Source organism: Cyprinodon tularosa, unplaced genomic scaffold, assembly GCF_016077235.1.
Source record: "Cyprinodon tularosa strain WSP-4 unplaced genomic scaffold, ASM1607723v1 ctg556, whole genome shotgun sequence".
Classification (NCBI taxonomy): Eukaryota; Metazoa; Chordata; class Actinopteri; order Cyprinodontiformes; family Cyprinodontidae; genus Cyprinodon; species Cyprinodon tularosa.
In genome coordinates this window covers 1-144,179 of record NW_024039292.1, presented here as the reverse complement: position 1 = coordinate 144,179, position 144,179 = coordinate 1, and the positions used below count along the sequence as shown (strand labels likewise).

General features: G+C 38.1%; 2 protein-coding genes across 2 annotated transcripts in view; one reads left to right on the top strand and one right to left on the bottom strand.

Annotated features, from left to right (window-relative positions):
* The window catches only part of LOC119796675, a 3,342-nt gene extending 2,477 nt beyond the window's left edge, over positions 1–865 (bottom strand). Inside the window, exon 1 of the mRNA XM_038305326.1 lies at positions 209–865. Within this exon, the coding sequence (XP_038161254.1) occupies positions 209–865 (657 nt within the window). The remainder of the gene's footprint in view (positions 1–208) is intronic.
* Positions 866–53,010: 52,145 nt separating this feature from the next.
* On the top strand, positions 53,011–138,664 carry ntrk1 (neurotrophic tyrosine kinase, receptor, type 1). Its single transcript, XM_038305323.1, has 17 exons — positions 53,011–53,417; positions 67,782–67,856; positions 68,586–68,657; positions 74,503–74,571; positions 76,672–76,826; positions 78,098–78,240; positions 81,661–81,799; positions 87,985–88,317; positions 88,558–88,575; positions 88,663–88,721; positions 90,510–90,612; positions 93,848–94,003; positions 102,336–102,466; positions 110,742–110,914; positions 129,609–129,849; positions 129,957–130,115; positions 138,151–138,664. The coding sequence occupies exons 1-17, from the start codon at positions 53,221–53,223 to the stop codon at positions 138,334–138,336; spliced, it is 2,409 nt and encodes an 802-aa protein (XP_038161251.1). The 5' UTR covers positions 53,011–53,220; the 3' UTR covers positions 138,337–138,664.
* Positions 138,665–144,179: the final 5,515 nt, after the last annotated feature.

Genomic DNA, 144,179 nt, shown 5'->3' with positions numbered 1-144,179 from the left:
AGTAAACACAATGGAGGTGAACGCACGTTCCTCAAAACTTAAACACATCATCCAACAACTACAATACTTACCTCACTGTATATATAGATGGACAATTGTAATAAAGTTAGGGACAAGAGTCACTAACTTTATTAGTGACTCTTGTCCCCTTAACATCTGTCCATGTCAGTATCGTTATATTATTTATTACAAATATATGTGCATATACCTGGGCGCTTCCGTCACTATCAGTTGAATATGAACTATCCTGCAGATCTGTGATGACTGACTGAGATCCATCTTCAAACTGACCATTTTCCTCAGATGAGTGATCTTTTGGAGCTCCCTCTTTAGTACAGATGTAAAATCTGAGAAGTTTTAGTTTAGTTTGTTCATACATTTGGCCAACAGTGTGATTAAAGGGAATCTTGTTCCTTTTAAAATCGCAGATGTCAAACGTGAAGTCTTCAGCTCGCCCTTTTGTGGACTGCCCATCAGGAAAAAATAGTTCTTTTCCTAATTCCATGATCTGAGCAACAGTAGCTGTTTTTGCCATTGTAGAATGTCTCGTGCCTCCCCCACTGTTGGTCCGTACTTGACTGTATCCATTAATGCCAAAATGAAGCCATCCAATTTCAACCTTTCTTGAAGCCTTCTCTCCTGCCCTATTTCTTTCTCTGGCCATGGTATTTTGGAGTTCGTCTGGGGTTCCACTCGGTGATCCTCTTGTCTTTGATTTCATTTTGCGTGCCCCTATTTTATATTTCAATCTCTCTAAAAGAGTGTCTTTACTGATGCTTTGGCACTGTGTTTGTTCACAGAAAGATAGCACAGCTACTCTATCACCATATGTGTTTATGTATTTTGACATTTGCTCATCACTCATGATGAGAAAACACTGCTTTGTCAACTGGCAAACAGAAGAGGAGAAACACTAGTGTCAGTACAAAGTGCATTTGTATATATTTGGTGTTTCAGTATGGTTTTTATTCCTTTGCTTTTTAAGATGCTTCAAGACATTCTGAAATATAGTTTAGTGCTAATGTACCTTGACCTTGTTATGGTTGCACTTGGTTAGCAAGGTCACCCCAGTCTCGTTAACTTATATTCAGTGTAGTTGCAGATTGTTTAGAAAAAGTTTTAAAAAGCCCTATAAAATATACGTGTTAGCAATTCGTTCTGACACAAGTCAACTTTTGTGCATTAAATAATTTCATTAATCACTGCAATTAATTGCACCATTTAATTTGGAAGATGAGGATTCCTTGAGTTCAGCATGGAAAAATTAAAAACTTCTGTGAGTTGACGTTCTCATTTCATGGGAACAAAAACATTGTGCGTCCAGGTTATCTCAACATGAAAAAAGCGAACACCCTGGACCCTGTGTGAGTTAAGCTATATAACTAAAACTCCACCTATAACCAAGTATCTTATAGACAGGTATAGATTTATCTATGAATTTGCATACACAACCCATTTATGAATGAATGCATTTAATCAATTTATCCTTATGGTTAATCATTTAAAATAAATATTTAATTTGCTAACTTGAATATCAATTATTCAAATTTATTTGAAATGTACTCTACATTAATTAATGTATGTTTCAGAAAGGTAGTCATCCTAATAAAGTAAAAAAAAAAAGTGTCACAGACCTTTATATAGTCGTTAGTTGTTATTTATTTTATAGTTTTACTCTGATGCTTGATAAAATAGTCAAGAAATGCAGATTGGAAAGGATTCCAACTGCTTGCAAGGTGTACTTTGCTAAATAAATTCAATTCGATTAAATTTTATTTATATAGTGCCAATTCATTAAAACATGTCATCTTAAAGGAATAGTACACCCAAAACATGATTAGCCTTCATTTTCTACTCACTCCCATGCTGAACAACACCCTGGAGTACTTTTTTGATATCTCAAATACATCTGGAGATCTGGGAGGCTTCTTGCTGTCTGCTGACATTCAAATAATGGAGGTCTATGGTGACCGAGACAGAAAGGTCCATAAAAGTCCACAAAAAACGTGTCAATATTCCTCCATACTGCTCGTCCAATGTATTCCAAGTTTCCTGAGTGGGTAGCATCCAGAATTTACTCGAAACGAAGTCATTTAGAATGTTTTTAGAGCATAAACAGTAGTGGCTTTGCAGCAATCCCGCATACTGAGCAAGCATGAAGCGACATTACACTGTAAATAAAGCTCACCAGGACAAGCTTTGCTCTTTAAACCACCCGTGCCTGAAAACATGTCGGCTCTATTAATTTCACAAATTTTATACTATGATAAATCACTGGCAAGGAACGTTAACAAGCTGGTAATGACGATACAGGTTTTCGGAAATAAAAATCAACCAGACTTGACAGTCAACAGTATGCTCGACCAGCCAGGGAGTTCAAAGTTACCAGTTTTATCCTCTACTCAAGTTTCATGATATCATGTTAACATTGTTATTAGGCTAGTATGCATTCACTATAATTGCAAGAAAAACAATCATGCATTTCTACAATTCTACGAATAATACCAATATTAGCTAACGATAGCATACTATTCACGAAGCTATTCACTCTACTTTCGTCACGAATGCCTTGTTGCTAAATTTACGTCAGGTTATTTAATGGATTGTTTACTGACCTTGTCTCTCTTCATTCGTGTAATGTCGTCTTTTGGGACTTCTCTAGAAATTAAGAACCTCTCCAAATCGTCCTCCATGGTTGTAGCTGACAGATGGGCGTTTTATCCTTTTCGCTTTGCGCCTCCGCTGTTGTGTGTCTGGTTTACTTCCGGTTCGCCCCCGTATGTTCAATTTCCGGTTTGCCGACGTAGAAAACCTTTTTTTAATCTTTTCAAATGTCTCTCACTAATGTCAAATCCATGTCTGCAGCCGAGTGTGGATTTAATGTCTTTATATGTCAGGCCAATACTAAAATAGAAATGAATAAACTTCTCCGATTGATGGTCTGTTAACTTCTTCTTCTTCTTCTTCTTCTTCTTCTTCTTCTTCTTCTTCTTCTATTTAATGGCGGTTGGCAAACAACTATGTGGTGCAGGTGGAAGGCCGGAAAGATTGCATGTGGATGGTCGTTTGGTGCATGGCGCGTGTTTTGAAGCTGCTTATGGAGAAATGTCTTGGGCCGTGAGTAGTGAGGAAACAGGAAGCGATTCTTGTGGGATGGAAGAGGGAAATAGTGACAATGAAGGTTGGAAGATAGCAACATCAAAAAATGAGAAAAAGCGGAAAAAACAGAGATCAGTTCAAGGGGAATCTAGTTCAGAACAATCCAGTGATGATCATTCCATACATTCCACAGCACAACAAAATGAATTCAAAGTCATATTCAAAGTCGTTAATCAGGCAGACTCTTTTACAAATTGGAATCCGGTTCACTTAACAAAAACCATCAATAAACTTGTCGGAGAAGTCAGAGGTGCCAGAATTCTGTACAGTGGAGACCTGCTAATTATCTGCAGAGACAGCGCCCAGCAAGGCAAAGCAATACGGATCAACAAAATTGACGGGATAAGAGTTCAGTGCAGCTTAATGGAGAACAAAAAGTTCAGCAGGGGAGTCATTGGAGGAGTTCCTCTAAAAATTTCTGAAAAAGAGATTCTGGAAAACATAAGAGGTGCAAAAGTAAAAGAAGTAAAACGGTTAAAAACAACAAGAAACGGAGAAAGATCTGACAGTTTATCTGTGCTAATTAAATTCGAAGAAGAGCAATTACCAAGCAAAGTATTCATCGGTTACATAAGCTATAATGTCAAAATCTACAATCCTCCACCATTGAGATGTTTCAAATGCCAAAAATTCGGTCACATTGCAGCAGTTTGTAAAGGGAAACAGAGGTGTGGAAGGTGTGCAGGAGAACATGAGTACGGAAAATGTGGAAAAGAAGCTAAAATAAAATGCTGTAATTGTGGTGGAGAACATACTGCTGCCTATCGCGGCTGTGAAGCAAGCAAAAGGTCTGAGGAAATTAAAAAAATGAAATTTGAGCTCGGAATAACCTACGCTGAAGCTGCAAAAAGGATCCCATCTCAGTCAGAAAAACCCAAACCTACAGTTCAACACACAGCAAATTCCAAACCTCTAGAGAAATCTCTAAAAATTGATGAAGACTCACTTATTGTTAAAAAGACAAATTTTGTTCTTTTCATGGTAGAAGTTATTAATTGTACTGCACAGACAACAAAAAAAACGGAAAAAATCAAAATAATAGTGAAGGCTGCAGAAAAATATCTGGACATTAAAGATTTGAACTGGGAGATGGTTGGAAGTATGATGGGAGGACCGATGGGACCATCAGAAACTGGCAGAGTTAAGATGACCTAGAGTAAATTAAAATTATATGGGCAAATGTGATTTAGTATTATGTTGGTTTAAGTTACACAGGTTTTTTTTTTTTTTTTTTTTTTTTTTTTTTTTTTTTTTTTTGGGGGGGTGAATCGTTTCCTGTTTTCTTGCTTTACTCCATATCAGTTGGTGGCGGTAATGCACAATTCACAAGTCTGCCAACCGCCATAAAATCCCATAAGAAGAAGAAGAACTATGTGGTGCAGGTAGGAGGAGGCAGAAAGCAACAGGTTGTCGGAAGGCCCTTTGGCATGTGGATGGTCGTTTGGTGCATGGCGCGTGTTTTGAAGCTGCTTATGGAGAAATGTCTTGGGCCGTGAGTAGTGAGGAAACAGGAAGCGATTCTTGTGGGATGGAAGAGGGAAATAGTGACAATGAAGGTTGGAAGATAGCAACATCAAAAAATGAGAAAAAGCGGAAAAAACAGAGATCAGTTCAAGGGGAATCTAGTTCAGAACAATCCAGTGATGATCATTCCATACATTCCACAGCACAACAAAATGAATTCAAAGTCATATTCAAAGTCGTTAATCAGGCAGACTCTTTTACAAATTGGAATCCGGTTCACTTAACAAAAACCATCAATAAACTTGTCGGAGAAGTCAGAGGTGCCAGAATTCTGTACAGTGGAGACCTGCTAATTAACTGCAGAGACAGCGCCCAGCAAGGCAAAGCAATACGGATCAACAAAATTGACGGGATAAGAGTTCAGTGCAGCCTAATGGAGAACAAAAAGATCAGCAGGGGAGTCATTGGAGGAGTTCCTCTAAAAATTTCTGAAAAAGAGATTCTGGAAAACATAAGCGGTGCAAAAGTAAAAGAAGTAAAACGGTTAAAAACAACAAGAAACGGAGAAAGATCTGACAGTTTATCAGTGCTAATTAAATTTGAGGAAGAGCAATTACCAAGCAAAGTATTCATCGGTTACATAAGCTATAATGTCAAAATCTACAATCCTCCACCATTGAGATGTTTCAAATGCCAAAAATTCGGTCACATTGCAGCAGTTTGTAAAGGGAAACAGAGGTGTGGAAGGTGTGCAGGAGAACATGAGTACGGAAAATGTGGAAAAGAAGCTAAAATAAAATGCTGTAATTGTGGTGGAGAACATACTGCTGCCTATCGCGGCTGTGAAGCAAGCAAAAGGTCTGAGGAAATTAAAAAAATGAAATTTGAGCTCGGAATAACCTACGCTGAAGCTGCAAAAAGGATCCCATCTCAGTCAGAAAAACCCAAACCTACAGTTCAACACACGGCAAATTCCAAACCTCTAGAGAATCAAAAAATTGATGAAGACTCACTTATTGTTAAAAAGACAAATTTTGTTCTTTTCATGGTAGAAGTAATTAATTGTACTGCACAGACAACAAAAAAAACGGAAAAAATCAAAATAATAGTGAAGGCTGCAGAAAAATATCTGGACATTAAAGATTTGAACTGGGAGATGGTTGGAAGTATGATGGGAGGACCGATGGGACCATCAGAAACTGGCAGAGTTAAGATGACCTAGAGTAAATTAAAAATTATATGGGCAAATGTGATTTAGTATTATGTTGGTTTAAGTTACACAGGTTTTTTTTTTTTTTTTTTTTTTTTTTTTTTTTTTTTTTTTTTTTTTTGGGGGGGGGGGGGGTGAATCGTTTTCTGTTTTCTTGCTTTACTCCATATCAGTTGGTGGCGGTAATGCACAATTCACAAGTCTGCCAACCGCCATAAAACCCCATAAGAAGAAGAAGAAGAAGAACTATGTGGTGCAATACCGCCACTAACCAGCAAGGAGTGTGGATCGCAAAACGTTTGCAAGATCTCGCAATACTTTTGCGAGATCTCGCAAAACGTTTGCAAGATCTCGCAATACTTTTGCGAGATCTCGCAAAAGTTTTTTTTTTCCTCCATGTCCCTTTAGGGGCTCCGTAGATTCCTGATCCTCCACGGACGGGTTGGTCGTTGGATCGCCAACTTGAAGAGGGAGGATTTGCCATCGAACGTCTGGCCAGAGAAATAAAACGTAATATGTAGCCAACATTTGGAAGAAGAACGTTTTCAAGATGAATTGTTCACTCGTCCGTTCCAGATCTGCACCGGAAATGGGATCCTACGCTACACTGCAAAAACGATCTAGAAATAAGTAAAAATGTCTTAAATGAAGTGTATTTACCCTTAATTTGAGTAGGTAAATTAGATAGTTTGCCAGTGGAATGAGTGATTTTACTCTTAAAATAAGATAATTAGATAATATGCACTTGAAATAAGACAATGCAATTGTGTTTTCTAATTTTAAGTGGAAATTGTCTTGTTCCATTGGCAAAATGTCTCTTTTACCTCCTCAATTCGAGAACAAATGCACTTATTATAAGAAAAAATGACTTATCTAGATTTAGATTTTTTGCAGTGTACCTCCAGGAGCTAATTTTTTCGGCTTTGGATTTAAACATAAATCTATTTTTTTTAGTTTGATGTTTTTCTTTCGGGTTAACCTTATGGTATATGGTGCTTAACCTAAAGAAAGAAAAAACTAAAATGCAGATAAACATGGTTTAATCATATTTTGTTGCTCTGAGCATGTCCGATGATGACGTCAGAGAAGCAGTTTAACAGTGAAAATGTAAAAAGCATCAAAAGTCATAAAAAAATTTTTCAAGGTGAGTGTTTCTCTGATTCTTTATTGAGTTAAAGATAGAAATAAGTAATTTTTTATTTGACCATAATTACATAATTTATTTAAACCTGGATGTATATCTGGTTGCGGATGTGCAAATGAACTGATGGAACAGATTGTGCTTCCGGGACGGATCGGGTAGTGACAGCCGCTAACTATCTTTCTGAGCCTTCATTTTTAATAAATAGTTAACTAAAGTCATGATAGAGTAAAGCTGCCTCTTGTGAAAAAATCATGGCTGGCTGGAAAAACGATGTAGAAATAAGTAAACATTTCTTAAATTAACTGCATTTATCCCTAATTTGAGTAGGTAAATAAGATCGCTTGCCAATGGAATGAGTATTTTTACTCTTAAAATAAGATAAAATCCGCTTAAAATAAGACAATGCAATTGCAATTGTCTTATTTTAAGTGTAAATTATCTTGTTCCATTGGCAAAATGTCTCTTTTACCTCCTCAATCCAGAAAAAATTCACTTATTTTAAGAAAAGATTACTTACCAAGATATTGCTTTTTTCCAGTGTACACTGCAAAAACAATCCAGAAATAAGTAAAAAATGGCTTAAATTAAGTATATTTAGCCTTAATTTGAGCAGGTAAATAAGATGATTTGCCAATGGAATGAGTATTTTCACTCTTAAAATAAGATAGTTAGATAATATTTACTTGAAATAAGACGATAAAATAGTTTTTTCTTATTTTAAAAGGAAATTGTCTTGTTCCATTGGCAAAGTGTCTTACTTACCTCCTCAAATCAAGAAAAAACACACTTATTTTAAGAAAAAATAACTTATTGAGATTTATATTTTTTGCAGTGTATAACATCAGTTTAATCTAGGTGCCATTACAGAGTCTTCCCTGCAGCAGCAGGTTATTACAGAGTGAGAAAAATGAACCAAATTCACCTCCTGGCTACTTAATCTAATGCTAACCAATGCTCGTTATTAGTTTAATCAGCTATGTTGGCTTGGTTGAACGTCTGCCTCCATGTTCACCAATCTGCTGTGATTGTGTAACAGCTGACTGCACTGGAAAAACGATCTAGAAATAAGTAAAAATGTCTTAAATTAAGTGTATTTCCCCTTAATTTGAATAGGTAAATGAGATAGTTTGCCAACGGAATGAGTATTTTTACACTGATAAATAAGATAACTAGATAATATGCACTTGAAATTAAACAATGCTATTCTGTTTTCTTATTTTAAGTGTAAATTGCCTTGTTCCATTGGCAAAATGTCTCTTTTACTTTTTAATCCAAGGGCAAATGCACTTATTTTAAGAAAAAAATGACTTGTCTAGATTTTGATTTTTTCCAGTGTGTGAACTATGGAGGTATTGATTATGAACGTTGTTCTTAGCTTCCTGCCATAGACTCAATGTACAGAATATTTTGATGGTTGCAACATGTGGTCATTTTTGTTTATATCATCCCAGATTAATATTGTAGCAAATTGATAAACCAAGTTTTTAAGGAGAATAAATAAGAATAAACCAGTTTTAGAGCTGCCACTATCCAATATTAATGAACAGTGACTTTAGTCAACTGGATATAAGAAGCAAAATATAACTACACTACAAAAACATTCAAGAAATAAGTAAAAATGACTGAAATTAAGCGTGTTTAGCCATTATTTGAGTAGGTAAATGAGATAATTTGCCAATGAAATGAGCATTTTTACTCTTAAAATAAGATAATTCGATAATATGCACTTGAAATAAGACAATGCAAATCCATCCATCCATCCATTTTCTTACACGCTTGTCCCAAGTGGGGTCGCGAGGGGTGCTGGTGCCTATCTCCAGCAGTCAATGGGCGAGAGGCGGGGAGACAATGCAAATGTTTTTTCTTATTTGAAATGTAAATATTCTTGTTTGATTTGCATTTACCTCCTCAATTCAAGAGAAAAAGAACTCACTTTAAGAAAAAATTGCTTATTGAGATTGACATTTTTTACAGTGTAGAAATACCTGTGAAACTTGTTATAAAGAAAACTCTCTAAATGTAAAAAAACAAACAAACAAAAAATAAAAAAACTATAATATGAAACAAACACAGAGGAAATTAGATTTTTTTAAATCACAAATGATTACTTGCTAATTATCCTGGATCGCAATGTAAGTATTTAGTAGAATTATGGGCAAAACGTAAAAACAAAACACTGCAAAAACAATCTAAAACTAAGTAAAACTTTCTTAAATCAAGTGTATTTACCCTTAATTTGAGCAGGTAAATAAGATGATTTGCCAATGGGATGAGTATTTTTACACTTAAAATAAGTTAATTAGGTAATATGCACTTGAAATAAGACAATGCACTTGATTTTTCTTATTTCAAATGTAAATTGTCTTGTACCATTGGCAAAGTGTCTCATCTATCTCCTCAAATCAGGATAAAATGCACTTATTTTAAGAAAAAATTACTTATTTAGATTTACATTTTTTGCAGTGAACAAAAAAAGCAGTTTCTTGATTTTAGTGTGATTCTATTTTTGTGAAACCACAGCATGTTTGTCTTCATTTGTTTTCTCTTTTCAATGATTTATTAGTGTGATAAAACATTAAAATTCAAATTTCTGTCCTGCGCCTTCATCGGTTATTAAAGTCCCACATTAAAAGAACACAAAAGTTTGGCTCAGCGGTTCTTATTCTAACTTTTTTGCTGTTGGCTTCAAGCAGGGATAAGAAGCTTACCTCAGTAGTTGAGTGGACTCACTTCTTTCCAACTTCTCACTGATATATATATTTTTGCTACTAGTATTTTTTAAACCCACCTGATGCTGACACAAGAGGCACTTTTAGTCAATTGAGCAGTTCCCTCAGGAACCACAAAGACTTCATATAACTTTTCTTATTCCATGCTGTGGTCTGCTGTGTTAGAGTATGTTTTATAAAACTACATGTGAGCCGCTCCCTATGTCTTTGTGTGAGGATGAAAAATACAGCCGTTTCTTGACTAGAGAGAGTTTCATTCAGACAAACTGACGAGTCAAAAAAATAAAAAATAAACTGGCGAGAAAACACCCAACAGATACTTTAGACTTTACTGCTGGTGTCCAGGTGTTAAAGGCTTTTCCTCCATTATTTATCATTTGAACGCGTGAGTCACATACCTGGTTTAACAATTCAGTCCGTGCCCAGAGAGTAAGGTAGGATCCAGTTGGTTGTTTGCCAATGAGATGCGGTGGGCGCCACCCAGTGTCCCAGATGCAGCAGCCCAGGAGAACAACTAGGAGTCAGGAAAGGCAAACAGATCAGAACAGGAACAGGCAGGCGGGCTGGGGGGGTGGAGACCTTGAGGTTAGGGCATAGAGCTTGGAATACTGAGGTTCTGAGTTTGAGCCTCACTCCCACAGAATGCCACTCTGGGTCCCTGAGCAAGACCCTTAACCCCACACTGCTCCCCTGGCACTGCACGATTGCAGCCCATTACTCCCCAAGGGGATAGGTGAAATGCCGAGGTAAATTTCTCCAATATGAGATCAATGTTAGTTATTATCATTAATTATTATTATTATTATTACTTTCAAATGTCCAGGAGTCCGAAGCCAGGTCAGGCAAACAGATCAAAACAGGCTCAGTGGCAGAACAGGTCAGGATCAGAAAATCAGAAACACCAAGGAACCCTAAAAACGCCCACCACTGGGTAGAGAGAACAAGGATAATCTGGCCCTCGTGATTGGATGCAAGCAGCTTAAATATAGGCAGAAGCAGGTGGATCAGATGAGCAGTAATGAGAAACCGGGCAGAGTTAAACAGGTGAATGAAATGAGTTAATAAGTCAGTCATCGGTGTCAAGATCATGATAGAAACAGGAATGTACAATGAAAATCAAAGCCAAATCTATCATCTATAATAAGAGGTGTTAATGCCAGCAGGCCAACTGATATTTATCTGCAAGACTATGTCAAAACTAAACAGGAACAGACAGGAAAAGGCTGCAGAGTGGGAGAACAGAGATAGAATGAAGCTGAATGATGTAGAGGGATCCCTATGTCCTCCAGCAGTCTAAGCCTATAGCAGCATAACTATAGAGATAGCTCAGGATAACCTGAGCCACTCTAACTATAAGCTTTATCAAAAAGGAAAGTTTTAAGCCTAGCCTTAAAAGTAGACAGGGTGTCTGCCTCACGGACTAAAACTGGTAGTTGGTTCCACAGGAGAGGAGCCTGATAACTATAAGATCTGCCTCCCATTCTACTTTTAGAAATTCTAGGAACCACTAGTAAACCTGCAGATTGAGAGCGAAGTGCTCTGTTAGGAACATAAGGAACAATCAGATCTCTGATATCAGATGGAGCTTGGCCATTTAAGGCTTTATATGTGAGAAGGAGGATTTTAAATTCTATTCTGGATTTAACAGGAAGCCAATGAAGAGAAGCCAGGATAGGAGAGATATGATCTCATCAGAACTCTGGCTGCAGCATTTTGGATCAGCTGAAGGCTTTTAACTACAGTTTGTGGACTTCCTGATAGTAAAGAATTACAATAGTCCAGCCTTGAAGTAACAAATTCATGGATGTTTCTCAATATCACTCCTGGACGGAATATTTCTTCTTTTTCCGAGAAGGAATAAGATTTAAACCAACCCAGTGCTGTTCCCTTAATTCCAATAAAATGCTCAAGTCTCTATTTGCAGCACTGAGACCCAACAGGACAAGTACAGATACAAGTCTATTATCTGATGCCATGAAAATATCATTAGTGACTTTCATCAGAGCTGTTTCAGTGCTATGCTATGATGAGCTCTAAAACCAGACTAAAACTCTTCAAAAATTTCATTATGGTGTAAGTGATCGCACACTTGTTGGCAACTACTTTCTAAAGAATTTTAATATGAGAAAGGAAGATTAGATATAGGTCTATAATCGACCAAGTCATCTGGGTCAAGAGATAGTTTCTTAAGTAATGATTACAGCAACCTCAAAAGCCTTTGGTACATATCCCTGTAACAAGGAGAGATTAATCACATCTAAAATGGAGGAGGAAATCAAATGGAATACCTCCTTTTATAAACTGGTTGTGATTGGAACTAACATACAAGTTGAAGGCTTAGACGAAGACAATAAATTCTATAACTCTGAAATTTCACCTGGATCAAAGCAGTCTTAACCCAGTTCAGATTCTATGGCTACCTCAAATGCTGCCTCACCTTTCAGAGATAAGCCAGTCATAGTTACAGAAGTGTTAATGATCTTATTTTAAATAAAATCAATCTGTCTCAGCTCTCCCATTTTGGGACTCTGAGTTTTTAGTTATTCTGTTTTGTTGATCTTTGGTTTATTTTCCATTATATTCAAGCAATCTTTAGTTACTCTCTGCTGCCCCCTTGTGTTTGTTTCCGTTCCCCTTGACTTCCTTTTAGTTAGTTCCACTCACACCTGCTCCATATCAGCTCATTGGTCCATTTTCTTTGTTCTGTTCCCCTTATATACTCCACCTCTGCAGTCACTCAGTGCTGGTTCCTTGTTGTTACTTGCTTCCTTATCTCTGGTTCCCCACATGAATCTTCCCTGCTCTTTTCTGGTTCTTTGTATTTTGTATTTTTGCATTTTTTGGACGTCTGCCTCAGTTTCCTGATTTAATCTACAAGAACTCATCTCAGCTTCACTCATCTCCGAATTTGGGTCCTAAAGCAACTCCACCCCCCATTGATCACACAATCTTATTCATAAAGAATCCCATAAAATAATTACTGCTAAGAGCGGGTGGTATAGACGGTTCAACAGAGCAAATGCTCTGGGTGAGTGTGGAAACTGTATTAAAAAGATATCTAGGATTATTCTTATTATTCTCTATTAATGAGGAGAAATGCTGCTCCTGTGGGTTGATGGGTTTAATAAGACTTCACTAAACTCCTGTCGGGACCAATTAATATTAATGGCGCCGCCTTCCTTCCGGATTACAGAATTCTTGGATATAGTTGCTATAAAAATTTCTTACCATCATTTTAACCTTTATTTATGTTGTCTGCCAGGCCTCTATTGGGCCACCATTCCCAGTAGTTGAGAGATTCTCATCCATCCTGCAAAAATGGCAGTTTTACAACCCATTTCCTGGATTATCCTCAGATGACAATTAGACTGATGCACGTCACCCTCTGACCAGCAGGCTGACAAATGGATGCATCTGGTTTGTAGCAGTGAAAGTGTAGCCCAGGGGTCTTTGGTTGTGTTGGTGGTCAGGAAAATTAAACCATTAGGCAGCAGTCTTCTCACTGCTCAGACTCAGACTCTGTTTTTTACACCTTTCTCACCGTATACATTTCAACTAAATTTTCTGTCTAGCTAAGTTCTTTAAAGCTACAGTGTGTAATAATTACAGGGATATACAGTCAGAAATATAATGTATTATACATAACTATGTTATCTATCATCATCTACGAGCTCAGCCTCTTAACCTTAATATTTGCGTTGCCTTAGAATTCGTTATTTATAATAACATAGGAGCGGGTCTCGCAGCCATGGAGGCAGACATCTTTGCGCTACGGCAGCGCAGAGCCAACAAACTAGCGATTGCGAGATCGCCAAAACGTCACAACGATGTAGAAAAAATAACGGGTATATTTATTATCTTAAGTCTACATGAAATCTATACCCTACACAGACTAATGAAATACTATCTGTAAAATTATCTATGTAAACAAACCTCATCACTTGAGAAGGTAGGTGATGCGGACGTCGTGGAAGACATTTTGTCCCGTAACGCTCGCCGTACTGTTGGGGGGGAGAAGCGGTGGGGGGGAGATGTTCATGTTACTGCAGTCTGCAGTCTGACCGCTAGATGTCGCTAAAAGTTACACACTGTAGCTTTAAAATCCAATTTGAAGTGAAGATATTGTCTGTTTAGATGCTTTCATTGCTTAACTTTTTTACCATCATCACAGTGTCTAAAGAAATGTTATAAAATCTAGGTCACATGTGGATTGTTATACTAGCCAGCACAAAATGCTTAACATATAAGCATTCAGGGTTTTAATTTGTTGTATAAATGTAGTAGGTCATAAACTGTAATAATTGTCTCAATGCTATTGGGTCAAGATACAATCTATAAACACTACAGCGGGCATCAAGCTTGGATAAAACCAGCGGTGTTATAGTAATATAAACATTGGCTTGTATCTAGATGCATAAGATAGATCATAATAGAGGTCATTGGTCATTAACATCAACAATGACTCCTCACACCCCCACCATGGACTGTTCTCCCTGCTGCCCTCTGGGAAGAGGCTTCACAGCATTCAAATGCAGGTCCAGCAGGTTCTGTAACAGCTTCTTCCCCACCGCCATCAGACTGCTGAACTGTTGAGAAAACACTAAATCGTGTCACAGACTCTGCATCACACTGATAACACCAAAACAAAAATACTGCATACTTCTGGGGACCCAAATGCAGAGACCAGGAGACAGAGGTGAGTCTTGTAGACATAAGGGAAAACACAGACGAGGAGCCAGGGAAAGACAAGGAACCAGCACTGAGGAACTGCACAGGGAGAGGATTGCTCTGTTCCAAAATCTAGGATGCGTCCTTAAAAGGCCAGATTCGAAGGCCGATTACGTCATAGCGCAGCGCCGAGGTCTGGTCGGATTCCAAGAGTCCTCGTTATGCGGCCTTAAAATGCGTCCTTCTTTTTGCCCGATTTGAAGGAGGGGTCTGATGTATCCTTAGATATCCTAGGATTCATTGCGAGACCAAGCAAGCTGTGATCAGAGGAAAGGTTACTTGGCGCCAAACAGTGGTGAAAATTAGAAGTTCAGTTTAATATAATACAAGTCATTTAATAGTTCCGTCTGAGATTAATGAAAATAGTTGTTTTAATGGTTATTGATTCAGATATGTGGCGGTAATGTTTGGTTTATCTAAAGGTTTTAATCTGTTACTGTGTAAATGGGTTTGGCTGGAATTTAAGGACAGATTCTAATATATCTGCAGGGTGGGGACTATAAATCTGATAGAATTTTTATCTTTTTATTGCTGTTTTGCACAATATGCTTAACTAAGACTTTTTTGTTGTTGAATATTAAAGATTTTGCAGATATTTTTTTTATACATACATTGTTTAGATTTACTTATATATTTCTACCCCTTTTATAGAATAGAATAGAAAATCCCTTTATTGTCCCACAATGGGCAAATTTACAGCAGCAGAAAGTCACACAAATGAAGACCTTAGAAAAATGTATAAGAATAACATAATAGGGAAGAGTTAAAATATAAACAATACAATACTGTAAAGTGTTTTAACAATATAAAATTGGAGAATAAATAACCAATATGAAGCTATGGACATTTTTACAGTGATGGATATTTGAAAATAGCAGCAACATCAGAGATGTGCAGAATGACAGCAGCAGGTTATTTAACTGACTAAGGTTTCTATCATTACATTTGATTTGATTTGTTCCTGCTCCTGGTGGGTGGAACCTTTACTCCACTCTGGATTCTTGTTAATGTAGTCTTTGTTCACTTTACAATAAAAAAGAAACAAATAAACAAACAGTTTAGAAAACTTTGGTTTTCATTCTTTTCCTGCTTTGTGTGTCAACTTTCACGGTTGCTAAGCAACAGACCTTACGGCGTTAAAACCCGCCGAAGGGTAGACCTGGTTGAATTCACAGCCAAAACTCTTCCGGTCTCCTTATTTTTAAGGACTACGAAGGGTCCAGTCTAGGTAGACCGCGTCCTTGGAGGATGCAGCCCAGGTTTTCGAACAGAGCCTATATATGGGAGACAGAACAAAGACTCGACGAATGAGCTGACAAGGAACAGGTGTGGATGGAAGCATCCAAAAGAAAGCCAAGGGGAAAGAAACAAACACAAGGGGGCAACAGAGAGTAACTCAAGAAATACTAAACAATTCAAAAATATAACCAAAAAAAAAAAAACTAGAATAACACAAAATGAACTCAATAAACTAGAAAACATCCTGCCTGTGTTTATAAAGTTTGATTTCACCTAAAGAAGGGTTTCATGAAAAGCCGCTGCCGTCGTGGTTTCTCCATTTGCTGGTTGTTTGGCTGCATTTGTTCTTCCTCTAATAACGCACAGAACGACAACAGCACACAATTATTATGTTCCCGCTTCATATTTTCCTGGATTATTAGCTTCTGCACAGCCGAGCATAAGGTGTATTTCATAAAGTGGACATTGGCGGTTCGACATGTTTTTTATGAGTCACAGAATGCTTCATTTCACTGGTTCAGGGAAGTTTATGGTCAAAGGCCAGTCATAAAGGATAATTGGCCCAGTGAATGACTCTGACCTGCTTTGTGTTCCTCTGCGATGCACATGTGAGGGTTTCAACCAAGCTCTGGTGTTTTTTGAAAGCTTTTATTTGTTGTAAAACTGTTTAACCTTTTATATCTCTATGCAACCAGCAGATAAATAAGCATTATGGTGATAAAGAGGCATTTAATCTAATTCTTTGTTAGGAAGACAGAAGAAAACAAAAATATTTAACCCTACGGTGTATTTATTTATTAAAATGAGAGGGAAGCTCGCCTGCTGTATTCAGCAATCTATAAAACATTCTTTATATTTATAATCTGGCATAAAAGCCAAGCATGTTTAATATTTTCTCACGGATTATCCAAAGGTTTTAAATGTAAGCAGGTTTGGGCTCTGACCAACTGACTCCTTGAGGCCCAACTCATCTTTAAAAACTTCTGAGACATCAATAAAAAAATAAAATATTTAATTCAATTCAGTTTATTTCTATAAAACCAATTCAAAACACAAGTCATCTCAAGGCACTTTACAGTTCACCAGATCATCCAGTCAAATTGATTCAGTTTTCTATCTAAGGAAAACCAGTTGATTGCATCGACTCATTGACTCAAATACAATCCCTCACACTAAGCATGCCTCTAGCGACAGTGGAGAGGAAAAACTCCCTTTTAACAGGAAGAAACCTCCAGCAGAACCAGGCAGAAAATAAATAAATATAGTGTATAGGACTTCCTGAAAGCGCGCACCTGCGCGTTCCCGACGCTATGGAAGCCGGCAGACCAAACCAGATGAAAGTGCGCATTCAGCGTCTGCTCTGCCAATAATGCAAGCGTAGAAGAAGAAATGTGCTGTTTACCTGTGCAAAGAAAGAAACAACGAAAGAAAAAGTTCTGAGGACTTCAGTGTTGAGGAAGAGCATGAGTTCTTTGCCGAGCTGAATGTGCAATTTCGTGGGTTGGTCTGCCGGCTTCCGTAGCGTCGTGAACGCGCTTTCAGGAAATCCTATACACTACTGTTTATGCTCTAAAAACATTCTAAATGACTTCGTTTCGAGTAAATTCTGGATGCTACCCACTCAGGACACTTGGAATACATTGGACGAGCAGTATGGAGGAATATTGACACGTTTTTTGTGGACTTTTATGGACCTTTCTGCCTCGGGCGCCATAGACCTCCATTATTTGAATGTCAGCAGACAGCAAGAAGCCTTCCAGATCTCCAGATGCATTTGAGATATCAAAAAAGTACTCCAGAGTGTTGTTCAGCATGGGGGTGAGTAGAAAATGAAGGCTAATCATGTTTTGGGTGTACTATTCCTTTAATGCATAGATATCCAAGATGGTGCCGTGGATGCAGCAGCCTTTTACATCAGATACGTGTTCTCCTTTCCTACTTTCTCTATTTAATGACTCTGTGATGGAATCAGCCCTCCTCTACGCTGTTGTCTGCTGCAGAAAGAGACTGAGCAGGAGAGGAGGGTGCTGTCCAAGCACCTTCCACACCTTCCACCCTCTGCACCAGACTATAGAGGAGCTGAGCAGCTCCTTTAGAGAAAGACTTTTATTCCCTGCTTGTAAAAAGGAACGCTAACCGCAGGTCATTCATCCCTGCTGCCATCAGACTCTACACTACAACTGCAATAACTTGTGCAATGTATAATGTGTAATTACTATTTAAAACCTTGTGCAATAACCAGTTTTTTATATTCAACACCCATTGCAATAGAAATATCCATCTATATAAATACCAATGTAAATAACATGTTCAATGACCCAGTTTTAGAATCCTAAAAAAAAAAAAAAAACGGTGTAATTTATGGACGCATTGTATATAATGTATATATAATTCAGCTGCTGTAACAAATACATTTCTCCACTGTGAGATGAATAAAGTCAATCAGTCAATCAATATTCTAAAAACTGGTTTGCAGTGTGTCCAGGAATCAAGGAAAAGGCAAATTCAGAGGTTACAGCAAAAAGAAGATGCAAGCTCAAAAAATATTCTAACATGAAGGTGAAAAGAAAATGGTAAAAGATAAAGAGTTGCCTTTTTAAATGTGGGATTATAAAAGGTATTTATAATAATATTATGTCTTTTCTAGGTCATTGGTTTCGTTTCCATTTTGCATAATCCTAGTAGGTTTCTGGTTGTATTGGAGCAATGCAGTATTTCTACAGTGGCCCCTTGTGCCACTTTCCTTTCCCCTAGCTCCCTTCTAGACGCTTCTGTCCACACCTGCTCCTAATCATTTAATTACTCGATTTATTGTTTTGCTTAGCATATAGTAAATATTCCTGCACTGCAGTTAGTGCTTGCTGGATTATTTTCATTGTCTCATTCTTTCAGTTTACTCCTCCCGAGTGTCTCCTAGTTATTGGTTTCTGAGTGTGTTGTAAATCCGTTCTGGATTATGGCTTCTCTACTTTTACTTCTTTATATTATTATTATATTATATTACAAGAAATCATCTCTCCCTCCTCAGCTCTGCAGTTAGATTGTGAACTATCCACCAATCCTGACATTAAATAAATGTAACATTTCTTTATCTGAATCATGAGTCACATTGTAAATTAAATATATCATTAAATTGTAAAATGCGTTATTGAATAATTAAAAATACATTCAAAATGTTGTAATATATTATAAGATAATTACTCTATATGTATAAATAAATTGGGTGTTGAAATTCGATGTATTTTTGGGGGTCACCAGTTTGTTGTGTTGTTAATTCTGAGGTCAGAGGCGGAAATATCTGGAAACCTCTGGTCTGGGAGATTTGTCTTTACTAGTGTAACACATCTCGTTGATCGCAGCTCAGTCACATCGAAACGAAGTTTAATTATGGAAAACATTAAAACGAATCTAAACAGACCAAAGTCCCTAGCAAGTCAGTAGGATATAGTTTATATCTGCAGCAACTATTGACATGGGAAATGTATTGTTTTAATCATAACTTATCTAAAGATAAAACATTTCAATAAGAGTAAAGCTGTTTATAAAGTGGAAAGTTAATCTGTGTTTATAGGGTGAGAAACAGCCAGAAAAGTTCTCTTTTTTTTTCTATACCTCCCTTCTGCTGTCTTGACCTCCTCCCAAACTCCCAGCTCAGCTCAGGTTTCTACTCATCTGCATGAGGCTCTCCGAAGGCCTCCGGTGTCCACAGCCTGCTTGCTAATGAGGGGCAGAGACGCCGATCTAGTTACACACACAGGGTCCTACACACTGATCCAGCTTTTACTACGGCTCAGTCCAGCCATCGATTCTTGGTTCTGTACGCACCATTAAACTCATATTAATAACTAGGACAAGATCAACGGTTTTAGAAGCTCTGCCTTCAAATACACCCTTAACTGTTTGATTCACCTTATAAACCACAGGCAGTTCTAGGTGGAACCAACTGGTCCAGGACATGCATGAAAAACAGGGTGGGTGAGGGTTGGTTGGTGTAAATAAATATGAAAAGGAAAGTGATGAAGAATTTGAGACGGCTGAAGCGAATACTGTTGTCTTTTCTTTGTGGGATATTGATCAGGGAGGGGAGGGCCGTGTCTGGTAAGAGTCCGGGGCCCGCCGTGTTTTATAGAAAAAAAAAAAAAAGTCTGTTAGGCAAACACACCCTTCGTTTCTTGTTCCATCTAAATGTACAGATCTGATGAAACATTTTTGATATAAACATTACAGGGTTTTAATTTTATAGAAACTCCTTTAAAACGTTTTTTACACTACATAAGAAAATATTCTCAAATTAAATTATTTAACCCTTTAAAGCCCGATCCAAGAATAAAACAAAACAGAAAATTATTTTTTTTTGGTTTGAAGTCCTTTTTTGGCCTTTTAACACAATATGTAAAAAGAAAAAACAGAAATACATTTTTGATATTAATAATTTATTACTATGTGATAAGTCAAGATTATTTTTTGTGTAGTCTTCTACTGGCTGTTATCAGGTATATCTGATTGTGTACAGTAGGATTTTGAGCAAAGTTTTTAGCATTAAATTATGCAAAAGGTGTCAGATTCGGAAACCGTATGTATCAAATATGATACATTTGTCATTATAGGGTAAAAAAATCAACGTTACTGGTTGCTGATGCAAATGATGGTACAAAAATTGCTCTTAAAATGTAGAAACCAGGTGGTGAACACTTCCTGTGTTTTCTAAAACTTGAAGTGACTTTATCTGATAATCATATATAAAAATAAACTTTTGAAGTATTGAAGCAGGAATAAAGATACTTTCCACCATCTGAAATGCTGATGGCATCTTGTGTATAGTTTCAGAGTTGGGTTGTCTGATGAACTGGAGAAATATATATATGTATCGGCCATCTGCAGATGGCAGACGGCCGCTCACACCGAGCCTGGTTCTGCTGGAGGCTTCTTCCTGTTAAAGGATAATTCCGGTTTTTAACACTTTTAGCCCATTTTCTGTAGTGTCCAGGATGAAATCGAATGATCGACACCAAAATTTTGACGATTGGTCCTGTCTCTGCTATTTGGCTCATGCAGAATCCCCCCTGGCTACTTCAGAATGGCTTCCATAGTGCATGTCCGATAATGTCCTTAAAACAACCTTAAACGTTCTTTTTTTAAAATATGCTACTCACCGAGTCGTCAGCGCTGTTCAATGACGTTCCAAAAAAAGTTTTGTGAAGAAAAACCGTTCCTGTCTTGTTTTATTTAGCATTTTGTAAATCCCAGAACTATTTTTTCCGATACATCACAACCGCTTATAAACTTCCGCTTCCCGTTCGAATCGGAAGCGTTGCACACTCCAGACCACTAGTTGGCGACAATGTCTCTATACTTGTATGTATATGAATATGTCCTCCTCAAGAATCCACCTTTCGTATTCCATTTTCAGAGTTTTTTAAAGTGTTTAACAGAGACGTTAGCACCTCGACGTCGGAGTACACAGAGTGAAGCGAAAAGACTACAACTAAGCGTAAACAGGCCCCATTTCCGTTTCCGGTGGCGGAGGGATATTGACTATTCCAACAGAACTCAGTCCTGTTTGGACCAGTTCACTTCCTGTTTGGATTAACTGAGTGTGCAGCTGTTCAGAGGATCTCCATCTGAAGTTAAGTTATTTTCTCTGTGATATCTCTGTATCTAAGTAACTCTAACTGACTACTTTAAAACATAGCACCTTCTGCTGCACTTTTCTACTGAGCACTTGTCAGTTTCACACGGTTTTATTTCTGATAGCAAGGAGTAGCTAGCCTAGGCTAGCGCTAGCTTAGCATTGCTATGGCTTCTCTCTCTCCCTCCCTTGACTCTTTTCCAACTCTTCCTTCTTCCTCTCCTCTCTCCTGCTCTCTGTGTCAGATGTTCAGTTATTCCTCTGCCTCCTTTAGTGATAATGGGATGTGTAATAAGTGTAGTATTTTTGTAGCTTTGGAGGCGAGGGTGTCAGAGTTAGAATCCAGGCTTCAGGCTGTTGAACATCCAGGAGTTAAAGTAGGCCCCCCACGTAGCTGTCCTCCAAAAGTGCCTGAGCAGCCAGGCGATTGGGTAACTGTACGCAGAAAGCGTAGTCGTGGATCTCTGCCCACTGGTCACCACCAACCCGTTCACGTTTCTAACCGGTTTTCCCCACTCAGTGACACACCCACTGAGAAGCCCACTCTGGTGATTGGCAGCTCCATAGTCAGAAACGTGGCATTAGAGACACCAGGGACCATAGTCAAATGTTTGCCGGGGGCCAGAACGGGCGACATCAAATCCTACCTGAAACTACTGACTAAGGATAAGGTTAAATACAGTAAGATTGTTATTCACGCTGGTGGTAATGACACCCGGTTACGCCGATCGGAGGTCACTAAAATTAGTGTTGCTTCGGTGTGTAAGTTTGCCAAAAAAATGTCGGACTCCGTAATTTTCTCTGGTCCCCTCCCTGATCTGACCAGTGATGACATGTTTAGCCGCATGTCGTCATTCAACCGCTGGTTGTCTAGGTGGTGCCCTGAAAACAACGTGGGCTACATTAATAATTGGCAATCCTTTTGGGGAAAGCCTGGTCTGATTCGGAGAGACGGCATCCATCCCACTTTGGATGGTGCAGCTCTTCTTTCTAGGAATCTGGCCACACTTATTAGTCCTCCAAAACCCTGACCACCCAGGGTGCAGACCAGGAAGCAGAGTTGCAGTGTAACACACATCTCTGCAGCTTCTCTACTGTTACCCACTCTTTACTCCATCCAGACAGTGTCTTGCCCACGACCAAAATCTAATAAATTAACAAAGATTCCCATAGGAGTAAATCATGATAATCTAATTAAAATCAAAATAACTCCAATTGGGGAAAAAGTTAAAACAATTAAATGCGGTCTGTTTAACATAAGATCGCTTTCCTCTAAAAGTCTACTAGTTAATGACTTGATTTGTGATAATCACATTGACTTGTTTTGCCTTACAGAAACCTGGCTGCAGCAAGAGGATTATGTGAGCATAAATGAGGCAACTCCTTCAAGCTATTTAAATTTTCACATCCCCAGAAGTTCTGGGCGAGGAGGAGGAGTAGCAACAATCTTCCAGTCTGACTTACTGATTACTCCCAAAACAGTTCATACCTACAACTCTTTTGAACATTTAACCCTTAATTTCCCTGATCCAAATTTCAAGGCAAGAAAACCTCTTTTTTTTGTAACTTTGTATCGTCCACCAGGTCCTTACTCTGAATTTTTAGATGAGTTTTCAGAGTTCCTTTCTGATTTGGTATTAAATACTGACAGGGTCATCATAGTGGGAGATTTTAACATCCATGCTGACATTGAAGGCGATAGCTTAAGAGCAGCCTTTAATGTTATCTTAGACACTATTGGCTTTGTTCAAAATGTGAATAGTCCCACGCATTCTCATCTTCATACTTTGGATCTTGTGCTGACATACGGCATAGAATGTGAAGAAATAACAGTATTTCCTCACAACCCTGTCCTCTCTGACCACTTTCTAATAACCTTCAGGATTACTTTAAGGCAAGGCAAGGCAAATTTATTTGTATAGCACAATTCAGTACAAAGACAATGCAAAGTGCTTTACATGATTAAAATACAGGAAGATAAAACATTGAATCAAAGCAAGTAGGAAAAAATAAAAAACAAATAAAATAAAATAAAAAATGCAGAAACAAAAAAAGAATATTAAAAACAGTTGGATTAAAGAAAACATGTTTTTGTTGAATTGTTTAACTGGAACAGTCGAAGGCAATCCTAAACAAATGTGTTTTTAGTGTTGATTTAAAGGAACTCAGGCTTTCCGCACTTTTACAGTTTTCTGGAAGTTTGTTCCAGATAAGTGGAGCATAGGAACTAAATGCTGCTTCTCCATGTTTAGTTCTGGTTCTAGGTATGCAGAGCAGGCTGGAGCCAGAAGACCTGAGTGGTCTGGAGGGTTGATAAACTGATAGCAAGTCTGTGATGTATTTAGGTGCTAAGCCATTCAGAGATTTATAGACTAACAGAAGTATTTTAAAGTCTATTCTCTGAGATACAGGGAGCCAGTGTAAGGACTTTAGAACTGGGGTGATGTGCTCTACTTTCTTAGTCTTAGTGAGGACACGGGCAGCAGCGTTCTGGATCAGCTGCAGCTGTCTGATCCACTTTTTAGGCAGACCTGTGAAAACACCGTTGCAGTAATCAATTCGACTAAAAATAAACGCATGGATTAGTTTTTCCAGATCATGCTGAGACATTAGTCCTTTAATCCTGGAAATGTTCTTCAGGTGATAGAAAGCCGACCTTGTAATTGTCTTTAAATGCTTTTGGAGGTTCAAGTCTGAATCCAACACTACACCTAGACTTCGGGCCTGATCAGTGGTTACTAGCTGAAGCGACTGAAGCTGTGTGCTAACTTTAGATCTCTCCTCTATTGGTCCAAAGATTATTACTTCAGTTTTGTTTTTATTCAGTTGAAGAAAATTATGGCACATCCAGGCATTGATTTCTTCTAAGCATTTCCTCAGTGCTTGAATTGGTTCATAGTCACCTGGTGACATGGTGATGTAAAGCTGTGTGTCGTCTGCATAGTTATGGTAGCTGATGTTGTTGTTTTTTATTAACTGAGCAAGAGGGAGCATGTAGATATTGAATAGGAGGGGACCCAGAATGGACCCTTGGGGAACCCCACATGTGATTTTTGTCATCTCTGATGTAAAGTTGCCTACTGACACAAAAAAGTCCCTGTCCTTTAAGTAGGATTTAAACCAGTTGAAAGCTGTACCAGAGAGGCCGACCCAATACAGTTGCCAAACTCACCCAGAGCCATAGCTCTGTTGAACCGTCCATTCCACCTGCTCTTAGCAGCAATGATTTTATGGGATTCTTTATAAATAAGATTGATCTTATTAAAAATAAGATCATAAGCCCTCCTCTATCCGCGATTGTACCTGAGGTAGTCATGGAATCTGAACCGGGTTTAGACTGCTTTGATCCAGTTGAACTCTCTGAATTAGCAAAATTATTGTCTTCATCTAAGCCTTCAACTTGTATGTTAGATCCAGTTCCAACCAGGTTATTTAAGGAGGTATTCCCTTTGATCTCCTCCTCCATTTTAGATGTGATTAATCTATCTCTGTTACAGGGATATGTACCTAAAGCTTTTAAGGTTGCTGTAATTAAACCTCTGCTTAAGAAACCGTCTCTTGACCCAGATGACTTGGTCAATTATAGACCTATATCCAATCTTCCTTTCTTATCCAAAATTCTTGAGAAAGTAGTTGCCAAACAAGTTTGCGATCACTTCCACCATAATGAACTTTTTGAAGAGTTTCAGTCTGGCTTTAGAGCTCATCATAGCACTGAAACAGCTCTGGTGAAAGTCACTAATGATATTCTCATGGCCTCAGATAATGGACTTGTATCTGTGCTCGTCCTGTTGGATCTCAGTGCTGCATTTGATACAGTTGACCATAATATTCTTTTAGAAAGACTTGAATATTTTGTTGGAATTAAAGGAACAGCACTAGACTGGTTTAAATCTTATCTATCTGATCGAATTCAGTTTGTTCATGTTAATGATAGATCTTCAACACGCTCAAAGGTTACCTGTGGAGTACCACAGGGATCAGTGCTAGGACCAATTCTCTTTACTTTATACATGCTCCCAATTGGTAGAATTATTAGACAGCATGGGATTAATTTCCACTGTTATGCTGATGATACCCAGCTATATCTGTCTATAAATCCAGATGAAGCTAACCCATTACATAGATTACAGGCATGTCTTGAAGACATAAAAACCTGGATGACTCTTAACTTTCTGCTTCTGAATGCAGACAAAACAGAAGTTATAGTCTTTGGACCAGAGTCTCTGAAAAAGAAACTGATTAGCCAGTCACTTCATTTGGATGGGATTAAACTGATTTCAGATAATAAAGTAAAAAATCTTGGTGTTATTTTTGATCAGGACCTGTCATTTAAATCCTATATCAAAGAGGTTTCTAGAATTTCCTTCTTTCATCTGAGGAACATTGCAAAAATTAGAAATATCCTGTCCAGGGGTGATGCTGAGAAACTAGTCCATGCATTTGTTACTTCAAGGCTGGACTATTGTAATTCTTTACTATCAGGAAGTCCACAAACTGTAGTTAAAAGCCTTCAGCTGATCCAAAATGCTGCAGCCAGAGTTCTAATGAAAATTAAAAAGAGAGATCATATCTCGCCTATCCTGGCTTCTCTTCATTGGCTTCCTGTTAAATCAAGAATAGAATTTAAAATCCTCCTTCTCACATATAAAGCCTTAAATGGCCAAGCTCCATCTTATATCAGAGATCTGATTGTTCCTTATGTTCCTAACAGAGCACTTCGCTCTCAATCTGCAGGTTTACTAGTGGTTCCTAGAATTTCTAAAAGTAGAATGGGAGGCAGATCTTTTAGTTATCAGGCTCCTCTCCTGTGGAACCAACTACCAGTTTTAGTCCGTGAGGCAGACACCCTGTCTACTTTTAAGGCTAGGCTTAAAACTTTCATTTTTGATAAAGCTTATAGTTAGGGTGGCTCAGGTTATCCTGAGCTATCTCTATAGTTATGCTGCTATAGGCTTAGACTTTTGGAGGACATAGGGACCCCCATTTCATCATTCTGCTTCATTCTCTCTCTGTTCTCCTATTCTGCAGAATCTGTTAGTTCAATCTCTAACCTTCTGCTCTCTCTGCTTTTCTTCAGAGTAGCTTTGCCTCGTCTGTTCCTGTTTGGCTGTGACGTCATCCTGGAAAGAAACATCAGCTGTGCTGCTTCTATCAACACCCTTGTTTATAGATGTTGGAGATCGGCCTGTTTTCCAGTGTGGTCCTGTTTCTCTGACCGTGACTGAGTGGATGTGCTCTCTTCGTCCTCTGGCATGGGAGCTGGCTCGGAGCTCGTCTGCCTGGCTGTGTGTTTCCTGGACGGGGCCGCCTTTTACAGCTGCTTTTTGTATCTCTGCTTCTGTCTCCTTGAACCCCAGTCGGCCTCGGCAGATGGCCGCTCACACTGAGCCTGGTTCTGCTGGAGGTTTCTTCCTGTTAAAAGGGAGTTTTTCCTCTCCACTGTTGCTACAAGCATGCTTAGTGTGGGGGATTGTATTTGAGTCAATGAGTCAATGCAATCAACTGGTTTTCCGTAGATAGAAAACTTTGTATCAATTTGACTGTATGATCTGGTTGAACTGTAAAGTGCCTTGAGATGACATGTGTTGTGAATTTGGCGCTATATAAATAAACTGAATTGAAAATTGAATTGAACTCAATGGGATTTACAAAATGCTAAATAAAACACTACAGGAAAGTTTTTTCTTTACGAAACTTTTTTTGGAACGTCATTGAACAGCGCTGACGACCCGGTGAGTAGCATATTTTAAAAAAAGAAAGTTTAAGGTTGTTTTAAGGACATTATCGGACATGCACTATGGAAGCCATTCTGAAGCAGCCAGGGGGGGATTCTGCATGAGCCAAATAGCAGAGACAGGACCAATCGTCAAAATTTTGGTGTCGATCATTCGATTTCATCCTGGACACTACAGAAAATGGGCTAAAAGTGTTAAAAAACAGAATTTTCCTTTAAAAGGGAGTTTTTCCTCTCCACTGTCGCTACAAGCATGCTCAGTGTGAGGGATTGCTGAAGAGCCAATGAGTCGATGCAATCAACTGGTTTTCCTTAGATAGAAAACTGACTGGATGATCTGTTTGAATTGTAAAGTGTCTTGAGATGACCTGTTGTGAACTGGTGCTATAGAAATAAACGGAATTGAATTGAATTATGAGTGTCACAAATAGCAATTTTTAACTTAATAGGAAAATCACAACATATGTCAACATGTTAAGCTAGTCATGAATCGCTTTAAGAAAAATTATCAAGCTGTAATAAACTGCTAAAAAAACATTTTATGTTCTTGCAAACTGATAAAAGATTACAAATATTCCTGCATTATTTCTGGGATCCGAATCAAAACAAACAGGAAGCAGATGAACATAAATACATATGTTGCCATAAATACATGAACAGAAAGTAACTTGACATTAAACACTTGCATTAGAGTTTTTTTCCTCCCAGCTTAAATGTGTTTTACCCATCAGTGCTAGCCCATCACAGGTTACACTGTGGAGAAATTATTTATCTTAAAATCTGAACAAAATGTCAGCACCAATCTATTTTTTTAAACCTAAATATTGGTGAAAAGGGAGGATTTTTGCAAGAGTTGTTTGCCTGAAAATCACTAATACGTGTGTTTCTTCAAGTACCAACTCTCTCTGATCTCACTCACATTTTCCTGCACTTCTGGGGTTCAGTCTGCAAAGCCAGCTGAATAAACCCCCCCCCATGCTGCCTCCCCTTCATCCCTCAAGTAAGTAAATCAATCAGTTTTCATCAACCAACTCCTTCCTGATCAGTCTGCTTTCTCCCATCAGACCAACAAGAAGGTTCAACTGACTTCCTGCAGTTCTCTGCTTCCACATTCTTGTTGCATTTTGTAAATAAAACTTTAAAACTCACTGCTTCTCCATGTGATTCTGTATGTGGGTTAAAAAAATCTGCAAACCAAAATGAAAGGAACAGGACATAAACTATGTCTGGATATTTAACCTCTCAAAACCCACCGTTTTAAAGCGTTTACAAATAATAACTCAGAATGCATGAAAATTACACTGGTAAAATGTTTGCCATTATAGGCATGTTATACATCATTGAACAACTTAGATTCTCCACAATTTAACCACCTAGTTTATTTTATGGACACAGCGAGCACCAAAGCACAATTAACACAGATATAGAAGCATGTCAAAATGTAAACAAACAAAGCAGCCGCAGCAAGTAAGCATGTCTTTATTACTGCTGTTCCAAAAAGACCTATTATTTTCGAGAGAAAAAAAACAACTTTGAGTCATTTTGAACTGATGCAGCTTGGGCTGTGTTTTACTCACCCAATGTTAATGTATATATTTATAAACTAGAAGGTGTTCGCTTTTAAATAATGCATCACACATATAATTTGGGATTACAGTTCCTAAGTTATTTGCTTTTCCATGTGGGTATTTCAAATAGGAGAGAACTTACCAAAATGAAGTGGATGTTAAGTTAACCTTTTTTAGATTAGAATTTCCTTTAGATGGATGTTTATTGATAATATGTTAATATGAGTGATTGTCCCTTTGGATGTCCTTTCTAACTTCACATATAATAAAGGAGGTGAAGGTCCAACATGATGTTTTATTCAAACCTTTGCCAAACACCTGTAAGGATAATTTAACATCTTTAAATTAAAATATGTTAATATTTAAGCAGTTGATAACAAATTTTGGAATTCAAACACAAAAATCTATTTATTGACATCCCCAAAGGCCCTAAAAAAAATAAAAAAACGCAAAAAGAAATGTTGAACTCTCCTCATCCATACTTTATTGTAGGTGGGACTATGAACATATGTGGCTATTTTAACGGAATAGTGGAAAATGTTCTTTTTCTGGGTGGATCATCACAATATGTGGTCCTCCTAATTGTCAATCATTCTGGTGATATGTTTACCTAAGGCCGTCCTACGTGCTCGTCCCCATTTTCACTTACCGGTGGTGAGTCTGACGTTTGGAAAGTAAGCTTTTATGAGCGATGCAAAGAGCAACTTTTAAAACAGAGCGTTCACGAGGAGAATTGGCTCATGCACGCTCTCGCACGCGTTTCATGGACGGGAGCAGGTACAGGGTTTTGCAAGTGAATTTGCAAAGTTATTTATACAGCAGATTACATATGACACCCCTATCATAATGTGGAAATTAATGGGCTGAACTAATTGATATTATTAAGCTGGCAACACAATTTTAAAGCTACAGCGGGCAAGTTATGAGTAATATTTATATATTAAGTAGCCTGATGCAGACTCCCCTATGTATTCAACTCTGCAACAGGCTCACTGTGCTTTTGTTCCTCCATAAATGTCTTCTTTTAAAAAGCCGAACAGTTTAATGTCTAAATCAGCGGTCCCCAAACAATACAGCCTGCAACCTCAAAAATAACATTGCAACAGAGCAGTAACCCCATTAAAAACACATAATTATTTCACTCTATATTTACTCTTAAATGCAAAGTGAATATCTTATATTCACCTTTTATTTAATTATTTCAATTACATTAAATTATATATTTCAACATTTTAAATGTGTTTAAAAATGAGGTATTTTGAAATTTAATTGTGCATTTTAATGGTAGATGTAATATCTGAATGTTACAAGAAATAAAGAAAATGCAATCTAGAAATAAAACTTCAAATAACTTCTCAATCAAACAAAGTTTTAGGAGTAACTTTGTTGTTTAATCAGATTTTACTAAATAATTAATTTATACAATTGCATAATTTTTAAAAAGCATTTTCTGTTTGCTGTTGTCTCCTCAGGAGATAGGAGCAAAAATACTTTTTTATCTTTCTGCATGGAGGGTACCAACAACATTTTTATTAATCCATATAATCATTAAGGGTTATTGTTTGTATTCAGCTTGAAGTGAAGAAAAAAATCATCTTTAAAAACAAACAAAAAAAAAAAAGCAATTTCTGAAAGTCAATCTGAAAAGAATACATTTAAAGAAATAAAATTTGCAAATATAAAATCAGAAACTGTAAAATTAACTAGTTTGGAAAACTAAAATGAAGAAAAAACCAAAAAACATTTTGAAAACCTACAATCTAAGAAAGTATTTGTATAAATTTCTATTTTCAACGTTTGCGAAAAAATGGAACAAAATTCCCTCTACAGTTCTATGATTCGTATTACATGTTAAGAGTAAGGGCTCAGCTTGTAATTATGAGATGACCTTAATTTAAGACTTTTTGAGTAATGAAAAAGCTATTTTCCTAATTATATGAAAATATAACATTTCTAAAATGGTCTACATTAAACTCTCTCCTTTTTACTGCAGGAATCCTCCCTGCTAAACTGGTCAATAGAAACCACAATAATTGGACTTGGTAATCCAAATTATTTACACAAATAATTTTGGAAATTTAATGCTTTCAAAAATTAAGTAGTTCATTCAGAGACATTATTTTCTTTTTAGTCATATTTAAGTTATTAAATCTATTTAGGATATAAAAATGATAACCAATTAGAGCAAATAGGTTTAAAACCCCTGTGGATTCCAAAAAATACACAGATTGCTCATTCTTTTCAACAGAAATGTTTTACAAAGGAGTACAGAGGACAGACTATCATCTTCATCATATACAGCAAGTGGCCATTATGTAGCAGGGCCACAGGCCTCCTTTGTAAAAAAAAAAAAAGAACTCAAGACCAACTGAAACAGGGTAATTTTGTTGAAATTATGAGTTTGTAGAAACGGCTCACTCAACCTTGTCGCCATTCAACCAAGGCTTCCACTTTCCAAAACAGAAAATAAAGAGGCCATCCTTTAAAACTGCTTAAATGAGGGAAAAAATGTTTTCATTCGGTATATATACAGCACTTTAAACTTTTATATAGCTGCACAAAACTTTTAATATGAAAAGGTAAAAGAGAATAATGATGCAATAAACATTGTGGAAATATCTCCCACCTAAAAAGGTAAACTAAATATATTGCTTTACATTGAGCAACAAACAAGTATCCATCCATCTGTCCAAACGCCATCCGTCCACCCATCCATCCATCCATCCATCCGTCCGTCCGTCCGTCCGTCCATCTGTCCGTCCGTCCGTCCATCCATCTGTCCATCCATTCATCCATCCATCCATCCATCCATCTATCCGTCCATCATCCATCCATCCGTCCATCTGTCCGTCCGTCCATCCATCCGTCCGTCCGTCCGTCCGTCCATCCATCCGTCCGTCCGTCCGTCCGTCCATCCATCCATCTATCCGTCCGTCCATCCATCCATCAGTCCGTCCGTCCATTTATCCGTCCGTCCATTTATCCGTCCGTCCATCCATCCATCCATCAGTCCGTCCGTCCATTTATCCGTCCGTCGATCCATCCGTCCGTCCATCCATCCATCCATCAGTCCGTCCGTCCATTTATCCGTCCGTCCGTCCATCCATCCGTCCGTCCATCCATCCATCCATCAGTCCGTCCGTCCATTTATCCGTCCGTCCATTTATCCGTCCGTCCGTCCATCCATCCATCAGTCCGTCCGTCCATTTATCCGTCCGTCGATCCATCCGTCCGTCCATCCATCCATCCATCAGTCCGTCCGTCCATTTATCCGTCCGTCCATCCATCCGTCCGTCCATCCATCCATCCATCAGTCCGTCCGTCCATTTATCCGTCCGTCCATCCATCCGTCCATCCATCCGTCCGTCCATCCGTCCATCATCCATCCATCCGTCCATCCGTCCGTTCGTCCATCCGTCCATGCATCCATCCATCTGTCCGTCCCTCCATTTATCCGTCCGTCCATCCATCCGTCCATCCGTCCGTCCATCCATCCGTCCATCCGTCCGTCCGTCCGTCCATCCATCCATCCATCCATCCATCCATCCATCCATCCGTCCGTCCGTCCGTCCATCCGTCCATCATCCATCCATCCGTCCGTCCGTCCGTCCGTCCATCCGTCCATCATCCATCCATCCGTCCATCCATCCGTCCGTCCATCCGTCCATCCGTCCATCCGTCCATCCATCCATCCATCCATCCGTCCATCCGTCCATCATCCATCCATCCGTCCGTCTGTCCGTCCATCCATCCATCCATCCATCCATCCGTCCGTCCGTCCATCCGTCCATCCGTCCATCATCCATCCGTCCGTCTGTCCGTCCATCCGTCCATCATCCATCCATCCGTCCGTCTGTCCGTCCATCCATCCATCCATCCATCCGTCCGTCCGTCCGTCCGTCTGTCCGTCCGTCCATCTGTCCGTCCATCCATCCATCCATCCATCCATCCATCCATCTGTCCGTCCGTCCACCTATCCGTCCATCCGTCCATCCGTCAATCATCCATCCATCCATCTGTCCATCTGTCCGTCCATCCATCCATCCATCCATCCATCCATCCATCCATCCATCTGTCCGTCCGTCCACCTATCCGTCCATCCGTCCATCCGTCAATCATCCATCCATCCATCCATCCGTCCATCTGTCCGTCCGTCCATCCATCCGTCCACATCTCTTATCCAGGGTCTAATTGCGGGGGAAGCAGCTTCAGTAGGGAGGCCCACACATCCCTCTCCCCAGCCAGTTGGGCCAGCTCCTCCGGGGGAATCCCAAGGCGCTCCCAGGCCAGTTGAGACACATACCCGCTCCAGCTTTTCCTGGGTCTCCCTCTGGGCCTCCTCTTGGTGGGGCGTGCCTGGAACACCTCACCAGGGTGGCATCCTGAGCAGACGCCAGAGCCACCTCAACTGGCTCTAACCATTTTCTCTTTTTTATATGGTCGTACTCGTTGCCCTCTGCTGTACCAGGGATGGCCTAACACATTCTCCTCTCCACAGACTCCTCCTCCAGCTCTGCTTAGGGCACTCCCAGGCCAGCCGAGAGATCCTCCAGCGTGTCCTGGGTTACCTGGACCCGTCCCAGTGGGACATGCCCATCGGAAGAAAATGTCCGAGCCACCTTAGCAGAGTCCTTTCGATGTGGAGGAAAAGCGGCTCTACTCAGATCCTTTCGCAAATGACTGAACTCCTCACCCTATCTCTAAAGAAGAGCCAAGCCACCCTGCAGGAAAAGCTAATCTGGCCGCTTGTAATCAGGATCTTGTTTTTTAGGTCATGATCCAGATATTATGAGGTGACGGTAGGAATGTCGACAGACCAAGTCGAGAGCTTTGCCTCTTTGCACATCTCCCTCTTCACGAAGACAGAAAAGTGCAGCATCTGCATTATAGCTATCTTATTATCTATCTATCTATCTATCTATCTATCTATCTATCTATCTATCTATCTATCTATCTTTTTTAAATGTAAGATTCTATTTGTTTAAAAAACAAAGATTTAGAAATAAATATAGATAAAATACCATTTTAACCAATTGATAACCTTAAGAACAAAGATTAAGAGAACCGACATAGAGCAGATAATTCAATATTTATTAACAGCTTTGTAAGCAGATGGTTTTTTGTCAGCAATAAAATGTTTTAATTAGGCTGATGAAAGCAATTACTTAATGAACATTTCAGAATAAAACTATTTTATCAGTCATAGATCATTGAATACATGTGTGTTGTTTATTGTTAAATCCTTGTTGTTACACATTTTATTTTAGCTCAGACCATAAATCGCGGGATGTAACTTGTTCCATTGCTGTTTAGTCAGTGAGTCGATGCATGGCTTAGAAAAAACTGCAGGCAGAAGCAGAAGATGGCACACACAAAAAAAAGTGAACGACGTGCATTTACCAATTCACATCTAAAAGCTTTTCCTTGTACTTGATCCGAAAGAGCTTTTACTCACCCGTTTGTTCTCCTGCTGGACTCCCTCCAACTCTTTCCTCCTCCACTCTTTCCGTCCTCTTCCATTCCCTTCAGTGGCTTTAAATATGAAACTGATTTTATATAGTTTAAGGATCTGACAGTGGAACATCCTCTCTATATGTGTATGGCCTCTAAATAATTATCTCTATCTGTACTTATATATTTATTTAAAAGAAAAAAAAGGGGGAAAAGCACTTCAGAAAAAATTGATTTACTTTGGTTTATTTATTTATTTCCCACATGAAGCCCTACATATAAAGCTAATACAAAAAAAAAAAGGTTTTATTAAGTCACCTGAAATGTGGTAATTAATGAAGGATAATATAAGAGTCTTTCACCAGAAAGTTGATCTCATATACAAAATTTCCCCTGTGAATAACTATTTATATTTATATGCAAACCTTTTAGAATGCTATATGCCAAGGTGGTTTACATTAATCAACAATGCTGTGAAATTTGTTGTTGCAAGCAAATAATTTTTTATTTAGACAAAAAAAAAGGGTTCACTTGAAAAAAATCTAAACCTAGATAAGTTGTTTTTTCTTAAAATAAGTGCATTTGTTCTTGGATTTAGGAGGTAAAAGAGAGATTTTGCCAATGGAACAAGACAATTTACACTTACAATAAGAAAACACAATTGCATTGTCTTACTCCAGGTGCATTTTATCTAATTTTCTTATTTTAAGAGCAAAAATTGTCATGAAACGAGACAGATGGACCCAGTATTCAAGGCGAGACAGTCAGCAGGAAAGTTCAAAACGTTTATTAAATAAATAAAACCAAACAAAAGCGGAGCTGTGGCTCGTTGACACTGCAGGCGGAGGGGCGGGGCACCGCCCAATCTCAGACATTCTGTAGTGGGAGAAACACAGGTAAGTGACCACGATCATCTGACAGAAGATTATCTGTATTTACAGTCCAGACCAAGAGTGTCCCCAGTGCTGCAGTCCCAGAGGTCATGCTGGAAGCTGATCCTGGTCAGGGATCTAGAACAGACAGAAACAGGCAGGAGCAGAAACAGGTAGCAGGATCCAGACTTCCAGGCATCTACAGGCTCCCAGGAGGGTTCAGAGTCTGACTGGGGCCAGAAGCATGACCAGGTGGTCACGCACAGGAGCAGACAGGATCAGGTGCAGATGAGCAGGCACAGTGGAAACAGGACGTGGAACCAGAACTTGATGCAGGACTTTAAACTGGTCTCCTCCCTGGAGCCAGGCTTACTTGGATAAAAACTGAACCTCCCACCATAATGAGCCAAAAACCCAGAGGACTCCGCGGGGGAGGAACAGTGGACGATCAGGAGACGAGACAAACACTAAAACCCTCTTTCCACTGGCTGCTAGGATCCAGGACACAAACCAAATAAAAACTGAACAGAAAGACTGACAGAAAGACAAGCAATGATCTGGGACTGAATGCTCAGGCTGAACTGAATATAAACCAGAGGAAACAGGTGAGAGGAATAAATTATAATTGAGGCAGGGAGGGAAAAATGACAGGTGAAAGGAATTACTAATTAAGGGAGAACAAACAGGCCAGATCATGAAAAAAATACTAATTCCATTGGCAAACTATCTCATTTACCTACTCAAATTAAGGGTAAATACACTTAATTTAAGACATTTCTACTTATTTTAAGATCCTTTTTCCAGTGTTTGACTGTTTTCTCTGTTTTTTTTTCTTTTTTTATACGTTTTTTTCTTAATATATTTTTTTCAGCCCTTATAATAAATTCACATTCAATTTTTTGAAGTACATTTTTCAGATTGAGTTTATGAAATGCATTCATTTCAAACTGCATTTTATTTATCTTCACTTTCAGGGTGGGCTTTGCTATGGACTGAGGAGCAAAAAAGCATTTCTATTGGTCTAGACCAGAGGTCTTCAACAGGGGTCCGTGACCCCTAGGGGGTCCGCGGAGGTACTGCATGGGGGGTCGCGAAACTTTTGGTTGATTCATTTTTTTTTATATATATTCCCTCCTGAATAGAAATGTCTTTAAATCCACATTAACATGAATTCAACAGACTGTAGTAAACAGATAAATGGAGGCAGAAGACGTCTTTCAGTCATCAATGTTCACATTCAGCAACACACAGGAGCTCTTTCAATCTGGACACCGTTTCATTCACAACACCTGTCCCATCAACCAGGAATCAGAAATACTTTAATAATCCCAGAGAGAAATTACTTTCCTTACATTACTCCATCTGTAATGGAGTGACTATAGGACCAGGTTGATATAACACAATTTCATACAATATATATATAATTAGGGGGTCCCCGCTCCATCTTGTCATCAGTTTGGGGGTCCTTGGCCTGGAAAACGTTGAAGACACCTGGTCTAGACTCTAGAGTAAGTTATAAAGAACACTTTTATTGGTCAACATGTGTGTTTTTATTGGGCTTGAAGTGAAAAGAATCTGATCAGTGAAATTTAATTGAAAAAGAATGGAATTTGGACAGCTAAATCTGTAAAAGAGAAATTTGTAAAAAAATAAATAAATAAATAAAAAAAAAATAAAAAAAACAACAGATAACTTTCAAATAAAAAAAATAGTAAAATAGAAAATTCTAAAAACATAAATTTTATTTTAGATTTTATTTTATCTGTAAAAAGTTTTCTAATGTTCCATTTCTGCAATATCTTTTTTTTTTAAATATTTCTGTTACAAAATTAGTCCTTTGCTTGCAACAATGTCTGAACAAATGTCACTAATCACTTTTATATTTTTGATTTAATCTTTTAAAAGTTTGTCTTTAAATAATAGAAAACCAAAATTCATGCTCATCTTTTAGTAAAAATAAAGTGATTAATATTAAGGGTATATCAATAAAAATCGAAGGATGAGAATAAGAATTGCGATTCTCTATAGTTGCAACACTCCCTCTGACCCCCCTTCTAATGCAGGGAAACCACGACCCAGATGCAGTGTTCCTGACCTTCATGCAAGCTGAAGAGGCATGTCAGCCACGAAATCTGCCAACATTCAGAAACCTCAGGTAATCAGGGGAATCTCATCCATCCCTAAATCCTTGCTGCCGCAGAGTTTTTTTTACCATCTCCGTGAATTCAGCATGTGTGAAGAACAAATCCGGACTAAAGTGCCCCATCTTTTCCTCCACCATAGAAGTTTCCTTGGCTGGGTTGAAGAGATCAGGGTCAGAAGCTACCCACTAAAAACAGTGTTAGGAAAGTACTGCTTCACTCTCCAGAGGCACCGGATGATTTGCCTGAATTACTTTATGGCTGACCGATGGTCTTTCACAATGGTCTTTAAAATCTTCCTAGGTAAGAGTGTTTGCCACTGCAACCATCAGGGCATCGTCATGCTTGGCCTCACAATACCTGCTTATTATCCATCAATGCGTTCAGTGATTGCAACCGCAACAGGCACTACAAACCTTACAGCCACAGGTATAAGTGGTCTGGTGGAGATTTCAGTGTTGCTCAGAACACTGCTCAACCGGAACTGAATGGTGAGGGGAAAACACTGTGGTTAGTTCAGGTTCAGTGGGAGAATTGATTCTCTAACTAGAAGAGGAGAATAGGTAGGCAGACTCACATTTCCAGTGATTAGGTTGACTCTTAGACCCCAGTAGGTGAGGAATGTGTTCTGGTGTTTGTCTCATACGGAGGAGGGCGGAACAGGGTTTCCTAGAATGCGGTTGCTTGTAGATGAATGGAGAAGACTGACTGCCACTCAGATTTCCTGCGGTACTTGAACGGACTGTTGTGCAGATTAATCCCTTGCTCAGTGTGAAGCTCAAACGATTGCTCGGGGGAAAAGTGGATCCAAACCTCCGGTTTGTATCCCCAGCTCAGTTTGAAGCTCAGTTGATCCTTCCAGGGAGAGAAGGTCAGAAAAATCCAGTTTGCAGGATGACTTCCTGCTGAGAGGCAAAAACAAAATAACAACGTTAACTCAGTTTGACTCAGCAAAACTCAGCTAGGCTAGAGTATCCAAAACTGGCAAACACTGTTGATAGTAGATTAACAACAGAGGTGGAGAATTGAATGTGTCCCTGACCAAGGGCTCTACCAGACTTTCCCAGCAGACTCTCACTACTCACATGGGCCTCCTGAGCCTTTCCATCTTCCTCCTCTTCTAGCACATCCAGCTCATTACCAGCTAGTGATTGTTGGACAGCTCCACCCCTCTCTTCACATGAGTGTCCAAGAGCCGTCCACCTCTGCTCTCCAGAGTAGAACAGAATCAAGCCCCTCTCAAGGAGATGGGTTCCAGAGCCCAGTCTTTGTGTGGAGGCAAGTTACACTATTTCCAGCCAGTCCCTCTCAACCACCCACATAAGATCAGGCTCCTTTCCCCATTGAATTGACATTTCATGTCCCCAGAGCCAGTTTAAAGGAATAGTACACCCAAAACATGATTAGCCTTCATTTTCTACTCACCCCCATGCTGAACAACACTCTGGAGTACTTTTTTGATATCTCAAATGCATCTGGAGATCTGGGAGGCTTCTTGCTGTCTGCTGACATTCAAATAATGGAGGTGCCCAGCGCCCGAGGCAGAAAGGTCCATAAAAGTCCACAAAAAACGTGTCAGTATTCCTCCATACTGCTCGTCCAATGTATTCCAAGTGTCCTGAGTGGGTAGCGTCCATAATTTACTCGAAACAAAGTCATTTAGAATGTTTTTAGAGCATAAACAGTAGTGTATAGGATTTCCTGAAAGCGCGCACCTGCGCGATCACAACGCTACGGAAGCCGGCAGACCAAACCAGATGAAAGTGCGCATTCAGCGTCTGCTCTTCCAATAATGCAAGCGTAGAAGAAGAAATGTGCCGTTTACCTGTGCAAAGAAAGAAACAACGAAAGAAAAATGTCTGAGGACTTCAGTGTTGAGGAAGAGCATGAGTTCTTTGCAGAGCTGAATGCGCTGGTTTGGTCTGCCGGCTTCCGTAGCGTCGTGAACGCGCATGTGCGCGCTTTCAGGAAATCCTATACACTACTGTTTAGGCTCTAAAAACATTCTAAATGACTTCGTTTCGAGTAAATTATGGATGCTACCCACTCAGGACACTTGGAATACATTGGACGAGCAGTATGGAGGAATATTGACACGTTTTTTGTGGACTTTTATGGACCTTTCTGCCTCGGGCGCTGGGCACCTCCATTATTTGAATGTCAGCAGACAGCAAGAAGCCTCCCAGATCTCCAGATGCATTAGAGATATCAAAAAAGTACTCCAGAGTGTTGTTCAGCATGGGGGTGAGTAGAAAATGAAGGCTAATCATGTTTTGGGTGTACTATTCCTTTAAGACTGAAACTCCTCCATCATGGTGCTGTTCAAAGAGGGGGTGCTATATCATGAGTAAAAATATCAAATTGTTAAAATATAACTTAGCAAATTATGTAATTTTTAAACATTTATATATTATATGTTAAACTACTAATTAAAGCCCTTTATATTTTTTTCATCTGTGCACTGGATCTCTGCAGGAGAAATGCTGAACATGGCAAAAACGATAAAGAAATTAGTAAAAATTTCTTAAATTAGGTGTATTCACCCTTAATTTGAGTAGGTAAATGAGCTGGTTTGCCAATTGAATGAGTAATTTTGCTCTTAAAATAAGATAATTAGATAACATGCACCTTAAATAAGACAATGCAATTGTGTTTTCTTATTTTAAATGTAAATTGCCTTGTTCCATTGGCAATATGTCTCTTTTACCTCCTCAATTCAAGAACAAATGTCCTTATTTTGAGAAAAAAGGACTTATCTAGATTTAGTTTTTTTGCAGTGAAGAAAATTAAGAAATCTGAAAGTCGCGAAAAAAGATCATCTTCATGCTTTCTTACTTTTGCCAGGGCTTTTGTCGTTATGAAATACATTCTTTATCACAAATTCCATATAGGGGACTGAATGACATCATCTGAGTCAACATTCCTGAACTTTAGCATTAAAAAGCGACGGTTTGAATCTGTTGATGTTTTGTCTGTATATAGATATTGATGGTCAGACAGGTCTGCAAAACAGGATGCAACCCTGACTGCATCTGTTTCCTGTGGGTGGATTCCTCACCAGCGCATTTATCTTTGACCTAAAGCGAGAAGACGGATGTGACAGCCAAGTATTACAATTAACCCTTGCTGGCTCCATCAATCACCGTGGAACATAAAAAACAGTAATCCAATTAAAATCTCATCGAGATATGAGGACGCAGTTATCTGTCAAACGTCCACAGTTTTTAAATGAGGACAGGATGAAAATGATTGCATAGCTCCACGGAAATCCGATTGTTTTTAAATTAATGCTATGGATTGTGTTATGGATTATGGTTTGATGGAGAAGACAAACAAAATATTGGATGTAAACAGCTTTCTGTACTACATCGGCAAAAAAAGGTTATTCTTTTTTTATTGAGGTTATGTGAGATTTCTGGACATCTAGTGACAAGATAAACTAAACCTTTACTGTAATAATCTGCTGATGTTCAGCCAAGCTTTTTTTAATTTAATTTTTACTTTGATTTTATACATTTTAAAGAATACCAATGATATGTGTTTCATTGTTCCATCAAGACTTATTCTGTCTTCTGTAGAGAAGGTCCAAAAAATCTAGTTTGCAGGATGACTTCCTGCTGAGAGGCAAAAACAAAATAACAACGTTAACTCAGTTTGACTCAGCAAAACTCAGCTAGGCTAGAGTACCCAAAACTGGCAAACACTCTGGCGTCGAGGTAGTGGCAGTCAGCAGCTTAAGAACACTCCGTTAACGAGGCAACCCTTTGCAGGTGTGTGAGGAGGAGAATCAGAACCAGGCGCCGCCTAGTGGAGGAAGGAAGACAAACACACAAAATCACAGACCACACAGACTGGAGTCCTAACACTGGAAAGCTGGAGGTGAACAGAATCCTGGAGCAGAGTAAACTCAGGGTGATTACAGCTGACTAAAAATAAATATTTTCAAATACATTTTCTTAATGATGGGTTTATGATTTCTGCTAATTTTTAGAACTTGTCTGAAATGTTTTTTTCACCTTTATTATTCTTTTGGTATTCTATTCTACTTTTTTGTTGGAACTCCACTGATATTTTTGTCATGATCGGTTTAGAGATAAACCCACATGCAGAACAACACTGAGACTTGGTAAAAGGTTTAACAGAGTTTATTAAAGTTTCACACAAGACAAAACAAGATTCAGGTTCAGGTCCGGGCAGGATTCTCTGGCGTCTGCAGAGACGGATAGTTGGTTAGCTGGGTATGCAGATGAGTTAAAAGGGTTTTCAGATATTTCAGTGGATACCTTGAAGAGGTCCAGGTTTGTTCAGAGAGAGGGAACCGGTTGTGTCCAGAGACTGTTGGTTCAGCAGAGTGCTTAGGCAGCAGCAGCGTCTTACTTCTGACTTCCAGTGAACAGACCTTGGTTGAAGTGATTAGCTCTTTCCTAAGAGCAACAGGTGGATTCCAGAATGTAGTCTTCAGGTTTGGCTCTCTAGAGCAGGCAGGCAGATTCTGGTTAAGCTCATCCAGAGCTTCTCTCGAGAGACTGGTTTCCTAGGAGCGAGAAGACAGAGGCAATTAGAATTAGGTTTCTCTAAGAGGATAACGATTAGTAAATTCAGAGGCTCAGGTTCGCTAACCAAACTTGGCTAACACTGCGGCGTCGAAGGAAGGTCTGGCAGCTGCTTATAAAGGCCGGTCTCCTGATGAGCTGATGAGCGTCAGCTGTGCTGGAGGGCTCCAGCCCAGGAGGATCCACAGCGCACTCTGCTGGAGAAGGTGGAGAATCTCCAGATCCCAACAATTTTAGGCTTTCTAATACCCTGACAATTAATTTAAATATGATGAAATAAGGAGTTCTTCCCAAAGACGAACTCCTGAATATTGCTAAAGTGGTCACAGTTATTCAATTCGGTTTTATTATCATAACACCAATTCACATTACAAGTCATCTCAAGGCACTTTACAGAGACAATTCAGACTGCCTGATTAGAAGTTTTCTACCTCAGAAACACATCTAATTTCGTCAAATTATTGACTCATAGAATCCCATCATCCTGGATGAGGTTGTGGCGAAAGTAGTTGACTTTGCAGCAATCCCTCACACTGAACATGCATGTAGGGAAAGTGGAGAGAAAAATCTCCTCATCTCCAGGATTAAAGGACAAAAACCTCATCACGAAGAATTCATGCGTTCATCCTTCGTAGACTTGATTCATGCAATTTCAGTCAGAGAGAGAGATAATCTTGTAATTGTGACAGAAAAAATTATTACATGAACTTAGAGAGAAATGGCAGGTTTGAAATTCAGAATAAAATTAGTACAAATAGATGAATAAAAACAGTTCTCTTTTAACCACAGCAGGTTTTCAGGACAGTCCTGATCCTGAGACAACTGTATGTAAAGAAGAGACAGTGCCCTGTTTTAGAAGGGACAATGTTCAAACCAAACCTTATCAATCAATTACTGGTTGAAGGCATTACAGGTATGTAGAGTTAGCATCTTAGTGCTAGTAGGTTCCCAATGGGAAATTCCATTGGGACCAAGTAGCACTAAATTGGTGAGACGCATATATTTAAACATCAATGCATCCATCCATGCAAACATCTTATTCATTATCATTACTTACCTACTTTTATCAAAAATTGTTCTGCATAAAATTAATATTTAAAGTCGTAGGGAAGCGGCTGTTCCAAACGTTGCATTTCTGAATTCTCCCGAGTGGTGCCCGACTTTACACGAGTGAATTAAGTGAATGTGATTGGTCAATTATCAAGGGTGCGGGATTGTTGTGGTGGAAGGTTCACAAGCAAGTTTGGTTGTGGCTGGTTTGTGGGAAGCATCTTGCTAACCAGTTAGCAACTCAGTGCTAGTAGGTTCCCAATGGGAAATTCCATTGGGAACCTACTAGCACTGAGTTGGTGACTTAGAAACGATGCTGTCAAGGAACGCTATGGACAGAGGAAACATGCAAGAGGAGGAGAGTTTAGTGTCGGAGGTTGTGGATGAGTCTCCTCCGTCATCCATTTTTTATTTAGAGGAGGAAAGCGGGGACGAAGATGTTGTGGAAGAGGACGCCAGGGCGGCAGAAGCTTGGTTTGGTGTAGAAGGCTTCCAGCCGTACATGTTTGAGCCCTTGCCTCGCAACGCTGCCAGTTCTGTTAGCTCTACGCCTGCTGAAGACACAGACGTCCATCCCCGTGAACACTGGGACGCAACTCAATGGGAAAGGAAAGGATTCTGATTTCAACCGTTGCGTATATTAGCTGCAACATATGAATCAAGATGCTATGACCAAAAAAATGTGATTGACAGATGACCGTTGATATATAATTGGCCAAATTTAGGTGTTCAGGCTGACGTATATCTAACTGGCCTGCATAAGATAACGAAAAAAAAACACAGATTTTAAGACTGAATTTTTTTAAAAATAGAAATTTTCTAACTTTTGGGACAATATGGTCTGATAAAGAATACATTTATATACATGTTTAAGCCAGAATGATTTGAAATTTAAATATGACTTCCCTACGACTTTAGTTTGTATACTTGTTGAAACTTTTACAATATATTGATATTTTTTTCTTATATCTATATGTATTTCTTCTTTAGATTTAAAAACTTTATATTTGCTTTGTGTTTAACCAGAGATAGCAACTCTTTATCATAGCATGTATATTTTCCAAAAGAGGCATACTATTACTTTTTAAGGCATTTTTCAAATTGTACACTGCCTAAATTACTAACATTTTTATCAACTGACATAAAGTTCCTGCACTGCAAAAAATTCAAATCTCAATAAGTGATTTTTTTCTTAAAATAAGTGAATTTTTTCTTGAACTAAGGAGGTAATTGAGACACTTTGCCAATGGAACAAGATAATCTAAATTTAAAAGAAGTAAAAACAATTATATTGCCATATTACAAGTGTATATTATCTAATTATCTTATTTTAAGAGTAAAAATACTTATTCCATTGGCAAATCGTCTATTTTACCTGCTCAAATTAAGGGTAAATACACTCAATTTGATCCATTTTTACTCATTTTTAGATCGTTTTTGCAGTGTGGAGAAAGGAATGGAAGTGACATTTTGAAAGTAAATTATTGTGGGCCTTAGTAAACTAGATCTAAAATGCCAAAAAGTAATGAAGGAAATAGACATAATAAACTGCAATTACAACTTCTTGGTTACATGTATAGCAAGTTTGGTGTCCATCCAACAAGCAACTGAGAAGTTCTAGATGTTTATATTTTTTGTAAAAATCCAGGCGAACTCCTGCTCTGCCATTTTGGAACAGTTTGGCATAATATCTGAAATTTGAAATTTATTTTTGAAAACTAGAATTTGGAATGCTATATGTTATATATTTTGGTATAAAAATACAGTTTCCTCCCAAAAATCACTTGTTGTTTTCAACACTCTTTATTTACACACTGTAATTACACACTATATACACAAAGCTAAGCAGAAAAAAAATGTTTGAAGATGCAGGATGGATGTAAGCGACTGGTCACATTCAACAGAATCCAACAATATGGACCATTTTGAGATAGACAGAAGCTCCAGCGAACCAGCTGCAAGAGTAGCAGAGGTCTTTGCGATTTTTTTTTGCACTGGTACAGTTTAAAATATATACTGGGAAAATGATCTAGAAATAAGTAAAAAATGTCTTAAATTCAGTATATTTACCCTTAATTTGAGTAGGTAAATGAGGTGGTTTGCCAATGGAATTAATATTTTTACTCTTAAAAAAAGATAATTAGATAAAATGCACTTGAAATGAGACAATGCAATTGTGTTTTCTTATTTTAATCGTAAATTGTCTTGGTCCATTGGCAAAATGTCCCTTTTACCTCCTCAATCCAAGAACAAATTAACTTATTTTAAGACAAAATTTCTTATCTAGATTTAGATTTTTTCCAGTGGAGGAAGAAACATTTCAGTGTATTCTCATTATGAGTTCGTATAAAATCGTACGAAAAGTTATGCACCGTAATTTCGTATGTTTTTGACGTTTTTTTTAACGTCTTGCTTCGAGACAAGATATCCTTGCGCATGTGCATCTTACAATTAACCCTAACCCTAAGATACAAAACAGCAAGCAACCTAGTTAGAGACATGAAGAAGTAATTATTGCACTGTTTTTCCCAGTTTTACGTCCGTCCGCGGATCTGCTTCTTTCCGTCTTTCTGCCTGCGCATGCGCACTGATCTGTATTTTCGAGGAAAAACGTCAAAAACCTACGAAATACTGTGCATAACTTTTCGTACGATTTCATACGAACTGATAATGAGAATATGTTGAACATTTAGGTAAAAAGTTGGTTATATTCCAAAACATGTGTTTATGTGCTTTGCCTGGTGTTACTTGGTTTATGGAGGACTTTTTCGAGTGGTCACCTGCAAATGATCAGAGTTTGGTTAATGAGTTTCACTTCAGTCGTTTCAGTGTCTCATTGTCTTTAATTAGCAATTCTTCATTTGGCGCTGCTAAGAGGCCCACGGAAACGCAAATTGAGTCATATACTGCGTTTTGGCCATCTGAGGACTGTGGTTGGCTCTGTGGTCGGTGGATATTAGAATGTATCGACAATCGATAATCTTGTCTGAGAGGAGTCTGAGATAAAAATCTAGTCATATGATAAGTGTGTGTTAATTTCAGAGTTAGTCAGCTACAAGCGTATTAGTGTCGCAAAAGAGCTCCACCTCCCCTTGAAAGAATGCGCTCAGGCTTAAAGGGTTATAAGCTAGGTTAGTTTCAGTAAGACAAAAGAGCTAAATGCTAGATGGTTGTTGTTAGCTTCTCCTCGTTTTCTTCTGGAAGACTAGAAACTAACAGTGGTGTCAAAAGTTCACACATTTGTTACTTAAGTAGAAATATAGATACTGCAGTTTAAAAACACTCTGGTAAAAGTTGAAGTATCAACTTGACCTCTTTACTCAAGTAAAAGTGAAAAAGTATGTCCTCCAGAAACTACTTAAAGTATAAAAGTATAAAGTAACCTTTAAGAAAAACACCAGATGCCACTATATGAATTAAAAGCTCAATTTGTCGTCTATTTCAAAAAATTCTTTAAGATAGGGCCAAGGATGAGGGAGGTTTTGTTGGTCTCCGTGTCCCGATACGTTCTCGTCTGTGTCCGACCTTTCAGACCTTTCAACATCTTTTTCTGAATCCCACATTGTAGCATGGCATAGACAATTCACGTTAGCAGTTTGAAGAACACCTGCTTGCTTCTGATGATTTCCTTTAGCTAACCAATGAGTGTTTGCCTTCTATGACTCATCCAATCACACTACTTTTCACTAGATGTGGGTGGAGCCAATGATCTGCATTGGATGGAGCACATGACGGGAAATAAAGATTTAGAAACATTAAACCGAAGCCAAGAGTAACGAGTAACGTTTGTTTTAAAAATGTAAAGAATAGAAAGTAAAGATACTTGTGTGAAAATGTAATGAGTAGAAGTCAAAAGTAGGAGGAAAAATAAGTAATGGAGTAAAGTATAGATACCTAAAAAGTGTACTTAAGTAGAGTAACGAAGTATTTGTACTTCGTTACTTGACACCTGTGGAAACTAATGATGGCAAAATTAGGCTTTTTGATGCATTGAATCATTTTTAACCATTGTCTCATAAAGTGTTCTGCTCTCCGAAGCTTCATTCAATTCCCTTTGGTGGAATCTACTGGCAGAGGGGATTACTGCACCAATTGAAATCCTGAGAGTGTGAAGCATCTCACTGGAAAAAATCAATATCTAGATAAGTGATTTTTTCTTAAAATAAGTGCATTTGTTCTTGAATTGAGGAGGTAAAAGCGACATTTTGCCAATGGAACAGGAAAATTTACATTTAAAATAAGAAGACACAATTGCATTGTCTTATTTCAAGTGTATATTATCTAATTATCTTATTTTAAGAGTAAAAATACTCATTCCATTGGCAAACTATCTCATTTACCTATGCAAATTAAGGGTAAATACATTCAATTTAAATAATTTTTACTTATTTCTGTATATAATAAACTTATATATGACTTAGACTTAGACTTAGACTTCTTTATTTGTCATTTTGTATGCACAGGGTGCATACAGAACGAAATTGCGTTACATACAGCTTATGAACGTTGCATTGATATTTCACAATGGCACGAGTTATAGAAAAATACAAAAAGTGCAGCAGTGGTCAAAGTGTGAACAGTGCAGAGGATAAGAGACAGTGTGCAAGTTGCAGTGGTTCAGTGCAAAATGGCATTTGTGCAAAAAATGCGTTATTGAAAAATACAATGAGATGAACAATTTAAAGGGCTAAAAGTTAAAAGTTCAGCAGCATTTGATGCCCGATAATGTGCAATAGGTGCAGAGTTCGGATTGTGGATCAAAGGTTCAACAGTCTGATGGCAGTGGGGAAGAAGCTGTTGCACAACCTGGTGGATCTGCAGCGGATGCTGCGGAACCTCTTTCCAGAGGGCAGCAGGGAGAACAGTCCATGGTGGGGGTGTGAGGGGTCTTTGATGATATTACGGGCTCGGGACACACAGCGCTGTGATGAAATGTCCTTAATGGAGGGAAGAGGAGCCCCAATGATTCCTTCCGCTGTCCTCACCACCCTCCTCACATTCTTCCAGTCAGAAGCTCTGCAGCCTCCACACCACAGAGAGAGACAGCTGGTCAGAACGCTCTCTATGGTGCTTCTGTAGAAGGTTGTGAGGATGGGCGGGGGCAGGCGGGCTCTCCTCATCCTCCGCAGAAAGTACAAGCGCTTCTGTGCCCTCTTCACTAGAGATGAAGTGTTTACAGTCCAGGTGAGGTTGTCCGTGATGTGCACCCCCAGGAACTTTGTGCTGCTGACCACCTCCACAGCTGAGCTGTTGATGAGCAGTGGAGCATGGTGGGGGCGGTTTTTCCTGAAGTCGACGATGATCTCCTTCGTCTTCTCCACGTTCAGGATCAGACTGTTTTCACTGCACCAGTCCACCAGCTGCTCCACCTCCTCTCTGTAGTCCCGGTCGTTGTCGTCCCTGATGAGGCCCACCACCGTGGTGTCGTCCGCAAACTTCACGATGTGATTGGTGGTGAACCTGGGGACGCAGTCATATGTCATCAGGGTGAACAGCAGGGGGCTCAGGACGCAGCCCTGAGGGGAGCCCGTGCTGAGGGTGATGACATCAGAGGTGTTCTGACCGACCCGGACTGACTGAGGTCTGTTGGTGAGGAAGTCCAGCAGCCAGTTTCGAAGGGGTGTGTTGAAGCCCAGATGTTCCAGCTTTCCCACCAGGTGCTGTGGGATGATGGTGTTAAACGCTGAACTGAAGTCCAGGAACAGCATCCGCACGTGGTATATGTGTGGTATATGGGTTTTCTACTGCTTAATCTGCCTATCTCCAGCTGTCTATGGGCGAGAGGCGGGGTCAGCCTGGACAGGTTGCCAGTGACACACAACTATGCACACACACGCTCGCACCTAAGGAGAATTTAGAGAAGCCAATTAACCTAACATTGATGTTTTTGGACTGTGGGAGGAAGTCGGAGTACCCGGAGAGAACCCACGCATGCACAGGGAAAACATGCAAATTCTATGCAAATTCCCGGGCTGGGAATCAAACCCAGAACATTTATGCTGCAAGGGAGCAGTGCTAAATCTACATGTGAAAAACAGCTTATACTGCACAAACATTTTCATTAATCATTCTAATTTTTTTTATAGTTTAGAAAAATAAATAGAAAAATAAAAATCTCTGGGAACTCTGTACTTTCTGATGGCATTTTCAGTTTTCAGAATCAGTAATAGAAGAATTTGAATCATATTTTTATTATTATATTACAAGGAAGGTTTAGCAAAAAAAAAAAAAAAGGTTCAATTTAGTTTATTTTCTTAAAATAAGAGTTAAGCGAGACACTTTGCCAATGGACCAATATATTTACATTTAAAATAAGAAAAAAACTATAGCATTGTCTTATCTAAAGTGCATATTATCTAATTATTTTATTTAAAGAGTAAAAATACTCCTTCCATTGGCAAATCATCTTATTTCCATACTGAAATAAAGGGTAAATATGCTTAAGTTAAGAAATTTTAGCTTATTTCTAGATAGTTTTTGCAGTGTTGTTTACCTGTTTTTTAACCTCATACATTTTTTAACCAATTTTTAAAATATTCACTGGAAAAAATCGAAATCTAAATAAGTAATTCTTTCTTAAAATAAGTGCATTTATTCCTGGATTTTGGAGATAGAAGAGACAATTTACATTTAAAATAAGAAAAAAATAATTGCATTGTCTTATTTCAAGTGCATATTATCTAATTATCTTATTTTAAGACCATTGGCAAACTACTGTAACTCATTTAGCTATTTAAATTAAGGGTAAATACACTCAATTTAAGAAATTTTTGCTTATTTCTAGATTGTTTTTCCAGTGTTGTAATTGTTTCTGAGGCCCTGACAGCAAATCATCAGTTCGCAAATATCTCTGGCATTGTAAAACATTAATTCCTAAATATAAATTTGTAAAGCATATATTTATAAATCTGCTGAATGGCAAAAATATCAAGTCATGTACAAAAAGATGCAGAAAAATCATAGGTTAACCTGCATGCTTAAGATAATGTGTCCTGATTTTTTTTTGCTTTTTGTTTGCATGTGCAGTTTTTGCATGATGTGTTGCTTCCGATGCTGTTCTTCAGCTTCAAATTGCTGCACTTGATCTCTCAGACACTTTCCCTGTGAATGGGGGGCCTTGTCACCATATCTGCTGAGCTAAGACCGAGAGAAAAAGGAGGCATAAAAGAAAAAGTAATTAAGACAGCAGATAATTTTGATGACAGCAGCAAAAACAGTGATTCGGCTTATGGCCAGTAATTGTGGTCAGGACACTATGACCCCTACTCATGTGTAGAGTGACTAAGAGGGATGAGGGCGGGGCAACTATCTGTCCCACGGGAGGAAACAGGCTCTGATCATACAGAGAGCATAAAAGAGATGAACAGTGGTGGGTCTCCAGAGCAGGTTAATGTTGGGTTTGACAGATGGTCAGTGAAGGCATGCAGGGTTCAGCTATCAATGTGAAAGGGTTTAGGAAGGTAGATTTATGGTTTATTGAGTGTTCAGTTTGGAGGATGTTTACATTTTTAAATATATTTTCAAACCAGAAGGTTTGTTGAGGAATATGTTTAAACAAATACAGTAAAATCTTATGTCTATTTATTTGATGAGGATATCTGTAGGTAACTTGTGAGTTCTCACATACTGTAAGTAAGCCAGTAATGTTCTCATAGTTAGTGTTCTACGTATCCCATATTGGTTCACTTTTCTTCATGGGCCCACTTTCATTTAAAAAGGAAGTATCCTCTCCCCCCTCCGACCAAACTTTTTCAATTCAATTCAGTTTATTTATATAAACATGTCATCTCAAGGCACTTTACAGTTGAACCAGATCATCCAGTCAAATTGATTCAAAGTTTTCTATCCAAGGAAAACCAGTTGATTGCATCGACTCATTGAGTCGAAGGCGATCCCTCACACTAAACATGTTCTTATCTTATGTTCCTTAACTGTGATTCCTGTACAGCACTTTGGTCAACCCAAGTTGCTTTAAATGTGCTTTATAAATAAGGTTTGAGTTGAGTTGAGCTTTGGGCGACAGTGGAGAGGAATAATTCCCTTTTAACAGGAAGAAACCTCCAGCAGAACCAGGCTCAGTGTGAGCGGCCATCTGCTGAGGCCCACTGGGGTTCAAGGAGACAGAAGCAGAGATACGAAAAGCAGCTGGAAAAGGCCAGCCTGACGTAGTCCTACTCAATTCTAGTCAGAATGAGACTGATGCTGCTCCATAGAGCTGTGATTATGGGGCGTGTTTCGAACGAACCAGGAAAAAAAATGCCTCTGCACTCAATTGGATAGACCTACAACCAATAAGAGCAATGGAGTGCGTGACGTATGTTAAGCGAGGCATAGTTGTTGTCAACAAAAATCAAAGCGTGCAGTTGCACGCCTAGAATAAGAAGATGAGCCTTGATCGCGTTTCTCTGTTCCTCTTTTAAAATTAATTTGCTGTCGATATCTTCTAGAACAGACCTAATAGCAGAATCTACTCACCTCAACTCTCCAGCGGCAGCCATTGTTGTTGTCACCCAAGCGCGCTTTGGTCACGTGGTTGATTACGTTACTGTTGATCATCTGTCCATCATCATATAAAGCCCGCCCTGACAATTTGATTGGCCCGCCAGATATTGTGCGAGCATACTCGCTACTATTGAGCAATGCCAGACCGAACTTCCCGAACTGAAACGTTGTGGGCGGGACTAAGTTCGGAATGGCACCCAGGCTAGGAAAAGGCGGCCCCGTCCAGGAAACACACAGCCAGGCAGACGAGCTCCGAGCCAGCTCCCATGTCAGAGGATGAAGAGAGCACATCCAGTTAGTCACAGTCAGAGAAACAGGACCACACTGGAAAAACAGGCCGATCTCCAACATCTATAAACAATGGTGTTGATGGCAGCAGTATTGCTTATTTCTCTGTTGGAATTCATGGGCTGCGTCCTCCAAAGGCCAGATTCGGAGAACGATTACGTCATAGCGTGGCGCCGAGGTCTGGTTTGATTCCAAGACTCCTCGTTATGCGGCCTTCAATTGCATCCTTTATGCCCGATCTGAAGGACGGGTCAAATGTATCCTCGCTGGATATCCCAGTAGACAGGGTGTCTGCCTCACGGACTAAAACTGGTAGTTGGTTCCACAGGAGAGGAGCCTGATGACTAAAAGATCTGCCTCCCATTCTACTTTAAGAAATTCTAGGAACCACGAGTAAACCTGCAGAATGAGAGCAAAGTTCTCTGTTAGGAACATAAGGAACAATGAGATCTCTGATGGAGCTTGGCCATTTAAGGCTTTATATGTGAGAAGTTTTTCCCACTTCAGCTAAGAAAAGTCAGCTGCTGCAAACTACACAGTAAAATAAACTAAAATCCCCTTTAAATGACCAAATTACCCCTTTTAAAGAGTGATTGCAGTATTAGATTACAGGGTAGATACACTTAATCTAATTAGATTTTTTTGGGGAGCAAAAAGGAGTTTTTTTCTTCCTCCATTTAAATGTTTGAAAAGTCTTGATTTAAACAAAAAAATAAACATTCTGTTCTTTAGCATGATCTCTGATGGTTTTAGTGTAGATTTCAGAGCAGTTCTTGGTTCATTTAAGTTCACTTCAGGAGCTTCTTTACTTTCCCTCGATTTTCTCGGTTCTGTTCACACCTGAATTCTGCTCCGCTGATTGTCCCTGACGATATATGATGTTTTCGTTTCTCCTCTTTTGTCTCAGCTCCTTATGTCTACCTTCTGCTTTGTTTTCACTTTCTTTCTCTTTTATTGATTTCCTGAACTGCTGCAAGTGTTTTTTTTTTATTTTTTTGTATCTGCCTTCTCAATCAACTCTGTGTTCGAGTCCTCCAACTTCACCGACGGGCTGACTTCTTCTCAGGTTTGATTGCTTTCTTCTCATTTCCAGCAGGAAGGCGCTCACATGATCAGGCCTGAGTGGGTTTTACATGTTTCAGTGATTGCACCTGAAGATAAAGATAAACAGGTCATTGCTCGGTGCTGTTAGGAGTTCAAAGAGCTTGCAGCAAATGCCCCCCCAAACACCGTCCATTTTCTCATGCATAAATACATATGTGATGGTAAACCACCATGAACTCATAAACAATCAGTGCAGAGGGATGATGATGATGATGCTGCAGGAGGAGGAAGAATCTGTGCCCCGGAGCCCTGACTTCTTGGGTCTGCTCTCACACCCCTATCCACCCCCCCCCCCCCCCCCCCCCCCCCCCCCCCCCCCCCCCCCCCGCCTTTATCATGCTCTCTGAGGTGTCTGGTGACTTTGGCCCATGTTAATATGTTGCTCCTCCCTTAATGGTGAAGGAGACGAGGAGAGAGGGAGGTAAAGAGGAGAAGCTCCAGCCCACCACCAGCATGTCCCCAGGGGCCTCCAGCCTGCTCGTGTGCCTGCCCCTCCTGCTGCTCACTACAGCTGTGGCTCCCTATCAAACCCTGACCAGCTGGGATCTCAACCCCGCCAGAGAGGAAGCTCTCCACCACTCTTCATTAACTCTTCATTAGGTGAAGCACTCAGACACCAACTGCTGCTACCACTCAGGTGGTACTCAGAGAGATGGACGTGGCACCCAGGGTCCTGGTGCTTCTTTTGCCCCTGGCGCTAACCCTGCTCAGCCTGTCGCCTGCACCTACTTTGGGAGGATGCCCGTCCGCTTGCCGCTGCTCTTTTGCCATGATGCAGTGCCTAGAGCCCAACGGGATAAGCAGCATCCCACCACTGGCTCCTCAGGAGAGTGATAATGTGACAGAAATGTGAGTATGGGCTCCTACCCGCCCTGCATGTTACCCGAGTAAGCACGCAGCCACGTGCTTTAAAGTTGCTTTTTAAAGTTCATTTCTATTGTCCCTGAATCCCAATTTTTCCCTGTTTTTGCTCAGAGTGACTTTATTGAGAGTTGTGGGTTCATTTTGGAGTTTAAAGTTATTTGCACTGCAAAAATTAAAACTGCACTGGAAAGAAATCAAAATCTAGACAAGTCATTTTTCTTAAAAAAAGTGTATTTGGATTGAGGAGGTAAAAGAGACATTTTGCCAATGGAACAAGGCAATTTACACTTAAAATAAGACAAAAAACAATTCCATTGTCTTATTTCAAGTGCATTTTATCTAATTATATTATTTTAAGAGAAAAAATACTCATTAAATTGGCAAACTATCTAATTTACCTACTCAAATTAAGGGTAAACACACTTAATAAAAAATAAATTGCACTTATTTCTAGATCATTTTTCCAGTGTGGAGTAAGTAAAGTTTTCCTACACTGCAAAAAATTGAAATCTAAATAAGTAATCTTTTCTTAAAATAAATGCATTTTGTCTTGAATTGAGGCGGTAAGTGAAACACTTTGCCAACGGAACAAAACAATTTAAATTTGAAATAAGAAAAACAATTCTAATCTAATTAACTTATTTTAAGAGTGAAAATACCCCAAAAATCTTATTTCTCTACTTAAATTAAGGGTAAATACATTTAATTGAAGAATTTTTTACTTATTTCTAGATTGTTTTTTTTTTTTACAGTGTAAAATGATTGTATTTTCCATTGATTTGAGCAGGTAGGAAAGACACTTTGCCATTGGAATGAAAAGATTTATGCTTAATATAAGAAACAATAACACAACTGAATTAAAATAGTCATGCCATTGGCAGTTCATTTATCAGCCTGCTGAGATTAAGGGGAAAATACTGCTATAGAGGAGAGATGGGGTTTATTATTGGGTTATCTGGTTGCTGATGGTGGAAAGAGAAAATCTAGTGAGAGATGAAATATCATCTAGTTTTATCTAGAATAATTCCTCACAAAACCACATGAAACTTTTCATCTCTAATCTCCACCAAAAGCTTTTTGTTTGAGGAAAATAGAGCAATATTTGGTCTTGCATCTCCTTTAAAAGTTGATCTCAAGGCAAAACAAGCTCTAACCAAGTTGAACGAATATGACAAGTTTAGGCAAACGAAGCAGAGGTTGGTAGTACACTGCAAAAACTGACCTACTCTGGAAATAATCTAAGTCATTTTTTCTTAAACTGGTGGATTTGTTCTTGAATTGAGTAGATAAATGAGAAATTTTGCCAATGGAATAAGACAATTTAGATATACACTGGGAAAAATCGATATCTAGATAAGTCATTTTTTCTTAAAATAAGTGCGTTTTTTCTTGAATTGAGGAGGTAAGTGAGACACTTTCCCAATGGAACGAGAGAATTTACATTTAAAATAAGAAAAAAACTATTTCATTGTCTTATTTCAAGTGTATATTATCTAATTACCTTATTTTAAGAGTAACAATTCTCTTCCATTGGCAAAACATCTTATTAACCTACTCAAATCAAGGGTAAATACAGTTAATTTAAGACATTTTGACTTATTTCTAGATCGTTTTTGCAGTGTAAATAAGTAAACACTACTGCATTGTCTTATTTCAATTATCTAATTATCTTATTTTAAGAGTGAAAATACTCATTCTTTTATCAAAGTATCTAATTTACCTATTAAGGAGTAAATACACTTAATTTAAGAAATTTGTACTTATTTTTGGATTGTTTTTTCCAGTGTAAAATTATGAGATTTTGTAAAATGAGCGTATTTGCTCTTAATTTGGGAAGATTAACAGGATAACCTGCTAAAAGAAATATTGTTTCTCTCCTCAAGATGAGATAATTTGATATACCCTTGAAATAAGATAATGTAGCTGTAATTTTCTCATTTTATGTTTTTCCATTTGCAAATTGTCTTACTTACCTTCCCATGTAAAGGGAAGATCCCTTCATTTCAAGAAAAAAAGACTTATTCACACTTCATTTTTTGCAGTGTATGGAGCTTGTCATGACCAGACTTGTCTTTTTTTTTTTTTTTTTTTTTTACAAAATTAAAAGTATAAAATAAGACAATGAAAGTAAAGTTTAAGTATGAAGTCATAAAATAAGAAATATGTTGGATGTAAAAGATAAGATGTGGAAAAAAAATAAACCTGGTAGATTAATCTTTTGACCTTTATGGGAAGGTCCTCATTTAAAGGTCTTTACAGTGCAAAAATGGAAATCTAAATAAGTCATTTTTTCTTAAACTAAGTGCATTTGTTCTTGAATTGAGGAGGTAAGTGAGATACTTTGCCAGTGGAACAAGACAATTTACATTTAAAATAAGAAAAAGTAACCACATTGTCTTATTTCAAGTGGATATTATCTAATAATCTTATTTTAAGAGTAAAAATACTCATTCCATTGGCAAATCATCCCATTTATCTACTAAAATGAAGGGTAAATATGCTTGATTTAGGACATTTTTACTTATTTCTAAACCATTTTTGCAGTGTAGTCTCCTCTGCAAGATTTTTTGCTCTTAAAAACTAAATAGATGTGGACATGGAATAAGTTAATATGTTTTTTCTCTTATTTTAAATGAAAATAATCTCATTCCATTGGTAAATTGGATTACTTTATTGGTTGAATTAAGTGAAGAAAAATTGAGTTTCTCAGATTTCCATTTTACAGCCTGCTGTCATGATGGACCAGCACCAAATATTGATTCAAAGTGTTGCTTCTTTGTATTAATACGATTTCTGATCTGATTTACTAAAGAAAGCCTCGGCTAAATCTGCAGGATTAGTAGTTCTTGCTTTTTCAGAATTTGTACTTTTACAGTATGAAACTACATTTCAATATTCAACTTCTGCTTCAACAGACCTATCAACCAAGTCTTTTAAGCTTATTTCAAGCCAAACAGTCTTTAACTTGTTTTTAGATTTCTATACAAAACAAGAGCGGAATCTGTAAGATTATTAATCTCGTTTTCAGAATATTCTACAATAATCTGCCAGTTGCACTTGGTGAGACTTCTTGAAATCATGAAGTCTCACTAAGTTCAGTTCTCTCACTGCAAAAACGATCTAGAAATAAGTAAAAATTTCTTAAATTAAGTGTATTCACCCTTAATTTGAGTAGGTAAATGAGATAGTTTGCCAATGGAATGAGTAATTTTACTCTTAAAATAAGATAATTAGATAATATGCACTTGAAATAAGACAATGCAATTGTGTTTTCTTATTTTAAGTGTAAATTGTCTTGATTCATTGGCAAAATATATCTTTTACCTCCTCAACTCAAGAACAAATGCACTTATTTTAAGAAAAAATGACTTCTCTAGATTTAGATTTTTTGCAGTGCTCACCCCACTGGCAGATTACTGCACTTATTTTAAATAGATTTTTCTGAAAACAAGATTATTAATCTTTTATAATCTGCTCTTGTTAAGTATATCGATCTCAAAACAAGATCAGAAAGACTTTTTGGAACATTTTAAGACTTTTTGTAATGGTTAAACTTTCCCACACATTGAACTGAACAGGCTGTTAAGTTCCCATAAAAAAAAATAAATAAAAAAAAAACACAAAAAACAACAACAAGAACCATTTATGGTTGAAAATGGTGCAATTTACAGAAAACGGTACGCTTAGAAACATTTGTTGCTTAAGTGTAACTTCTTTGTCTGAATGTTTCAGTGCAATGGTCGGTTTACATAGATGTTGGTGCATTTTTGTAGTCAAACATTTGGCCTGTTTCTATAATCACCCGGCTGATGGACAGATTAACTGCAGTGGGAATATGTTTGAATAAAACCCGACTAAGACTGGAGACCTCCAGCTCGGCAGCGTCTGCAGCGTAGGACTCTTATTCAGAGTCGGCTTTTTAAAACTTTTGCCTGGAAAAAGCAGCCCAAAGTGACCACCTGTGATTTGAAGAGAGCTGCTGTATTATTAAGCAACCCACCATCAGCTCCAGCATGGAAAACTAAATGTCACTCTCTGCACCGACACGCTGTTCTCTCTTTGTTCCTGGACCTGGATCCAAGCAATTAGCACTTGTTAAGAAGGAACTACATTTGTGAAACACTTTTTTTTTTCAGCAGAGCAAGTCAATTTGCTGCCAGTTTCTTTTCTCCTATATGTCAGTCTCTTTCTCTTTCCTTCCTCCTTTTCTCTCGCCTACCTCTGAGGTATTTCCTTGTATCTGCTGCCGTTTCGCAGAGCTCAGACCGTCTCTCGCAGATGTTCAATCAATACGAGAGCAGGCTTCTGTTTACCGAGCTGCTCCTACATGCCAGCAAACAGTAACACTTCTCAGTATTGGCAGTGCAGGGAAATCAAGGCGATGCGTGGAACAAACAAGGGCCCATTAACTGCAGGACAGAGGCCGAAATTTATCATACACAGAGTTATAAATTCAATTTTGTGAATTGCCAGGCAATGCCCCCACCCAGGAACAATAGATGATATACAACCCACTTGGCTCAATCCAATAAGTAAGGCCGATGGGCGATCCTGGGCCCACCTGCCCTGTAATCACATTACTGCAGCGTGAGTCAATCAAACATGCATATAAACGTCTTGTGTGTGGCAGCTGACAAACAGGGAAGTGGAAACTTGAAACAATGCCATCTGCTTAAAGTACAGCAAGTACGCTACAGAGAATATCTTTATTCGACCAATCCTTTTATATTCCCCGTCTACTCTTCACACTTCGGAGTGAAAGAATTACAGACTGAGCCTTCAGTCAACCTTATTTATAGGCATGGATCTGAGAAAGCTTTGGAAAATTAAAGAAACACGGTCAGAGAACATGAGACGAGGTTTTAAAAAAACTCCAACTTTTAAAGACTGCAAAAGCAGATTTTGAAGTTCTTGTATGTTTTCCCTTATTCTGAGCATTGAAATAGAATGATCTATATATAAAATCAGGAATTTTGCACTTTAATTGAGATAATTAGATATGATGCACTTATTCCATTGGTAAATGTCTTGTTTATCTTTTGAAAACAATGAAAAATACACATTTACAATTACATTTCTTGCAGTGAATTTGGTAAATTGTTTTATTTACCTGCTGAAAACATAGGAAAATATATTTTTTTAAGAATAACTGTCATACATCATCACTGTGATGGTTTTGCTCTTAAAAAAACCTGACTTTTACAATCAGACACAAGTGAAAAGAACATTTGTAATAAATGTACAGATATGCCTATTAAAATAAATGAATGCTTTCAATATTCAACGAAACTTTTAGTAAAAGCGTTGCATTTTCTGATAATTATCTTATATTTTAGGTTTTAAAGATTAAATTCAATTTTTTTTGCAGAGAAAATGAATACACTGGAAAAACGATCTAGAAATAAGTAAAAATTTCACAAATTAAGTGAATTTACTCTTAATTTTAGTACATAAATGAGATGATTTGCCAATTGAATAAGTATTTTTACTTTTAAAATAAGATATTTAGCTAAAATGCACTTGAAATAAGTATTCTTGTAATTGTGTTTTCTTATTTTAATTGTAAATTGTTTTGTTTCATAGTTAAAATATGTCTTTTACCCTACAAATTCAAGAACAAATGCACTTATTTTATGAAATAATGACTTATCTAAATTTAGATTTTTTTCCAGTGTAAAAGAATAAGTTTTCCCCATGTTCTAAGTTCTCTGCAGCCTAGAGACTTAAAATATGAAGTCAGAATTCTGGTCAAAGGGTTTAATAAATGCTCATACCAGGAGTTTTATTTTAAACACATGTAATCATCCTCTCTATGCACATTCCAAATGTTTTGCATTGCAGGTTCAATAGGGCCCTAATGCACCAAACCCATGCAGGCTCCTTCTTTTGCTTTTTACGCTCCTCTAGATTCACTCCTACTCTCATCTGGACCTGTTTCTGTGCTCCAATATCCATTTGAGGAAGGAGCCAACCTGAGAAATCAGCTGCCTCTGATTGGCTGCTCTTTCAGGAAGTTCTGTCTCTTGAAAAGGACTGTTTTACTTCCTGGTGTCACGACCTGACCCGTCCGAGAAGCACGATCCGTCTTGCAAACGTGCGAACAGATATATATCCAGGTGTCCATAAATAATGTAATTATGGCACTAAAATTACTTATTTCTATCCTTAACTAATTAAAGAACTCTAATACACATCTTAAAAGAACAGTTTTATGATTTCTGTGAGACAATTTTGATGCGTTTTACATTGTCTTCGCTAAACTGCTTCTCTGACGTCACCATCGGACATGCTTAGAGCAGTCCGGCAAAACATGATTAAACCATGTTTATCTGCATTTTAGATTATGCACTCTATAGAATAAGGTTAGTATGAAAGGAAAACATAAAGCTAAAAAAAAAAAGGATTTATTTTTAAATCCAAAGCCGAAAAAGTTAGCTACCGGTAGTAGCGTAGAAATCCCGTTTTCATTGCAGATCGGGCAGAGACGAGTGATACACTGGAAAAACGATCTAGAAATAAGTAAAACTGTCTCAAATTAAGTGCATTTACCCTTAATTTTAGTAGGTTAATGAGATGATTTGCCAATGGCATGAGTATTTTTACTCTTAAAATAAGATATTTAGATAAAAATGCACTCGAAATAATAAAAATGCAATTGTGTTTCCTTATTTAAATGTAAATTGTCTTGTTCCATTGGCAAAATGTCTGTTATACCTTCTCAATTTAAGAACAAATGCACTTATTTTAAGAAAAAAACGACTTATCTAGATTTTGATTTTTTCCAGTGTAAAACAGAATTTGAATGCATTTATTTTCTCAGGAAATACATTAATAACCTTAAACACGTTATATTTTAGTACGATTACTATTTTGGCGAGGAAAAAACTTAATTTAGGTTGTTTTAACAAAATAAAATCGAGGGCGACCCGAATGTATATCTGGAAATGGGATGATGGCGCATGCGCAGAACGGATCGTGCTTCCGGAACGGATGGGGTAGTGACACCGGGGTGTGAATAGTAACGTTAGCAAAGCATCTTCAGGCTAATAGCTGTTTGAATCTGCATTCATAAAACATTCAGAATGTATGTGGAGAGCAATTTATGTACGAGCGTTTTTATTACACATGCACACTTTTGGCAGAATTTTAACTTCATAGAATTCAACAGGTTATCAAATCCAATCAGATGTGCTTGATTAAATCATCATCATCTTCATCATCATCATTAGAATCAGAATCAGAAATACACTGGAAAAACAATATAGAAATAAGTTCAAATTTCTTAAATTAAGTGTATTTACCCTTAAGTTGAGTAGGTAAATGAGGTAGTTTGCCAATGGAAGGAGTATTTTTACTCTTAAAATTAGATAATTTGATAACATGCACTTGAAATAAGACAATAAAATTGTGTTTTCTTATTTTAAATCTACATTGTCTTGACCCATTGGCAAAATCCTCTCTTAGCTTCTTAATTCAAGAACAAATGCTCTTATTTTAAGAAATAATGACTTATCTAGATTTTGATTTTTTCCAGTGTACTTTAATAATCCCAGAGGGAAATTACTTTTGTTACACGCTCCACTTACAGTTTTATATAATATATACACATCTCCAACTATACAATATAATAAAGATAAAAAAATAAGAATAAAAATAGATAAAATATATACACATATAGCTCTTCTGTATATATATCTGTACATATATCTATGCATATGTAAAAACTAAATCCAAATAAAGTGAAAATCCAAGTAAAGTGATAAATCCAAGTAAAGTAATATGTGGCGTGCAAAAATAGTGCATAAATGTCAATTTTAGAGGGGGGTTGATGACCACAGGTAGGAATGATTTCCTGTGGCGCTCTGTGGTGCATCTGGGTAGGAGGAGTCTTCTGCTGAAGGAGCTCGTCTGCTGGACCAGTGTGTCGTGGAGAGGATGTGAGTCATTGTCCAATATGGACTAAAACTCATCAACATCGTGTGCACATCTATAAAAGGAGCTGGACTACAGGGCTTAAAGAAAAAAAAAATTTACCTCATGCCTTGTGTCAAACAGGTGGAGGAGGGCTGATGATTTGGATTCTGCAGCACAGATAGGGGTGTCAACAATAATCGATTCAGCGATGCATTGCAATGCGGGGCTTGCACGATTCAGCATCGATGTGGCAACGTGCCATAATCGATTATGTCACTGTTTATTTTCTGGCCTCAAATGGACAAGTTGTGAAGTTTCAATTACTTCCGGGGGCATGCCAACAACAATCAAGATGGCTGAGGCGGAGGGAGATGACCGCGATAGCCGAGTAGGCCTAATTAAAAACCCACCAAAAGCTTAGACAGCAGATATCTGGGCACATTTCGGATTTTACGAAGTCAATGGGATTTTGATGCATCGCAATGAATCGCAATGCATCGTAGAATCGAATTGAATCGAATCGTTACCTGGTGAATCGTAATCAAATCGAAACATGAGGGCAGTGCCAATGCACACCCCTACTAAATGACCTGGATGCTTTGCAGTGATAGAGTTGATCAATGTCTTATCTGTTTGTAACGCTTTGCTTAAATGCCACATTTAACAACAAGTCCTTGTTACATTAGAAGGTTGGATCCAGTGCGTTCTACTATTTCCTGCTGGTTGGTAAGATTTTCTGCAGGCTTTTGTTACCCGCTGTGGAAAATGCAGCTTAAACCACGTCGTGTTTCTCAGCTGTTTAGACTTTTACTCTCCTTTTCATCTGCAACATCTTTATCCTTGTTATCTGAAGCAAACCTGCTTTTCAGTTCAAACTCTGCTTTTATCTCAAATTCAGGGTCTGAATGTAAAGGCCTTGAAAAGTTTCAATGTAAACCTTGTATAAACTGAAGGTTGCAGAGTTAGTAGTGGTGCTTTTTTGCCTCTATGTTAACTGATCATTTCTTTCCTCTATTATATAGTCTAACATGTCATCCATTTTAAAAAGGTCTGAAGGAACAAAACAAATGGATTTTAAATCTCACGGTTGACAACGTTCCACTCTTCGCTGTAACGAGCTGTTGAGGGAGAAGTCCCAGAGTTTATGCTGACTGGAAAATGTCATGAACAGAGGACAGATGGACCCAGCATTCAAGGAGAGACAGTCAGTGGGAAAGTTAAATAAATAAAACTAAACAAAAAGCGGAGCTGTGGCTCGCGGACACTGCAGGCGGGGGGGCGGGGCACCGCCCAATCTCAGACACTGTAGTGGGAGAAACACAGGTAAGTGTGCTTACCTAGTTTTAAGGAATGTCCCCAGTGCTGCAGTCCCAGAGGTCATGCTGGAAGCCGATCCTGGTCAGGGAGCTAGAACAGACAGAACAGGCAGGATCCAGATCAGGCAGGAACAGAAACAGGTGGCAGGATCCAGACTTCCAGGCATCCACAGGCTCCCAAGAGGGTACAGAGTCTGACTGGGACCAGAAGCATGACCAGGTGGTCACGCACAGGAGCAGACAGGATCAGGTGCAGACAGGCAGGCAGGCTCAGTGGAAGAGGGTAGCCGAGACAGGACGTGGAACCGGAACTTGATGCAGGACTTTAAACTGGTCTCCTCCCTGGAGCCAGGCTTACTGAGATAAAAACTGAACCTCCCCACATATTGAGCCAAAAACCCAGAGGACTCCGCGGGGGAGGAACAGTGGACGATCAGAAGACGAGACAAACATTAAAACCCTCTTTCCACTGGCTGCCAGGATCCAGGACACGAACCAAGGAACAAAAGTAACAGACAGGCTAAACAGAAAGACAAGTAATGACCTGGCAGTGAAAGGTCAGGCTGAACTGAATATAAACCAGAGGAAACAGGTGAGGGGAATAAATGATAATTGAGGCAGGGAGGGAAAACAACAGGTGAGAGAAATAACCAATTAGGGGGGAGCAAACAGGCCAGATCATGACAGAAAAAGCCGTTCAGCTCATCTGAAATCCAGTTCAAAGGAGATGTGAATTATTTTGATGCTGACTGGGCATCAGGCTCTGGGTTTGTAAAAGTTGAAACTTGAAGTGTTTGGGTTGGTTTCTCTCTACTGATATAAAAGACTTCTTCACTCCTCTCTCAAACCATCTTTCCCAAAATGCAAACAGTTTGGTAGCAGAGTCGTAGAGATTGAGGCTGCATATCAGGAGAAAAGACAAGTTAGATGGCTGCAAATATCTCTAAAGGAACTATACAGCTGGATATTCGATCTTTCCATCAGCCTGATGATGATGATGTCATTTTTCAGGATGATTATATACCTATCCACTAAACACTACTGCATACCAACACTAATGTTTATAGATTTAGTCAGTTAATGCATGTGGCACAGCCCTCAGAGGTTGCAGAATTTAAAATAACTGGAAATGTTGTAAAAACTGCAATAGCACATATATTTAACTTCACAAATATCTGTCCAGCAGCCTGCTTCATTGATTCAGTTTGGTTCAGATGGTCGATACTGTACCAAATCACAGCACATGTCATCTGAAGGCACTTTATAGAGACAGTTCAATCAGATCAGTGAAAATGCACTCCACCTCTATGACCGGTGGCGACAGAAGGCAGCTGCTTCTATCGTATCCTTAAATCTGCTGCAATCTCTGATGCCTGAGATTTGATCTCAATCTTACTCATGAAGACTGCGATGAAATCAATCCATTTTTTTTAACTTATTTTGATCTGAGATGTCCATACCTCAAAAAATGTAATCATAGAAGCTGCAAAAAAAAATTTTTTTTCCTCTAATGATTTAATAGTTTAGTGTTTGTCTACCTAAAGTAGGGGATGCGCCCCCTAGGGAGGGCTTAATGCTATTACAGGGGTGGCCTGATAGAGTTTAAGTCAACTAATGAATAATTTGAAGACGTAATTTAAAAAAAATACTTACGTAAGTCAATAGTGAACTCTGTTTAAAAGTAAAATCAATTTAAACTTAATAATAAGTAAACGTTAACTTATGTCTCCAAATTTGCAGCCTTGTTCTTCCACAGTTAGGCTAGAAGAGATTGTGAGATTAGATTTTAGAGTTTTTCTGCTACTGAGCCTAAAATAGGTCAAACTTATGGAAACCACATAACTTATTTTGTTTAAGCATATTCTCCAGGGTTTTAGTGTATAAATGAAAATGATAGCAAACTAACTACACTGCAAAAACCATCTAGAAAGAAGTAAAAAATTATCTTAAATTAAATATATTTAGCCATATTTTTAGTAGGTAAATCAGATGATTTGCCAATGGAATGAGTATTTTACTCTTTGAATAAGAAAATTAGATAATATTCATTTGAAATAAACAATTACTTTTTCTTATTTTAAATCTAAATTGTCTTGTTCCATTGGCAAAATGTCTCACCTCGTAAAAAAAAAAAAAAATGCCCTTATTTTAAGGAAAAAATTACTTATTGAGTTTTCTTTTTTTGCAGTGTAGCCGCACACTGCAAAAATGATCTAGAAATAAGTAAAAATGTCTCAAATCAAGTGTATTTAACCTTAATTTTAGTAGGTAAATGGGATGATTTGCCAATGGAATGAGTATTTTACTCTTAAAATAAGGTAATTGTATAATATGCACTTGAAATAAGACAATGCAGTTCCTTTTTCTTATTTTAAATATAAATTGTCTTGTTCCATTGGCAAAGTGTCTCACCTACCTCCTCAATTCAAGAACAAATGCACTTAGTTTAAGAAAAAAATTACTTATCTAGATTTCCATTTTTTGCAGTGCACACTGCAAAAACGATCTAAAAATGAGTAAAAATTGATCAAATTGAGTGTATTTACCCTTAATTTGAGCAGGTAAAATAGACGATTTGCCAATGGAATAAGTATTTTTACTCTTAAAATAAGATAATTAGATAATATACACTTGTAATATGGCAATATAATTGTTTTTACTTCTTTTAAATTTAGATTATCTTGTTCCATTGGCAAAGTGTCTCACTTACCTCCTTAGTTCAAGAAAAAATTCACTTATTTTAAGAAAAAAATCACTTATTGAGATTTGAATTTTTTGCAGTGCATCCAGAACAATATCTGTGAACAGGTGGAGTCCATTCAGCATGTTTGCCTTAATGAGTATGTTTTCTATATGCTGATCACCTAAATGTGCAGGATATGTAAGCGTAATCCTGACCAACCGCAGTCTGATGTAGTGGTCAGAGCGCCTTCTGTCAGGGAGCCCCAGAGCAGCTGTGGCTACAATGTAGGTTAGAGTCCTTCGACTTGTTAAAGTGCTCTATAAGGGCGGACCATTTACCCATTAAACCTGAAATGGATTGCAGGTCATCTGCGCAGCCTCAGCCTGCAGCAACTCTTCGCTGTGCTCTAGCTTCAGAAGTTCTATGTGATCCTGCACTGGAAAAAATCTAAATCTAGATAAGTCATTTTTCTTAAAATAAGTGCATCTCTTCTTAAATTGAGGAGATTAAAGAGGCATTTTGCCAATGGACCAAGACAATTTAGATTTAAAATAAGAAAACACAACTGCATCTTCTTATTTCAAGTGCATTTCATCTAATTATCTTATTTTAAGGGTAAAAATGCTCATTCCATTGGCATATTGTCAAATTTACTTATTCAAATCAAGGGTAAATACACTTAATTTAAGAAATTTTTACTTATTTCTAGATCATTTTTGCAGTGTGATCTATGCACTGGAAAAACGATCTAGAAATAAGTGCAAATTGCCAATGGAAGGAGTATTTTTACTCTTAAAATGAGATAATTAGATAATATTCACATGAAATAAGACAATGTAATTGTGTTTTCTTATTTAAAATCTAAATTGTCTTGTTCCATTGGCAAGATGTATCCTTTATCTCCTCAATTCAAGAACAAATGCACTTATTTTAAGAAAAAATTACTTATCAAGATGTTGATTTTTTGCAGTGTGGGCTAAAGAAGAACCCTAGTGTAATACAGCAAGATTCCTTTAAACTCTTTCACGGTGTCCGGTCTTCACCAGAGCTCTTTGGTTATTTCAAATGTTTCACTTAATTATCCTCCGCAGTTTACAGTTAGTCCTTATCTAAACCTTGCCTTATTTCTTTTTTTTTTTTGTTGGTCCCTTGTCATCAGTTCTCTGCTGTATTCATCAGGTTCCTGTCTCTCTGTGTCCCTGGGTTCTTTATAAAATAATCATTTACCATCATGCATCTCTTGATGTTTATGAGATTATTTACTTACAGTATCTAAGCATAGCTTTTCACACATCTATGGAGCTAAAAAAGTGTAAATGATGATCGCAGTGAGAGAGAAAAAAGCTCTCATCTTCTGTTGGATTTTCTGTAAATCCTCTTTTGAGAAATAATTTTTTTGTTCCTTTCTCTTTATAAACACGGTCTTTAAGGAGCAGATTTTTTCCAACCATAAAAAAAAAAATGCATTATGGTCGTCTGGAAAGATGACATTTTAGAATGAGTTTGTTCTCAGGAACTGAAGCAATGACAGCTGTAGTGATCCAGATCCTTCTGACTCTTTGTGCCTCAAAGTCACCCGATAGGCATGATGTCCTGAGATTTTCTAAATCATACTAACAGAGATGGTTCTTCCCCTTCTCCTCTTCCTGCATTGTCTACACATGGCGATCATACCTGCCATCTATGTGCAGTACTGCTGCATAATGCAGCTTCTTTTCGGACCACTCTACTCTCACATACTTATAAAGAACAGCCATTTGCAAACAAAAAATCCTCTTTAACATGAGACTACCAGTTTTTGCACCTGTTGCCTAATGTGTATGTAATCTTAGTTTAACTCCAACATGCTCACTATTTGCATGTACAATCTTTTGTTTGCACAACAATTTTACCGTTCCTTACTTAGCAGATTAGATCTTATGAGTAAACGTCATTTAAGATACATTTTTCTCCTAAACTGTTGTTCTTTTCAACTCTGCAGAGAACCATGCAGGTTGTTGCACATGTTATCACTGGAAAAAACTAAATCTAGATTAGTAATTTTTTCTTAAAATAAGTGTATATGTTCTTGGATTGAGGGGGTAAAATAGACATGTTGCCAATGGAGCAAGACAATTTACACCTAAAATAAGAAAACGCATTTGCATTGTCTTATTTCAAGTGCATATTATCTAGTCTTCTTATTTTAAGAGTAAAAATGCTTATTCCATTGGCAAACTACCTCATTTACCAACTCAAATTTAGGGTAAATTCACTTAATTTAAGAAATTTTTACTTGTTTCTAGATCGTTTTTCCAGTGCATATTTATTATATCTTTGGTTTAATCTTTAAGTCATTTTACAATAAATTTACTCAAGCAACAGCAAATGCTTTTGGTCATGACTAATTGTATTGTTACTCATAATTTCACATCTTTCCTTTTTCTTTTTTTTTAGCTACATTGAAAACCAAGCAGATCTGGAGAATATTACAGAGACTGACCTTGTTTTCTACAGAGAGCTGAGAAATCTGTAAGTGATTCACATTTCTTCTCCTTAAACTTAGGATAAAGATCTAATGATGAAGTCAAATAAATCACCTCCTGTTGTCACTGCTGTAAATCTCTGTTCTTATGTTTCTTTCAACAATGCAAAGTTTAATGTGTCTGCTCAATATCCTCAATGTTGACTTAAGTTAGTATCACAGTGCAATAAAAGTTGGGTGCGTTTAAACCAGAGGTGGGGAGTAACTACAGTAGTTACATTTACTTGGGTAACTGTTTAACAAAAATTTACTTTTAGGAATATTTTACTCCAATAATTCCCTCTAACGACCCCCTTTCAGAGACATAGACAGGTATCAGGTATTGCAGGCAAAAAAAGAACCCCAACGACCCCCCTTCCAAAGGGATGGATCCATTCTTCCTGTTCTATTTGCATGTTTTCTAAGCCAAAACAAGCCTTTGTTTTTGGTTCACTCTATAAACCCTCAAACTCAACGCTATATCTGACATTTTGAATTGAAAAAGCTGGGAAGTGAAACGTCTCCAGTGGATTGTTTAAATTTTTTGGAATACTTGGGTCGAATCCTTTTTTACTCTTAAATATGACAACATATGATGAAGTAGTGTTACTCTTGCATGAGTAAAATGTTTGTTTTTTCTACCCACCTCTGGTTCAAACAAAGGAAAGCCTGGTTGATTCATTTAGGTTTAAGATTCCTCTGAATTTCTGAAAATTGTTTTCTGTTTTCCATTTCAGCACCATCACATCGTGTAAACTGAGGCTTATCTCTCCAAATGCTTTTCAAAGAAACCTCAAGCTGCAGTATGTGTAAGTGTTTTGGTTGAGAAAGAGGAGCTATCTATCCATATATGCTGTGGTTTGGCTCTATTTGCTTGTCATCTCTTTAATGTTCATATTTGAAGTCTTTCTGAATTAATCAACTAACAATGCAAACACTGAAAAAAATCGAAATCTAGATCAGTAATTTTTTCTTAAAATAAGTGCATTTGTTCTTGAATTGAGGAGGTAAAAGAGACATTTTGCCAATGGAACAAGACAATTTACACCTAAAATAAGAAAACACAATTGCATTGTCTTATTTCAAGTGCATATTCTCTAGTTATCTTATTTTTAGAGTAAAGATACTCATTCCATTGGCAAACTATCTTATTTACATACTTAGAATAAGGATAAATACACTTAATTTAAGAAATTTTTACTTATTTCTAGATCGTTTTTGAAGTGAAGAAAAAAGGAGGGGTGATGGTGGGGGGGCACCAAAACAATTAATTGTTCCCAGAAAAAAAGTCCTCTAATTCAAAGATTAGAAAATAGTTTTAACTGTTTTTGTTCAGCAGTATTCATTGCCATTAAAATCTATATGAACATTTTTACTCAAACAACGATGAATTTAAGCAGGTCTTTTAAGGATGTTGCTCCAGCTGCTTTGCACGTCTAGAGTTTAAGTCAGTTTAAGTCAATTAATGAATAATTTGGAGACGTAATTAAAAAAAAAACCCCACTTAGGTCAATGTTGAATTCTAACAGTAAAATCAAGTTAAACTTAATAATAAGTAAACGTTAACTTATGTCTCCAAATTTGCAGCCTTGTTCTTCCACAGTTAGGTTAGAAAAGATTGTGAGATTACATTTAAGTTTTTCTGCTACTGAGCCTAAAATAGATCAAACTTATGGAAACCACATAACTTATTTTGTTTAAGCATATTCTCCAGGGTTTTAGTGTATAAATGAAAATGATAGCATGCAACAAAACCTTTCTACTAACTACACTGCAAAAACAATCTAGAAAGAAGTAAAAAATTATCTTAAATTAAATATATTTAGCCTTATTTTTAGTAGGTAAATCAGATGATTTGCCAATGGAATGGGTATTTTACTCTTTCAATAAGAAAATTAGATAATATTCATTTGAAATAAGACAATACAATTACTTTTTCTTATTTTAAATCTGAACACTGGAAAAAAATCGAAATCTAGATAAGTAATTTTTTTCTTAAAATAAGTGCATTTGTTCTTGAATTAAGGAAGTAAAGGTGACATCTTGCCAATGGAATGAGACAATTTACACTTAAAATAAGAAAACACAATTGCATTGTCTTATTTCAAGTGTATATTATCTAATTATCTTATTTTAAGAGTAGAAATTTGGCAAACTATCTCATATACCTACTCAAATTAAGGGTAAATACACTTAATTTAAGAAACCTTTACTTATTTCTAGATTGTTTTTCCAGTGAATTGTCTTTTAAGGATGTTGCTCCAGCTGCTTTGCACGTCTACAGGTTGAACATGTTTTCCATTCTGGGGAAACTCTCCACTTTCTTTTTAAAGACATGTCTTTTTGCAGATTCTTGGGGGTATTTTGGTTTGGACCTTCAGCCACTTAAACAGATGGACATGCCATGATGGAAATAATTTCTGTTGCTTTGGCGGAGTGTTTTATGTTGTTGTCCAGTATGAAGTTCAATTCAATTCTGTTTATTTCTATAGCGCCAATTCACATCATGTCATCTCAAGGCACTTTACAGTTCAACCAGATCATCCAGTCAGATTGATTCAAAGTTTTCTATCTAAGGAAAACCAGTTGATTGCATCGACTCATTGACTCTTCAGCAATCCCTCACACTAAGCATGCTTGTAGCGACAGTGGAGAGGAAAAACTCCCTTTTAACAGGAAGAAACCTCCAGGCTCAGTGTGAGCGGCCATATGCCGAGGCCAACTGGGGTTCAAAGTTGAACCTTTGCCACAATCACTGATCTTTTTTTAGCTTTCAACTGTCACTTTATTCCTGTATTTATTTTTTCCCACCTTATAGTCATTTCCAATCTGTTTCTTGTGCCTGCTGAAGAAAAGCAAAATCCTTCCATCCATTTTCTGTCTCGCTTCAACCCAGCTGGTGTTGCGAAGGGTGCTGGTGCCGATCTCCAGCTGTCTACGGTCGAGAGGCGGGGTCCACCCTGGACAGGTCACCAGTCCATCGCAGGGCAACACAGAGACAAACTATCATTCACACACACACTCACACTTAAGGAGAATTTAGAGAAGCCAATTAACTATGTAAAACCATGTCCCTGAAGGCTGCTACTCTAGTTCATGCTGTCCAAGGTGGACAGTCATGCTTTAGGAGGTTATTGGTTTCATAATGGGTTGAACAGCACTGGTGACCCAATGACCACTGGAGGCACCGGCTCCCCCATGATCCAGCAACTTAAGTGGATTAAAACTGCTGTGTTCTGTGCTCTTTGTTCTTTAATGTTCTCTAGCAAATTTCTTAGACCTTCAGACAGCAGCTTGATGCGTTTTTAAGTTTTTTGCATGCAAAAATGGGTGTTGAGAGATCCTGCAGGATGTTTTGTCCGTCTAGTGCAGTGTTAAATGTACATTCTGTGTCTAAACCTTGAAGCTTTCTCTCTCCGGTTTGTTTTCCTGAAAAGAGATCAATCTCTTATACAAACTCAATAACACTTGTAATTATTTAGCATCCGGATAGACGAGTCCGACCAGCGCCATCTCACTGCAGAGTCCGTCGTGGTGGTAGACGTGTGAGCAGGTAGATCACATCAGAGCGTCGGGTCGCACAGTGTGAGAACATACATCGCGAGCTGTGAACTTTTAAACCCTTTGGTTTGTTCGTACAGTGTGAGCTGTAGCTGCGTGCAACGATTGAAAAAACTGTAGTGTATGCGCGGCTTTAGGAACCAGTTGTAACACAAAAAGCAGCTTGCCAAAGGTTCCTAGGTCCACACTGAATGTGAAATAACTCACATTGGGGGAATCCACATGCTATCATAGCTGCGTGCGTAATTCAAACGGTTTGTTGCAAATTAGCAACAATAGGCATCAAGGGTTTAGAAATTTTGAAGTATCCGAATGGGGGCTGAATAACGATGCACTAAATAGTTTTCTTTTCCTGTTGGGCAGAATAAAATGAAAAGAAGACATTATTTAACATATATCCACCACATGGTCTAGCTCATAAAATCCTTACCAAAGATTTAATGATAAAGTGATCAAAATACTTATGTACCATAGAGTGAAAATCATTAAAAAAACATATTAAATGCTTAGTTTTCGTCATGGATCATTTTGACCAACGGATTCAGAAACACGCTGCTGTTGCGATGCCCTTTTAAGTTCATTGATACTGTTTTCATTTGTTTTCCTTTCGGACCGTCTGGCCTCACATCTTGACTGAAACATATCAAATGAAGCCATCGGATCCATCCATCCACCAACAGCTGACTCTTATCGGCACCATCTTGTCCTCGTCGTTTTACTGAGCGTGTGCAACATGTCCAGTGTTGTTTATCTGAAAGACGAGTGTTTTTTTTTTTCCAAGGGACCAGAGATGTTGGTCGGGAAGGCGGAGGGGAGCTGGGAGGCTCAAGAAATTGGAGAAGACATCCACCAGTCACCTTTTACTCGCTCACTTTGGCGGATTATCGACAACTGATGCATAATAAATACACTCCACTAAGGGTCCATTATCACTTAATCAATATTTCACTGTGGGAGAGGGGCCAGCTAGGCTTGCAGGGAGAGTGGGGGGTTTCTGCCACAGATGAGCTCTGAAAGAGAGGAAAAAAACAAATCAGTAAAAACATTTTCTCCTTCTGCTCTCATCTAAACACAAACCTCCCAGATTTGCTAATATTTCTTCTCAACAGCAGCTAAAAGTGATCGAGCTGCTATTCCCGGCTTGGCTCTTCCCCCCGCGGACTCCAGGAGGAATTGAGCCGGTAATGGATAAGCCCCAATGGCTAAACCATCTGACATGAACTTTTGGGAGCAAGGAAAACAAATAATTGAACCCATGGCCCTGTCACAGTGATTATGTACTGGTTTCCATGCACACGCTCCCCAGTGTGGCTTTCTGTTATCTTCTGAGGGAGGTTTATTTACAGCCTCTCAAAGTCTGAGGATCATTTGAGCTCCGCTGTGATGATATTTAAGTGGCCTGAGAGGATTGACCAAAAAATCGCAGTTATAATACGAGCGAGACCCCGGCATGCAGGGACAAAGTGTTTGATTTATCTGGTCAAATTATGTGTAAACGTAAATAATTATGAGTTTTAGGTTGGAGCAGTAATGGTCCTTCCTTTTTCTTCAAAGGAAATGGATTTTCTTATTGTAGTTCAGCTGGCTTTCTTAGGATCCTATGGTTTTTACTTCTTTTGGACTTTTTTATTTTTAGGATTTTTACACGTCTTTCACCATTTTCAAAACTTCAAGAGATGGTTGAAAGACCTCAGATTTTGTATTTATATATATATATATATATATATATATATATATATATATATATATATATATATATATATATACATTGAATCTGAATTTGTTGCTTTTTAAGCGCGGGTGAAAGACTCAGAGCGGAAGCACTGTTGGTTTTTGGGTTGTGTAGTTTTTTTGACTCGCATTATAATGTACTACAAAATGGCGGCGCCAGTACTGGATTTTTTTTCTTTCTATTTTATTTTATTTTTTGGCATCGATCCTAGTTTTTTTTAGTTACTATTTGTTTGCTCCCGCTCCCGTCTGCTCCCGTTAATGTTTAATCCTGTACCGTCCCAATCACGTGATCGTTACTAATACTGACTCCCATCCCACGGAAAATCCCACGGGAATCCCACGGGAATCCCGTGACCCGTGGGATTCCCGAAAAAATGTCAGTCTCTAATGCACATCCTTGTGACGGCTGGCATATGGTGTAATTTTCTATTTCTTGACTGTAAAATCAAAATGTAAAATCCTTGCAACAAACTAAATTATAATAAAACTAAAATGCGATCTTTGAACCAAACCTGTTCCTCTTATATTTGGAGAATTTATGTTTGAATATTTTGTAAAAATATGTTGCGGTGCATGATGGGGTTTTGCATCTAAAGGCTGACGTTTCCCGTCTTATCTACATTGTTGCCAGGTTGGGTTGTTTCCCAATCTGGCAGTTTAGGATGGCCGTCTATGGGTAAAAAAGAGATCAATAAACTTTTGTTCAAATTGGGAGAGATTTTGTATATCCAGGCGGTTTATGAAAATTTTGGGGGCTGCAAAACGTGACTCAGTGACTTTCTATAACAAGAAAAAGTGTTTATCGATGTTTATTTGAGGTTTTTATTATATTTAACATCATTACTGATTAATCTAAGTCATTACTAAGGACAGGATAAACCTTTGCCAGTTATAGCAGACAGTGTTGCTATAAGAAGAACTGTTTGTATAGAAGCACTAATTAGCTAATGTACTGAGCACTGAGCAGAGGTGTGCTGGCAGCATGTTCATGACTGTTGGTCCCACTCGGTTTGAAGTACCTGCCAAGGTAATTGATCAGAACCTGTTTGGATGCATTAATGCTTTCCACTGACTCAAATCCAGCACCACAGTTCAGTGATTGAAAATAGCATATTTTCCTTAAGGGTTTCTCATGTTACTTTGTCTTTGTGGAAACATTTACGCTCCTCCTCAAACCCTAAAGTAAGCAAGTGGAAGTTTACATCTGTCCATTGATCTTCTTCTTATCTTGTTGCTTAGAAATGACCGATCTGTTACTGAAAAACCTGTTAGAATCAGGCAAGCAGTGTTAGAACTTCCAGCTCTGTTACTGTTTGACAAGTTAAATAAATCTTGTTCTGTTTTCTTTTTCTTTCACAGCAACCTGGCGTCCAACACCCTGGAACATATCAGCTGGAGAGTGTTTCATTTTCTCCCTCTGCTCAACCTGTGAGTCAGTTTCCAATTCTGCAAAATACTTTATTTTAATGGTGAATAAAAACATAGCTGGAAGTTAAGATAAAATTCTTTCAATATTCCTTATTTCATCTCTTTTTACGTTTCCCAGATATACCTGTGATTTTAAACTGATTATTTGTTTTTGAGGCTTTTAAATTGTTCTCCATTCTAATGACTTTAATGAACAATTTCTTACATTTCTTTTTGTTGTTGTTGCTTAATACTTAAATCTTTTAATCTATAATGATAAAAGGCATTATCCCAGTTCAGCGCTAAAATATGCTAACTGTGTGTCTGCAAAGAGCCAGAATCCGACCCTGACCACCCAAAGTTCAACTTCCTACTCTGCCAACTTCAACTTCAGATTCTGTCCATGAACCCCACAAAAGAATCAATCAATGGGCTCTGATAGAATACAGCTCCAACCTACCAGCCTCATTCCATTCATTATGGATTTTGTTTTGATCATAAAGATGAGAGATGACCGGTAAAACATTCCTGGTGTCAAAAAAATCCTATTTTTAATAAAAACTAAAAAAGTTTAAGTTCTACATTGTACAATCATGTTAAATAACTTTTAGAAAGTATTCTTTACAAAAACATTTCAATGCATAGGGAATAGGGTGATTCTTCTCTTTTGCTCTCTGTGTTGGGACACTGCAAAAACGATCTAGAAATAAGTCAAAATGTCTTAAATTGAGTTTATTTACCCTTAATTTGAGTAGGTAAATGGGATGATTTGCCAATGGAATGAGGATTTATACTCTTAAGATAAGGTAATTAGATAATATGTACTTGAAATAAGATGCAATTGTTTTTTTTTCTTATTTTAAATGTAAATAGTCTTGTTCCATTGGCAAAGTGTCTCACTTGCATCTGCAATTTAAGAAAAAATGCACTTATTTTAAGAAAAAATTACTTATCTAGATTTCGATTTTTTTTTCCAGTGTAGAGAGAACATAAAACAATACGGATTCTGTCTAGTTTTATTCTAATTAGAAATTTTAGAAAGGATAATTTAAACTGAATTAAATGGTAATCCACCATTAGCAGCTGAATACTTTGAGAGCGCTGTAATTCACTGTTTGCATCTTTTCTAAACAAAAACAAGGCTCTGTTGGGCTACTCTATAAACCCTTAAACTCAATGCATTTTCCAACATTTTGAATTGAAAAAGCTTCCTGGATGGGAAGAGAAATGTCTTCAAACTTGGAAACAAAGTCCAGTGGATGTTTTTTTTTTTACTTTTTTGGACAGCATTAAGGTTGCCACTAGCATTTGGAGAGCAATTTTCAAGCCAAACCAGCCCAAAGTGAATAAGAAATGTGATTCCGCTGTCATTTGAGCATTCAGATCAGCGACACACAAGGCTAATGTTCTCTAAAAATAAAAAAGATCATAAGAGGTGGAAAAAGATCTTAAATAGTGTTTTACGATAGAGATGATAGCATAGGTGCTCGATCTTCAGTGACTTTTATTGCTTATGTGTTTCTTCACTTGCTTATTAATAAGTGGATATTTACTGTACAAGGTCTTAATCTACCATACAATCTATATTCCAATCTTTTCGAGGTTCGAGTCTCGGTTTGTGGGTGGATGGTTTGAAAAATCCGACCCATGCAGGACTCTGGCCTGAGTATCTGATGAGGATGCAGGCCTCAATGCCTCACGTTGAGCTTTTGGGTATATCCCATTGGCAGGGTGCAGAGTCCTCTCCCTGGAAGGACCACTTATTCCATCTGACCTTGAAATGCCTTAAGATTCCCCAGGAGGAGCTGGAGAGCATTTCATTCCTGATGGATGGATGGAAGGAAGGAAAATTGTTCCTGTTGCATTTTGATGACTATTTCTTAGATCTTCCTCTTTTCTGGACCAATTTTGTCACAACAGCAAACTTTCTTATTTTGTTTGTGGATTATCTTGTGCCTGACTTGAGTTTCTGTTGAGGTTAGAATCAAGCTAGCTTTTTTAAATTAGTTTTGCTTTTTAAAGTTTACTAGAAAACTGGTTGAGCTTATGCTGATTGAAATCCGAGTTATAAAGCAATTCTAAATCCTTCACTTGTTGGTTTTCTTGTGCTCATTATTTTAGGATTTTAAGGGAAAACCCTCTGATTTGCTCGTGTGACCTCTATTGGCTGCAGCAGTGGCAGAACGATGATCGTGGCGACGTCTACAGCCAGATGTTGTTCTGTTTGTCCGGCGATGGGGAAATACCACTCAGCTCTTTGGTGATAGACAACTGCAGTGAGTTTAGATTTTATTTATGACATTTCATGCTTTCGTTTGGGACTTTGTTAGTATGCTGGAAATTTTGAGAATAAAGGAAAAGTCCGGTCAGCAAAGAATAATCAATGGATCACTATTTAGAACTAAAACTAATACGTTTGCATCGATTTGATGAATTTAGAGTTAATCGGTAAAAAAAATTAAAATATTTTTCATCGCGATCACAGAGTCTGGAAGCGGCCATTTTTACCCAAATATAGTAACCCCTCCCTCCTGCCATCTTCCAGCAGTGACGTCACGGTGCGGTAAGCCTAGAGCCATTCTCCACACTTTACAAGCAAAATCAATGGGAACTACTAGACACATCTGCAATCAACAACAATTATTGAAGATTTCCAGAGGACTTCACTATTTAAATTCACCAGAGCTATAGTGAAACTGACAATGCCCACGTGCATGGCAGATGGATGTTGGAATACATCAATAAAAAGTGGGCGGGTTCGTCGTTGGATTGCCAACTTGAAGAGGGAGGATTTGCCATAGAAAAGAGGAAAAAAAAATGTAATATGTAGCCAACATTTGGAAGAAGAATGTTTTCAAGATGACTTGGATAATAGGGCGATACAGCACTGGGACTTGATCAACAGCCGATACCGTACCGTGAAGTCACAAACCAGTAGGTGGCAGTAGTGTTCTTTGACAAACATGGAAGCCTCATTCAAAAGAAATTACTCTTAATTTACAACACTTATTATTTATTGAACAGTATGTAATAATTTCATATCTAAAGTACTTTCAGAAGTTTGAATTCTGAATATGACCGGACTTTTCCATTAATATATAAAGTTTTAAGCCATATGAAGCTTGATTTGCCAATTTTAAACATATCAATGCTTAGTTGCTTTCATTGTGTTTTGTTCTGCCTTTGCTTAAAAATAACAAGCCCTTATAGTTAATATTAGTGTTGCACCAATACAGATACAAGTATCGGGCAGTTTGCATCAATCACTTTGTATTAGTCTTTTTCCTGCTTCAAAAAGGTAGGCAGCAGCTTGACAAAGCCATGATGGCAACTATTTTACAGCCCAGTAGTATGCAGTTCTTCATATACGTATACACACACACATCAATTTCAAACAGATGGTATCGGTGCCAAAAAATGACATTGGCACAACACTGGGTAATATGAACTTTATTTATTTGGCCTTTAAGTCATAGTTGACTGACTGTTGGAAAGATAAGTGTTGATTTACTAGTTAGTCTCATCTTGTCTTCTTCTCTGATCTCAGATTTGCCTGAAGTGACCATATCCTCATCTCAACTGAAGACTCAAGAGGGGGGAAACCTCACGTTTGAATGTCATGTGACAGGAAGTCCCACCCCCAATGTGAAATGGCAAACTAAAGAACTTGCCTCTGACTACGTTCTGCAGGTAGGAAAAGCAGAGCTGTTCCGTTTTTCATTATCATTTTAAAGTGGTGCAGTTTTTCTTTGAGATTATCTTGTTGGTCAAACACTGTTTACACCAAGACTATAATGTTTTCACTTTGAAATTCTATTAATATTGTAAAACTAGATTTCAAGCTTGTACATCCGACTTTGTTCCTTACTTGTCTTGTGAGGCTGAGATTTTACTTTTTACTCTGCATCAATATTTAGCTTGAGAACCACGTATTGACCTTTTGTGGCCCTGCAACCAGCACAGCTAAGTTTGGGCTCAATTTAGAGTTTTCAGCATCTTATTTTCCTGCTTTTTTACTACTCTAGAAGGCAACCTTTGCTGGGTTCAATGTGAAAGCAGTGTGGTGAATAATTTATAACCAAGAACAGGTTAGCGTTTTCATTAAAACTGTATGATGAAGAGTGTTTATTGGAGGAAACCAGAGGACTGACCAGACATGTTTATCCCTGATGCTGCCAAGAGCATTACAATAACTTATTTGGGGCGCTGCCAACCTATTGTGGGTCCGATAAAGTTGAAGCCTCATGTGTGTCCAGCTTTACTCTTTTGATGACTAAGCCACACATATGTGCATCTAGCCCAACAAAAGCCCCATAGAAAAGCTACCTTTACCGCAACCGCTTTTCCACATGTATCACTTCAGACGCTTATGGGCAGAGACTATAATAATATGAAAGACCGTGGAACATCTGTTTCCTGTCCTCATGTTTTTTTAAAACAGCGAAGAGTCTACATATATATATATATATATATATATATATATATATATATATATATATATATATATATATATATATATATATATATATATATATATACATATACATATACATATATATATACACACATATATATATATATATATATATATACATATACATATGTATATGTATATATATGTATATATATATATATATATATATATATATACATATATCTGTAAATATATATATATATATATATACATATGTATATGTATGTATATATATGTATATGTATATATACATATATATGTAAATATATATATATACATATTTATATGTATGTATATATATATATACATACATATACATATGTATATGTATATATATATATGTATATATACATATATATGTAAATATATATATATACAGGTGCTGGTCATAAAATTAGAATATCATGAAAAAGTAGATTGATTTCAGTAATTCCATTTAAAAAGTGAAACTTGTATATTATATTCATACATTACATACAAACTCATATATTTCAGATGTTTATTTTGTTTAATTTTGATGATTACAAATGACAACAAATGAAAATCTCAAATTCATCATATCAGAAAATTAGAATATTGTGAAAAGGTTCAAAATTGATGGCCCCTGGTGCCACACTCTAATCAGCTAATTAACTCAAACCACCTGCAAAAGCCTTTAAATGGTCTTTCAGTCTAGTTCTATAGGCTACACAATCATGGGGAAGACTGCTGACTTGACAGTTGTCCAAAAGACGACCATCGACACCTTGCACAAGGAGGGCAAGACACAAAAGGTCATCGCTAAAGAGGCTGGCTGTTCACAGAGCTCAGTGTCCAAGCACATTAATAGAGAGGCGAAGGGAAGGAAAAGATGTGGTCGAAAAAAGTGTACAAGCAAGAGAGATAACCGCACCCTGGAGAGGATTGTGAAACAAAACCCATTCAAAAATGTGGGGGAGATTCACAAAGAGTGGACTGCAGCTGGAGTGAGTGCTTCAAGAACCACCACACACAGACGTATGAAAGACATGGGTTTCTGCTGTCGCATTCCTTGTGTCAAGCCACTCTTGAACCACAGACAGCGTCAGAAGCGTCTTGCCTGGGCTAAAGAGAAACAGGACTGGACTGCTGGTGAGTGGTCCAAAGTCATGTTCTCTGATGAAAGTAAATTTTGCATTTCCTTTGGAAATCAAGGTCCCAGAGTCTGGAGGAAAAGAAGAGAGGCACTTCATCCACGTTGCTTGAAGTCCAGTGTAAAGTTTCCACAGTCAGTGATGGTTTGGGGTGCCATGTCATCTGCTGGTGTTGGTCCATTGTGTTTTCTGAGGTCCAGGGTCAACGCAGCCACATACCAGGAAGTTTTAGAGCACTTCATGCTTCCTGCAGCTGACCAACTTTTTGGAGATGCAGATTTCATTTTCCAACAGGACTTGGCACCTGCACACAGTGCCAAAGCTACCAGTACCTGGTTGAAGGACCATGGTATCCCTGTTCTTAATTGGCCAGCAAACTCTCCTGACCTTAACCCCATAGAAAATCTATGGGGTATTGTGAAGAAGAAGATGCAATACACCAGACCCAACAATTCAGAAGAGCTAAAAGCCACTATTAGAGCAACCTGGGCTATCATAACACCTGAGCAGTGCCACAGACTGATCGACTCCATGCCACGCCGCATTGCTGCAGTAATACAGGCCAAAGGAGGCCCAACTAAATACTGAGTGCTGTACATGCTCATACTTTTCATGTTCATACTTTTCAGTTGGCCAACATTTCTATAAATCCTTTGTTTTTATTGGTCTTCAGTAATATTCTAATTTTCTGATATGATGAATTTGAGATTTTCATTTGTTGTCATTTGTAATCATCAAAATTAAACAAAATAAACATCTGAAATATATGAGTTTGTATGTAATGTATGAATATAATATACAAGTTTCACTTTTTAAATGGAATTACTGAAATCAATCTACTTTTTCATGATATTCTAATTTTATGACCAGCACCTGTATACATATGTATATGTATATATATATATATATATATATATATATATATATATAAATATGTATATATATATATATATATGTATGTATATATGTATATATAAATATATGTATGTATGTATATATCTATGTGTGTATGTGTATATATATGTGTGCTTATATATATATATGTGTGTGTATATATATATATATATAATATATCATATATTTATATCTAATAAGTAATATATGCATATATAATATATATAATATATATATACATATATACATATATATATATATATATATATGTGTACATATATATATATATATAATGTGTGCGTGTGTGGGTGTATGCATAATTATTTTTTAACTTACGTTCTAATAAACATATGCAATCAATAACATTAATAGTTTCTACATGGAAGGACCTAAATAGAGACTTTTTTTAGTAATTACAGAAGTTTTTAACTCTAATTTCCTGCTTCTATGCTTGTCTTATAAAAAAAATTTACCATTGCAAAGTGTATGCATGTAGATATTCCTTTTTCCTCTAAACACATTTGAATGGTATTTTTCATAAACTACTTTTCAGTTTAGATTTTCTCTTGTGACCAATGTATCTGTTATACCTGGAGGAATTCAAATTTCGCTTCCTGACTGCTTCTGCAGGAGACAATCATGGGCTCCTCGGTACATCTGGTGCTTCAACTCACCAATGTTTCCTCCAAGGACAACCTGCACAACCTGACGTGTGTGGCTGAGAACCAAGCTGGGCCCAACGAGGGGATGGTGCAATTGGACATTGAGTGTAAGTGCCTGCAAAATAAAATGCTGCGCTCCTGAAAGCTCACTAGCTCAATGCAAGTCGGCGGCCTTAATGGAGGCGAGGGCGAGAGCACACCGGGACTATTTGGTAGTGCAGGCAGGGTGGACGGTTGCACAAAAGAAAAATGCACTGCGCTGATTTCTTCTAAATGCCCCCTCTACAAATATGGGTACGTACCCACCATGCTTCTAATGGAGCTCTCTGTCCTCTGCCACTCAATCCAGCGACTGGTGAGAAGTGTTAAAATAATATGACTGAAGTGCTTCAGGTACAGCTTGCCATTTAATGTAGGGATGCAATGAGAGGACAAAGGAAGGTGAACTTACCTTATCTCCCTCATATAGAACTCCACCACCTTATGTATTTTGCACTTTCAAATTACAGATGGAGCTTGACTCTGAGGGTCTGCTGCTGTTTTCCGCTTTCAGATACATTAGTGCATCTGGAAGGTGAGCAACGCCGAGAAAAGACAGCACCCAGTAGTCCCACAGAAGACAATCAGATGCATTAGTGGTACATTACTGAAAATACAACCCGAAACAATATCATATAGCTCCAACTCAATGACACTCATTTGAAAATATAAAGCCAAAAAAAAGACAGGGGCGCCAATCAGCTGCATGAGCATCAAGGGACAGATAATGAACATCAGGGAAATGGGGCGGACAACCCGTGCTAAGATCTGATTTAAGCTCATCCTAATGGACTTTTCCCTTCAACTCCGGAAAACCGCTTCTTCCATGGTGATTGGCAGTCTTTAAATGTGTTAGTGCTCCTAATCTATTAACATCAGCTCCACTGGTGGACAGACACTCGTTAACCGCTGGCCCTTTAATTACTTCTAATTACCTCCCAGAACAGTGGGAGTTTACTGCTGAGTGGCTCCTCGTGCCATTGATTCATGGTAGACATGCAGCTTCCTCTTCATAGAAACCCTGCTCTGAATCAACCATTTGAAATCTTAGAATTAAACAGAAATTTTAGGGAAATTTTTATTCGGAGGATCATTAATGATATGCAGTTAACATAGCTCATTATATAGATATAATAATTTTTATGTTTGAAGTTGTTTTTTTTTATAATTTTTTATGAAATCAGAAGTCTGCCATAAGGAAAAAGGCAGTTTTGGTGACATTTATGTGTTCATGCTCCTCTGCTCTTCTTGTTTGTGAACCTGTCTCTGTGCGCTCATGTCAACTTTTTTCATTTTGAAGGTGAAACCCATAGACATTATATATGTAGACGCCTCATTGGACGCTGTCGGCAGTGAGGTCGACGTCCTTTTGAGGGCGGCCATCTTGGATCGGACCACAGTTCAGACAGCTGCTGTCAGAATGAATAGAAGGCCCCTTAGATCTAATTTTAATCACATGAAAGACAAGTCAGAGATAATATTACAATTATCTCTTACATATCACAACCGCTTAAAAAAACAAAACAAATTTTAAAATTTATTTTCAGTTAGATTACACATATTTATTTAATGACAGTGCACTGTCTCAAAAGGCTGGATTTCCTGAAAAGTAGCCAATCACAGGCTGTTTACTTCATCTGGTTTGTTCCATCCTCAAAGTTTCAGTCTTATTCTATTGAATCTTGACACATAAAATGTTCAAAGTGTGTGTGGAGAGTAGTTTACGTGTCTGGGACTTGAATAAAACTGTTTGTTTGATTATTAATGGTGTGTGTTCCCTTTCCCCAAAATTCTGACCTTATAGATTTTTTGGGATAGAAGGATCATCCTAACCTGACTCCGCCAGATGGATTTGCTCCACATATCCATCTGGAAACCTTCCGTTGAAGTAATATTGGGAAGGGGTGAAAATACTGGTTAGCTGATTGGCCTATGTTGGTGATAGACGGGCCAAATAAACCAATCAGATCAACGAAGCATATGACGTACTAACAGAGCGACGAAGAAGAGGAGCCAATTGATAGATCAAACTCTTGCCGAAACCAGTCGGGAGAAGAGCAAAAACATCTTTTCCTCTGAGAAAAGCCTCCAGAGCAGTGTTTTGCTCTTCTTTCAGTGAAGAAATACTCTGTAATTCCGATAAAACTTGCTCGATAGCCACGCTAACGCTAGTTTCATCGGCTGAAGCCGCCATGTTCTTTAGACTGAACTGTCGCGCTTCTCGTTGCGTCACACCTCAACCCTCCTCAAAGCCAACGCTGATTGGACGTTCGTTTGGTGAACGGCTCCAAATTTTCTTTAACGGAGAGTCTCCAGACTGATCTGCGAGTGAAACCTTGAAAGCTCGCGACATCAGGATGGTCTCACGAGGCTAGGATCATCCACAGTTTGAAATTGATAATATTTAAGGATGAGAAAGTGGTGCACAAGTTTGGATTTTCTTCAGATGATCAGTAATGGGGTTCCAGACCCTGTTGCTCAGGCTTGCAAGTGGCTATTTGGTCCCTCTGCAATGGCTCTCTAAAATGTAAGAAAAAATTATATTTTTAAACATAGTAGATGTAACCAAAAGGCTTACGACCTTTTTTGTTTGTGGACATATTTAAATTAAGTTTCACATTAGGATAAAATAAAAATAATCACTAATATTTTTTCCAGATCAATCTTTCTTGCCAAACCTAGCTTGTTTTTGTAAAGGTTTTATGTTTTTTCTTTTATTATAAAACCTAAAAGATGGATATAAAATGTTTTTTTATTTTGCAATGGCTAGTATGAAAAAGTACACTGCAAAAACGACCTCAAAATGAGTAAAATGTCTTAAATTAAGAGTATTTACCCTTAATTTGAGCAGGTAAATAAGATGATTTGCCAATGGAATTAGTATTTTTACTCTTAAAATAAGGTATCTAGATATTATGCGCTTGAAATAAGACAATGCAATTTTTTTTCTTATTTTAAGTGTAAATTGTCTTGTTCCATTGGCAAAGTGTCTCACTTAAATACTTAATTCAAGAAAAAATGCACTTGTTTTAAGAAAAAATGACTTATTTAGATTAAGATTTTGCAGTATATGAGTTGTCTTTTCTTAAAAGCTCAATAATTAATTAATTTGGGGCTCTAAAGGAATTTTTTTTTTTTTTTTTTTGCTGCACTGAAAGCAAAGAGTGGGGCTGCAGAACCCTGGTTTAAAAACTTCTGTCATGTAATTTGGTAGATTATCACTGTGAGGTTTGGCCCTGAACTCTAAGATATTCAAACAGCCATAATAGTGGCATTATTATGTTTCTCTGTCTGGTTCTACAGAAAAGTTTTATTAAAGACTACTCTTCTTAAAGCAATAACTTTAGGGCTAAAAAAACAAAAATGAGTGCAACGGGTTCCGTTACGAACAAAAACTGGTATCAAAACATGAATCTGACTCAGTCTTTGCATGATAAAAGCTGACCATCTAATCTGTGAGATCCTGACCTTGTTTACATCCTCAAAGACTTTCTTATTTTTAGTTGGTGCTGAACCTGCATGTACAGCTTGATTTTTGTATCGCAGCAGGTTGTTCATTCAGATCCACTCTGCAAAGAAAAATGGCTTCTATTTATAGAAGAGCAAAAAAAATGACCTTATCAAATAATTTAATGTCTGAAAATTTTAGTATTTTAGATTTGATTGTTCAAAGAAGTTTGCTGGAATAAATTGTGGCAAACTTCAAATGAGGAAATAAGGTGTGACAAGCAGCTTGTTCATTAAATGGGTTTCTAGCCTTTATTTTATCCCCAGCAGAGTGAGATCAGAAGAGGCTACCAGTGGGGGATTATTAAAGGTGATTAAAAAGCAGTATTTTCCAAGCAGTGTAGTGGCTTTCAGAGTGCAGGGAGTAAAGGGGCACCTGAGCCGGTATCAGCCTTATTACAGCACTTTCCAGGTCAGGGTTGCAGGTTAAGAGCAGCACAATTTCCAGGGCAGAGCCAATGGTCGCTGCACTTGAGAGTTGTGTTCGATCTGAACGGTGCCGTTTCCTGTAACTTCGTGTCCAGGAGAGAGCTTCCAGGTAGTTCTTGTGGTTGGGAGCACGACGATGACCAGGATGCATTATTCATGGCAGGTCAGCCAAGGTTTGCAGTTCAGATGGAGAGCATTGATTCATGGAAAATCCCAGCCAACATACAGCACAGTGTGAAACTGGGTTATGTATGACAGAGTTGAAGTTTCAGCATAAAGAGGAAACGTTTACAGCTCTGTACAACAATACCTTTAGTAGTTTTGATCAATAGATGCTGTGGCTGTCTCTGACTTTGACAATTTCTAATCTCACTTCAGCAGCTTGTTCAACACTTTGAATGTTGAGTCCTGGTTTGTTCGTGGTTGCGTGAATGAAATCAGGAACATTGCAGCAGATCTGTATGTGGTCGTCGTCGGCTTCTGCTTTATCCAGGAGACTTCATTCACCGTAGACACCTCCTCCAGCTCTGTTGGGGGAAGCCGGGAGGCCTCCAGGTCAGTCGAGAGACATAGTTCCTCCAGTGTTTCCTGGGTCGTCCCCTGGGCCTCCTCCCAGTGAGACGACAATGATGGACAATCTGTCAAGGGAAGGCGTACAGAGGGCATTGTAAAAAGATGTCCAAGCCATCTCCGCTGACTCCTCTGAATGTGGAGGACAAGCAACTCTAGGCAGTCTCTCACCAATCTCCTCATCCAGGACCTAAAATTGGATAAAAATATTCGGGTGAAATTTCCTCATCCACCATAAAGAACATTAAAAGCTTCAAATTGAAGTCCTCCCTGCCAGTAAGCCTCTCTTCGCGTTGCTTTGTTTTGGGGTATAAAGGATGTTAACTTTCTGTTGTGGGGACACCTGTGGACTCTGGGTAGGAGTGTGCCTCAAACACCTTCAAATAGAAGATCAATCTTCTTTTACTTTAGTGAGGCAGTGTCTTACTCCTTGATGATTAAAATTTAGATAAACGTAAATGTAAATCCCTTTATTGTACCACAATGGGGAAATTAGTTCTCTGCATTTTGGCCCAAACCCTTGGGGAGCAGTGAGCTTCCATTGTGTGGCACCCCCACAGTGGCTTTAGAAAATATCTAACTCAAACAGCAACCTCCACATAACTTTTAAGCAATATTTCTTCCTTAGACCGGCACCAACGCATTAAATCTGGACTAACGTTCTGATTTTGCATCTTTTTCGTTTCTCTTTTTGACTTTAATCTAAAAAAAAAAAAGTGATGTTTATAGTCTATATGAGAATGTGGAGTTTGGTTCACAGTCTGAACAAACTCTGACACTTGTGAGGGAAAATTGAGCTCATTTGTTAACAGTTTTCATTTCAATCACTTGAAAAGCTATCTGCCAATGTTGCTGGATGATTTTAATACAGTAAATGTTGTCTGGCATTATTTAGATGCTTTGTGAGAATGGATATTTTGGCTAGTTTTACATGTGTTGTTGTGAAGGAATCAATTCGAAAGGAGAAGACAGAGATGCATGTAGACAACCAAGTAGCAAAAGTTTGTCTGGAGCTTCTTGTTGCTTGCAGGAACCAGTCAGTCCCTCCGAAATAAAGCTTGATTAATGTCGTCAAACTATTCAATTTCAATTCAGTTTATCTATATAGCGCCAATTCACAACACATGTCATCTCAAGGCACTTTACAGTTCAACCAGATCATCCAGTCAAATTGATTCAAAGTTTTTTATCTAAGGAAAACCAGTTGATTGCATTAACTCATTGACTGAAATACAATCCCTCACACTAAGCATGCTTGTATCGACAGTTGAGAGGAAAAACTCTTTTTTAACAGGAGGAAACCTCCAGCAGAACCAGGCTCAGTGTGAGCGGCCATCTTCCGAGGCCGACTGGGGTTTAGTCTAAGCTACACTCAGTTCAGGCATGTCTACTTCCTTAGGTAAAACACAAAATTTTAAGCCTGGATAGTTTTTGAAAACATTCTTCATGTAAAATTTTGGTTTTGTTGCACACTAGATAAATTCCTCAAATTTCAGGGGCCTTGTGTTTTGGTTTTTGAATTTCCTAACAAGCTAGCTCATTTTTCTGCTGTATTGTACGGACAAATGAACCAAAACATTTAAGATAAAAATAGAACATTTATAGGAATTATTGATGGACATTCTTTCAAATGATTGCAAGATAATCTGTGGTTTTAGGAGGAAAATAGAAAGAAATGAAGATGATATTTAGCAAAATGTAAAACTTTGACCTCACCTGAACCTCCAAACCTGACATCTCCCCGCAGTTCCAGCCAAAATCATCTTCCTGAGAGACGCTGTGCCGCAGCACAACTGGTGCTTCCCGTTCGCTGTGGATGGCAATCCAGAGGCAAAGATCAGCTGGCTGTACAACGGCTTCCTAATCAGAGAAACCAAATACCTCTACAGCCAGTTCATCCCTGACTCAAATGACGGGTCGGTAAAACACGGCTGCCTCTTCCTCAACAAGCCCACCCACATCAACAATGGGAACTACACTCTGATTGTGGAGAACAGGCTTGGCAGGGATGAGGCCACGGCTATTGGAATGTTTATGGACAATCCTTTTGATCCGTCGGATCCAGAGGGGAAAATTCCAGGTGAGTTCCTGAAAATGTTTTATGACTGACCATCAGTCCATAGTAACAACTGTTAGATAATTATTTTAAAAACTGGATGAAGCATCACACAGCTGTTTAGCTGCAATTAATCAAGAGCAGGTCGTCCCAACAAGATCCTTTCCAAGTTTAAAAACATTACTGGATATTTATTTAAAATACTGATCTAAGTGTTAATCTGGTCATGAAAATGTTTATATTCTCTTTCCTCCTTCATGCTAGTTCCTAATGAGAATCAAAGTAAGTCCTCCATTAAATTTATGATTCCTAAAATCCTGAAGTATTTACATACACTTACTTCCTGTTTGTCCATATTTCTCCTTTCAGGTCCAACAAACAAACCTGATATGGACGTTACAGAGAATTCTGAGAGTCGGGTGTTTGTGGTATGTCTGTGTTATCAAAATATCCCCTCAGACGCTAATGGTTATTTAGATTTACCCTCATAGTTTTTTTCTTTGAGACTAGGCCAAATTAAAAACAAAAATTTAACTTGATATTAAAAATAACATTTAGTACCTGAAATTTGTGATATAAAAAATATGGCTTCTCAATAAAAATAATAACAATATAAGAAAGTTTCTGCAAATCTTTTAAAGATTGGATGAGATTCAGATGTTTTATGCACATATTTTTCTCTCATGGAGGACGCTACTTTTATCTGTCTTTTCGAGATAATTCAATTCAGTTTATTTCTATAGCACCAATTCACATCACACTGAGTTGAACCCGATCATCCAGTCAAATTGATTCAAAGTTTTCTATCCAAGGAAAACCAGTTGATTGCATTGACTCATTGACTCGAATGCAATCCCTCACACTAAGCATGCTTGTAGCGACAGTGGAGAGGAAAAACTCCCTTTTAACAGGAAGAAACCTCCAGCAGAACCAGGCTCAGTGTTAGTGGCCATCTGCTGAGGCCCACTGGGGTTCAAGGAGACAGAAGTAGACATAAAAAAAGAAGCTGTAAAAGGCGCCCCGTCCAGGAAACACACAGCCAGGCAGACGAGCTCCGAGCCAGCTCCCATGTCAGAGGATGAAGAGAGCACATCCAGTTAATCACAGTCAGAGAAACAGGACTACACTGGAAAACAGGCCGATATATAAACAAGGGTGTTTATGGCAGCAGCACAGCTGATATTTCTCTTCAGGATGGTGTCACAGCCACACAGTAATGACATCACTATCTCGTTATCACCGTTAAACAATACAGTTTTTTCTCGAGATAACAAGATCAGTATCTCGTTATCTTGAGAACACAGTTATTGATTTCTTGAGATAACGAGATAATTAACCTGTATGAGTAATGAATGAGGCTGGCCTACAGTCCTGGATTCCCAGTCCATCCACGCCTGCGGTGCCTGTAGTTGTGAAGTTGCTGTACCGCATGTGCACAAATAATCAGTTTTTTAGTTTCCTATTTCTTTTCCACTCATTTTCAGATGGATGATTGGATTGCATGGAAATCAGTAGAGACAAATCTGACTGTTTTTGTAATGAAAATCTTTAATCTGGATTCGCTTTGGGGGTTTATGCATCTTATACCTGTTACAGGCATAACACCGGGGCTGTTCAGAAAACACCCGGCGCTAAGGCGCCAGAGGCATATGTTTAATTGCTCAGGAATTGAAGCAAATCATTAAACCAACAGCGTCGTCTCATTACCTAAAAGTTTAACACAAGATTATTTTCAGAATTACAGATAGGCTGCCATGACTTATAGATTAATACAGATTAAACACAGGAAGGCTAAAATCACCAGAGCTATTTTATATCATATTGTGTTTGACTAATCTTAATTTAGACAATGCTGCACTGGGTCAATAAAAAGATCGTCCTCTATACCTTTAAGTTATACAGAGAAAAAAAATGGCTGCCTGATATTTAATAATAATGATTCTATTAACTGTGCACTAACTTCTAGGTGGCTAAATAAACACATCATTTTGTTTCAGAAATCAGCTGCATATACTCATAGGTGAGGAAAATAAGCTAGTTTCTGTTTTTTAGCTTTCATTTAAAATTCCAGAATTATAAACAGATCTTGGCTCTATTCGGCCATTTTAAAGGTATTTCTATTTTTTCAGCTGAAACAACATCCTGCATGAGGTGATTAGCACACGTCTAATTGGAGTAGCAATAACCGTCTCAAATCTTCCTGTGATGTTTGACAGGTGTCTGTGGCTGTGGGCCTTGCAGTGTTTGCCTGCAGCTTTCTGCTCATCATGGTTCTGGTCATAAACAAGTGTGGTCAGCAGTCCAAGTTTGGAATTCACCGTAAGTAGACACACAGGAGATGTTGTTGCTGCATGAATGCACAGCTAATGCATTAATGACATTTACACAGAACCGGCTCACCTGGCTTTTTGGGAACATTTGGTAAAAACATTCGATGGTTTATCTGAGTCCGTCGTCTAGGGCGGGGTTTCGATTCAAATGTCAAGAATCGAGTAAATTTTTATTCACAAGATTTGGAATTTATACTTTTGGCTCCGATCCAATCTCAAATTGGATTGCTGCTACACTGGAAAAACGATGTAGAAATAAGTTAAAACTTGTTAAATTACGTGTATTTACTCTTAATTTCAGTAGGTAAATTAGATAGTTTGCCAATTGAATGAGTATTTTTACTCTTAAAATAAGATAATTAGTTAATATGCACTTAAAATTAGACAATGCAATTGTGTTTTCTTATTTTAAGTGTAAATCGTCTTGTTACATTGGCAAAATGTCTCTTTTACCTCCTCAATCCAAGAACAAATGCACTAATTTGAAGAAAAAATGACTTATGTAGATTTCAATTTTTTCCTGTGTATTAGAAACATTTTGTTTTTGCTGTTATTACTGTAGCAACATATTATATTAGTATTATAATACTATTATCAGCGAAGGAACAAAGTAAGGGTAGTTATGGCAGCTTTTTACTGTCCTTAAGGCCAGAAAACACCTAATTGGATTTTATGCGTGATCCGACTGTAATCCTGTCAGACGAGGTTGTGTCATTTAGCACTGATTGAAAGGCAATGGGGAAGAAAACGACCGAAACTATTTTGCGTAGCTCCAACTGAGATAGAGCCCAGGACTATTTTAGTCGGACGTCGCAGCAATTTTCCAGCAATTTCCTGGGTCTGACAGGAAGAGAGACACAGTTACAAAGTAAAACACATTCGCATTGGATGAAAATAAGAAATAAAATCTTAATAAAATAAAAAATTACATTGCAGTGTCCATAAAATCTGTGATACTCCCTGCATGAATTATAATAAAGCAATTTATATGCATAAATCAAGCGGAACACTATGGCGATAGCCGTACTGCTCCACTTGTGAAAGTAAAATCTGTTGAGCTTTGTTTGGGATCAAAACAATTATTGTATTCTTATTGCCACATTGCCAGACACTGTTAAAAAAGAAATAAAATCTGTTAACCGCATGAGGAAAGAGTCAGTTTTGGAGTCGCACATCGCCTATATAGTAAGTAGGACAGACTTGTGCAAAAATAATGAATGAAATATTAAAAAAGGAAAACTTTATTCATGATAGGAGTTCAGGAGGACAGAAAAAGGATAAAGTAGTGATTCTCTTTGAGCCTCACAAAAAAAAAAACGAGGGATAGAAAGTGTAGTTTATCAATATGCTGGTGAAAAAAAATTACTTCAGAAAAGAAACAAATTGATATAGTGAAGAACTGATCCTCCTTGAGCCTCACAAAAAACAAAATAACGAGGGGCAGACAGAGCAGGTAAGTGCAGCCTATCTGTCTCACCGCTTTATGAAAAAAAAAAAAAAGCAAAACTTGAAAACTTCCCAGATCTCTCTCTGAGAATCACCTCTCTGCCTCGTTTATTGCTGTTTTTTACTTTTCTTTAGACGTAAATCTCATTATTTTTTTAATATATGAACATTCTTTGTCTGTTCTGGTTTTAGATGCTGCACAGACTCATTAAGTGGGGCTTTTTAGCTACGCCGTTGATCTTTATTTTACTTTTTATTTCTTTACATAACCTTACCAGCTCAAATGAGGGAAATTCTTTAAATTTATGTACCACAGAGATGGTAGTGAAATAAAGCTTGAGCAGATCTGCCCACCCTGCCTATGTGGAGCCTCTCTATACGCAGTCAGTGTGACACGGAAGAAAATCGGATTAATTAGTTGTATGCAACCGATGTGCTCTACCCTTTAGTATGGAAAATGTTACATTTTTTAAAATTAAATTTTCGTTATATGATTCGTTCTTTAGGAAGTAGTTGATTTGGAACTGAAAAATCTATTCCTTTATCATCCCTATTTTAAACTGAAGGAATATAATTAAGATATTCTTTATCCAATAAACCTGAAGGTTTCATGTCTCAATGAATCGTTTTCATCTAAACAAATAGGGAGACTAGCTTTGGCTGCAAAGTGGAAGCTGGTTTGAGATTATTTCTCCACACGATGCACAACTACTGTTGTATTAATATCAATTTTCTGTTCAACAATCAATCAATCTGTATTTTCAAAGAATTCTAGTAGTAGAAAACCAAAAAGCCTCCTCCACTATTTCAGATACGTTTAAACAAAGTTGTTGATTAATATTGAAATAATGAAAAGAATTTGCCTGAATTTGCGAGTTAGATTCTTTTTTTGTTATTTAAGCCATCAGGATAATTGGGGGGGAAAAGTGTTTCTAATTCAGCTTCCATTGAACTGATGCTTGGATCTATGCTTCAAAGTTTAAAGGGAGAAAAAAAGTATTACATTCAACCTATGAGAGTTTCTAGAAACAGTTGTTTGGAATTATAGCTGGTTGAGTCTTTTCGGGACTTTAATGGACTAATACAGCTTTGCAGTGTGATGTCACTTTGCACACAGGCAGCTGCTGTTTGTTTGTTGGGTAAAGTGCCTTAATTACAGTGTAGACCTCCGCTGCCCACCGCCACGTGGTGAGAGCCATTAAAAACGATGGATGGATGGATGGATGGATGGATTGATGGATGGATGGCTGCAGGAAAAGCCAGCTCCGTGTGGACACCCCACCCTTTTCTCTTTTCACTCAGAGCTCCTAAGTGTGCCTGATTGCCTAAGTGGACCTTGCTCCCTCTTGCCTTCCCTCCATCTCCTCTGGGCTCCCTCGTTGTTGTTCCATTTTCTTCTGTTTTGGACTCTGGGGGTTCTGCGGTTTGCATTGCTGAGTGGATTTTACAATTTGGGCCCCACTTGTTTGGCTTTTAATACTTGCCATAGTCAGGTGTTGCTAACCATCCAGGCTTCCTGTATGGTCATTTTTCCCCCGGTTCAATGTGGCCTGATTGCTGCATGGTTGATGATGGTGATTATTAGAGCTTGTCATAATCTGTCACCATGGTACCAACAATTGGGCCGCCAAGCTGGTAGTGGAGTATGTTTGTACCGTAGGAGGGGAAAAAATTGGTCCAGAATTGCTTCTTTTGTTGGCTACCGCAATCAAAGGAGGTTGGGGACTGATTAGGTGTCATGTATCCCTCAGCCATGCTTGTCTCTTGTGTTTCATTAGGCTCATCAGTTCTGGGTACCGAGGATGACCTGGCCGTCTCACTTCGTTTCATGAAGTTTGGAACCAGCCCGCCTTCCTCAGATGAAGACTCCGGTTTATCAAGTTTTGTGGAGAACCCGCAGTACTTCTGCGGCATCATCAAGGACAAAGACATGTGTGAGTGCCGGTGCCATTTCTGTTCAACCACTGAGTACTTTCACTCTTATTAGAAGGCTGTTTGACGTATCAGTTCATCATTTCAGAGATATTTAGAAGGCTTTTGATGGATTCCCGGGGTGGGGTGGGGTGGGGGGGGGTTGTTTGTGCTTTTGTTTGATTTTATGGATCACACCCCTCTGTAGGCACTCACAATGCAATCTGCAAAAGTCCAGGAGAAATAAGTCAACAGCCTTCAAATAGAAACCCTTGGACTAATAGGGGAGTTCCATTAAAATGGAAATGTGCTATCCAGAAATAAAACTTTGAAAAATGTTTTAGTACAAAAAAGTTTTGAGAGCAACTTTACTGTCTTCTTAGATTAAGCTTTTTTTTTTTTTTTATAATTTTATTTTTCCAAAGTAATTTTCATGTTTTGTTTGCAAACATTTTATTATTTAATTATTTTTTTTACAGATATAATATTTTAAATTTTTTATTTTTTCACTTTTGTTTTTCCGTAAAAATTCAAAAAATATCCACTGGACTTGGTTTTCAACATTTAAAGACGTTTCGCCACCTCTCCAGGAAGCTTTCTCAATTCAAATGTCACTTTTGTTTTCTGAAATTTTAATTCTTCAAATTGAGTTTTATGAGGAGCATTCTTTTCTTTTTTTTTTTTCTTTTTTTTTATAGTGTCCTGTCTGGCAATGTGGCAATAAGAATAATTGTCTTGATGCCAAAAAGAGCCCAAGAGATTTTACTTTCACAAGTGTAGCAGTACGGCAATTGCCATATTGCTCCACTTGTTTCATGGATATAAATTGCTTTATTATAATTATGCAGGGAGTTTTACAGTTTATATGGACACTGCAATGTAAATAGAGCAGAAAAACAGAAGAAGATTAAGCTTTTTTTTTTATAATTTTATTTTTCCAAAGTAATTTTCATGTTTTCTTTGCAAATATTTTATTATTTAATTAATTTTTTTACAGATATAATATTTTCAAATTTTCATTTTTTCACTTTTGTTTCTGAAATTTTAATTCTTCAAATTGAGTTTTATGAGTAGCAGTCTTTTCAAATTTCTATTTACATTCTCATCCCTTCTGGGGGCGGGCTTTTACCCCAGAGGGCGGAGTAAAGAAGCATTTCTATTGGTTAACTGGATATTAGTGACACTTTTACTGGTCGAGAGTGAGTTATTGGACTTGAAGGGAAGAGAATGTGATCTGTAGAACTCAAATAAAAAAGAATTCAGTTCATAAAAACTCCCTCTTAAGATAATGCTGGTGAAGATTCTCAGTCATCCAGGTCACAGCGATTCCAAAAAAAGTTAAAAACAATCCACTGGACTTGGTTTCCAAGTTTAAAGATCCATACAGGAAGCTTTTTCAATTCAAAATGTCAGAAATAGCACTGAGTTCGAGGTCTTATACAGTAGCCCAACAAAGCCTTGTTTTTGCTTAGAAAACATGTAAATTAAACGGACGAACGGGTCCACCCCTTTTGAATGGGGGTGCAATGCCCCATACCTGTCTATGTCTCTGAAAGGGGGGTCGGTTTTTATTTATTTATTTTTTTTTACCTTTCTTTAACCAGGAAGTCCCATTGAGATTCAGAATCTCTTTTTCAAGAGACCTGGCCAAGGTAGCAGCCAAACCACAGGAAGTTCATAAATATTTACAACATATTACATTTTTCATAATAAAAAATATAAAAATAAAAAAAAAATTTTTTTTAAATAAATAAATAAAATAAAATCAGAGCAGTATGTTAAAACACATTGAGCATCTCAAGAAAAACAAGCACATATCTCAATCGCTACATTCTTCACGGTTGCTTTTAATTCATTAATGGACAGGAGAGTTTCTAATTTGAGATCTTTCTGCAGTTTTTCCCAACTCAGTTAAAGCTCAGGGTACATTAAAAAGTAACCACTGAGAGGAGCGCAACTGATAACTACCAAAACTCACAGAGAAGAGGTTACAGAGGTACAGTGGGAGTTTACCAAGTATTGTTTTATAGATAAAGATATACCTGTGCTGTTTTCTACGAATTGTTAGTGATGTCCAACCAACTAGATCATAAAGAATGCAGTGATGAGTAAGGGAATTTGTAATGAATCGTAATGATGCATGGTACACTGAGTCAATATGACGCAAGATGGAGGATGCAGCATGCATGTACAATATATCTCTTGTTAAAATTAATTGTTGACCTGGCTGAAAAGGCGAGGTCCTACTTTCCCCTATAAAGGGGGTGAGGTTCCCTGGATGGGAAGCTAAACGTTTTCAAACTTGGAAACAAAGTCCAGTGGATTGTTTTTAACTCCCTCTTGAGAACCAAATTTTGAAATAAATAAAAAAATACATATATTTTCAAAAGAAAACATGAAAAATGAATATAGAACAAAAACATATTGCATATCGAACTAAAAAAAATCCTAAAATAGCCACCTTACAGAACAAATTCAGAAATATAAAAACAACCTCAGAAGAAAATACAAAACAAATATCAGACTTTCTTTAATTTTTTTAAGAGAAAAATAAGAGGTACTTATAAGAGACATAAGCATCAGGGAAATATGGCATGCCATATTTGCAGAAAGTTTAGCTTCTGTTGTCTGTAAAATGGGCTGCTGGGCTGGTCATTTGAGGGTTGGGCAGTGGCGGTTCAAGACCGAATGTACCAGGGGGGCCAGTTTTCATGGGGGACCCAGAAAAGCATCAAACTAAAAGACAGGGCAAGGGAATAAAATATATTAAGATAATTTCAATTTCCTTTTAATTAGGTTTAATTAAGATTCTGTGTCTTCAAACTGATAATACTTATTTTTGGTCCGAAAATGTTCATTTGGATTATTGTTAAAATAAAAATAAAAATCCCTTAGCATAGCAAAAAAGCAACATAAAAAGATTTAGCTCTATAAATATCTAAAAGATCAAATAAAGCTATTATTTAGAATATTAGGTCAATATACATTCTTAATTTAGGCATTTTACATATTTTTAAATTAAGTTAAAATGACAGATTTTTATCAAATTAGAATTAGAACTCAACACAAACTGATAAATTCAGCTGTAAAAATTAGAGTATTTTTATTTGTTTTTAAAAAAACATGTAGCAGATAAAAACTGGGATCCTATCTCCATCCCACTGAAGCTATCACCTTATTGTTTTCAATTTAATTAATAAAACTGATTTTTTTTTTTTTTTTAAGAAAAAAATGAAATAGATCCAAAGGACTTATCAGTGATCATGTCTGTTCCAGCGCAGATCATCAGTAGAGTTCCTTCAAATATTATGTCTTTGGAAAAGGGCCATAAAAGGGGCCAGAACATGATCTACAGGGGCACTGGCCCCTGTTGGCCCCTGCCTAGAACCGCCCATGGGGTTGGGGGCCATGTGTGTGTGTGTGGGGGGGGGGTTGATCTTGCTGTGTAAGCCATGTGGACTGCGCTCTATAAAAATCTGAAGGAGAATGTGAGACCATCACGTTCCAAATTTGTTTAGTTTATCTAGCTGTAAAATGATCCAAAGCACCAAAGCAGTGAGTTGCTTTAGATAAAGCTTAAACAACATAATGATGTCTTTGAATTAATCTGTTCAAAGTTCCACTTAAAGCTGCCCAGTTACCTATTATGACTTTAAAAAACATACTGAATATACAATTTCAAATTACTTTTTTAACCTTGAAATTTAACAGCTGGAGCGATCAGCAGAGAACAGATTACGCTTCATCTGACGACAGCTTCTATTACCAAATAAAACAAGAAGCTAAGCAGCTTTTTTATTTTCATTACGCTGTAACAAGTACAGAGCAACGAAATGAACTCTCTGCGTTTAACGCATCCCTTTGAGGAGCAGTGGGCGGCCATTGTGCATCGCCTGGAGAGCAGTGTGGGGTGAAGGGTCTTTGCTCAGGGATCCAGAGTGACAGTCTGTGGGAGTGCGGCTTCAACTCAGAACTGGATTCAAAGCACAATGCCCCTAACCACTAGGCCACAATCCCCCTGGTATATGCATCACATACCATTCAACTCCACTAACAGCCTAAAATCAGCATTGCTATCGCCGTCATCAGTAGTAGTGCAGTGTACGCACACATCTAACAACCAATCAGTGAAATCTGAATGCTTCCACAGCTTCAACATTTATATTTTATTCTAATATGATTAATCTTTATCATTCATGAAAAGGCTCAAACAACCCGAAAAAATAATTGGTTCTCCATAAGTTGTATGATTTCTCCTACCCATAATTAATCGCTATAAAGGTATAAATTCCAATATTTTGCTCCCTCAGAAGTTTAATTTGTTGAGGCACAGATCTCCTTTGTGAGAATAAATGTAATCGTCTTCATTGCGTAAGTCACAAGATTAGAGGAAGAGAATAAGAAGATATGGAGCAACCTAAATAGATATAATAGCTCATATAGATGATAATTGATATAGGTAATCTCCTGAAGAGCCAGGCTGATAAGGACACTTCTATAACCCTGTAAGAGCAGCAGGGCATGTCAGGCAGGGATTGCGATGTGATGCGTGTGTGAAATGATGACACCCGATCAGATAGACGCTCACATGGAGACACGTCCACTGAGGTATAACAACCAACAGGAAATGGTTCTCTTGGCTCATATTCATTTCTTTTGATTTTGATGAAAACAGCAGCCCAGCGCTGTAGCCCTTTACCAATTCTCTGCAAAGCTTAGATTTAATCATTCTAACAACTTTAAAAGTTGTTTTCTATGAGAAGAACTGAAATTAAAGTGTAATCACTTCAGGGCGCCGTTTCAGGGGAAACGGCCGTACTTCCCCCGAGCAGAAGAAGAGTTTGAGTGATATCAGTCAGGTAACTACACTCCGAATCTGTTCAACTCCTATTTATCTGGAACGCAGACAAAGCGAGTCGCCATGGCAACAGCAGGGCAGTTCAATTAGTGGCCACGCCCCCAGGAATGCGAGGGAAAGGTGGGCGGAGTCATCCAAATCCTGGCTCCTCTTCTCATTGGTTCCTCTGCCCTAAGAGAAACGCGGTTCATCGTCTTCTAAACTTTTAAATCTGAGAATTTTACTTAAATATTAAAGGTATATTTATGATATGTAATGTTTATATATAAGCTATGGATTTAGATATAAAATTAAAATGTCTAAATAAGTATAATATTTAATATATAGATATAAGATGTAGAAATAGATTTAACAAATTAATATAGATATCATATTTAGATATAAATTTATATTTAGCGTTTGTGAGAAAAGCTTTAAGTTTGGTCAAAAACAGAAATAGAGTGTAAAAAAAATGCTTTTTTTTTTTTACTAAATTTCTATTCTGCACAGCAATTCAATTCAGTTTATCTATAAAGTGCCAATTCACAACACATGCCATCTCAAGGCACTTTACAGTCAGATTGATTCAAAGTTTTCTATCTAAGGAAAACCAGTTGATTGCATCGACTCCTTGACTCGAAGGCAATCCCTTAAAGCAAGCATGCTCATAGTGACAGTGGAGAGGAAAAACTCCCTTTCAACAGGAAGAAAACTCCAGCAGAACCAGGCTCAGTGTGAGCGGCCATCTGCTGAGGCCGACTGGGGTTCAAGGAGACAGAAGCAGAGATACAAAAAGCAGCTGTAAAAGGCGGCCCCGTCCAGGAAACACACAGCCAGGCAGACAAGCTGCGAGCCAGCTCCCATGTCAGAGGAAGAAGAGAGCACATCCAGCCAGTCACAGTCAGAGAAACAGGAATACACTGAAAAACAGGCAGATCTCCAACATCTATAAACAAAGGTGTTGATGGAAGCAGCACAGCTGATATTTCTCTCCAGGATGGAGTCACAGCCAAACAGGAACAGACCAGGCGAAGCTACTATGAGAAAAAGCAGAGAGAGCAGAAGGTTAGAGATTGAACTAACAGATTCTGCAGAGTGGAAGAATAGAGATAGAATAATCTCTACTCTCCCACTCTGAGATCTATAAAAAGCATAATGTTATACTTGTGCTGTCTATAATTGCATAACATAACAGGCAGCAATTAGTGATGCGATTACCCAAAAAAAATCACAGTGTAGCGGGTCATCTTCACACCGCCAGTGTTTCATACTGTAATACTAGCGGTAATAGTAAACTGAAAATGCTCCACATGGATCTTCTTAAGTGCCCGATTAAAAAAAGAATTCTGAAAATCTTTATTAAAGCCATTTTTTTAAAATAGAGATACTGCTTTGGAAAAGATGAAACATCTAATCGCCCACTAACCACCCTCTCCTCATGGAGACATCTCCAGAGTGTTTGCACTCTGACATTAACAGGTTCTTCTAGAGAAGGGTATGCCATTTCCAACACTTTTTCCAGCTTTTCTATTGTCATTACACAGAGCAACGAAATTAACTGTCTGCATTTGACCCATCCCTTTGAGGAGCGGTCGGCTGCCATTGTGCGGTGCCTGGGGAGCAGTTTGGGGTTAAAGGAATAGTACACCCAAAACATGATTAGCCTTCCTTTTCTACTCACCCCCATGCTGAACAACACCCTGGAGTACTTTTTTGATATCTCAAATGCATCTGGAGATCTGGGAGGCTTCTTGCTGTCTGCTGACATTCAAATAATGGAGGTCTATGGCGCCCGAGGCAGAAAGGTCCATAAAAGTCCACAAAAAACGTGTCAATATTCCTCCATACTGCTCGTCCAATGTATTCCAAGTGTCCTGAGTGGGTAGCATCCAGAATTTACTCGAAACGAAGTCATTTAGAATGTTTTTAGAGCATAAACAGTAGTGTATAGGATTTCCTGAAAGCGCGCACACGCGCGCTCACGACGCTACGGAAGCCGGCAGATCAAACCAGATGAAAGTGCGCATTCAGCGTCTGCTCTGCCAATAATGCAAGCGTAGAAGAAGAAATGTGCTGTTTACCTGTGCAAAGAAAGAAACAACGAAAGAAAAATGTCTGAGGACTTCAGTGTTGAGGAAGAGCATGAGTTCTTTGCCGAGCTGAATGCGCTGGTTTGGTCTGCCGGCTTCCGTAGCGTCGTGAGCGCGCGTGTGCGCGCTTTCAGGAAATCCTATACACTACTGTTTATGCTCTAAAAACATTCTAAATGACTTCGTTTCGAGTAAATTATGGATGCTACAAACTCTCATGATATTTTGCAAATTCTTGTGAGATTTTGTTAGTAAAATAGATCGATACCGCGTCAATATATCAACATATAAAAATATGGCAACATTTCGTGAATTTTCGGGGGATTTCGTAGCATAACGATGACATATAGCAATATTTCATTAGTAAAAGAGATTGATATGGTGTTTTTAAATGGCAATATATCAGCATATGAAGATATTGTGATATTTTAATGTATCAATATTTTTTCCCTCGTCTTTAGAAGTTTTTATTTAGTAAAAAACAAGTTTTTGAGGAAGAAGAAGTAGTATTTATTTTTTTTTTTAAGACTTTAGCGACTCGGAAGCTGATCAAATATCGGGTTAAATATCGGTGGGGTGGCCGATGTCCGATATTCAGTTTTAAGGCCGATACCGATAGGGGGCCGATTATATCGTGCATCCCTACTGTATATATATTGCTTATTCTTAATGCACCTTTTTCCTCCTTGTTTAAACCTTCTGTAACTTCTATGCCAATATGTGACGAGTGAATTTCTCCGCTGTGAGATCAATAAAGCTCATCTAATCTAATCTAATCTAACCTCAACAGGCTTGTATTCCATTAGTCATGTGCAAAAAAAAAAAATTTAAGTTCAGATCGCCATACGCCTCAAAAAACACCAAGAAGTAAGTAATTAAATACTTTTTTTGTACATGACTAAAGGAATACACACAGGGTAGTTTAAAGTGTATTTTTATGACAAAAATAAAGGGATAAACAGGTATTGGAAATGCTGGTCTGACCAGGTAGGCTCATCTGACCGAACACTGCCACTCCCCTCAGCTTTGTTGGATATAACATTTATTTTCATCATTTCAAGCATAAAAATGTTAGAAACAATCAAATACAAAGGAAATCAATAATGGTAGAAATGTTTCTTTAAAGCGTTTTATATTTACTGACAAAACCCATCAATGTAAACCGCATGGATGAAGTTTAAATGAAAGCAGTCTGGTAATGGAAAAATATTGATGTTAGCAGACATAAATATCCATAAATGAAGACATGAACTGATGTTTTACTAGGAAACTAAATTATTTAGGAGGATTGGTAAGTTTTAAAACGCTCAGACAGATTAGTGGCTGGCTTTACGAGAACGCAGCCCTTAGAAAAAAAGAGCTTGTTCTTGGATCAACAGATGTCAGCAACAGTTCCTTCACAGCTGTTTGTCTTTCTCATTGTGGCAGGTGTGCAGCACATTAAGCGGCAGGACATTGTGTTGAAATGGGAGCTCGGCGAAGGAGCGTTTGGCAAAGTCTACCTGGCAGAGTGTGCAAACCTCAGCCCCGACAGCGACAAGATGCTGGTTGCCATTAAGGTGAGGAAATCTCGCACCGTCTCCTACGTCGTTTGGAAGCAATTTAACAACTAATGTGCTCTAAACATTTGCAGCAGCAGTGAAAATGTCAGCTGTTAGTATGTGGTCTAAGCAGAGGAGTTTCCTGAGAAGAAAAGCTGTTTGTGGTAAACAGAACAAAAAGTTATTCCTGCTGCAACAAACTTCCAGTTCGTTTTTTTTTTAAATACTACCTAATGACCCCTGTGGTGTCAGATGTACAAACACCTTTAAACAAGTTCTGCTTAAATAAATTCAGTCACCTATTTGTTATTGTTTTTATTTGACATTTGACGTTATTGGTTGGTCAAACTCACCATTAGCTTTAAATTGGTGATCCTTAACTTTGTTGGATTTTTTCTGTGTAATAAATTATACAAGACAGAGGCCCTTTAAGGTTAGCCTCTCTTCAAAACAGGAAGGATGGTAGAACACAGCATTAAAGTAACTATAATGGTACGTTCACACCGAATGCGATTTTAGCAGCAAAAAAGCGTCTGCTGCTTTATTTTTCATGCTTGTAGAAATTAAGGTCAGACACGCATCGAAGATGCTCTTAAATTGCATCCAGTAAAGTGGGTCCAAATGCGTCTGATGCTTCTGCTGCTCCTGTGTTCAATGGCAGAGAGCCGCTTTCCCAGGCATCCCAAGTCTCCCCAAGTCTCCCCGAGGTTCCGGGAGTCCCCATGACATATTTTTTCAAGGATGCCCCCGATAATAAAATAATTCAATAACAATAATTTGTGCACCTTGTGCGAATTAAAACTACTTCGATTGCGCATGCATATCAAGAGGGAGTGGTGTGTGGGGATGAAAGTAGCTAGTGAAACCTGTGCAGCGTATCTGTCCAAAGTGATGCTCTATTCAACGAGCGTTCCAGGCGACCGGTTGCCAGAGAAATGATTGGATGAGTCAGAAAAACAAGCCAATAAGTTTCAGTTTCCTTTGACAGTCACCTTTTACCACTCAAAGCTGTACATCCTGTGAAATAGGTTGGGGGGTTCAATAATCATCTCCCTGAAATGAGTTTTTGGAACTTGGGACGTGTGCTTTACTATATTTGCTGTTGTCATGGTTTTATCAAGAGCTCGGACCCACATACAGATTAACCAGTCCAGAGAGACAATGGAAAAAGTTTAACAGGTTTATTGAGAAGTTTTGTGGAGGTTCCAGTGTTGCTCTGAACACTGCTCAACCGGAACTGAAAGGTGAGGGGAAGACACTGCGGTTAGTTCATGTTCAGTGGGAAAATTGATTCTCGAACTTGAAGAGGAGAAAAAGTTGCCCGACTCACGTTTCCAGAGATTAGGTTGACTCTTAGACTCCAGCAGGTGAGGAATGTGTTCCGGTGTTTGTCTCATACGGAGAAGGGCGGACAGGGTTACCCAGAATGCGGTTGCTTGTAGATAGATGGAGAAAGACTGACTGCCACTCAGATTTCCTGCGGTACATGAACCGACTGTTGTGCAGATGAATCCCTTGCTCAGTGTGAAGCTCTAACGTTTCCTCGGGGAAAAGTGGATCCAAACCTCCGGTTTGTATTCTCAGCTCAATTTGAAGCTCAGTTGATCCTTCCAGGGAGAGAAGGTCAGAAAAATCCAGTTTGCAGGATGACTTCCTGCCGAGAAGCAAAGACAAAAAACAATGTTAAGACTCAGGTTGACAAAAACTCAGTTTGACTCAACAAAACTCAGCTTGGCTAGAGTACCCGAACCTGGCAAACACTCTGGCGCCGAGGTAGTGGCAGTCAGCAGCTTAAGAACACTCCGTTAACGAGGTAACCCCTTGCAGGTGTGTGAGGAGGAGAATCAGAACCAGGCGCCGCCTGGTGGAGGAAGGAAGACAAACACACAAAAACACAGACCACACAGACTGGAGTCCTAACAGCTGTGGGATAAACCAGCTACTGCGCATAGGCAAACAGAATAATAAGATCGGGAACACTCAAAAACTATGTAATAACTGTACAGAAAATACTTATTTATATACTTAAAACATTTAAGAATGCTAAACTTTTTGTTGTTTAGAAATAATTCAAGAAATTGATATGTTTTATATTCTCTATTGTGTTCCGTGATGACATCATTTGTTATGTAATCCCAGTAACGTTCTAAAGGCTATCCAAGTGTATTGCTTTAGAGTAAGTTTAGTGAACAGGTCCACCCCTTTGGAAGGGGGGGGGGGTGAATGAACTCGTCTATCCATCCAGGCCAACAATTCGCTTTAAAGACCCCTCAGAGACAGACAGGTATGGTCTTTGCAGGTTAAAAAAAAGTAGCCAAACGGCCCCCATTCTAAAGGGGTGGACCCGTTCGTCCGTTTCAATTTGTATGTTTTCTAAACAAAAACAAGGGTTTGTTGGGCTCCATGTAAAGCCTCGAACTAAATGCTATTCCTGACATTTTTTTTTTTGTCATTTAAGTTTTTATTGTTATTTTTTCAGGAACAATACAACAAAAATATAAAAGTGGCACATTGTAATTAGATTACAGTAAGTTCAGCAGAGTTAGATCCTTTTACAAATTCAAAAAAATATGTCCAAATCCGGCTTGTTTTATCCTGAGTGTCGTGAATTTTTGATAACAGTCTCTCATATGAAGCAGTTTCTGTCATCATTTTAATCCAGTCTGATGTTTGTGGCTTGTGGGGGCTTTTCCATATTCGTAAAATTAGACGTGCAGCAACAAGAAAACCAGTCACAGCAAACTTGTAAGTGTCCATAGTGAACCCAGGAGGTATAAAACATTTACTGCCAAGCAAACACATTTGTGGTGATGCTGGGATAGGTAAACCAATACATCTTTCCAGATATTTTACAACCTCTGTCCAAAATGGAGCCACCAGGGGGCACTCCCAGAATACATGAATGTATGTGCCAATATCACCATTGCATTTCCAACAGGTGTTCTTCTGTAATAAACCCATTTTAAATAATCTGGATGGTGTAAAATAAAATCTATGAATAATTTTGTAGTGAATAAATTTGCTTCTTGCATCCCTGGTGGCCCATCCTACATTAGAAACAACATTTTCCCACATATCTTGCATAATATTAATATTAAGATCTTTTTGCCAGCTCAGTCTTAAACCTTCACATATTGCACCTTGGTCACCTAAAAGCTTCTTGTAATACATTGATGCAGTTTGGAAATTTTTTGGTAAGTTTAGCCAGGCCTGTAATGGGTTTTCTCCCTGTATATTGCTCAACTCAAAAACTGAACCTACACTACTTCTTATTTGTAAATATTTCCAGAAATCCCCTTTATCTGTAAGATTAAAGGTGTCTCTCAGCATTGCAAATGACATGAAATTGTTATCTCTGTACAAATCCTCAATCTTCTGGACCCCTCCTATTAACCATTTCTTCCAATAAACAGGAGATTTCCCAATACGCACTACTGGGTTGTTCCAAACTGAGGAGTAAGTCTGTTTATATGAGGAGATGCCCAATATTTTGTGAGCCTTATTCCATGCCCATTTAGAATGTTGTATAATTGGGTTATATTGTAGTTCACCTTCAGGCTTATGAGAAAGCAGCTGGATGACTTCAAAAGGAGTTGTTAATGCCCTTTCAACTTTAACCCATCCCTTATCCAAGTCTTGCTTCTTCCAATGCCTGGATAATTTATTCAATTCAAATGCAATATTGTATAATTCTAAATCTGGGAGTGCCATCCCTCCTGTCCCTCTCAGAGCCGAAAGTTTTTTAAGACCAATTCTCGGTTTCTTCCCATTCCATAAAAATGTTTTGATTAGCTCATTATATTTCTTATACCAGGTGTTACTAATAATCAGGGGTACCATCATTGAAATATAATTGAATTGTGGGGCAACCAGCATCTTAATGGTATTAACTTTACCCCACAAAGTAATATTTAATAGTTTCCATTTATCTATATTATTTTTTAAGTTATGGAGCAGTGGTTCTATATTGATTGAGATTATATTATTCAACTCCGGGCTTAATTTAATGCCAAGGTATTTCATACCAACAGGGGTCCATCTAAATTGGAACTGTGAGAGGTGAGTTTGGAAACAGTTCTTTGAGACTGGCATGGCCTCAGACTTCTGCCAGTTGATTAAGTACCCTGATAACCTTGAAAAATGTTCAATTGTTGACAAAACCTCTGGGACTGAAGTGGAAGGATCCCTAATAAGAAGTAGAATATCATCAGCATACAGGAACATTTTATGTTCTTCTGAGTCCTGCACCACACCTTTGATATTTTCATTATTTCTGATTGCCGCAGCTAAGGGCTCCAAAAAGAGGGTGAACAGAAGGGGACTCAATGGGTCTCCTTGTTTTGTCCCGCGTTGTAGTTTGAAAAAAGGTGAAACTAACCCATTTGTTGACACAGCGGCTCTAGGGTCTGCATAGATTACACTAACCCATTTGATTAAGCCTTCCCCAAATCCAAATGCTTTCAGAGTGTATTGGAGGAAGCTCCATTCTACCCTGTCAAAGGCCTTATGGGCATCCAACGACAGGGCCACTACTGGAGTGTCATTATTGCGATTTTGCCACATGAGGTGCAGGAGTCTTCGGACATTATCTGATGATGTCCTTCCCTTCACAAATCCCACCTGGTCCATATGAATTAGGTGTGGCAATATATTTTCCATTCTAATTGCAATGACTTTTGTCAGAATTTTACAGTCTACATTTATAAGACTCACCGGTCTAAAACTGCCGGGATCCATAGGATCCTTATCTTTTTTATGTATTAAGGAAATTAGGGCTTCATTAAAAGTGTCCGGCATTTTCCCCAAATCAAGTGATTCTTTGAAGACCTCCGTCAAAATTGGAGCCAGTTTGTCTGCAAATTTTTTATAATACTCCGATGGGAACCCATCCACTCCTGGCGACTTCGATGGTCTCATGAGAGAAATTGCCTTTTTTACTTCCTCTACTGTTATAGGGCTGTCCAAATATGTTTGTTGATCAATTGTCAGTTTAGGCAAGTCAAATTTTGAAAAAAACCTGTCACACTCTTCAAGATCATGTTTTACCTGTGATTCATAAAGTTTGTTATAGAATTTAAAGAAAACATCATTAATATCACCAGTACTGGTCTTTGGAATTCCTGATTCATCTTTTATGGCTGGTATTGTAAAATTAGCCTCTTTCCTTTTAAGCTGTCTTGCCAAGAGTTTTCCAGCTTTCTCGCCACTCTCATAAAAGTTGGTGTTTAATCTAAATAAAGCATATTCGACTTTTTTGTTATATATGTCGTTTATCTGTAGTTTTAGATCACAAATTTGTCTTAACAGTATCTCATCATAACATTCTGATAGCCTTTTTTCCAAAGTCTTTAGCTCAGTTTCTATTGTATTTATTCTTTGCATTTGTTCTTTCTTTTTTTTTGATGCATATGCAATCAATTTCCCTCGTATATAGGCCTTTGATGCCTCCCAAACAGTACCCACCCTTTCTGTTGAACCCATATTCAACTCAAAGAAATTATCAAGCTCCTGTTCCAAGTACTTACATAGTTCAGTATCATGTAATAAAGACACATTAAGTCTCCACCTACTCTTTTTGATCAAATCTGGTTCCAAAATCAAACCCAAGTGTACGGTGGCATGATCTGTCAGTGCAATTGGTCCTATTGAACAGTCTGAAACATCTTGCACCAAGTTATTGCTGATTAGGAAGTAATCAATTCTGGAATGAGATTTATGCCTATGAGAATAAAATGTATACTCTCGTTCTTTAGGGTTAATCACCCGCCAAATATCTACCAAGTTGAGATCTTTCATCATTAACTCAATAGCCATTCTGTCCTTGGGCTCGACCCTAGAATACGTAGTTTTATCCAAGACCCCATCCACGACCTGGTTATAATCTCCCGCAATTATTGATTTGCTTGTAGATATGTCCCCAATCATTTTGTTTATGTAATGGAAAAAATCTGCATCCTCTTGATTTGGTCCATAAATGTTGCATAGGTTAACCTTCACACCATTGATTACAGCTTCTAAGCATATTACTCTGCCATCAGAGTCTTTGTGCTCTTTTGAAACAGTAAGATTTAGTTTTTTATGCACTAAAATAGCAACTCCGTGTTTTTTATTAGCGTAGGAGCTATGAAACACCTGCCCCACCCAGTCCCTTTTTAATCTACTTACTTCTGAGTCTAATAAATGTGTTTCTTGTATAAATGCTAATTGAGCTTGTTGGGATTTAATATATGTCAAACATTTCTTAAGCTTTATTGGGTTTTGCAGCCCATTCACGTTCCAGGATATTATTCTTAAACAGTTAGCCATGTCTACCTCTGTGACTTGGTGAAAGTTCTGCTGTTAAATGAAACAACTGTGCCAAAACAAAAACATCCTCTGATGTAAAACCCACATCAGGAAAAATGAACTGAAATAAACACCTGAACACAAAAAAACCCTCCCTCCCCCTCCCTCTCACATAAGAGAAATCCCTCCCATAAACACGGCCCATGAGACACACGAATGATCGCCCAATTGGCCCCCACCCTCCCCTTTTGTCTCTTCTAAACAACACAACTGGTACCATGACAAATAAAATATCCAATATGTGTGTTACCCAAACAATATAATCATAATCCTAACGAAATAGTAAATTACTGGCAAAACTAATAACTTAAATTCTTTCTTTCAATACAGAACCGTATTTGAAGCAATCACCAACAAAATCTACATTTTAACCGGTTTTTACTCACTGTCTGTCATTTAGTCCATAAACCACATCATTCTTGGTGCTCCTCCTCTTCATTTTGAGTGTTGCTTAGAAAGGCCAAGGCTTTACGGTGATCGGTGAATCTCATCCTCTTGCCTTCCCACGTGAAGCGTAGCTCAGCCGGATACGCCAGCGTGAAGCGCACATCCAGCTCGTGTAGTCTCCTCCGTGCGTCTGTAAACTTCTTTCGCTTCTCCGCTGTCTCTCTCGTCATGTCAGGGAAGAACGACAGCCTGCAGCCTCTCCACACGATGACCTCTTTCTTTTTGTACTTCTCCCTTGCCGCGTCCAACACCCGTTCACGTTCAAGGAAACTTAAAAACCGCATCACGATGGGTCTGGGCGGTCTGTCCTCGTCAGGGACTGGTCCAGCGGTGCGGTGGACCCGTTGTAGCTGTGTGCGGTCAAGCTCAACACCGAGCGCCTCAGAGATGATCTGTCTCACACATTCGTCCAGTTTACCGCCCTCAGACTTCTCCTTCAGGCCAATTAAGCGCAGGTTCTGTCTCCTGTCACGATTAGCGGCGTCTTCAATAGCCTGGTGAAGCTCCTCGCACTTTTTAGCACTTTTTTCTGCAGACGTGCATAACTTGACATTCTCGTCTTCTAGCTGCGAGATGCGGCTTTCCGCTTCATCCAGACGTAGCATAATCTGGTCAACGTCATTTCGTAGCTCTTTGTTAGCTTCTTTTACCTCATTCACCTCTTCTTGCAGAGTTGTCAACAGCTGCCCAACTTTTCCCATTTCCTCCGTGGCTTTCTTGAGAGATTGTTGCATTTCAAGCAGCACACTTGCCTCTGTGGTTTGGCTAGCTGGTTTAGCATTAGCCCCGCTAGTTGTAGCATTAGCACCATGCTTGGCAGACGATGTTCTAGTCGTCATTGCCTCAAAACGGCTGACTGTCCGGCACCGAAACACCTATTGTACCTAAAGACTGAGTATTTGTCAGAAGAGACCGGATTTAAATGCCGGATTTAGATCAAATTGAGGGCTTTGATGAGCAGCTCCAATTCAGGCGACCATCTTGTTCGGTGCTCCCACGTGACCCCACTATTCCTGACATTTTTTATTGAAAAAGCTTCTTGGATGGGAAGCGAAACATCTTCAAACTTGGAAACTAAGTCCACTGGCTTGCTTTTTCACTTTTTTGGAATGACTATGACCTGGATGACTGCGAATCTTCACTAACGTAAGGAAGGTTGACAAGTTTGTCCTCTTTTGGCTACTCTGATCAAAAATGGTGATCCAATATGGCGCCTCCCATTTGGTGCACCACCCCCCGTGTATTTATGAACCAATAATTCTAACCTATGAGAACATTTTCCTTTTAGATGGGATTTTATTAGACTTTTAAAGAATATTTAATTATCAAAGCAATGCTTGATTTTTGCCAATAGAAAAAGCTAAATTTCGCACACACTGTTCATTTAAGGAAAAACAGTTTTTTTTACACCCTATGGTATCCAACGCCACAATGAAATGTTATTTCTTTAGAATATTTCCTTGTGCAAATTCAAAAATGGAGAACCATTGTTTGTCCACAGACCCTGAAGGATGCAAACGAGTCGACCCGGCAGGACTTCCAGCGAGAGGCAGAGCTGTTGACCGTCCTTCAGCATCAACACATCGTTCGATTCTACGGCGTGTGCACAGACGGAGAACCGCTGGCCATGGTGTTCGAGTACATGAGACACGGAGACCTGAACCGCTTCCTTCGGTGCGTAGAAGACCACACACTCACTCTCTGTTGTGGGTTGTCAAACCTCCGCTGCCCAAATGCTTGATCCTAATGCTGGTTAATGTTAGACCCTGAAAGTGTTGAATGAAAGGCCGCAGCAGCAGAACTGCCTTTATAGGGAATGTGTCAGAGTAGAAAAAGCACAGTAGGAACATTTCCCAGCAGTGAGCCACTTTTTACAATGCAAGGCCCTGAATTCAAAGCGGCTAAGTGGAGTGCAGCCATCGTGCCTTTCAGCGTGTACAGTAAAGCTGAAAAGATGGGTGGATAATAATATAGCTGGATGAATAAGGACATTATTTATCCCCTAAATGTGACTTTTAGGTAGAAAATTTGAGAAACTGCTCTTGCTATGAGGTTAAATGTTTCAGGAAGACTTAAATAGGTTTTTTGTTGCTAAACATGACAATAGACCAATCACACGCTCATTTGAACTCTACAGTCTTTTCTACAAAGAGCAGTTTATTCGTAGAGTTATTGTAGCAGATTTTCAAATTATCAAAGAAACTGAATGCAATCTTTAGCCCTTTATAGGGCACTCAGTGAATTACTTTGAAAATCCAAATTTCAAGCCAATATGGTCATTGAAATCCAGGACAAGACCTTATTACCTTATGTAACGTGTCATGGTTATGGTTACAGTATGTTGTGCTTTACTTTGCTCCATGTTTCCTAGTTTTATTGGTTTAATTCCTGTTTTGTTGTAGTTTCTAGATTAATGTTAGTTTTCTCAGGTTTTTCTGTTATTTTCCTCTGTTGCCCTATTGTGTGTTCCTTTCGCCTTGCCTCCCCCGTTGTCTCCTCTCACACCTGCTCCTTGTCAGCTCGTTAGCCCTGCCATTGTGTGCGTCTCAATTCGCAGGCTGCGTACTTGGTAGTACGCATTTTGAGGCCGGTGACGTCACAATGCTGCGCGGAGGCCGTCCCATTTGGCAAAAATTCTGAGGACGCTTAAAATGCAGCCTCAAAATGCGTCCTCCTTTTCCCCGAATTCTGAGGATGCATCGCTACCGTCCTTAGTGGCCTCGCCTCCCACTAGATTTCCCGAGGTGCTTTGCGCGCTTTTTTTTTTTTTTTTTTTTTTGAAGAAAAAGAAGAAGAAAGTCGGATTTTCTTCAAATTACGGACAACCGAAAGCAGCAGCAGCGCCGACAGTAGTGCGGAGAACACCTTTAAATGTAAGTAGTTTTTTTTTATTTTTTTTTTTTATGAACATCTATTAAAATACTTGACGGTAACGGAGCCACCGGAATGTGTAGGAGCAGCTAAAGCTAAGAGCTAACCTGTTGATACGTGATGCTCATCAACAATTAAAAGCCTTCAAACAAATGTCACTATTTTTTATTTTAACCTACATCTTACTGTACTGATAGCCGTATCCCTCACCAATCAGATCATTTTATTCCCAAACAGTTTATTACAAAGGATTAGAGCTGTTAAAGCTTAATGCATCTGAAGAAATAACATTAGTCCAGCTGTACTGGGCTGTCAATACTGCAAACGTTTTGTTTTAATACTCAATAATGTATAGTTTATTTAAAGTACAGTATAATAAGGTTTAAAGTATAATTCACTTGAAGAACAATACAGGCGTAATTATACAGAACAGTCATTTTGCCTGTTGACTTAACAGAAATATGCTTTACATGTCATTTTGTTCCAGGGAGCAGACAGAGGAGTGGATAAAATGACCACCTTATCATCGGGGCCAAAAATACTGCTGCAGTCGGATGGAGGGAAGAGGCAGAATTCCATCTACATGTTGCATTTCTATGTAAAAGTCACACAAGTTAAAAGAAGTCCTGTTCAAACACCAACGTACAAATATAATCTTTTGATCACATCAAATGATGCTCAGATGCCACTTTTTGTAAATCTCATATGTGTGATAGAAGTGATCCTTGTGTGGGACAACTTAAAAAAAAATACAAAGTATGTTCAGGTTTGGATAATGTATTGAAACACACACACACACATATATATATGTATATGTATGTGTGTGTGTAGGGAAATTACATCTTTCATTTATTATATTCATGTTACCATTCCAGTCTTTTTCTGTAGAATTTCATCAATCCATCCAAATCATGAAACCTTCCTTTTTTCTAGCTTTAAATGAAACACTACAGAAAATAGCATCTGTTGACACACATTGTTTTCCTCTACTATAGGAATACAAAGATCCTTGGACAGGGCAGCGGGTCAGTGGGAATCCTACTGCTGCCACCTGGCCCTGGTTTGTCCTCATGGATGAGGTATTAGGACAGAGGCCCTCTGTTGCCCCACCTGTCCTAATTGCCTCCATCCCTGAGGAAACACCAGGGCTAGATGCTGCAGAGGCTGAGCAGCATCAGGGTGAAGATGAGGAAGAGAATGAGGATGAGAGAGGAGGGAAAGGAGGAAGAGAAGAAGGAGTGACGAGTTGGTGGATTTAATCAGGGAGGAGATGAGATGGCAGAGGGAGGCGGGAAAGGATGGACAGATTATTTCATTTATTGGAGAGGATGGTGGACAGATGTTATTATTTTTTTGGTGTTTTTTTTTAACAAGTTGAAGTTCTGTGTTGCTGTTATGGTTAAATTAAATTATTAAATTGTTTATAAAAGTTATTGCTGTCGGTGTGTTCTTAAAGACCTTTAACCTTTTTACATGATCTGTTTCATCACTTCTTTGTAATTTAAGTAAACTTAGAACAACTTCTCAGTGACATCAGTTTATTTTTAGAGAAGCAAGTATTTACAATAAACTATTAAACATTTTTAACTATTGACATTAGATTTTAAAATTAACTACTACAACTATTTACAAAAGATATACAGTAAATATTACTAGAGAACATATATATACAATTGTGACTGAGCAGGAGTCCCTGGTGGTGCTGGACTGGATGGGATGCCACACAGATGAGCTTGGAGTCTTCTGACTGCGAGTGGGACATCATCTGGAGGGTGGGGGGTTGCCTCTCTCCACTGCTGATCCAATCGATGGCTGCCATGTTACTAAAAATGTTCAAGAAGACGCAGAAAATAATGACTTTACTAAAACTGTTTTTATAACCCTGAAATAAGAACAGCTAAAATGTGATTCTACTTGCCATCTAAGTGTAACGGTGGTCAGGTAGACCCTCCTCCAGGGCAGACACCTCAGCAGACAGCTGGTCCCTCCAGTGAGCACCACTGACTGCCTCCAACACGTTCTCCCCCTCCTCATCCTCTGGCATGTCGTCCTGCTCTTCATCCTCTGGGGCTGTTATGACCTGTAGAAAAAAAAAGACAAAAATATTTATTATTATTCAGTCATTTATATTTTTTCCTTATCTTTATTACATGATTTATTAGAAATTAAATTTTACTTCATCTAGATCCACTATTTAACTTATTTTTTATGTTTTTATATTTTGATTTTTTTTCCTGTATTATGTTTATATATATATATATATAATTGCAAATAAAATCAGGCAGTAAGGGGATAACAATTTAGACAAAAAGGATTTATTTCTCAACAGTTTGGCTTCTCAACACGACATTAGTGATAGTGAAAGTAGTGATTTAAGTTATTTACAGGGTTTGTACACATTTAACTATTCAATTCAAATTACTAAAGTTACAAACAAATAAATCACAAACTTACAAATAAATATAAAATTTGATATTTAAACCTATTCATCAATCTGCTGACAAGCGTTTATTTAATAACTGGTATATTCTGATCATTAGCAGGCCCTGTGGGTTAGAATAATAGCAGGTAGATCTTACCTCTCCACTGCGCTCTGCCAGCCTGAGAAAAATCCGTCGCAGGTTTTGCTGCCGCCGAAGCCGTCAAAGCGACTCTCCTCCTCCAATAACAAGTAAATAAAAAAAATAAAAATGTCCATATCTATTTTTTTGTTGGTTCTTTCCGTATTTCTCGAGCTGTCGCATTTTGTTTTGCGCTGTGTTTGGGGTAAACGTGATGACGTCGTGTCGCAATCAGGAAGTGCTCCAAAGGCTAGACCGTCCCATTTACCAACGGCTGAGGATCCTCCGGAGCAGCCTACCGAGTCTGGGTCCTCCGGAGGCTAGGTAGGCTGCGTCCTTGGAAGTACGCAGCCTGCGAATTGAGACGCAGCCATTGTCTCAGTCAGCTACATATACTCCCCCTCTGCAGTCACTCCTTGTTGGTTCCTTGTCGTTGCTGGCTTCTCATGTTGTTGTCTTCATACCTCGTCTCTCCCTGGCTCCTCGTGTTTGATTTCCCCTGATGTCTCCATGGTTCTGGTTTGCTTTACATTTTTAGTTGGATTTTTGGATTCCTGCTTTTGTTAAACAGTTTCCTTTTATTAAATCTGCAAGAACTCACCTCTGCCTCCCTGCCTCTGCATTTGGGTCCACAAACATCAACCAAAGCGTGACAACATTCAAAAAATGTGGATATTTTTATCGCAAAATTTTATGTTATTGTAATAACCAGAAACGCCAACTCGCCCCAAATATATTAAGAAAAATAACAAAGGTGCTTCTATAAGAAATTCATGAAAAAGCACACTGAGAGTAAAAGGAACACATTTTCTTGGTACAACATAACATTAGAGGTAATAATGCTACGACGGAGTATTAGGGCCAGGTTAGAGATTTAAAAAAAAAAATTTTTATTTTGAGAATAAAGTTGTAACATTATGAGAAAAAAAGTTGTAATATTACGAGAATAAAGTTGTAATATTATGAGAATGAAGTCATCATTCAACAACCTGTTTCAGGAAGAAAGCTTGAAGCTCCGCCCAGCAGATGACAGCCGACCAGCTCAACCAATCAGCAACCTGAGTCCACTTTGCTATCCTGCCTAATTTGATGCCGGTGCTAAAAGATTTCCTTATTTCTAAAAACCGTTGCCAAAGTATACCTTCACATGATGCTCGACATTCCTCATTTTAGTGAAGAAAGTGCTTCTTGTAAGAGTTTTTTATAAAATACAACTTGTTTCTCGTAATTTTAGGACTTTATTCTCTTAATATTAGGAATTTATTCTTGTAATTTTATGACTATTCTCGTTGTGACTTTTGTCTCGTAATGTTACGACTTTATTCTGGTAATTTCATATTTTATTCTCATAATGTTATGACTTTATTCTGGTAATTTTACGAATTTATTCTCGAAATAGAAAAAAAAAATGTATAGCCTGGCCCTAATACTCTGTCATATTAATGCTGATACTGGCACTTACATTTTTTTACCTTTTTTTCTTGACTTGTTAACTTTTTAAATATTCAATTTACAGTAGGAAATATATCATTGAAGGGCTCATCTAATTGGTCAAATGCCAGAATAAGATGTACAGCCATATAGCAGGATCTTTGCTGAATGGCTGGATATAGATCTTGTGTTTTTAGTTTTTGATCACTTGCTTCTGCAAGTATTTACCAGCTCTTCTTATTTTTTCTTGATTGTTAAAGCAGAAATGGAAAACATTGAGGCAACAGTTTTATATTGTTTTACATCAACATTAAGTAGAGCAATTAATCCAGTTTTGTTTATGAAAATTAGTTTTTTGGAGATTCTGGATTTTCTTTCCGCCCATGGTCTCCTTTAGCGTCCATAGCTCAGATTTAAATTAGAGAATGACCAATCGGGTATCGGCTCCAATACTGACTAGTTAGCTGGATCAGATATCCAGCTAACTAGTCAATCTAAAGCACTTTACATGGAGCTGAACAGGCAGTTCATCACTCGTAGGTGTGTACTAATAACTGTAAAACTAGCTGACAGTGTGAAACCACTGGCTGCAAACACTTATTGTGTTATATTTTCATTTTGTTGTAAAATAATTCACTTCAATTCAGTTTACTTCTATAGCACCAATTCACAACACATGTAATCTCGAGGCACTTTCCAGTTCGCCAGATCATCCAGTCAAATTGATTCAACTGTTTCTACCTAAGGAAAACCAGTTGATTGCATCGACTCATTGACTCGAATGCAATCCCTCACACTAAGCATGCTTGTAGCGACAGTGGAGAGGAAAAACTCCCTTTGAACAGGAAGAAACCTACAGCAGAACCAGGCTGAACCAACAAATAAGATTGTTTAACAAGCATGTTTCACTGAATGATTTTATTTACTAGGGATGCACAATATTGGGATTTTGGCCGATATCCGATATGCTGATATTTTAAAACTCATGTAGTCGGTAACCGATACTGATGTTAAAGCTGGACAAAAATAAGTAATCATTGAAAATAGCAGTTTTGTTATCCATTTCTGACACTTTGAAAAATAATATACTCAAATATATTTTCATATGCTGATATCAAATAGATTTTTTAAAACGCTGTATCGATCTATTTTACTTTCAAAATCTCGTGAAATGTCATCGTTCTGTTACAAACTCTGGTGATATTTAGCAAATTCTTGTGAGATTTTGTTAGTAAAATAGATTGATACCGCGCCAATATATCAACAAAAAAAAACAAGGCCAAAAGTCGTGAATTTTCGGGGGATTTTGTAGCATAACGATGACATATAGCAATATTTCATTAGTAAAAGAGATTGATATGGTGTTTTTAAATGGCAATATATCAGCATAGGAAGATATTGGGATATTTTAACGTATCAATATTTTTTCCCTCGTCTTTAGAAGTTTTTAAGTCTGTAAAAAAGAAGTTTTTGATGAAGAAAAAGAAGTATTTTTTTTTTTTTTAGACTTTAGAAACTCAGAAGCTGATCAAATATCGGGTTAAACATCGGTGGGGTGGCCGATGTCCGATATTCAGTTTTAAGGCCGATACAGATAGGGGGCCGATTATATCGTGCATCCCTATTATTTACCCTTTTCATTACATTTACATCCCAGAGGGGATGACTAAAAAAACACTAGTTTTTAAAAAAGATGTTTGTCATTTTATATCAACAAACTCTAATCTGTTTTGTTTTTTCTGATCTGATTAATCACTTTTTTTCAATCATCACCCAGCCTTAATGTTCAGTAACATTAAAGTTGATTTTCAGTCCCAAGCCCAAATAATGTTAGTTAGTTCATTTGATTTTTGCTCTTAAATTTTCCTCCAGAACGGAAATGTTCTCCACTTCAAAAATAGAGCCTCATAACTTAGGTGAAGTTTTTCAGACGTTTTTTTCCCCTTCTGTGCAAATTATTTGCTCTGTCTATAAATAAGACAACTAAATGAAAGGTAGTTTTCTTGAATATAGGTTTCATTTTAGCAAGGCTTTTTTCCCCCCATAGATTGTTAATATCTTCAGGAGTCGGATCCATTTTGACAGGATTGCAAAGAGGCTCCTAAATCAGGTTTCTCTTCTATACTCCTGCTATCATTTCAAAAGTAGCAGCTTGTAACCTGTAACTCTCAGCCACTTTTTCTTTCTTTGTTCACTTACCTCTGTATCGTGACTCCATTAGCATATGAAACCTTCACAGCTCTAATGTATGTGATTCATGCATCCAGAGTTTCCTGCAGGTACAGTAATGGCTGGCCACATCCTGGCATTTAGCCACTCAGCTTTTCTCTTACTGGGTCTTTTTAAATGTTCAGCCTCAAGTCTCATTCCTGGAATTTAATTTTATTTTCGCTGTGAATAGTTGCTTATAAAGTAGCAAAACCCCCAAGAAAGTTATAGAAATACAGTATATATAGAAGTTTCTGCTGTATTTTATCTGATTTAGTTTTTTTAGCAGGGCCTCTCAAGCTGTTATTACAGCTTTATTACTGCAATGGTTGAAAAAAAAAAAAGTCTTAGATTTATTCTAAAAAAACGGATTAAATGTAACCATATAGGTATGAACTCCCTTTTTTTATGATATTTTTATTAGATGATAATAAAATAATTTGCTCTTTCAATGTAAAATTGCCCGAGGGGGAACCAAATCTAAATCTGCTCATTTGTTTGATGACTTTTTCCTTTCTTCTTGAAAATATTTGTTCCAAAGAGCTAATTTTTAATAAGAGCTAGATTCTTATATTCTTTAAGGTGAGGTAACAAGACCAGAAAGTTAGAGACTTATATATTTTTTAAATCATTTTTTTTATAAAACATAATCTGATGCTTTTACATACAAAAAAAAAATATTTTTACATTTTGCTTCATCTAATAAACAGACTAAAAGTGAGAAAATGAACCAGAAAGAACTAGTTAATCTAAGATCCTTGGATGACAGATGGTTCATTAATAATGAATAGAAATGCACTGATCAGTCTCATTCTTACTGATAAGCATTAAAGCCAAACCTGTTGATTTTGTGTTCAACCAATGCAGATCTTTTCTTTTTTTTCTTTTAAAAGAGTGAAAATTTGCTGCAGGTAGAAAAGGTTGGAATAAAAGGTTATTTCCATTTAGAGAAAGTAAAGCATGCCTTTAGTTATTATCCTCCATCAGCTTGAAATATTCTCTGAACTGAAATAAAAATGTCTGAAGTTTTCTGTTTAAAACAAAATCACTGAAATAGCTACAGAAACGTGGCTAGTGTCTTTGCAATAAATAGAGATAACACTTTATCACTTTATCAATTTTTTTGGATCCTTTATTATATTGTTTTCTTTTTTAAATATGGGTTAATACTCAGTTCTGATTGGTCGTTAAGAAGTGATATAGGACACTTAGAAAAAGCTGAATCCTTTTAAAATAACTTTGTATCATACAACAAAACCTTAAGCAGCAGATGCTCTAGCCAGAGCCAGTTACCTAGGCAACATGTCAGAAACCTTAAATAGTCCATTTAGCCAGTTTGAGTATTAAACATACAATTTTAACGGTAAAAACCCCATAAATATGTGAATAACTGATTAAGCGCTATTGGCAAAGGTGGGATAATCCTCTCTATCCCTTACTTAATGTCTATAACCATACCACTTTTTTAAAATAACCGTTTTAACAAATTGCACTTAACAATGTTTAATGTTGAACTGTTGGCCTGATCAACCTTAAAGTGACTTAAAGTGAAAAGAATATTTATTTGGCAACTGATAGGGCTAGTTCTGCTTCTTAGAAAGACAAGAAGTCTGCGATTCTGCGATTTCCGTCACATTTGCACTTCAGCTATGATGGACTAAATGAGAATAATATCCAGGAAAGCCTATTTTAGAGTTAATTTTTTTTCTAACTTATGGTGGAAATAAGTGTTTGCTCAATAGAAGATCAGTTCCTCCTCCCTCCACATGCTTTTCCTTCCTTGTTTGGCTGAGTGGTGTGTTTAGATCATTATTGCGCTGGAAGACCCAGCCACTTTCCACCTTCTATGCTCTCAGTGATGGAAGGAGGTCGGGGCTTCACATCTCACCATTCGTGGCCTGGTTCCTAATAAGAAATAAAAAATAAAAATATGTACAATCCGGATGGCTTATATGAAGAGTAGGAGCCGATGTGACCGGCTGCTGCCTGCGCAGCGCCATCTTGAAACAAATCCCACATCCACAAATCATGAGAGAAAGAATATTTTAGTACAAAGATTAATGTTTGAAATTGAATTGGACCAGCCAAGGGTCTATTACTACTGTAATACATTTGTTTTAATCTTTTAGAAATCATCTGTAAAGCTGCAGAAAGACTGAAGAGAAGTGAATCAATCAGAGCTCGGTTGGCACCTTGGAAACAATCCGAGGGTATGAAGCAGACAGAGCTGATGCTGGCTGCCAGGTGTCCTGCACAGGGGACAGATTGGAAATGAAAACACACACCCCCTCCCCCCCGAAAAAAAAAAAAATAGAAAAACAACAAAAACAACCCACACGTGTCTCCGTTCAAACAGGCCCTTTCTGGGATATATGTTCAGGGATGGTTCATAAATCACATTTCCAGAAAACAGAATGGCTGAAATCTTTGAGAGCCCCCACGGTGCAGCTGCTCCCCACCCTGCCACCTGCCTTTTAAACTAATAGTGATTGTATAGACAACTTCCTTTGTGATATGGAGAGGAGAGAGATTAGGATGGATGACATGGAGACACATCAGCTGTGATTTGCTCATTTGGGCAGTTGGAATATCAGAGTGGGTGTTCATGATCCACAGAAACAATAGAGAGTTAATGTGCTCTGCATCTCTGAATTACATTATTGCAAATCAATTGTAGGCGTATTACAAGCCTCGTGTTTTCTGTTGAGCATCAGCTTTAAATGGCTTTATTGTGGCGTGGTCGTGCTCACGCTGGGTATGACACAAGTGTTCAATCTGCAGATTGTTTGCTGAGGTCATCGTCCCTCAGGTGACCCAAGGTTGGTGCCGTAATTACAAATACGCTGAGAGGCCAAACTGAGTGTTTTCATAATCATAAACAGCCAATAGAGGATGAATTATTACATGGGCTGGCGGGTTCTTGAACAATGTGGGCCAAAATGACCTTGTCTACATTTATCAAGGCTCTTAGGTTCAGCTCTCAAAATAAAATGGAAAATGGTGCCTATTATGTGTTTAATGTACAGGTAGGCGATGGACATTGAAGTGCAGTCATAGAATATGATGATGAGAATTAAAAGGACCTTTCAAATGAACAACCTTTATGCAGGTATTACTTTTCATTAAGCCAATATTACTGTATTAAAACCTTTTTAAATGGCTCATTAGCTGCAAGCATAAATTCATCATAAATAACAGGAATAAAGGCTTTATACAGGTGAGTGTTTCATTAATCTGTATATTGTGCTTCAGCTCCTCATTAATAATATTATACTGTACACTCAGTAATGAGCCCTGCGGTTAAATGCAGGGATCCACGACTAATTGAACATATTGGCCTAAATATGTTGGAATTTTCCTATTAACTCAAGAATTCCTGTTTGTTTAGATGTGAAAAATTATATATACTTACATTACAGTTAATTTAATAAATAAGGTCACAATTTTTTCACCCATGCAATGCATGCTGGGATGAAGACGCTGTTAGGTCTTAAGCTGCGTTCCCACCAGGTGTATTTGATCGACCCGGTCTACCTGCACTGGGTCCTTCGAGGTCTGTAAAAATAAGGAGGCTGGAAGAGTTTTGGCTTTGGATTCAAACAGGTCCAGCCTTCTCCGGCTTTCACCGCCCATATGCTCTGTCGCCTAGAAACCATAACAGTCTACACATAAAGCAGGCAAAAAATGGATACCAGACTTCTTCCGACTGTTCTGGGTTCTAAAAACATTTTCGAGGAGCTTCAGCAGCAGAACCATCGTAACAATATCAGATTTATAGTCCCCACACCTCAGATATTGGAATCTGAGCTTAAATGTCAGTCAAACCCCTTTGCATAGGGACAGGTAAAACGTATCGATACGTGCCAAACATTTCCCTTTTAGCTCTGAGTACGAAGTTGCTTGGACTCGCCATGCATCATGGGATACCTAAGGCTACTTAGGATACAGCGAACCTGTCCTTTAAATCGGTCAAAAAGTAGGCAGCATTGAAGCTTTGCTCCTGTTGCTTCAATGTATCTTCAAATAGAAAGAGCTTCTATCTGCTCTTTGCTTGTTTCAACTCGGCATGGCGGACCTGGAATTTACCAGCTCTTTTGTTTATGTTTATGCCACATCCAGTCTGCGATTGGTTGTAACACGACTTGTTTATATTTTCCAACTCTAGTGAAATGTGTTGCACCTCCATCGCTGGTGTCGCTTCACTGTAATCAGCCCAATTGCCCAACTTTTATCACCAGAAGTTTGTCCTTCGCATGGCTTTGCATCCCTGCACTCCTGAACGCAGCTCTACATAGGGATAACATGTAAATCGCTCTCTCTGGTCACTCTGGTTCGGTAGAGAAGCTGCACGGCACAGGATAGAAAGGGACTTAGTACTGGTGGTCCAGACAGCACAGATCCCCTGGACCTGGACAATGCATGGTTTGCACCACTTCCATCAAGAAAACATAAATCTCAATAAAATCCAGACTTAAAACCTCAGTGACTTTTGTTCCCATTTGGAGCAAGTAAAATTTTGATTTTATCACTGTTTAGAACCTAATTTATAACATAGATATAGAAAATATTTTAATAACAGTGTCCCAGTGCCTCTTTCCATCAATCTACAGGCAAAAGGCAAGGTAGACCCTGGACAATACATCATAGCTGATACACTGACATACAACCATAAACACACACAGAGAAGGGAAATATAGCAATGTCCAGATAGCCAATAGAAACCTGAATCCATGCATGCACAAAACAACAAACTTTAGACCAGAAATTGAACCCAGAAAATAGACTTTAAGAAACTTCTCATTAATAAAAAGGTATTGTAAGTAACTTTGCTGTTTTCTCTGGTTTTATGTTTTCAAATTATATCTTACATTTTCCCATATTTTTTCAAAAAAAAAATTTTCCGAATTTATATTGAGATTTACAAATGGCATTGTTTTCAAAATGGGTTTTACAGATGCAAGCGCTCGCTCTTGATCATTGAAAATTTAGCTAAAGTCCCTACAGGCCAATAAAACTCTTTGCTCCTCACTCGACAGGAAATCCCGCCCCCAGAAGTGAGGAGAATGTGATCCGCAGAATGCAAATTGAAAAGATACATTTGAAAAATAACATTTGAATAGAACTAAAGTTAAAAAATCTGACAAAAAAAGCAAAGTTAATTTTTTTGTTAAAGACATACCGTGTAACTTTTGGCCTCTAGGGGCGCTATACCTGTAACTGCCAGTATTTTGGATCTACTAAACATAGAAAATAATAATAAAGATATATGAATGTGTACTAGGAGCAAAGTGTTAACTTACCAGTCTAATAATAAAGTTGAGAAGAGAGAATTGGTTCTACATCCATCTTCTTCTGCGCCAACGAAAAACTTCTTTCCAAGATCAGATCTTGTTTTTCCTCGTGCTTGATCCCTTTCATGTTTCCTCTCTTTAGCCTCAGAAGGTTTAAACTTTTTCCTTGCCTCAACCATGATGAGTAGTCGCCGGGCAGGCGTAAAAATAATAGAGCAAAAGCCTTATCTCCATGACGATATAAGAGTCTGTGGCTGTAAAGCGATACTTTCTTCCAGGTCACATGAACAGTGCGTCATCTCCAAATTTACATAGTCGGTATTTTAAGAGAGGAGCCCCGCTCGCAGCATTGATAGTATGAAGTGCTGCATGTTGACCTGAGGAATCATTTAAAATAACTCACATGCACCAACTCTTTAGATCACAAATTCCACATTGTGCCTTTAAGAAGTTTCATTTCTGTTTTGTTTTTTTTGTCAAAGCCAAAAATTACTGATGTAAAGCTCAGCTTTAGTTTAATGGATGCTGGATTAGAGTCCACATTTCTATCTGTACCAGTATAGAACCATCGTCCAGGCCCCTAACCAGGATACTGTAAACAGATTCTAAGTTTGGATCCTTTTCCACACCAAGGGAATAGATGTGTGGGGAAAAAATTAACCCAAATTTGTCTGTTTCTGCAGTAGGATCCTCTATTAAAGAAAAGCTTTGAAAAATAACATTTTCATTTTCATACATTTACTGTGGAGAGAATTACGTAAGAAAGTACTTCAAAATAACATTGAAAAAGGTTGGAGGTTGTTTCACTACAAAAACTCTGCTTTCCTTTGTTTGAGATCAGGGAGGATTGGTTTTATGTCTGTTGGACCATTTTCCCGGTATTTTAGACATGCATACATATGTTATACATATATATATAATATTTTTACTAGGACCCAATGGATGCTAATTTTATTCTTTTTTTAAATTTTTTTTTATCAAAAGCATCACATCTCCTCCCATTACATAAGAGTGGAGCTCTTCTTTCTTGATTGCTCCATTGTTTGCTGCTTAAAAGTTTATTTTTATTCCCATCATATCTTTTATTTGGTTTTTTAAAGTTCCTCAAGCTCTGAAAATGATGATAGGACAGACAAAAAATGTTGCTCCATCTGTAAAGCAAGTTTAGTTTGCTGTCATCTGTCTTAACCATGACCTAAACTATGGAGATCAACACACATCTGCTGTACTTAAATGAAAAATTATCTCATTTGATAATATGCTTATCAAATAATAAAAAATAGACATTTTTTTTGCGTCTGATTTTTTTTCATTTTCATTGTTACAGAAAAACGTACATTGAATTTCTGTCCTTAAAGCAACAGAGCAAACCTGTAGCCTTGGATTAGTCTCTGAGTGCAATGCGTGCACCATGTTAATACACTGAGAAAGCAGCTTCAAAGCAGATCATTAGTCCTCTTTTACTAAAGAATGTCCTAGGGGAGTTTGGATTCATTCATTTAAATTAATGCCGGTCTAAAGGATAAAACAGCAGCTTTTTCAGTGTTGGGGTTTCTGAAAAAATATAGAGGTTTAAGTCAGTTTAAGGTGTAATCTACAGTTCACTAACAGGAGAATTAAAAAGCAAAACATGCGTAAATGTACAAGATTACATTCTTCTAAAGCCTTTGCTAGTAATCCATGCTGCCTCAATTGAGTAGATTTACCATTAGGCAAAACTAAGCAATTGCCTAGTTGCTGGGGGCCCCCATAAAACTCTATTTACATGTATGTTTAATAGAGCTATTACTTATTTGTGCAAATTATGTTTTCAACAAATTCCTTTCATTCAAATGCTATGAGAATGCTTATAATATTAAGTGTGTCTCAGGGCCCCCCCTTCAGTGTCCACCATATTGGATCAGTCCATTTGTTGCACATGTTCAGAAAGGTTCAAACAGAAAGCAGCGAACCATTTGAAAACAAACGGTGTGAGGAGCAGTGTTGCCAACTTAGCGCTTTTGTTGCCATTTTTAACGACTTTTCAGAGCCCTCTAGGGCTTTTATTACAAAAAAAAACACTTAGGGCCAAATCTAGCGAATTTTTTTCTGCTACTGGAGACTTTGGAGACAACATCTAAAAGCAGCGAACTCTGCTCTCCAGAGCGAGTAGATTGGTAACCCCGCCTCCTGCTCTCCTCTATCTTGTCTGCTGTCATGATTCATGCAGCTATTATTTCATCCAAATGAAAAATGGAGAACAGATAAGCAGATCATGGCTTGTCTGCAGTGAAAAGAAGGACTGGGTTATTTATTTTTGCAGTCCCCCTTTTGGAAACGCAGGAAGGAGCAATCAGCTAAGTTAGAATGGGCTTAGCGATTGGAAAAAAATCTTTCATTCCTTTGGAGACAGCATGAAAGGTCAGCTGAGCACATTTCCAAAATGAAAAGAAAAGAGACAAAAGAAAACATGGAGAAAAAAAAAACAAGGAAAGGGACAAGAAGAGAGGGATAAAACTTAAAACAAATAATGTATGTCTATTCTATAAAACATTTTGTATCTCTATAATGTGTCTGCTTTATGTGTTGACTTCCCATTTATAGGTGCCCCATGCCTGTCTTTAACCTGACTCCGCCAGATGGTTTTGCTCCACATATCCATCTGGAAACCTTCCGTTGAAATAATTTTGGGAAGGGGCGAAAATACTGGTTAGCTGATTGGCCTATGTTGGTGATAGACGGGCCAAATAAACCAATCAGATCAACGAAGCATATGACGTACTAACAGAGCGACGACGAAAACACAACCACAAGCCAGGCTACTCTTGCCGAAACCAGTCGGGAGAAGAGCAAAAAAAATTTTTCCTCTGAGAAAAGCCTCCAGAGCAGTGTTTTGCTCTTCTTTCAGTGAAGAAATACTCTGTAATTCCGATAAAACTTGCTCGATAGCCACGCTAACGCTAGTTTCATCGGCTGAGGCCGCCATGTTCTTTAGACTGAACTGTCACGCTTCTCGTTGCGTCACACCTCAACCCGCCTCAAAGCCAACGCTGATTGTACGTTTCTCTGAACATATACTTGTGCTACTTAAATGAATGAGAGTCAAAAGAAGCAAATAAGTTGACTAGAAGAAGGGAAAGGCCTCTAAATAAAGAAATAAAGCAGGAGAGTATTTGGGAGATTTTTGCTCATGCCGGCGTTGCACATGGGCAGCTATTTAAAAAGCGACTTAGGTGTTCCTTGCCTAAATTTCTGGAAAAACCATGTCCATCACAGACTTAATCAAATTTGGTTCTGCATAATATTAACATAAACATGCATTAATACATACATGAAATGGGTTTGGTTATTATTCATCTCTAATTACCTAGAACACACCATTGCTGTCTTCCAGTCACGGGCGGTTCTGTTATGGCCCCTGTACTGACGACATAATACTCAAAGAAATTCTAACGATGATATGCGCTGAAACAGACATGGTTACTGATAGATCCTTTGGATCTATTTTATTTTTTTCTTTACAAATTCTGTTTTATTAACTGTTTAAAAACATAGCATAAGTGGTATTGAGATAGGGTCCCAGTTTTCATCTGCTAAATGTTTTTTTCCAAAACAAATGTAAAAAAAAATAGTCTACTTTTTACAGCTAATTTTAACAGTTTTTCTTAAATTCTAATTCAGATTTTATAGAAAACTGTAATTGCAACTTAAATTAAGTTAAAAAAAAAAGTAAAATTCCTAAATTCTGAATGTATAATTGACCTATTAAGACATTTAGAATTTTAATGAAACCTAATTGAATAGAAATTTCACTTCATGCAGCTATCTTAATTTATTTGAATCCCTGTTTTTTTATTTTATGCTTTTCTGTGCCCCCATGAAAACACGCTGGCCCCCTACTGGTCCCCCTGGTCCATTTGGTCCAGAACCGCCACTGCTTCCAGTGGCGGTTCTAGCTCTAATAAGAATATAAATTCAACGTGTGTCATCTTTAATGACTAATGTTGGTATATAAGTGTAAAACAATCGTTTCTGTTTTCAGTTTATTGTTAATATACTCACACTTAGAATGTTACATTTGATCGGACATGCCACTTGAGAGTACCACTGCTGCCACCCTCTGGTTTAGAGGTGAAAAGCTTGTTCTGAAGTTGGTGAATGACATTGGCATTGGAAAAAGTCACCTGGTACGTAGCCTCGTAAGACCATCCTGATCTCGCGAGCTTTCAAGGTTTCACTCGCAGATCAGTCTGGAGACTCTCCGTTAATGAAAATTTGGAGCCGTTCACCAAACGAACGTCCAATCAGCGTTGGCTTTGAGGCGGGTTGAGGTGTGACGCAACGAGAAGCGCAACAGTTCAGTCTAAAGAACATGGCGGCTTCAGCCGATGAAACTAGCGTTAGCGTGGCTATCGAGCAAGTTTTATCGGAATTACAGAGTATTTCTTCACTGAAAGAAGAGCAAAACACTGCTCTGGAGGCTTTTCTCAGAGGAAAAGATGTTTTTGCTCTTCTCCCGACTGGTTTCGGCAAGAGTAGCCTGGCTTGTGGTTGTGTTTTCGTCGTCGCTCTGTTAGTACGTCATATGCTTCGTTGATCTGATTGGTTTATTTGGTCCGTCTATCACCAACACAGGCCAATCAGCTAACCAGTATTTTCGCCCCTTCCCAAAATGACTTCAACGGAAGGTTTCCAGATGGATATGCGGAGCAAATCCGTCTGGCGGAGTCAGGTTACCTGGTACGGGTGGCTGCAAGGCAAGTTCATTTATATAGCACTAATTCAGTACAGCGACAATTCACAGTGCTTTACATGGATAAACAGTCAAATAAGGGGAAAGTAAAAGCAGAATAAAAGCAAGTTAAGATAAAAGCAGGTAGCAAATAAAACAGTTGGACAACAACAGTCAAAGGCAGCTCTAAACAAACAGGTTTTTAACTTTGTTTTCAAAGAACTCAGGCTTTCAGCTCTTTTCCAGTCTTCTGGGAGTTTGTTCCAGATCAGTGAAGCAGAGGAACTAAATGGTGCTTCTACATGTTTGGTTCTAGTTCTGGGTGGACAGAGTAGGCTGGAACTAGAAGACCTGATCTGGTCTGGGAGGTTGATCCCCTGACAACAGATCTGTTATGGACCGAGGTGCTGATCTAATCAGTGATTTATACACTGCAAAAAATCTAAATCTAGATAAGTCATTTTTTCTTAAAATAAGTGCATTTGTTTTTGAATTGAGGAGTTAAAAGAGACATTTTGCCAATGGAACAAGACAATTTACACTTAAAATAAGAAAACACAATTGCATTGTTTTATTTCAAGTGCATATTATTTAATTATCTTATTTTAAGAGTAAAATTACTCATTCAATTGGCAAACTATCTCATTTACCTACTCAAACAACATATTCTCATTATCAGTTCGTATGAAATTGTACGAAAAGTTATGCACAGTATTTCGTACGTTTTTGACATTTTTCCTCGAAAATACAGATCAGTGCGCAGCCAGACAGACGAAAAAAGCAGATCCGTGGACGGACGTAAAACTGGGAACAACAGTGCAATAATTACTTCTTCAGGTCTCTAACTAGGTTGCTTGCTGTTTTGTATCTTAGGGTTAGGGTTAATTATATGTTAAATTCTATGTTATTTATGGTGCATAAGATGCGCATGCACAAGGATATCTTGTCTCAAGGCAAGACGTTAAAAATACAACGAAATGCGACGAAAAAAACGTCAAAAACTTACCAAATTACTGAGCATAACTTTTCGTACGATTTCGTACTAACTGATAATGAGAATACAATGACTCAAATTAAGGGTGAATACACTTAATTTAAGAAATTTTTATTTATTTCTAGATCGTTTTTGCAGTGTAGACTAAGAGAAGGATTATAGAGTCTATTCTCTGAGCTACAGGGAGCCGCTACTGGGTATGGTGGCCATGGTCACCTCAGGCCCCCCTTTTAGCTGCGTCCCTGCTTGTTCTAAGGTTTAATTTCTCCTTCATAGTTGTAAAAATCTGTTTCTTCCACAGAGCTCACGGACCTGATGCTCGAATGCTGGAAGAGTCCAAGATGCCCCCGATGGGGCAGCTGACTCTACCCCAGATGCTGCACATCGCCGCCCAGATCGCTTCTGGCATGGTCTACCTGGCCTCGCTGCACTTCGTCCATCGTGACCTGGCCACTCGCAACTGTCTGGTGGGAGAGGGTCTGGTGGTGAAGATCGGAGACTTTGGAATGTCTCGAGACATCTACAGCACAGATTACTACCGGGTGAGTGTCTGGAAGTCCAGCTTCCAATAATTTTCAAAATTTGACAGGATTTTTATGTGTATCCCTTTAATAATACCTTCAACCCTGTCCTGGATTCTCATCCTCAGGTCGGCGGACGCACGATGCTGCCGATCCGCTGGATGCCCCCAGAGAGCATCATGTACAGGAAGTTCACAACAGAAAGCGACATCTGGAGCTTCGGGGTTGTTCTATGGGAAATCTTTACCTACGGCAAACAACCGTGGTATCAGCTTTCCAACAGTGAGGTAAACTGACAGTTCACAGTTCCAGTGTAATATATCTTATTTTTTCAGTTATCCTTATCATAACTTTAGTTAAATTTAAGTAGAAAGAAAAACAACATGGTTTGATATTAAGTAGTAAGTTTTAAGTAATGAGTTACTGTCCTGAAAAATTGTCTTTTCTATTTATTGACTAATAAGTGCTGCTGAAACCTTAAAGGTCACAATGATCATCTTGGATATTATTTTTACTTCAATTGCTTTTAATTTTTTTGGAAGACACTGAATTATATGCATGAATCCGTTAAAGGTAAATCTGAAGTCCCTTTCACACTTATCTACCCCTCAAACACACAAACATGGTTGCTAAGTTACGGACGGCATTACTTTGGTAACCTGACTCCGCCAGATGGATTTGCTCCACATATCCATCTGGAAACCTTCCGTTGAAGTAATTTTGGGAAGGGGCGAAAATACTGGTTAGCTGATTGGCCTATGTTGGTGATAGACGGGCCAAATAAACCAATCAGATCAACGAAGCATATGACGTACTAACAGAGCGACGACGAAAACACAACCACAAGCCAGGCTACTCTTGCCGAGTCGGGAGAAGAGCAAAAACATCTTTTCCTCTGAGAAAAGCCTCCAGAGCAGTGTTTTGCTCTTCTTTCAGTGAAGAAATACTCTGTGATTCCGATAAAACTTGCTCGATAGCCACGCTAACGCTAGTTTCATCGGCTGAAGCCGCCATGTTCTTTAGACTGAACTGTCGCGCTTCTCGTTGCGTCACACCTCAACCCGCCTCAAAGCCAACACTGATTGGACGTTCGTTTGGTGAACGGCTCCAAATTTTCTTTAGCGGAGAGTCTCCAGACTGATTTGCGAGTGAAACCTTGAAAGCTCGCGAGATCAGGATTGTCTCACGAGGCTATTACTTTGGAGGGTCTCATATGCAACAATACCGAGATTCTAGATTTTTTTTCATATTTGTTAGTCTTGTGTTTACCTGCAGGCTTGACACGACTGAATTTCCCTGTTGTAGGACAGTAGAGGGTATTTCTATTTTATTTGATTCTACTTCATTCTATTATATTGCACACCAGCAAGCCCAAGGAGGTTGGTAATTGACCCAGTAATTCAATTCAGTTCAGTTTATTTCAATAGCGCCAAATTCACAACACGTCATTTCAAGGCACTTTACAGTTCAACCAGATCATCAAGTCAGATTGATTCAAAGTTTTCTATCAAAGGAAAACCAGTTGATAGCATTGACTCTTTGACTTGAATGCAATCCCTCACAGTATGGATGGATGGATGGATGGATGGATGGATGGATGGATGGATGGATGGATGGATGGATGGATGGATGGATGGATGGATGGATGGATGGATGGATTTCAACCTACTGTATTTTTTTATTTTAAACATTATTTGATGGCCTTTGTGGCAGGGATGGACATCCATATTTTATTTCACACACAGAGTATAGATCTAGATAGATAGATGGATAGATAGATGTTGCAGTATCTATAACAACCCAAACACACAGGATTTCAGAATTAGACATCCCCAGTTATTAATTTCATATACTCACCAGATCTGAATGCCCTGTTAAAAAACTTCACATGGCGTTCCCCCCTGATGTCATTTACGTTGAGTTGCAATAAAAGCTAAACTCTCTGCAGGTTCTTGTCTTTGTCGTCCGCTCTATTCAGCTGGCTTTGGAAACACACGGCGAGAAGGTGGGGGTTACGGGGGCGAGAAACGCAAAAGTAACGCAATAGTTACTTTTAGTAGTAACTAGTTACTTTTATTGTGGAGTAACTCCGTTAGCAACTCAGTTACTTTTTGGGAGAAGTAACTAGTAACTATAACTTATCACTTTTTCAAAGTAACGTGCCCAACGCTGGTCCTGAATTTGTCCCTAACAATGGGCGTTTCTCAAAATGCGTTCCTGAGCGTTCTGGTGTGCTCGTGGCCTCGTGACACGTCATCAGCCTCAGCCCGAGTACCGTTCCAATTCTCGAGAACACCAGATCGAGAACGCATCAAATCCCCGGATGATGTTCTCGCCCTGCCCTCTTTATCGAGCATGCATCAGAGCAGACTTGTGCGTTCTTCAGACTGACCGCTTCCCCAGAATGCACCGCGGCCGCAGCTTGATTCGAGACAGCGCTCACAGTGTTAAGTTAAACATTCCCTTTTCTGCTGCTGGTTTTCTTCAAAAGTACGTTTTGAAATCGTTTGAGGCGATAACATTATACATTTAAGCCTCCCTGTGTGGCCTGTTTACAGAGTTAGTGCGAAATAAAAAAAAAAAGTCTGACGTTGAGCGGACCAGAGTGACCAGCAGACCTCCGAGGGTAACTGCAGCCAGGGCTAATGTTACCCCGTCTGTAGTGCACTTCTCTCGGTCTAGTTATGTGTGAACTACCGCTCGTTGTGATGGCGGTTTTTTGCGGTTCGGTAATTTTTTTTAATGTTTTTTAAGCTTTAGAAATTAAAAATATTGTTTTCAAAATGTTTTGTGTAGGGAATAAATAGTTTTGACTGTTAAAGAAATGCTAAACAACGTTGCCTGTGATGACGTCACGAGTACGCTTCTGTTCCAATACACGTGCTTGCGTACTCGCGTTCTCGTCAAGTCCAATCTTCCTGTGTTCTCGCCAAGAACGGACTTGACGAGAACGCGAGTACGTACTCGCGTCCTCGTGAATTGAGAAACGCCCAATGTAGGGGCAGTCCAGGGACTGACAGCAGTTCTAATGTAAGGTGCCTTGGTCAAGGTCAATGACCTGTGGAATTTTATTTTCAATTGTTGTGTTAATACAGCCACACCGTAGATCTGTGGTATTTCTTCTGAAGATGATAAACTCTCAGCCCTGTGATTAAAAACTTTGATGATCTTTTTATTTAAATTGGTTAATTATCCTCCCTTAGAACATCTTTTAAGTCATAAAGAAGTGCAGACACTTGAGTCTGAATTGTTTCACCCATTTTAACTTTCAGACCATGTAGTCTTCCAGGTTCTGCACTCTTGAACCAGTCGATATATTCATAGTAATTAAGGGCAGTCCGGTCTGGCCTTCTTAGCTTAAGCACCAAGAAGTGGGTCTCCACTGTGACCGCAGCGGTGCTATTACAGGCCGGGAGCCTCTCTCCTTTCCAGGGGAGGGTGGATCACTTTTCCTCTGCACTCGATCCTAATCTCATTGGCTTCATTTCTGCCTTATGCCAATAAAGTGTAACCTCGTTATCCTAATCTGTCTCGCTCGGTGAGGGACAGGTGAAATTATCATGTTGCCTAAATACTGCGCTGCAGAGATAAATCAGCCCAAAGTAGCGGCGTGGCGGCAGCAGGCGTTTTAGTGGGTCGTTAGGAGTCTCGGCTCTGATGGTTCATATTGGTGTGAAGTGGCTCTGTTGACAGGCGTCTTCTATTCACTTAATCAGGCAAAGGTTAACAGCCGTAAAAAGAGCCTGATGGAGATCCTCGCTCTGATCCTCGACAGGGATTTATTCACTGAGCGAAGCGAGGCTGCGAACTGCGTCAGCCTCTGCAGCCATTACTGGCTGGTTGTTCATATTTTGGCTGCTCTCTATTGTCCCAAAGGTGGCAGCTAATGGACTCAGATCTGTATACAGTGATCCTGCTTTCCTCTGTACAGTGATCCTGCTTTTTTTTTTAAATAATATAAGATCATTATAAGATCTGTTAAGAAAATGTCTTATTTATGTTTAGAATAATAAACCTGTCCATAGACTCATGGTTTTCCCTTTTGTTAGAAAAAAACATAGAGGGATTCAATTCAATTCAGTTTATTTCTGTAGCGCCAATGCACAACACACGTCATCTCAAGGCACTTTCCAGTTCACCCGATCACCCATTGTTTTTTTTGTTTTTTTTGCTGCTTTCTTAGATTTTTTTCTTCATAGTCTATTTTTAAATTATATTTTCTGAAATTTCTCTTTTTCTGATCACGTCTTATGAATTTGCATTATTTTCAAATTGCGTTTTATGGATCAGATTCTCTTCACTTCAACGCAACACAAACAGGCGGTCCTGAACATGGCCGCGGTAGAGGACCTGTAACCACTTAGGGCCGGTTTTCCGCATTTTCTTTTCCAGTGAATGATGTCATGATTTGTTTCAAATTCAATTCAGTTTATTTCTATAGCGCCAATTCACATCATGTCATCTCAAGGCAATTTACAGTTTACCTGATCATCCAGTCTGATTGATTCAAAGTTTACTGTCTAAGGAAAACCAGTTGATTTCATCGACTCATTGACTCTAAGGTAATCTCTCACACTAAACATGCTTGTAGCGACAGTGGAGAGGAAAAACTCCCTTTTAACAGCAGAACCAGGCTCAGTGTGAGTGGCCATCTGCTGCATGTATATATATATATATATATAATATATATATATATAAACAATATAAACGGTGGGTGTTTTCTTGACTCTTGTTCTTCCGATTGGAAAGATCTAATTTAATGTGATCATCTGCTGCCAGCAGAATGAGTTTGAAACAGGAAGATTAGCTTTATGGAAGATGATCCACTGTTTGGGTTTTTCTTTAAAATTTGAAACTGTCCGCTTGACTTAATTCAATTCAGTTTCAATTCAGTTTATTTATATAGCGCCAAATTCACAACACATGTCATCTCAAGGCACTTTACAGTTCAACTTAAAGCCTTATGCTGCTTTTACCACCTAAGCTAAGATGCTGACCTGGATATGCAGCCTTCTGCAGGCTCAGACCCTAAAAACAGAGCGGATTTATTCAGACACATTGTTGACACTGAGATTTGTGCTCAGTCTCTCTTCATGGAGGCGAGTTGATCAATATGTTCATTTATTCCTGCTGAGCCTAAGAGGAAACATGAGCGATCAGCCCGCCTGGTTAAGATAAAGTACAGAAATAAAACTGGCATTAAATCCTCATTTTCTGAGGATTTAATGCCAGTTTTCGCCTGTATTTGCACCCCAGGAGAAGCTCTGTTAAAATATCTACAATTAATTAATTTATTCCTGCAATTTCTGCTCATTCCAAAAAAGTAAAAAACAAAAAAACAATCCACTGGACTTTGTTTCCAAGTTTGAACACTTGAAAAGTAAAAGTGTCTTTAATAATTTGAGTGGGTAAATGAGATAGTTTGCCAATGGAATGAGTATTTTTACTCTTAAAATAATATAATTAGGTAATATACACTTAAAATGGGACAAAGCAATTGTGTTTTCTTATTTTAAATGTAAATTGTCTCATTCCATTGGCACACTGTGTATTACAATTACATTGATACAAGAACAAATGCACTTATTTTAAGAAAAAATGACTTATCTAGATTTTGATTTTTTTCCTCTGAAGACGTTTCTCTTCCCATCCAGGAAGCTTTTTCAGTTCAAAATGTCAGAAATAGGTTTGAGTTTGAGGCTTTGTAGAGTGGAGCAAAAACAAAGCCTTGTTTTGGCTTAGAAAAAACATGCAAATTGAAACGGACGATCAGATCCACCCCTTAGGAATGGGGGTCGTTTGGGTTCTTTGTTAGCCTGTAATGCCCGATACTGGCATTGTTCCTGAAAGAGAGGTCGTTAAAGGGAATTGTTAGCCTGGCTGAACAGGCGAGGTCTTCTGTTCTCCTGTAAAGGGGTTGGGGTTGCGATGATAGCAGGAAGGAATCAACTCAATTACTGCATTGTAGGTTTTTGAAAGCAGAACTCTGAGTCCACCCCCTCTGTTTAAGGTTGGTTTTTCTCTCTTAACATAAATGGCTTCCTTCACGCCCCTTTCAAAACACTGATGTTCTTTGACCAAAATGTGAACATTCTGGTCCTTTAAAGAATGTCCTTTATCCATAAGGTGCAGATGTACCTGTGCTGGGCCATGTGTCTGTGGAGGGGTTGTTTGATTTCTCCAATATAAAGATCAGAGCATTGATTTTGCAATATGACCTGGATGACTTCAGCAAAGTGTCAGCCTCACTTTGGAAATTCTACAAGCTAATTGCATCATGGGCTCTTTAAAATATCAGAAAGGTTTGAAGAAGATTCGTGATAGATTATTTTGGATGTGATTTTATAAAACTTTTACCCAAACTGACAGGAATGTTTGACCAGACTCAGATCTATGAATTCCAGCTCTTTCTTTTTTTTTTTTTTTTTTTTATACAAACTTTGTTTATTTGGTTTTTAACAGGAATTGCATTAACCTGACTCCGCCAAATGGATTTGCTCCGCATATCCATCTGGAAACCTTCCGTTGAAGTCATTTTGGGAAGGGGCGAAAATACTGGTTAGCTGATTGGCCTATGTTGGTGATAGACGGGCCAAATAAACCAATCAGATCAACGAAGCATATGACGTACTAACAGAGCGACGACGAAGAGGAGCCAATCGATAGATCAAACTCTTGCCGAAACCAGTCGGGAGAAGAGCAAAAACATCTTTTCCTCTGAGAAAAGCCTCCAGAGCAGTGTTTTGCTCTTCTTTCAGTGAAGAAATACTCTGTAATTCTGATAAAACCTGCTCGACAGCCACGCTAACGCTAGTTTCATCGGCTGAAGACACCATGTTCTTTAGACTGAACTGTCGCGCTTCTCGTTGCGTCACACCTCAACCCGCCTCAAAGCCAACGCTGATTGGACGTTCGTTTGGTGAACGGCTCCAAATTTTCTTCAACGGAGAGTCTCCAGACTGATCTGCGAGTGAAACCTTGAAAGCTTGCGAGATCAGGATGGTCTCACGAGGCTAGAATTGCATAACCATACATTGACAATGTGATACATATAAAACAAACCATACAATTCCCTGGAGTCATAAAAAAAAAAAAAAAACGAAAAAACACAACAAAACGACCTCAAATCCCTCCAAGGCAATAAGAAAAAGTCATAAGAAAAAGGACACCCACACGAGAGAAAAAAAATAAATAAATAAATAATAAAAAATATATAAAAAATTATAAAAAAAATAAAAAATGTTACTCCAGCTCTTTCTTTACGACCATTTTCCTTCTTAGTGCATCAATTTTCCTTAAATCTAAATTTACTTTAAGCTTTTAACCGTTTAATACCAAGTAAATCATTTTACATGCGTGAGATGTTGATAATTCCACATCCTCAGTGTTTTTTTTCCTTTTTTCTAGGAAAACCTGATTTATAGTCAGACACACATAGGGAACAGAAAAGGACAAATAAGCATCACAAATGATACCAATTAATTAATTCTCAGAATTTTTAATGATGACTTTAGTTTAATTTTCTTGCACTGATTTCATGTTTTTTTTATAAATCGTTGAGGAAAAAAGATGCCATTATTTCTTTAAAGTCCTTATGAAAATAGTTTACACTAAACTTTAGCTAAATTTATTTATTTGTTTTAAGTTTTTACGGTAGTAGTGGCTCGTTTTTTCGACAGTAGGGGTTAGAGAGAGGGGGAGAGACGTGCTGTTGGAGTAAATAATTGTGTTACAAAAGGTTCCGAAAATGTAAATAATGAGTTTTTTTGACTTTTTAAAGTTCTCTAATAAAGGAAGCTGCTACACTGGAAAGAATCGAAATCTAGATAAGTTGTTTTTTTCTTAAAATAAGTGTTCTTGAATTAAGAAAGTAAAGGTGACATCTTGCCAATGGAATGAGACAATTTACACTTAAAATAAGAAAACACAAGTGCATTGTCTTATTTCAAGTGCATATTATCTAATTATCTTATTTTAAGAGTAGAAATTTCCATTCCATTGGCAAACTATCTCATATACCTAATCAAATTAAGGGTAAATACACTTAATTTAAGAAACTTTTACTTATTTCTAGATTGTTTTTCCAGTGTAATATAAAGAAAGTGCTTCATATCTCAGTGTTTGTATATCAGAGATATTTTAAATGAGATTTATCTAAAAGAAGACAAATTATGTGAGACATTAAAAACAGGTTATTGATATTTAAAATAAAATCCTAATGGCTTCATGCTTTTTTTTATTTTTAGCTGATTTTACTCAATTAAAGGACAAACTGTATTTTTTTATATTTGAACCAATCAAACTGTGTTTCCTTTCCAACAGGCCATTGAATGCATCACGCAGGGGCGGGAGCTGGAGAGGCCACGGACCTGCCCCAAGGAGGTGTACCTGCTGATGCAGGGCTGCTGGCAGAGGGAGCCCCAGCAGAGGATGGTCATCAAGGACATCCACAGCCGCCTGCTGGAGCTGGTCAAGAATCCCCCCGTCTACTTGGACATCCTGGGTTAAAGGGGGCCAAAAGGCGGGCCGGAGCAGAAATCAGAGACTCAAAGGGTTGAGATTTATGCTGCTCAATCTAAACAGCTTCTGTTATCTGATTTAATTCTTTGCGTTTGTTTTCGAAGCCAAGCTTTCATCCAAAGTTTCACCTCGACTCTGAGTCCGGTTCTCTGCCCTGAGATTATCTGGAAAAATGTCAAATGTTTACTAAAGGGTTAAAGTTTATCTGCTGTGGGATCAGTTTGATGGGACGTGCATGGATAAATGTTGAAATAATGAAAAAAAAAAAAACAACAACAAAGCTTTGCGTTGCTGCAAACCTAATTTCAGAAGTGAAGTCTACATTTTAAGGGATTTGGATGAAACAGGAAGTTATTTCTATAACACTGATCATTCATGTCAATGTAAATAAGAAACTCCCAATGAAAGACTGTTTTCCACGTTTCAAATTGTCTGTATTATATAATTATTTTTAAAAAAGAAAAAAATATTTGTTGGATATTAAGTGAAGAGAAGTTAAGAGAAATTGTTTTCCAGTTCACATTTAATGTGGACAGAAAGAGCAGCGCCTACACTGCAAAAAATCTAAATCTAGATAAGTCATTTTTTTTCTTAAAATAAGTGCATTTGTTCTTGAATTGAGGAGGTAAAAGAGACATTCTGCCAATGGAACAAGACAATTTACACTTAAAATAAGAAAACACAATTGCATCATCTTATTTCAAGTGTATATTATCTATATATCTTATTTTAAGAGTAAAATTACTCATTCCATTGGCAAACTATCTCATTTACCTACTCAAATTAAGAGTGAATATACTTAATTTAGGACATTTTTACTTATTTCTAGACAGAGATGGCAAAAGTACTCACTTTCCGTACTTGAGTAAAAGTACAGATACTTGTGTTAAAAAATACTCTGGTAAAAGTGGAAGTACTGATTAAACTTCTTTACTCAAGTAAAAGTAACAAAGTACAGGCTTGTAAATTTACTTAAAGTATAAAAGTAAAAGTAGAAACCACTTTTTTCATGCCGTTGCCTACATTTTAAATGGATGTCTGCCAATAGGACTAGATCTCCGTTGTGTTCATTTTCAATCATCTCGTCGTCCATGCTACTATGCTAACGCCACCGCCACCAAGCTGCAATAATTTGCCGCGAATGAATACCGCCGAATCTGTCGATTCATCTTGTAGTGGTGCGTCAAATGCAACGTAGATTCCCATCCAATTAGATTGAATTTGGTACTGATGACGTGAAAAATAATAACGGTAACTCCATTGAAATGATTCAAAACTAAAGTTATGAGCCAATTTTTTTTAAATGTAAGGAGTAGAAAGTACAGATATTTGTGTAAAAATGTAAGGAGTAGAAGTAAAAAGTTGCCATAAAAATAAGTAGTAAAGTAAAGTAAAAATATCAGAAAAAACTACTTGAGTATCTTCCCATCTCTGTTTCTAGATCGCTTTTACATTGCAGCAGCAACACTGCAAAAACGATCTAGACATAAGTAAAAAATTCTGAAATTAAGTGTATTTAGCCTCAATTTGACTCTTTTTTTACTCTTAAAATAAGATAATTGTATAATATGCACTTGAAATAAGACAAAGCAATTGTTTTATTCTTATTTTAAATGTAAATTGTCTTGTTCCATTGGCGAAGTGTCTCACTTACCTCAATTCAAGAAAAAAATAAGTTATTTTAAGAAAGAATGACTTATTGAGAATTAAAGTTTTTGCAGTGCAGAGGGGCTTTTGGTTTTCACTTGTGACTGTTGGAAAAAAAGAAAATCAAAGCACTGCAGTGAAATCTGGTAAGGGAGCAGGAGGGGTGGGGGGTGAAAGCCTGAGATGGTTCAGGAGGCAACAGATGGATTAAAGAGCGACTCCAGGAGGAAAGACAGATGGCACTGAAAGTGAAACTGGAGAAAAAAGAACAGGATCAGGTGGCCGAACCGCTGGTGTAAATACTCCATGTATAAACCCTGTGTAGGTTTCTGAATCATACGTGTATCACAGGCATCATTACATTAAAACTTTGGGGGTTTTTCCTTTGTTTATTATATTCATTTTCCGTTCGGGCTGATATGATACAACATAAAAAAAAATTATTTGAGTTTACAAGTTTGAAGTAGTCCTTTCTTAAATTTACACAAGCTTAAATAAAGTCAGAAATTTACTTGATGTTACGGACTTTTTATTTATGGTTCATCACAACAGATCAGAGCTTTGAACAGTTTCTCGTTGCAGCATGAAAGAATTTATTTTGCAGCAATTGTCAGTTTGAACAATACTGGGAACAATGGTAGCCAGAAAGGATCAAATGAGCTTTCTAAAAGAAAATCTGTTAAAACTACACCAGTTTAAACTGGTTTACATCCTTAAACCTTTAAAGGGAACTCAGTAAAACACTGAAAACCCACAGTTCAAGCCAACAGTGTTATTGAAATCCAGGACAAGATCTTATTACCTTTGTAACATTAAAAAAATATGGATATTTTCATGGCAAAAATCAATGTAATAACAAAAAACGCGAACTTCACGCATATATTAATAAAAATAAAAGTGTTTTTTTTATAAGAAATTCATGAAAAACACTCTGAAAATGAGAGAAAGACATTTTTTTTGGTCCAACATAACCTCACAAGCATTAATGCCGATACTGGTACTTACAAATTTTTGTTTATAAACCTAAATATAATTGTTCACTAGGCTTATTGAATTACTAGGGGGGCCACATGCCGAAGGCATGGCCCACCTACTACTATCTCACATATTTATTCTGCGTATTATTAGGGGGGCCAGATGCCGAAGGCATGGCCCACCTACTACTATTGCACATATTTATTCCGCGTATTATTATTAGGGGGGCCACATGCCTGAAGGCATGGCCCACCTATTACTATTGCACATATTTATTCCGCGTATTATTAGGGGGGCCACATGCCGAAGGCATTGCCCACCTACTACTATTGCACATATTTATTCCGCGTATTATTTTTATAGCTTATAGTTCTCCTCGCCACCGAAACTTCGGCACGTAACTAGTCCCGCACGGTTTGGCGGATCGGGCCCAAAGTTGGCACACGCGTCGGGACCAATGGTGCGATGCGTGCTTGTATAAAACTTTCTCATTAGTCTGACGGTTTGCGAATTATTAGCGAAAACGTCGCAAATAAAATCCCATAGGAAATGAATGGGGAGAGGTAAAAAAAAGCATAAAAAACAGCGGTTCACTGTGTCGCCATACCTTCACCTAGAAAAACTGTTTAAAGCTCAGTTTGTAGATAAATCCTTCGTCTGTTTAAAACTGAAGACGGCATGTTGATAACTGCTACGGTTTTTGTATAATCGGACCTCAAGCGCCACAAAGTTTTAGCAAAATCCACCCTTCTAGAGTGGAGCAACTGAAAAGCTAGAGTGTGAGGCAGCCGTTTTTTTAAGACCCAAAAACATTTTAAACTTGCCCTCACGGCCACATTTTTATAGCTAGAGTCACCATTTTTGGTCAGTTTGTAGACTGAAACCTCTGGACCCACACAATGTCTTCGGAATTACGGTAGGATTAATACTTTTCCTTAAAAACCCTCCAGACCGACCTAAAGTCGATCAAAATCAGAGCCGTTTTTCATTGGTTTTGGAGCAGAAGAGGGGAGCAAAACGAACTAGAAAATTTCTAAAGAAATTTTGAGGGGGGCCACCTACTGCCGGTCTGGGTAACTGGGCCAATACGGCCCTGGCAAGTGACGTCGGGGCTCCCCAGACCAACTGCTTACTCCTTTGAGGGCTGCTGAGGGAAGGAAAACGGGCTAGGTCATGGGCAAAGAGAGCTGTGTGCCACTTGTGCTGAAATCTGGGAAATAGACGTGCACAGCGTATGATGCACAAGGGTAATATGGTTTGTCCATATTGAACCGCAGTGGGTAAAGCGCAGTTGGCGGGCTCCGCCCGCCTGCTAGGAGCCCTTGCAGCGATGAAAAAAATCACCAATGGCGGGCTTCGCCCGCCTTTTAAGAGCCATTGCAGTGATGAAATCACCAATGGCGGGCTCCGCCCGCATGCTCAGAGCCATTGCAGTGATGAAATTACAAATGGCTATGAGCAATATGCCAGAATGTATGAGTGTGTATAAGGAAGAGGCTTTTATTCTGTAGAGTCCCTGTAGTCTTATTTTGAAAGTCTATCATGGATGTGCATCAAAAGATGGGTCATGCCCAGCAGTGATATAGAATCCATTTCCAAATGTTAAATCACTGGTTTTCCATGTTATTAGGTGAATAGCTGCTGTATTACAGAGTAAATGGGAGACTTTTATTGTGAAATTTGCTCTGGGGTGTGTTTTGAAAAGGTCACTAGAGTCTAATAAAAACAACCTGGAAGAGTTTGGGTCATAATGTCGAGCCATTTGCATCAATTATTGCATTAGTATAATCTAGAGGCTTTTATTTTGTAGGGTCCCTGGATTCTTATTTTGAAAGTCCAACAGAGTTGTGTTTAGAGAAAATGTTCAGACCCAGCAATGATAGTTGATGACTTTCCAATCGTTAAATCACTCTTTTTTCCATGTTATTAGGGCAGTAGATGAAGATGAAATGGGAGGCTTTTATTTTGAAATTTGCCTTAAGGTGTGTTTTAAACAGTCTCCAAGAGTCTATTCTCTAAAATGGGGTTGAGTTTGGGTCATAATGTTGAGCCATATAGGGCAATAAATATATGTAAAAAATATAGAGGCTTTTATTTTGTAGGGTCCCTGGAGTCTTATTTTGAAAGTCTATCAGTGTTGAGTGGCAAGGGAAGTGTCATGGACAGCAGTCATATAGTATCCATTTCCTAATGTTAAATCAGTGCTTTCACCCTCCATTAGATTAATATGTGCTGTTTAAAACAGCAGAGGTAAAATCTCTTTGAAGCACGGTTACCTTGACAACGCTTAACGAGCCTGTCAGTGACAGAGAGAAAAGCGCAGCACTATCGTTCCTTAGCTCTCAGGCTTTTTTGAATGGGAGCAACAGCTCCGAACAAACGACTGCTTAGCAAAAATCGTATGAGTTATTCAAAAAATTTCTTCACCGTGAGCGTCAGCGATCCTTCGACTCCAACTATGCCAACTTTGGTGTATGTGTGTCATTCAGAAAAATATTTATGACGAGTTTAAAACACATAATGTCATTCGTTTTTCTCCCCACTGCTGCTCCAAAACCAATGGAGAAATGCTCTGATTCTCATCGACTTTAGGTCGGTCTGGAGCGTTTTTAAGGAAAAGTATTAATCCTACCGTAATTCTGAAGACATTGTGTGGGTCCAGAGGTTTCAGCCTACAAACTGACCAAAAATGGTGACTGTAGCTCCAAATATGTGGCCGTGAGGCAAGAACAAAATGTTTTATCTTAAAAAAAACGACAGCCTGCTTCTCTGCAGCAGGCTGCTGCAGAAGCTAACTGTCAGCTAGCTTCCAGGTGCTTACCCTCCAAACAAACGACTGCTGAGAAAAAACCGTAAAAGGTATTTGAGAAATTCTTTCAGTGAAAGCAACATCTATCCTTTGTCTCAGACTGGGGTAACTTTCATGTCTGTAGGTCTTTCACAACCCAAAACGAAGCACAAACAAAATGGCTAATCCCACCTGCTCCTCCCTTTGTTTTAACTGCAGAATCACACTCTCACTCACCTTTTTAAACTGCTAAAGCACCCTCCGAACAAACGACTGCTGAGTAAAAACCATAAATGATATCTGAAAAATTATTTTTATCTAAGCGACAGCTATATCTTGTCTTCAATTGGAGTAACTTTCATGGCTGTTAGGTCATCTACAACCGAATGGGGAAGAGAAAGAAAAAGAAAAAACGTTTCAT

Bases quoted from the DNA above. Each gene is read 5' to 3' on its own strand.
- ntrk1 (XM_038305323.1), top strand. From the start codon at position 53,221: ATGGACGTGGCACCCAGGGTCCTGGTGCTTCTTTTGCCCCTGGCGCTA. The intron at 68,658-74,502 runs GTAAGTGTTTTG...TTTCTTTCACAG, and splicing joins AACCTCAAGCTGCAGTATGT to CAACCTGGCGTCCAACACCC. The intron at 102,467-110,741 runs GTGAGGAAATCT...GTTTGTCCACAG, and splicing joins AGATGCTGGTTGCCATTAAG to ACCCTGAAGGATGCAAACGA.